Genomic DNA, 111,753 nt, shown 5'->3' on the forward strand with positions numbered 1-111,753 from the left:
AATAACTTTAGGAGTTCCTACCTTATGTCCATTCTGGAAACAATCTAAACTTAATAAACAAGAAATACAGGCCAGGCAAAGGAGAGACATAGGAGATGAAATTATTGAAGAAAATGAGTGGCATGAACCGTCAGGGGGAGTAAAATTCGGATGGGCACTAGAATCTTTATTTGCACCTATCTCCACATATCGAAATAGGGAAATGTTGTATAGACTCCTGGGACAGACCGAAAGATTAGCAGCAGCCACCAAGAAGGGATTTAAAGATTTAAATTCACAATTACAGGCAACTACTCGGATGACATTGCAAAACCGGATGGCATTAGATATGCTGTTACTAAGAGAGCATGGAGTTTGTGGATATCTGCATGGGAAAACAGATCATTGCTGTATTCACATCCCAAATGTGACAAAGGAAGTAGAAAAAGATATAGATCAATTGGAGAATATTGAATCTAAAACTAGGGAAATAGCAAAAGATGCGGAACATAACTGGATTGGAGCAATATTCAGCTCTTTAGGGATCCAGGTCTCTGGTTGGATATCCTCAATTGTTCAATATGCAATAATATTGTTGATATTAATTGGAGTTGTGTATGGAGTTTACAGATGTCTTCTAGGAGTAATCACCAGAGAAGGAATTCATACCCGGAGAATAATGAAGGCTATGACCAGGAACGGACAACCGGCTGGGAACACACCGCCTCCTTCGTGCTTAGAGACGGTTACATGAAGAATGGAGGGAAGAAGTTGAGCATCCTTGCAGAAGATTGAAGGATGCTCAAAAGGGGGGAGTTGTTAGCATATACATATACATTTAATAGTTAGTGGTAGTAATGCTAAGGCTGCAGTTTGTAGCTAGTACAAGGTAGGCCCTGGGAACTAAGCCTGGGAATGTGCTGAACTACAGAATAATGAGTTAAGGACCAGTGGGGCGAAGAAGGACCAACTGGTTATTTACAGAAACAGTAGGGAATTTACTGATGAAGTACAATAAACAGGTGTGGGATTAATCTATAGTTCTAGTTTAGACAAGCATGTAGGATTTATAACCGTTAGAAAGGTATCTTATTGTCTTAACTTAGGCAGGCGTGCAAGAGTTATAACCTTTAGAAATGTTATCTCGAAAATGACTGCTGCCTTTGATGTGAAGTACGTGGACCATAGCATGTAGCCATGGTGAAGCAAGATTTGTAAAAGGGTATAAAACTGTGTAAGATTCACTAAGGGGTTGGGACTTAGACTTTGGACGCTAGTCCTCAGGTCCCCGGGCCCTGAATAAAGCACCGCACAAAACAACTTTGTTGATTTGTGTTTTACTCTTTGGGATCGGGCAGCACAAGGGTCCCCCATTCTGACCCTGGCAAGTGGCCACCCAGTGCCAAGTGCTTCAGTCATCCTTCCATCCTCCCCTCCACTTTCCCACATTCCTGATCCGCTCCCTAGAGGGGCTTTTCTATGCGCCCCCTTCCCCAGCCAGGTGACAGCGGCCTGGATATTTGTGTTGGGCCTTGCCTTTGCTTTGGTTTGGCCCCGCGAGAGAACCCAAAAAATATCCCCCAAATCCTCCTGGCTCCCCGTTTGTGCCTCCTGGTCCCCACACCCGTGTCCTGCTCCCTCCCAAGCTGCCCATCAATAATCCTATTTTCAAGCTGTTGGAAGGGGCATCTGCACACACACATGGGCCAAGAGGTGTGCCCTCAATTAAAGAAAAGGTTGTGGGGGTCAGCAATAAAGGGGCTGTGGCATACAAGGAAGGCCACTTAACCTGCCCCAAAACTGAGCAGATAAAGCAGAAAACAGCAATGCAAATCGCCACTCAGAAGAGCAGAAGAAATGACTACACAAAATGGCTAAACTGAGGATCTTTGCTAAAATCATCTGCAACTTCATTCTGTGTCAAATCCCCTTTCAGCTCTTCAAATGTTTTAAGGCAGCAGTTGACAAGACTTGAACAGCATAAAATGTCACTAGAGTGGCACAGAGCTTTCTCAGAATTCCTGTTCTATATATAAATGTGTGTATATATATATATATATATATATATACACACATAAAAATACATAGAATTTGCTGTGAGCAGGAGGAACTGGTGCTTTTTGCAGGGCTGTGTCAGAGCTGCTGGCTCTCAGCAGTGGAACAGCGCCTTCCAAACACCCGTGAAGTTTGGACTCCAAACACCCGTGGGGCTGGGCTCCTTCGGCACGTTTGATCTCCAAGTGGGAGAAAAGCGAGATTAGTTCCAGACTGTGATTTCCGCCCCCCCCCCACCCAGGTCTCTACTTAGCTCTCTTAAAATTCCAACACTTCTGGCGCATCCATGAGGAAACTGAGGCAGGCTGGAAGCACAGGGGAAATAAACACTAGGGACTCAAGGGCGTGCTTGCAAGAGCAAAGGAATCAAGCAGCTTTAAGCACAATTAACTGATTTTGGTTACGTTTAATACAGAAGTAAGAGTTTTCTGGCTGGTACACAGAGCAGGCCATTCACAGCCGCCTTTAAAAAAAGAAAGTCCGCTATTAAGAAGGTCCAAGATTTCAAGCTTGCGTTCTTGTGGCTGCATGTGGCAGTCGGGGTTGTGAGGGTGGCATTAGGGCACAAGTTTGTCGCGCTGCAGGAGACACGGGAGGGACCGAGTGTCCCCTGCACTGACAGGGCGCGGCCCCGCCCGTCGAGAGGGCAGCGCTGGCCACGCCCCTTTTCCTGCTGGACACGCCCCCTTTCGCCTCTGAAACCGCCCCCTCGTCTGCGGCTCCGCCCCCAAGCGCCTCGCGCGCCTCTCATTGGCCCTCGCGCCCACTGCGACCTCCCATTGGCTGGGGGAGTCGCCTCGTGCGCGCCGCGGCCTCCCATTGGCTGCGGCTGCCGCTGGTGTTGTTATTCCTGTTACTGCTCTAAGCGGGAGCGGCGCGGGTGGCACCTGTCACCTCTGCTCGGCCTCCTGTCGCCTCCGGCCACATTTTATCACTTTTTGTCACCTTTTATCGCCTCTTATCGCCTTTTATCAACTCCCGCCTCTCACTGCCATCTCTTTGCACCTCTTACTTCTTGCCGTCTCTTGTCCCCCGTCCCCGGTTACTTGCCGGAGCTCGCTCTCTCGGTCCCTGCCCGGGCCATGTCACTGCGCGGTGGCCGCGGGCTGGCGGCCATCTCCCCTCTGCCCTCCCCGGGCACAGCCGCGCTCACGCCGCTGTCACTGGATAGGGCTGACCCGGCGGTCCCGGACAGGTGACGGGGGTGGCCGGGGTGCCTTTGTCCGGGGTTCGTGCCAAAGGACGCTTTTTGGGATCCCTCCTTCAGCTCCTGCCCCCGCCTCGCCGGGGCAAGAAGGGGCACCCGGGCCACGGACACTGCCCCGTGTCACCGACACTTGTCCGCCCGCAGGTACCAGGACACCCCTCAGAGGGGACGCGGGGCGCTGCCCCTCCCGCGGCTGTGGCACACGCTGTCCCAGGAGCCGCTGGCCTCGGACTGCCCCGGGGACTCGGTGTCCTCGCAGCCCACGGATCCAGGTGAGGGACTGCGGCTGCTCCGCCCCACAGCCGTCCCCAACCGCTGCTGGCTCTGGGGTCGTGCCGAAGGTGTGGGAGGGGGGTCCGAGGGGCTCGAGGCTTTTTGGGGAGTGATGGGCAGGAGCCCGTGCCTGCGGTCCCTGGGGCTCAGCCAGGAGCCGCTCCGCTGGGGACCCTGCTCGGGGTGACGCGCAGCATTCCATGCGGGACCGCTGCTCCCGACGGCGCTGCCACCCGCCTGCTGGGGGCCTCCCTGCCCGGACCCATCCTGCACGCTGTCCTGGGCTGCGGCCAGCTCCCCGATCCCCACACCGCGGCTATCCCTGTCCCTTGTTCCCGCAGCACTGGCACCGGACTCCCCCACACAGCAGAGCTCCGCAGCCGTGAGGGAAAAGTGAGTGGCCCCATCCCCGTGTCCCCCCGGGGACACCTCCTGGCCCTGGCCCTGGCCCTGGCCCTGCCTCTCCTGAGCAGCAGGGCTCGGTCTAAGCCCGGCTGTGTCCCCCAGTCTGTGTCTGGGAGGTGACAACCTGGGCTGCTTGGGCAGGGATGCGGATGCCATCCCCCCATAAAGCTCATCTCTGCTCTCCCCACAGCTTCCAGAAAATGATGCCGAACTCTGGGAGACGTCTCAAAGAGTAAGTGGAGGGGCTGTGTCCTTGCGGCAGGACACGAATGCTAGGCTGTCCCCGTGCTCAGGCTGTTCCTGTCCCAGACCCAAGAGCCAGGCTGTCCCCGTGCCCCTCCTGGGGTCCCACCCACTCAGGCCATTGGTGTTCGTTCAGTACCTGCCCCAGGTTCCTTTGGGGAGCTGTGGCTGCCCCGGGGAGCTGTTACCCCACCCTGAGGACGTAGGGGACAGAGGTGACAGTGGCAGAGGGGTGGGACACAGCGCTTTCATTCCATCCTTTCCTTTCCTTTCCCTCCTCTTGCAGCAGGAAGCTCCTTGGCCAGAGGATGCACTCCTTGCCGGTAGGTGCTGGAGGCTGTGCAGGATCCGGCCGAGTCCCCGGACGAGCAGGGACGAGGAAGATGGAGCCAGCAGCGGGGGCAGGGATCCCGCACCTGTGCAGCACCTCTCACCCCCTGGCTGTCCCACAGAAGTGTCAGCTGGAAGCCAGACCGGTCCTGAAGGACATCTCCCAGCTCCAGGTGCGCAGGGACAGAGTGCAGCAGCGCCAGACGGAGCCCGAGGATGAGGGGGCAGCGGGACCTGGGGGTCAGGGAGGGGGCAGAGGGGTGCTGATCCCGTGTCTTCCCCCGCTGCAGGAGGGCTTTGGCCCCAAAAAGCTGCAGAGGCCGGGCCAGCGGGACCGGCTGCCCGCCGGCCATGGGGCTGCCAGGAGGAACCTTCTTGCCAAGAGCCCTTCCCGCACACCAGAACTGCTGGTGAGAGACTGGAGGGCTCGGGAGGGCACCAAGAATGGCTGATCCTGCGGCTGGACGCGTTGGAGCTGCCGCCACAACCTCCCCATGGGTGGGGGCCTGCGGATGTGGGAGATGGGCGGGCTGGGAGGTCATTGGGACACCCTGACTGCAAGCCTGGAATGCACTGGGAGGTGGATGGAGCTTGGGTACGGGATCCATCCCTGCGTGGGGGTGGAAAGCAGCTGACAGGACTTGTCCCCTTCACCATCTCCTCTGCTTCTCCCCCAAGTCCCCCCAGCTGGTGCTCTGGCAGAGCGATGCCACCATGTGCCAGGGGATGGAGAACGGGCTGACCACGCCAGTGATGAAGAAGGAGGAGGCAAAGCTGGTATGTGGCAGCCTTTGGCATAGGATGGAGCCCCACAGTCCCCTCTCGGGGTCTCCAAAGGGGCCCAAGGTCCCTGAGGTGGGGGCTGGTTGGTGAGCAGCACCAGCCCTGCTGCTGGGGGCTCCCAACACCCCAGGCAGCAGCACGGGCTCTCCCCACAGCGTGCGGGGAAGCGCAGCCAGTGCCGGCAGCTCTTCCGCTCGTCCTGGCTGCCCGGCAGTGTCCCCAGGCCCGTCCTGAAGCAGGGACAGCCCTCGCACAGGGGCACCCCTGTCAAGGCTAAGAAGCAGAAGAGGGTGTCTGGCAGTCCTGACCAGGAGGCGTCGGTGCAGTTGGTGGGTGATGGGGAAGGGGAGGAGTGGGACCAGCCTGTCCAGCAGCACTGGGCCACGTCCCTGCTGTTCCAGAGCCTCTGATGTCATCTGGGGCTGTGTGTGTCTCCACAGGGAGTGGGGCTGGAGCCTTCCAGATCCGCCCAGCTTGAGGAGATGGAGAAAGTGCTGGCCAGCGATGAGCAGGAGCTCATTGGGGACTTCTCCATGGTAGAGCCACGAGGATGGGGCAGGGCTGCATTATTGGGAACAGGGACCATCACTGGAGCCCTGCAAGAGCCCAAAGCCAGCTGGTGGCCCTTGGCTGGGGACACAGGGCTGTGACTGCCCAGCATGCAGTCCCTGCACTGGATAAAGAGCCCCATCACTGCTCCTCTGGGTCCATGCCAATGCCACGGCCACATGTATCTGCCCTTTCCCCTCCTGTGGGTGCAGAACTGACCACTGGGAGCTCCTGGGCTGGGGGGACAGGTGCCACCCCCAGGACGTGTCCCTAGGACAGGGATGACCCCGCATCCTCTCTCCTCCAGCCTCACCTCCTGCCGACGGTGGAAGGGAAGGACCCAAGCCTGAAGTACATCTCCCCTGGCACGGTAAGGGGACAGTGACCCTTTTCCAGGCCCCCCAAGGGGCTGCCTGCCTACTCCACCCCCCACCTGCCCCCGTGTGTCCCCCCTTGGTGACTTGTTCCCCCCGCAGCTGGTGGCAGTGCTGACGGGGCACTTCAGCAGCTTCCTCGAGAGCAGCATCGTGGTGGACTGCCGGTACCCCTACGAATACGAGGGGGGCCACATCACGGTCAGAACTCCACGCTCCCCCCGCCCTCTGTGCTCCTGGGACTGGGAGGAACGGGAGGAACCGCCACGAGGGGTTGAGCATAACGCCAGCAAGGGGTTCAGGATCGCCCGGGATTTGTTGAGTACCCTCTGAGAGATGAAGCAAAGATATAGAGCTCCCAGAGAGGAGTAAAGCAGCCTCACCAGAGGTACTCTGAGCCTCCAGAGAGCTTGAGCAGCCCCTCAGGAAGGGTACAGAGCTGCCCAGAGGGACAGAGCAGCCCCAAGGGGAGTGTCAAGACACTCCCTAAAAGGTTGATTCCCAGCTGGAAAGAGGAGCATGACAGTGGGGGAGGCTGTGGGGCAGCGTCCGTGGGTCCCTGCAGAAAATGAAATGGGAGGCAAAGTGGAGAAAGGTGCCTCGTGTGTCCGTCCCCAGGGTGCTGTCAACCTGCCGCTGCAGCGGGATGTGGAGGAATTCCTGCTGGAGCAGCCCAGTGTGGCGCTGGACAGCAGCAAGAGGGTGATCGTCATCTTCCACTGCGAGTTCTCTGTTGAAAGGGGCCCCAAAATGTGAGCGATGCCTCGGTGGGGGGAGGGCACTTTGGGGTCTGCCCGTCCCCCAGGCACGCCTGGATCCCCGCACGGGGCTGATCCCGTGGCCTTTCCCTGAGTCACAGGTGCAAGTTCCTGCGCGAGAGGGATCGGTCCTGCCACGAGTACCCGCAGCTGCAGTACCCTGAGCTCTACGTCTTGAACGGGGGGTACCGCGAGTTCTTCTTCCAGTTCCCGGTGAGTCCCCTCCCGGTGTCCCCTCGCTGGCAGGAGCTGAGGGGGGCGCACGGCAGTGGGGAGGGGCAGTTCTGGCTCTGAGCCCCTTCCCTGCAATGGGGCTGACGGAGCCGTGCGTTGCAGAGCCACTGCGAGCCCCGGGACTATCGGCCCATGGCGCACCCGGCGTTCAAGGAGGAGCTGCGCAAATTCCGCGGGCAGAGCCGGCGCGGCCGGCGGGAGCTCTTGGTCCGCGGGCGGGACCTGTGACCATCCATCCATCCGTCCATCCATCCGTCCATCCATCCATCCATCCATCCATGCATCCCACCGGGGAACAACTGTAGGAAGAGTTCCCTTGGCCAGGGATGCGCCTCGGCTTGCTCTTGTTTGTTAGGATGTGTTTGGGAAGGTATTTAGAGTTAAGATTGGTTTTGCGTTTGTTTATTGTTACAAATGGTTTTGTTTTGTTTTTTGCTATAAGTATTTTTTATTTATGGTCTTCCATATTTTTTGTTTATTGTAAATTCTTTATTGTTATTAATATTTTTGTGTTTGTCTGTTGCTAGGATGGTTTGTTAATTACAATGTCTGTTAATAAACTCCTATTGTAGGAGAACAAACCTGGCTCCTGAGCTGTCCCTGCCCACTCCAGGGCTCTGCAATAGGAACGGAGGGGTGGGGGGACGGGCAGGCTGGGATGGAGGACTCTGGGGCTCTGGGGACAGGGACAGCTGCTGGCAGAGGACAGGGATAGGGTTTCCCTGGGCTGTGGTGGCTTCCCCACAGACAAGGTGGGTGGGGAAGGGGCAAGTGTTGGCCCCTTGGCTGCTGCTCCTGCAGGGTGGGGCGGCAGCAGTATGGCCCTGGACCCGCATGGGACCCTCTTTCCTGGACATGCTGGGCTTGGCAGGACCCCTGGGAAACTTGGGGCTGCTGTGGGACCCCCGCAGCCAGGACACTCTCTTTTCTCAGGAGGTCTCCTGAACTTTGCAGCATTCCCTTCTGAGCTGGGACACTCATTCCTCCCAGCAGGACTCCCAGAAAGTGTGGCAGCCCCCATTTGGGGGTTAGGGTTCATCAAGACACTCAGGAGCATTAATCCCTCATGTTCTGAGACCCTCCTGTAGTGATTAAGCCCCCTGTCCATGGGATCCCCAAGGTATTGACGCCCCTTGTGAGTGTGGCTGTGCTCATCAGGACCCCCAGGCCAGTAACACCTCATCCCTCTGCCTGGGACCCCCAAAGCCATGTCACCCTCATGAGAGGGGGGCGCTTCTGGTCTTTGCAGGACCCCCAGGGCTGTGGCAATAATTTTCTGGGGGACAGAGCTCTGTGGGATCCCCATGGCTGTGGGGTCTGGAAGGGGTGGGTGTCCTTAACACAAGGGTCCCCCATTCTGACCCTGGCAAGTGGCCACCCAGTGCCAAGTGCTTCAGTCATCCTTCCATCCTCCCCTCCACCTTCCCACATTCCTGATCCGCTCCCTAGAGGGGCTTTTCTATGCGCCCCCTTCCCCAGGCAGGTGACAGTGGCCTGGATATTTGTGTTGGGCCTTGCCTTTGCTTTGGTTTGGCCCCGCGAGAGAACCCAAAAAATATCCCCCAAATCCTCCTGGCTCCCCGTTTGTGCCTCCTGGTCCCCACACCCGTGTCCTGCTCCCTCCCAAGCTGCCCATCAATAATCCTATTTTCAAGCTGTTGGAAGGGGCATCTGCACACACACATGGGCCAAGAGGTGTGTGCCCTCAATTAAAGAAAAGGTTGTGGAGGTCAGCAATAAAGGGGCTGTGGCATACAAGGAAGGCCACTTAACCTGCCCCAAAACTGAGCAGATAAAGCAGAAAACAGCAATGCAAATCACCACTCAGAAGAGCAGAAGAAATGACTACACAAAATGGCTAAACTGAGGATCTTTGCTAAAATCATCTGCAACTTCATTCTGTGTCAAATCCCCTTTCAGCTCTTCAAATGTTTTAAGGCAGCAGTTGACAATACTTGAACAGCATAAAATGTCACTAGAGTGGCACAGAGCTTTCTCAGAATTCCTGTTCTATATATAAATGTGTGTATATATATATATATATACACACACGTAAAAATACATAGAATTTGCTGTTAGCAGGAGGAACTGGTGCTTTTTGCAGGGCTGTGTCAGAGCTGCTGGCTCTCAGCAGTGGAACAGCGCCTTCCAAACACCCGTGAAGTTTGGACTCCAAACACCCGTGGGGCTGGGCTCCTTCAGCACGTTTGATCTCCAAGTGGGAGAAAAGCGAGATTAGTTCCAGACCGTGATTTCCGCCCCCCCCCCCCCACCCAGGTCTCTACTTAGCTCTCTTAAAATTCCAACACTTCTGGCGCATCCATGAGGAAACTGAGGCAGGCTGGAAGCACAGGGGAAATAAACACTAGGGACTCAAGGGCGTGCTTGCAAGAGCAAAGGAATCAAGCAGCTTTAAGCACAATTAACTGATTTTGGTTACGTTTAATACAGAAGTAAGAGTTTTCTGGCTGGTACACAGAGCAGGCCATTCACAGCCGCCTTTAAAAAAAGAAAGTCCGCTATTAAGAAGGTCCAAGATTTCAAGCTTGCGTTCTTGTGGCTGCATGTGGCAGTCGGGGTTGTGAGGGTGGCATTAGGGCACAAGTTTGTCGCGCTGCAGGAGACACGGGAGGGACCGAGTGTCCCCTGCACTGACAGGGCGCGGCCCCGCCCGTCGTGAGGGCAGCGCTGGACACGCCCTTTTTCTGCTGAACACGCCCTTTTTCTGCTGGACACGCCCCCTTCCGCCTCTGAAACCGCCCCCTCGTCTGCGGCTCCGCCCCCAAGCGCCTCGCGCGCCTCTCTTTGGCCCTCGCGCCCACTGCGACCTCCCATTGGCTGGGGGAGTCGCCTCGTGCGCGCCGCGGCCTCCCATTGGCTGCGGCTGCCGCTGGTGTTGTTATTCCTGTTACTGCTCTAAGCGGGAGCGGCGCGGGTGGCACCTGTCACCTCTGCTCGCCTCCTGTCGCCTCCGGCCACCTTTTATCACTTTTTGTCACCTTTTATCGCCTCTTATCGCCTTTTATCAACTCCCGCCTCTCACTGCCATCTCTTTGCACCTCTTACTTCTTGCCGTCTCTTGTCCCCCGTCCCCGGTTACTTGCCGGAGCTCGCTCTCTCGGTCCCTGCCCGGGCCATGTCACTGCGCGGTGGCCGCGGGCTGGCGGCCATCTCCCCTCTGCCCTCCCCGGGCACAGCCGCGCTCACGCCGCTGTCACTGGATAGGGCTGACCCGGCGGTCCCGGACAGGTGACGGGGGTGGCCGGGGTGCCTTTGTCCGGGGCTCGTGCCAAAGGACGCTTTTTGGGATCCCTCCTTCAGCTCCTGCCCCCGCCTCGCCGGGCCAAGAAGGGGCACCCGGGCCACGGACACTGCCCCGTGTCACCGACACTTGTCCGCCCGCAGGTACCAGGACACCCCTCAGAGGGGACGCGGGGCGCTGCCCCTCCCGCGGCTGTGGCACACGCTGTCCCCGGAGCCGCTGGCCTCGGACTGTCCCGGGGACTCGGTGTCCTCGCAGCCCACGGATCCAGGTGAGGGACTGCGGCTGCTCCGCCCCACAGCCGTCCCCAACCGCTGCTGGCTCTGGGGTCGTGCCGAAGGTGTGGGAGGGGGGTCTGAGGGGCTCGAGGCTTTTTGGGGAGTGATGGGCAGGAGCCCGTGCCTGCGGTCCCTGGGGCTCAGCCAGGAGCCGCTCCGCTGGGGACCCTGCTCGGGGTGACCCGCGGTATTCATTCCATGTGGGACCGCTGCTCCCGACGGCGCTGCCACCCGCCTGCTGGGGGCCTCCCTGCCCGGACCCATCCTGCCCGCTGTCCTGGGCTGCGGCCAGCTCCCCGATCCCCACACCGCGGCTATCCCTGTCCCTTGTTCCCGCAGCACTGGCACCGGACTCCCCCACACAGCAGAGCTCCGCAGCCGTGAGGGAAAAGTGAGTGGCCCCATCCCCGTGTCCCCCCGGGGACACCTCCTGGCCCTGGCCCTGGCCCTGCCTCTCCCGAGCAGCAGGGCTCGGTCTAAGCCCGGCTGTGTCCCCCAGTCTGTGTCTGGGAGGTGACAACCTGGGCTGCTTGGGCAGGGATGCGGATGCCACCCCCCCATAAAGCTCATCTCTGCTCTCCCCACAGCTTCCAGAAAATGATGCCGAACTCTGGGAGACGTCTCAAAGAGTAAGTGGAGGGGCTGTGTCCTTGCGGCAGGACACGAATGCTAGGCTGTCCCCGTGCTCAGGCTGTTCCTGTCCCAGACCCAAGAGCCAGGCTGTCCCCGTGGCCCTGCTGGGGTCCCACCCACTCAGGCCATTGGTGTTCGTTCAGTACCTGCCCCAGGTTCCTTTGGGGAGCTGTGGCTGCCCCGGGGAGCTGTTACCCCACCCTGAGGACGTAGGGGACAGAGGTGACAGTGGCAGAGGGGTGGGACACAGCGCTTTCATTCCACCCTTTCCTTTCCCTCCTCTTGCAGCAGGAAGCTCCTTGGCCAGAGGATGCACTCCTTGCCGGTAGGTGCTGGAGGCTGTGCAGGATCCTGCCGAGTCCCCGGACGAGCAGGGACGAGGAAGATGGAGCCAGCAGCGGGGGCAGGGATCCCGCACCTGTGCAGCACCTCTCACCCCCTGGCTGTCCCACAGAAGTGTCAGCTGGAAGCCAGACCGGTCCTGAAGGACATCTCCCAGCTCCAGGTGCGCAGGGACAGAGTGCAGCAGCGCCAGACGGAGCCCGAGGATGAGGGGGCAGCGGGACCTGGGGGTCAGGGAGGGGGCAGAGGGGTGCTGATCCCGTGTCTTCCCCCGCTGCAGGAGGGCTTTGGCCCCAAAAAGCTGCAGAGGCCGGGCCAGCGGGACCGGCTGCCCGCCGGCCATGGGGCTGCCAGGAGGAACCTTCTTGCCCAGAGCCCTTCCCGCACACCAGAACTGCTGGTGAGAGACTGGAGGGTTTGGGAGGGCACCAAGAATGGCTGATCCTGCGGCTGGACGCGTTGGAGCTGCTGCCACAACCTCCCCATGGGTGGGGGCCAGCGGATGTGGGAGATGGGCGGGCTGGGAGGTCATTGGGACACCCTGACTGCAAGCCTGGAATGCACTGGGAGGTGGATGGAGCTTGGGTACGGGATCCATCCCTGCCTGGGGGTGGAAAGCAGCTGACAGGACTTGTCCCCTTCACCATCTCCTCTGCTTCTCCCCCAAGTCCCCCCAGCTGGTGCTCTGGCAGAGCGATGCCACCATGTGCCAGGGGATGGAGAACGGGCTGACCACGCCAGTGATGAAGAAGGAGGAGGCAAAGCTGGTATGTGGCAGCCTTTGGCATAGGATGGAGCCCCACAGTCCCCTCTCGGGGTCTCCAAAGGGGCCCAAGGTCCCTGAGGTGGGGGCTGGTTGGTGAGCAGCACCAGCCCTGCTGCTGGGGGCTCCCAACAGCCCAGGCAGCAGCACGGGCTCTCCCCACAGCGTGCGGGGAAGCGCAGCCAGTGCCGGCAGCTCTTCCGCTCGTCCTGGCTGCCCGGCAGTGTCCCCAGGCCCGTCCTGAAGCGGGGACAGCCCTCGCACAGGGGCACCCCTGTCAAGGCTAAGAAGCAGAAGAGGGTGTCTGGCAGTCCTGACCAGGAGGCGTCGGTGCAGTTGGTGGGTGATGGGGAAGGGGAGGAGTGGGACCAGCCTGTCCAGCAGCACTGGGCCACGTCCCTGCTGTTCCAGAGCCTCTGATGTCATCTGGGGCTGTGTGTGTCTCCACAGGGAGTGGGGCTGGAGCCTTCCAGATCCGCCCAGCTTGAGGAGATGGAGAAAGTGCTGGCCAGCGATGAGCAGGAGCTCATTGGGGACTTCTCCATGGTAGAGCCACGAGGATGGGGCAGGGCTGCATTATTGGGAACAGGGACCATCACTGGAGCCCTGCAAGAGCCCAAAGCCAGCTGGTGGCCCTTGGCTGGGGACACAGGGCTGTGACTGCCCAGCATGCAGTCCCTGCACTGGATAAAGAGCCCCATCACTGCTCCTCTGGGTCCATGCCAATGCCACGGCCACATGTATCTGCCCTTTCCCCTCCTGTGGGTGCAGAACTGACCACTGGGAGCTCCTGGGCTGGGGGGACAGGTGCCACCCCCAGGACGTGTCCCTAGGACAGGGATGACCCCGCATCCTCTCTCCTCCAGCCTCACCTCCTGCCGACGGTGGAAGGGAAGGACCCAAGCCTGAAGTACATCTCCCCTGGCACGGTAAGGGGACAGTGACCCTTTTCCAGGCCCCCCAAGGGGCTGCCTGCCTACTCCACCCCCCACCTGCCCCCGTGTGTCCCCCCTTGGTGACTTGTTCCCCCCGCAGCTGGTGGCAGTGCTGACGGGGCACTTCAGCAGCTTCCTCGAGAGCAGCATCGTGGTGGACTGCCGGTACCCCTACGAATACGAGGGGGGCCACATCACGGTCAGAACTCCACGCTCCCCCCGCCCTCTGTGCTCCTGGGACTGGGAGGAACGGGAGGAACCGCCACGAGGGGTTGAGCATAACGCCAGCAAGGGGTTCAGGATCGCCCGGGATTTGTTGAGTACCCTCTGAGAGATGAAGCAAAGATATAGAGCTCCCAGAGAGGAGTAAAGCAGCCTCACCAGAGGTACTCTGAGCCTCCAGAGAGCTTGAGCAGCCCCTCAGGAAGGGTACAGAGCTGCCCAGAGGGACAGAGCAGCCCCAAGGGGAGTGTCAAGACACTCCCTAAAAGGTTGATTCCCAGCTGGAAAGAGGAGCATGACAGTGGGGGAGGCTGTGGGGCAGCGTCCGTGGGTCCCTGCAGAAAATGAAATGGGAGGCAGAGTGGAGAAAGGTGCCTCGTGTGTCCGTCCCCAGGGTGCTGTCAACCTGCCGCTGCAGCGGGATGTGGAGGAATTCCTGCTGGAGCAGCCCAGTGTGGCGCTGGACAGCAGCAAGAGGGTGATCGTCATCTTCCACTGCGAGTTCTCTGTTGAAAGGGGCCCCAAAATGTGAGCGATGCCTCGGTGGGGGGAGGGCACTTTGGGGTCTGCCCGTCCCCCAGGCACGCCTGGATCCCCGCACGGGGCTGATCCCGTGGCCTTTCCCTGAGTCACAGGTGCAAGTTCCTGCGGGAGAGGGATCGGTCCTGCCACGAGTACCCGCAGCTGCAGTACCCTGAGCTCTATGTCTTGAACGGGGGGTACCGCGAGTTCTTCTTCCAGTTCCCGGTGAGTCCCCTCCCGGTGTCCCCTCGCTGGCAGGAGCTGAGGGGGGCGCACGGCAGTGGGGAGGGGCAGTTCTGGCTCTGAGCCCCTTCCCTGCAATGGGGCTGACGGAGCCGTGCGTTGCAGAGCCACTGCGAGCCCCGGGACTATCGGCCCATGGCGCACCCGGCGTTCAAGGAGGAGCTGCGCAAATTCCGCGGGCAGAGCCGGCGCGGCCGGCGGGAGCTCTTGGTCCGCGGGCGGGACCTGTGACCATCCATCCATCCATCCATCCATCCATCCATCCTTCCATCCATCCATGCATCCCACCGGGGAACAACTGTAGGAAGAGTTCCCTTGGCCAGGGATGCGCCTCGGCTTGCTCTTGTTTGTTAGGATGTGTTTGGGAAGGTATTTAGAGTTAAGATTGGTTTTGCGTTTGTTTATTGTTACAAATGGTTTTGTTTTGTTTTTTGCTATAAGTATTTTTTATTTATGGTCTTCCATATTTTTTGTTTATTGTAAACACTTTATTGTTATTAATATTTTTGTGTTTGTCTGTTGCTAGGATGGTTTGTTAATTACAATGTCTGTTAATAAACTCCTATTGTAGGAGAACAAACCTGGCTCCTGAGCTGTCCCTGCCCACTCCAGGGCTCTGCAATAGGAACGGAGGGGTGGGGGGACGGGCAGGCTGGGATGGAGGACTCTGGGGCTCTGGGGACAGGGACAGCTGCTGGCAGAGGACAGGGATAGGGTTTCCCTGGGCTGTGGTGGCTTCCCCACAGACAAGGTGGGTGGGGAAGGGGCAAGTGTTGGCCCCTTGGCTGCTGCTCCTGCAGGGTGGGGCAGCAGCAGTATGGCCCTGGACCCGCATGGGACCCTCTTTCCTGGACATGCTGGGCTTGTGTTGAGGGTTAGTTCTTTCTTTTTTTTCCCTCTGTGGAATTTCCCCCATTGTCATGCTAAGATACCTGTTGACTGGGCCCTGGTGACAAGGGGGAGGGGACGGGAGGGAAGAGTGAAACCCCGCGAGATTCAAACAGCCAGAAGAGGAAGCGGAAGGCTGGGTCTCGGCCCATTTCCCCCGCGGAGTTCGGACGAGAAGGACGATCGCCGCCGGTGTCCCATCCCTGCGTCGGGAAACCACCATCGGACCCTGCCCGGCTGTCTTCTCGCTGTGAACTACCACCATCCAGCACTCTACTGAGCACCGGGACCGACACCGTGAGCGGAGAGCTCTCTCTCTCCATCTCTCTCTCCCCCTGGGACAGCTCTGCCATCACCCCCAGCCCTCCTGCGGCTCTGCGGGACCTGCCCGCCCCCAGCACTGGGAACTGCAGCTCAGGGAAAAGGTGCCTGCAGCCAAAAAACACTGGGACTGAGTTACTGTTCTGTTTGTGGGTAATTTCATAGCTCTTGTTGTTCTTGTTTGTCTTGTTAAATATACTAGTAAAGAACTGTTATTCCTACCCCCATGTCTTTGCCTGAGAGCTCTCTTAATTCCAAAATTATAATAATCGGAAGAATCACATTTTCTTTCAGTCCAAGGGGAAGCTTCTGCTTTCCTTGGCAAACACCTGTCCTTCAAACCAGGACAGATTTTGGCCACCCAACGTGGGGCCCGAGGGCATTGAGAGAAAAGGGTGAAAAAGGAATAACAGTTCTTGAGTTACCTCAGTTTTGTGTTAGGTGGCATCATGTTGTCCAGCTTACCGTGGTTTGGGCTCCATGTGGCCACAGCTTTATCTCTCCCATTTGCAATCCCTTACTTGAACATGGGTCCTATAACTCAGGCTGCTGTAACTATTATCCAGTTCCTTTTGTGGGCTGATAACGTGAGAAATTCATGGATTTTTAACTTCCTCTGGAAGGTGGGCACATGGATTCGGAGCTATCACACTCTAACTGTATGTTTTTGGGGCTACTTTAATAATGGTACATACGGTGAGGATATGACACCAGGGAAAATTTTGTCCCAACCCCTTACACAGTTTTTTGGGTCTGCTCCACCAGCTTTTGAGGGGTTCAAATCTCTTCTAAGCAGTAATGATATCATACAGTGGCTGACATTGCTAATAGGCCTTGTAAACCTGTTCTATTTAACATTCCGAGATGAGGGGAGATTGACTTGGATGACAACCCTGATACGTCCCCCAAGGAATAGGGATCCTGCCCCAGAGCCTGGCCCTGCCCCAGAGCCTGGCTCTGCCCCAGAGACTAAGGACTCTGCCCCAGAGACTGACCCTGCCCCTGCCCCAGAGACTAAGGATTCTGCCCCAGAGACTAAAGATTCTGCCCCAGAGGTTAAGGATGTTGCCCCTGAGCCTGATTCTGCCCCAGAGCTCACCTCAGAAAGGAACCATCCAGAGTGGGTGGGGTTTCTAGTGAAGGAGATGGGCCAAATGCTGAAGGAGTACCTTTCCCCAGCTCTTGAGAAACTCTCCCTCTGCCTTAAAGAGGGAGAACCTGATGGTGCAGCAGTGGAACCCACAAATGTTACATCTCTCCAGGCTCCAGCTGAACTGCAAGGGCACTCACAGCCAGCAGCAGTTGCCCCCGTGGAAACTAGAAAGTCTAAGGTGAAAACAAAGCACCTAGATAATAATGATCAGAAAGCAGGGCCCTCACAACCAGCAGGGGAGCCAGAGGTTGAGATCGTCACAGAGTCCCTGTCATACGAGAGTCTCCGTACTCTGCGTAAAGATGTTGTACGAAGGGGCCGTGAGGCTTTTACAACGTGGTTACTGCGGGTCTGGGACCTTATGGGTACAGGTGTGCAGCTGGATGGTACTGAGGCAAGGAATTTGGGACCCCTAACCCAGGACTCAGGTGTGGATCACATATTCGTAAGGGAACGAGGCCCCCTTTCCCTCTGGGAGCGGCTTTTAATGAGTGTAAGAGAGAGGTTTGTCCATAGAGAGAGAATGCAGGAGCACCACCATAGAATGCGCTGGAAAACCGCTGAGGAGGGGATCCAACAGCTGAGAGAAGTAGCAATACTGGAAGTACTCTTTGGGAGGGGTGGACAACATGACAATGACCCCGACAAGGTCAGGTGCACAGGGCAGATGTTGTGGAATCTGGCACACCTGGGGCCATCTCAATACACCACATTCATTGCAGCCATTAATGCTGACACCAACCACGAGACAGTGGGTTCTGTTGCCGATAAGCTCAGAAATTTTGAGAGTATAATGAATGGCCCAATGCAGGCTCAGGTCTCTGCCGTGATTAGGGAACTCAGAGAGGAGTTCAAGGAGGAGATAAGAGGGGTGAGGGAGGAGATGAGGAAGGTCAATGCAGCACCAGTGCGAGTCACAGATCCCAGAGTTAGAGCCCAACGTCCCCCAGCTAGGGAGAGAGGATACACCCCACGAGCTGACCTGTGGTTCTTTCTGCGTGACCATGGGGAAGACATGAGGAGGTGGGATGGGAAACCCACTTCTGCCCTGGCAGCGCGGGTGCGTCAACTCAAGGAGGGAAACACTAACCAAAGGAGCTCCACTAAAGTGAAGGTAGCCTCAACTTCCCATAACCAAGATGCAGGGTATTACAAAAGGGAGGATGATTTGTCAGATCCCCTTGAGGGAACCTCCAACATGTATGCCCAGGAAGGAAATAATAACCAGTGCTAGAGGGGCCCTGCCTCTAGCCAGGGAGAGGCACGGGAAAACCGGGTCTTTTGGACGGTGTGGATCCGATGGCCTGGCACATCAGAGCCACAAAAACATAGGGCATTAGTTGACACTGGTTCACAGGTCACCCTAATACCATCAGAACATGTTGGGGAAGAGCCTGTTTCTATTGCTGGGGTGACAGGGGGATCACAGGAATTGACTTTGCTGGAGGCTGAGGTGAGCCTGACTGGGAAAGAGTGGCAGAAGCATCCAATTGTGACTGGCCCAGAGGCACCGTGTATTCTAGGCATAGACTTCCTGAGGAATGGCTATTACAAAGACCCAAAAGGACTCAGGTGGGCTTTTGGAATAGCTGCTGTAGAGGCAGAAAACATTAAGCAATTGAACACCTTGCTTGGACTGTCAGAGAACCCATCTGTAGTGGGACTCCTGAAGGTGAAGGAGCAGCAAGTGCCAATTGCCACCTCCACAGTGCACCACCGGCAGTACAGGACAAATCGAGATGCCGTGATCCCCATCCACAAGATGATCCGTGAGCTGGAGGGCCAAGGGGTGGTCAGCAGAACCCACTCACCCTTCAACAGCCCCATCTGGCCTGTGCGCAAGTCTGATGGAGAATGGAGATTGACTGTGGACTACCGTGCATTGAATGAAGTGACTCCACCGCTGAGCGCTGCCGTGCCGGACATGCTGGAACTCCAGTACGAGCTGGAGTCCAAGGCAGCAAAGTGGTACGCCACCATTGACATTGCCAATGCATTTTTCTCCATTCCTCTGGCAGCAGAGTGCAGGCCTCAGTTTGCTTTCACCTGGAGGGGCGTGCAGTACACCTGGAACCGACTGCCCCAGGGGTGGAAACACAGCCCCACCATCTGCCATGGACTGATCCAGGCTGCACTGGAAAAGGGTGAAGCTCCAGAACATCTGCAATACATTGATGACATCATTGTGTGGGGGAACACGGCAATGGAAGTATTTGAGAAAGGAGAAAAGATCATCCAGATTCTGCTGGGAGCCGGTTTTGCCATCAAGAGGAGCAAAGTCAAAGGTCCTGCCCGAGAGATCCAGGTCCTGGGAGTAAAGTGGCAAGACGGGCGGCGCCAAATCCCCACTGAGGTCATCAATAAGATCACCGCGATGTCTCCACCAACCAACAAGAAGGAAACACAAGCTTTCCTAGGTGCCATAGGCTTTTGGAGAATGCACATTCCTGAGTACAGCCAGATCGTCAGCCCTCTCTACCTGGTCACCCGGAAGAAGAACGAATTCCACTGGGGCCCTGAGCAGCAGCAAGCCTTTGCCCAGATCAAGCAGGAGATGGCTCATGCTGTAGCCCTCGGCCCAGTCAGGACGGGACCAGAGGTGAAGAATGTGCTCTACTCTGCAGCCGGGAACAAGGGCTTGTCCTGGAGCCTTTGGCAGAAGGTACCTGGTGAGACCCGAGGCCGACCTCTGGGATTCTGGAGCCGAAGTTACAGAGGGTCTGAAGCCAACTACACCCCAACAGAGAAGGAGATCTTGGCTGCTTATGAAGGAGTTCAAGCTGCCTCAGAAGTGATTGGCACAGAAGCACAGCTCCTCCTGGCACCCCGACTACCAGTGCTGGGGTGGATGTTTAAAGGGAAGGTCCCCTCTACCCACCACGCCACCGATGCCACATGGAGCAAGTGGATTGCCCTCATCACACAGCGCGCCCGTATCGGAAACCCAAATCGCCCTGGGATTTTGGAAATAATTACAAACTGGCCAGAAGGTGAAAATTTTGGTCTTGCCGATGAAGAGGAGCAAGAACAAGTGACCCGGGCTGATGAAGCCCCACCATACAACCAACTGGCAGCAGATGAAACTCGCTACGCTCTTTTCACTGACGGTTCCTGTCGCATCGTGGGGATGAACCGGAAGTGGAAAGCAGCCGTATGGAGCCCCACACGACAGGTTGCACAAGCTACTGAAGGAGAAGGTGGATCAAGTCAACTTGCTGAACTCAAAGCCGTTCAGCTGGCCCTGGACATTGCTGAAAGAGAGAAGTGGCCAAAGCTTTACCTTTCCACTGATTCATGGATGGTAGCCAATGCTCTGTGGGGCTGGCTGGAAAGATGGAAAAAAGCTAACTGGCAACGTAGGGGAAAACCAATCTGGGCTGCTGATGAGTGGAAAGACATTGCCAGTCGGGTAGAGAAGCTACCCGTAAAGGTCCGTCATGTAGATGCCCATGTCCCCAAGAGTCGGGCTAATGAGGAGCACCAACACAATGAGCAAGTAGATCAGGCTGCAAGGATAGAGGTGTCACAGATAGACTTAGACTGGCAACACAAGGGAGAGTTGTTCCTGGCTCGATGGGCCCACGATGCCTCAGGTCACCAAGGCAGAGATGCTACCTATAAGTGGGCACGAGACCGAGGGGTGGATCTCACCATGGACAGTATTTCCCAGGTTATCCATGACTGTGAGACGTGTGCTGCCATCAAGCAAGCCAAGCGATTGAAGCCTCTCTGGTATGGGGGGCGGTGGTCCAAATATAAGTATGGGGAGGCCTGGCAGATTGACTACATCACACTGCCTCAGACACGCCAAGGCAAGCGCTACGTGCTGACCATGGTAGAAGCCACCACTGGATGGTTGGAGACCTACCCTGTGCCTCATGCCACTGCCCACAACACCATCCTGGGCCTGGAAAAACAAGTCCTTTGGAGACATGGTACCCCTGAGAGAATTGAGTCAGACAATGGGACTCATTTCAAGAACAGCCTCATAAGCACCTGGGCCAGAGAACACGGCATCGAGTGGGTGTACCACATTCCTTATCACGCACCAGCGGCTGGGAAAGTGGAACGGTGCAATGGGCTGCTTAAAACCACCTTGAAGGCACTGGGTGGGGGGGACATTCAAAAACTGGGAGATTAATCTACCAAAGGCCACATGGTTAGTGAACACCCAAGGTTCCACTAATCGAGCAGGCCCTGCCCAGTCTGAGCCCTTGAGAACACCAGATGGGGACAAGGTTCCAGTGGTGCATATGAGAGGTATGCTAGGAAAAACTGTTTGGGTGAACCCTGCCTCCAGCAAAGACAATCCAATTCGGGGGTGGTTTTTGCTCAAGGGCCAGGGTGTACCTGGTGGATCATGCAAAGGGATGGAAAGACCAGATGCATCCCCCAAGGAGACCTTGTTTTAGGGTGAATTACCTACAATACTGTGCCTGTATCTGTAACTGTATGGATGTCTATAATTTGAAGATTTTTAATTTGATTTGGCATGATGGTAGGGGAAAATTCGGGGTGGATAATGTTGAGGGTTAGTTCTTTCTTTTTTTTGCCTCTGTGGAATTACCCCCATTGTCATGCTAAGATACCTGTTGACTGGGCCCTGGTTACAAGGGGGAGGGGACGGGAGGGAAGAGTGAAACCCGGCGAGATTCAAACAGCCAGAAGAGGAAGCGGAAGGCTGGGTCTCGGCCCATTTCCCCCGTGGAGTTCGGACGAGAAGGACGATCGCCGCCGGTGTCCCATCCCTGCGTCGGGGAAACCACCATCGGACCCTGCCCGGCTGTCTTCTCGCTGTGAACTACCACCATCCAGCACTCTACTGAGCACCGGGACCGACACCGTGAGCGGAGAGCGCTCTCTCTCCATCTCTCTCTCCCCCTGGGACAGCTCTGCCATCACCCCCAGCCCTCCTGCGGCTCTGCGGGACCTGCCCGCCCCCAGCACCGGGAACTGCAGCTCAGGGAAAAGGTGCCTGCAGCCAAAAAACACTGGGACTGAGTTACTGTTCTGTTTGTGGGTAATTTCATAGCTCTTGTTGTTCTTGTTTGTCTTGTTAAATATACTAGTAAAGAACTGTTATTCCTACCCCCATATCTTTGCCTGAGAGCTCTCTTAATTCCAAAATTATAATAATCGGAAGAATCACATTTTCTTTCAGTCCAAGGGGAAGCTTCTGCTTTCCTGGGCAAACACCTGTCCTTCAAACCAGGACAGCTTGGCAGGACCCCTGGGAAACTTGGGGCTGCTGTGGGACCCCCGCAGCCAGGACACTCTCTTTTCTCAGGAGGTCTCCTGAACTTTGCAGCATTCCCCTCTGAGCTGGGACACTCATTCCTCCCAGCAGGACTCCCAGAAAGTGTGGCAGCCCCCATTTGGGGGTTAGGGTTCATCAAGACACTCAGGAGCATTAATCCCTCATGTTCTGAGACCCTCCTGTAGTGATTAAGCCCCCATGTCCATGGGATCCCCAAGGTATTGACGCCCCTTGTGAGTGTGGCTGTGCTCATCAGGACCCCCAGGCCAGTAACACCTCATCCCTCTGCCTGGGACCCCCAAAGCCATGTCACCCTCATGAAAGGGGGGCGCTTCTGGTCTTTGCAGGACCCCCAGGGCTGTGGCAATAATTTTCTGGGGGACAGAGCTCTGTGGGATCCCCATGGCTGTGGGGTCTGGAAGGGGTGGGTGTCCTTAACACAAGGGTCCCCCATTCTGACCCTGGCAAGTGGCCACCCAGTGCCAAGTGCTTCAGTCATCCTTCCATCCTCCCCTCCACCTTCCCACATTCCTGATCCGCTCCCTAGAGGGGCTTTTCTATGCGCCCCCTTCCCCAGCCAGGTGACAGCGGCCTGGATATTTGTGTTGGGCCTTGCCCTTGCTTTGGTTTGGCCCCGCGAGAGAACCCAAAAAATATCCCCCAAATCCTCCTGGCTCCCCGTTTGTGCCTCCTGGTCCCCACACCCGTGTCCTGCTCCCTCCCACGCTGCCCATCAATAATCCTATTTTCAAGCTGTTGGAAGGGGCATCTGCACACACACATGGGCCAAGAGGTGTGTGCCCTCAATTAAAGAAAAGGTTGTGGAGGTCAGCAATAAAGGGGCTGTGGCATACAAGGAAGGCCACTTAACCTGCCCCAAAACTGAGCAGATAAAGCAGAAAACAGCAATGCAAATCGCCACTCAGAAGAGCAGAAGAAATGACTACACAAAATGGCTAAACTGAGGATCTTTGCTAAAATCATCTGCAACTTCATTCTGTGTCAAATCCCCTTTCAGCTCTTCAAATGTTTTAAGGCAGCAGTTGACAAGACTTGAACAGCATAAAATGTCACTAGAGTGGCACAGAGCTTTCTCAGAATTCCTGTTCTATATATAAATGTGTATATATATATATATATATATACACACACGTAAAAATACATAGAATTTGCTGTTAGCAGGAGGAACTGGTGCTTTTTGCAGGGCTGTGTCAGAGCTGCTGGCTCTCAGCAGTGGAACAGCGCTTTCCAAACACCCGTGAAGTTTGGACTCCAAACACCCGTGGGGCTGGGCTCCTTCGGCACGTTTGATCTCCAAGTGGGAGAAAAGCGAGATTAGTTCCAGACTGTGATTTCCGCACCCCCCCCCCCCCCCCACCCAGGTCTCTACTTAGCTCTCTTAAAATTCCAACACTTCTGGCGCATCCATGAGGAAACTGAGGCAGGCTGGAAGCACAGGGGAAATAAACACTAGGGACTCAAGGGCGTGCTTGCAAGAGCAAAGGGATCAAGCAGCTTTAAGCACAATTAACTGATTTTGGTTACGTTTAATACAGAAATAAGAGTTTTCTGGCTGGTACACAGAGCAGGCCATTCACAGCCGCCTTTAAAAAAAGAAAGTCCGCTATTAAGAAGGTCCAAGATTTCAAGCTTGCGTTCTTGTGGCTGCATGTGGCAGTCGGGGTTGTGAGGGTGGCATTAGGGCACAAGTTTGTCGCGCTGCAGGAGACACGGGAGGGACCGAGTGTCCCCAGCACTGACAGGGCGCGGCCCCGCCCGTCGTGAGGGCAGCGCTGGACACGCCCTTTTTCGGCTGAGCACGCCCCCTTCCGCCTCTGAAACCGCCCCCTCGTCTGCGGCTCCGCCCCCAAGCGCCTCGCGCGCCTCTCATTGGCCCTCGCGCCCACTGCGACCTCCCATTGGCTGGGGGAGTCGCCTCGTGCGCGCCGCGGCCTCCCATTGGCTGCGGCTGCCGCTGGTGTTGTTATTCCTGTTACTGCTCTAAGCGGGAGCGGCGCGGGTGGCACCTGTCACCTCTGCTCGCCTCCTGTCGCCTCCGGCCACCTTTTATCACTTTTTGTCACCTTTTATCGCCTCTTATCGCCTTTTATCAACTCCCGCCTCTCACTGCCATCTCTTTGCACCTCTTACTTCTTGCCGTCTCTTGTCCCCCGTCCCCGGTTACTTGCCGGAGCTCGCTCTCTCGGTCCCTGCCCGGGCCATGTCACTGCGCGGTGGCCGCGGGCTGGCGGCCATCTCCCCTCTGCCCTCCCCGGGCACAGCCGCGCTCACGCCGCTGTCACTGGATAGGGCTGACCCGGCGGTCCCGGACAGGTGACGGGGGTGGCCGGGGTGCCTTTGTCCGGGGCTCGTGCCAAAGGACGCTTTTTGGGATCCCTCCTTCAGCTCCTGCCCCCGCCTCGCCGGGGCAAGAAGGGGCACCCGGGCCACGGACACTGCCCCGTGTCACCGACACTTGTCCGCCCGCAGGTACCAGGACACCCCTCAGAGGGGACGCGGGGCGCTGCCCCTCCCGCGGCTGTGGCACACGCTGTCCCCGGAGCCGCTGGCCTCGGACTGTCCCGGGGACTCGGTGTCCTCGCAGCCCACGGATCCAGGTGAGGGACTGCGGCTGCTCCGCCCCACAGCCGTCCCCAACCGCTGCTGGCTCTGGGGTCGTGCCGAAGGTGTGGGAGGGGGGTCCGAGGGGCTCGAGGCTTTTTGGGGAGTGATGGGCAGGAGCCCGTGCCTGCGGTCCCTGGGGCTCAGCCAGGAGCCGCTCCGCTGGGGACCCTGCTCGGGGTGACGCGCAGCATTCCATGCGGGACCGCTGCTCCCGACGGCGCTGCCACCCGCCTGCTGGGGGCCTCCCTGCCCGGACCCATCCTGCCCGCTGTCCTGGGCTGCGGCCAGCTCCCCGATCCCCACACCGCGGCTATCCCTGTCCCTTGTTCCCGCAGCACTGGCACCGGACTCCCCCACACAGCAGAGCTCCGCAGCCGTGAGGGAAAAGTGAGTGGCCCCATCCCCGTGTCCCCCCGGGGACACCTCCTGGCCCTGGCCCTGGCCCTGGCCCTGGCCCTGGCCCTGCCTCTCCCGAGCAGCAGGGCTCGGTCTAAGCCCGGCTGTGTCCCCCAGTCTGTGTCTGGGAGGTGACAACCTGGGCTGCTTGGGCAGGGATGCGGATGCCATCCCCCCATAAAGCTCATCTCTGCTCTCCCCACAGCTTCCAGAAAATGATGCCGAACTCTGGGAGACATCTCAAAGAGTAAGTGGAGGGGCTGTGTCCTTGCGGCAGGACACGAATGCTAGGCTGTCCCCGTGCTCAGGCTGTCCCTGTCCCAGACCCAAGAGCCAGGCTGTCCCCGTGCCCCTGCTGGGGTCCCACCCACTCAGGCCATTGGTGTTCGTTCAGTACCTGCCCCAGGTTCCTTTGGGGAGCTGTGGCTGCCCCGGGGAGCTGTTCCCCCACCCTGAGGACGTAGGGGACAGAGGTGACAGTGGCAGAGGGGTGGGACACAGCGCTTTCATTCCACCCTTTCCTTTCCCTCCTCTTGCAGCAGGAAGCTCCTTGGCCAGAGGATGCACTCCTTGCCGGTAGGTGCTGGAGGCTGTGCAGGATCCTGCCGAGTCCCCGGACGAGCAGGGACGAGGAAGATGGAGCCAGCAGCGGGGGCAGGGATCCCGCACCTGTGCAGCACCTCTCACCCCCTGGCTGTCCCACAGAAGTGTCAGCTGGAAGCCAGACCGGTCCTGAAGGACATCTCCCAGCTCCAGGTGCGCAGGGACAGAGTGCAGCAGCGCCAGACGGAGCCCGAGGATGAGGGGGCAGCGGGACCTGGGTGTCAGGGAGGGGGCAGAGGGGTGCTGATCCCGTGTCTTCCCCCGCTGCAGGAGGGCTTTGGCCCCAAAAAGCTGCAGAGGCCGGGCCAGCGGGACCGGCTGCCCGCCGGCCATGGGGCTGCCAGGAGCAACCTTCTTGCCAAGAGCCCTTCCCGCACACCAGAACTGCTGGTGAGAGACTGGAGGGTTCGGGAGGGCACCAAGAATGGCTGATCCTGCGGCTGGACGCGTTGGAGCTGCCGCCACAACCTCCCCATGGGTGGGGGCCTGCAGATGTGGGAGATGGGCGGGCTGGGAGGTCATTGGGACACCCTGACTGCAAGCCTGGAATGCACTGGGAGGTGGATGGAGCTTGGGTACGGGATCCATCCCTGCGTGGGGGTGGAAAGCAGCTGACAGGACTTGTCCCCTTCACCATCACCATCTCCTCTGCTTCTCCCCCAAGTCCCCCCAGCTGGTGCTCTGGCAGAGCGATGCCACCACGTGCCAGGGGATGGAGAACGGGCTGACCACGCCAGTGATGAAGAAGGAGGAGGCAAAGCTGGTATGTGGCAGCCTTTGGCATAGGATGGAGCCCCACAGTCCCCTCTCGGGGTCTCCAAAGGGGCCCAAGGTCCCTGAGGTGGGGGCTGGTTGGTGAGCAGCACCAGCCCTGCTGCTGGAGGCTCCCAACACCCCAGGCAGCAGCACGGGCTCTCCCCACAGCGTGCGGGGAAGCGCAGCCAGTGCCGGCAGCTCTTCCGCTCGTCCTGGCTGCCCGGCAGCGTCCCCAGGCCCGTCCTGAAGCGGGGACAGCCCTCGCACAGGGGCACCCCTGTCAAGGCTAAGAAGCAGAAGAGGGTGTCTGGCAGTCCTGACCAGGAGGCGTCGGTGGAGTTGGTGGGTGATGGGGAAGGGGAGGAGTGGGACCAGCCTGTCCAGCAGCACTGGGCCACGTCCCTGCTGTTCCAGAGCCTCTGATGTCATCTGGGGCTGTGTGTGTCTCCACAGGGAGTGGGGCTGGAGCCTTCCAGATCCGCCCAGCTTGAGGAGATGGAGAAAGTGCTGGCCAGCGATGAGCAGGAGCTCATTGGGGACTTCTCCATGGTAGAGCCACGAGGATGGGGCAGGGCTGCATTATTGGGAACAGGGACCATCACTGGAGCCCTGCAAGAGCCCAAAGCCAGCTGGTGGCCCTTGGCTGGGGACACAGGGCTGTGACTGCCCAGCATGCAGTCCCTGCACTGGATAAAGAGCCCCATCACTGCTCCTCTGGGTCCATGCCAATGCCACGGCCACATGTATCTGCCCTTTCCCCTCCTGCGGGTGCAGAACTGACCACTGGGAGCTCCTGGGCTGGGGGGACAGGTGCCACCCCCAGGACGTGTCCCTAGGACAGGGATGACCCCTCATCCTCTCTCCTCCAGCCTCACCTCCTGCCGACGGTGGAAGGGAAGGACCCAAGCCTGAAGTACATCTCCCCTGGCACGGTAAGGGGACAGTGACCCTTTGCCAGGCCCCCCAAGGGGCTGCCTGCCTATTCCACCCCCCACCTGCCCCCGTGTGTCCCCCCTTGGTGACTTGTTCCCCCCGCAGCTGGTGGCAGTGCTGACGGGGCACTTCAGCAGCTTCCTCGAGGGCAGCATCGTGGTGGACTGCCGGTACCCCTACGAATACGAGGGGGGCCACATCACGGTCAGAACTCCACGCTCCCCCCGCCCTCTGTGCTCCTGGGACTGGGAGGAACGGGAGGAACCGCCACGAGGGGTTGAGCATAACGCCAGCAAGGGGTTCAGGATCGCCCGGGATTTGTTGAGTACCCTCTGAGAGATGAAGCAAAGATATAGAGCTCCCAGAGAGGAGTAAAGCAGCCTCACCAGAGGTACTCTGAGCCTCCAGAGAGCTTGAGCAGCCCCTCAGGAAGGGTACAGAGCTGCCCAGAGGGACAGAGCAGCCCCAAGGGGAGTGTCAAGACACTCCCTAAAAGGTTGATTCCCAGCTGGAAAGAGGAGCATGACAGTGGGGGAGGCTGTGGGGCAGCGTCCGTGGGTCCCTGCAGAAAATGAAATGGGAGGCAGAGTGGAGAAAGGTGCCTCGTGTGTCCGTCCCCAGGGTGCTGTCAACCTGCCGCTGCAGCGGGATGTGGAGGAATTCCTGCTGGAGCAGCCCAGTGTGGCGCTGGACAGCAGCAAGAGGGTGATCGTCATCTTCCACTGCGAGTTCTCTGTTGAAAGGGGCCCCAAAATGTGAGCGATGCCTCGGTGGGGGGAGGGCACTTTGGGGTCTGCCCGTCCCCCAGGCACGCCTGGATCCCCGCACGGGGCTGATCCCGTGGCCTTTCCCTGAGTCACAGGTGCAAGTTCCTGCGGGAGAGGGATCGGTCCTGCCACGAGTACCCGCAGCTGCAGTACCCTGAGCTCTACGTCTTGAACGGGGGGTACCGCGAGTTCTTCTTCCAGTTCCCGGTGAGTCCCCTCCCGGTGTCCCCTCGCTGGCAGGAGCTGAGGGGGGCGCACGGCAGTGGGGAGGGGCAGTTCTGGCTCTGAGCCCCTTCCCTGCAATGGGGCTGACGGAGCCGTGCGTTGCAGAGCCACTGCGAGCCCCGGGACTATCGGCCCATGGCGCACCCGGCGTTCAAGGAGGAGCTGCGCAAATTCCGCGGGCAGAGCCGGCGCGGCCGGCGGGAGCTCTTGGTCCGCAGGAGGGACCTGTGACCATCCATCCATCCATCCATCCATCCATCCATCCATCCATCCATGCATCCCACCGGGGAACAACTGTAGGAAGAGTTCCCTTGGCCAGGGATGCGCCTCGGCTTGCTCTTGTTTGTTAGGATGTGTTTGGGAAGGTATTTAGAGTTAAGATTGGTTTTGCGTTTGTTTATTGTTACAAATGGTTTTGTTTTGTTTTTTGCTATAAGTATTTTTTATTTATGGTCTTCCATATTTTTTGTTTATTGTAAATAGTTTATTGTTATTAATATTTTTGTGTTTGTCTGTTGCTAGGATGGTTTGTTAATTACAATGTCTGTTAATAAACTCCTATTGTAGGAGAACAAACCTGGCTCCTGAGCTGTCCCTGCCCACACCAGGGCTCTGCAATAGGAACGGAGGGGTGGGGGGACGGGCAGGCTGGGATGGAGGACTCTGGGGCTCTGGGGACAGGGACAGCTGCTGGCAGAGGACAGGGATAGGGTTTCCCTGGGCTGTGGTGGCTTCCCCACAGACAAGGTGGGTGGGGAAGGGGCAAGTGTTGGCCCCTTGGCTGCTGCTCCTGCAGGGTGGGGCGGCAGCAGTATGGCCCTGGACCCGCATGGGACCCTCTTTCCTGGACATGCTGGGCTTGTGTTGAGGGTTAGTTCTTTCTTTTTTTTCCCTCTGTGGAATTTTCCCCATTGTCATGCTAAGATACCTGTTGACTGGGCCCTGGTGACAAGGGGGAGGGGACGGGAGGGAAGAGTGAAACCCCGCGAGATTCAAACAGCCAGAAGAGGAAGCGGAAGGCTGGGTCTCGGCCCATTTCCCCCGGGGAGTTCGGACGAGAAGGACGATCGCCGCCGGTGTCCCATCCCTGCGTCGGGAAACCACCATCGGACCCTGCCCGGCTGTCTTCTCGCTGTGAACTACCACCATCCAGCACTCTACTGAGCACCGGGACCGACACCGTGAGCGGAGAGCTCTCTCTCTCCATCTCTCTCTCCCCCTGGGACAGCTCTGCCATCACCCCCAGCCCTCCTGCGGCTCTGCGGGACCTGCCCGTCCCCAGCACCGGGAACTGCAGCTCAGGGAAAAGGTGCCTGCAGCCAAAAAACACTGGGACTGAGTTACTGTTCTGTTTGTGGCTAATTTCATAGCTCTTGTTGTTCTTGTTTGTCTTGTTAAATATACTAGTAAAGAACTGTTATTCCTACCCCCATGTCTTTGCCTGAGAGCTCTCTTAATTCCAAAATTATAATAATCGGAAGAATCACATTTTCTTTCAGTCCAAGGGGAAGCTTCTGCTTTCCTTGGCAAACACCTGTCCTTCAAACCAGGACAGATTTTGGCCACCCAACGTGGGGCCCGAGGGCATTGAGAGAAAAGGGTGAAAAAGGAATAACAGTTCTTGAGTTACCTCAGTTTTGTGTTAGGTGGCATCATGTTGTCCAGCTTACCGTGGTTTGGGCTCCATGTGGCCACAGCTTTATCTCTCCCATTTGCAATCCCTTACTTGAACATGGGTCCTATAACTCAGGCTGCTGTAACTATTATCCAGTTCCTTTTGTGGGCTGATAACGTGAGAAATTCATGGATTTTTAACTTCCTCTGGAAGGTGGGCACATGGATTCGGAGCTATCACACTCTAACTGTATGTTTTTGGGGCTACTTTAATAATGGTACATACTGTGAGGATATGACACCAGGGAAAATTTTGTCCCAACCCCTTACACAGTTTTTTGGGTCTGCTCCACCAGCTTTTGAGGGGTTCAAATCTCTTCTAAGCAGTAATGATATCATACAGTGGCTGACATTGCTAATAGGCCTTGTAAACCTGTTCTATTTAACATTCCGAGATGAGGGGAGATTGACTTGGATGACAACCCTGATACGTCCCCCAAGGAATAGGGATCCTGCCCCAGAGCCTGGCCCTGCCCCAGAGCCTGGCTCTGCCCCAGAGACTAAGGACTCTGCCCCAGAGACTGACCCTGCCCCTGCCCCTGCCCCAGAGACTAAGGATTCTGCCCCAGAGACTAAAGATTCTGCCCCAGAGGTTAAGGATGTTGCCCCTGAGCCTGATTCTGCCCCAGAGCTCACCTCAGAAAGGAACCATCCAGAGTGGGTGGGGTTTCTAGTGAAGGAGATGGGCCAAATGCTGAAGGAGTACCTTTCCCCAGCTCTTGAGAAACTCTCCCTCTGCCTTAAAGAGGGAGAACCTGATGGTGCAGCAGTGGAACCCACAAATGTTACATCTCTCCAGGCTCCAGCTGAACTGCAAGGGCACTCACAGCCAGCAGCAGTTGCCCCCGTGGAAACTAGAAAGTCTAAGGTGAAAACAAAGCACCTAGATAATAATGATCAGAAAGCAGGGCCCTCACAACCAGCAGGGGAGCCAGAGGTTGAGATCGTCACAGAGTCCCTGTCATACGAGAGTCTCCGTACTCTGCGTAAAGATGTTGTACGAAGGGGCCGTGAGGCTTTTACAACGTGGTTACTGCGGGTCTGGGACCTTATGGGTACAGGTGTGCAGCTGGATGGTACTGAGGCAAGGAATTTGGGACCCCTGACCCAGGACTCAGGTGTGGATCACATATTCGTAAGGGAACGAGGCCCCCTTTCCCTCTGGGAGCGGCTTTTAATGAGTGTAAGAGAGAGGTTTGTCCATAGAGAGAGAATGCAGGAGCACCACCATAGAATGCGCTGGAAAACCGCTGAGGAGGGGATCCAACAGCTGAGAGAAGTAGCAATACTGGAAGTACAATACTGGGAGGGGTGGACAACATGACAATGACCCCGACAAGGTCAGGTGCACAGGGCAGATGTTGTGGAATCTGGCACACCTGGGGCCATCTCAATACACCACATTCATTGCAGCCATTAATGCTGACACCAACCACGAGGCAGTGGGTTCTGTTGCCGATAAGCTCAGAAATTTTGAGAGTATAATGAATGGCCCAATGCAGGCTCAGGTCTCTGCCGTGATTAGGGAACTCAGAGAGGAGTTCAAGGAGGAGATAAGAGGGGTGAGGGAGGAGATGAGGAAGGTCAATGCAGCACCAGTGCGAGTCACAGATCCCAGAGTTAAAGCCCAACGTCCCCCAGTTAGGGAGAGAGGATACACCCCACGAGCGGACCTGTGGTTCTTTCTGCGTGACCATGGGGAAGACATGAGGAGGTGGGATGGGAAACCCACTTCTGCCCTGGCAGCACGGGTGCGTCAACTCAGGGAGGGAAACACTAACCAAAGGAGCTCCACTAAAGTGAAGGTAGCCTCAACTTCCCATAACCAAGATGCAGGGTATTACAAAAGGGAGGATGATTTGTCAGATCCCCTTGAGGGAACCTCCAATATGTATGCCCAGGAAGGAAATAATAACCAGTGCTAGAGGGGCCCTGTCTCTAGCCAGGGAGAGGCACGGGAAAACCGGGTCTTTTGGACGGTGTGGATCCGATGGCCTGGCACATCAGAGCCACAAAAACATAGGGCATTAGTTGACACTGGTTCACAGGTCACCCTAATACCATCAGAAAATGTTGGGGAAGAGCCTGTTTCTATTGCTGGGGTGACAGGGGGATCACAGGAATTGACTTTGCTGGAGGCTGAGGTGAGCCTGACTGGGAAAGAGTGGCAGAAGCATCCAATTGTGACTGGCCCAGAGGCACCGTGTATTCTAGGCATAGACTTCCTGAGGAATGGCTATTACAAAGACCCAAAAGGACTCAGGTGGGCTTTTGGAATAGCTGCTGTAGAGGCAGAAAACATTAAGCAATTGAACACCTTGCTTGGACTGTCAGAGAACCCATCTGTAGTGGGACTCCTGAAGGTGAAGGAGCAGCAAGTGCCAATTGCCACCTCCACAGTGCACCACCGGCAGTACAGGACAAATTGAGATGCCGTGATCCCCATCCACAAGATGATCCGTGAGCTGGAGGGCCAAGGGGTGGTCAGCAGAACCCACTCACCCTTCAACAGCCCCATCTGGCCTGTGCGCAAGTCTGATGGAGAATGGAGATTGACTGTGGACTACCATGCATTGAATGAAGTGACTCCACCGCTGAGCGCTGCCGTGCCGGACATGCTGGAACTCCAGTACGAGCTGGAGTCCAAGGCAGCAAAGTGGTACGCCACCATTGACATTGCCAATGCATTTTTCTCCATTCCTCTGGCAGCAGAGTGCAGGCCTCAGTTTGCTTTCACCTGGAGGGGCGTGCAGTACACCTGGAACCGACTGCCCCGGGGGTGGAAACGCAGCCCCACCATCTGCCATGGACTGATCCAGGCTGCACTGGAAAAGGGTGAAGCTCCAGAACATCTGCAATACATTGATGACATCATTGTGTGGGGGAACACGGCAATGGAAGTATTTGAGAAAGGAGAAAAGATCATCCAGATTCTGCTGGGAGCCGGTTTTGCCATCAAGAGGAGCAAAGTCAAAGGTCCTGCCCGAGAGATCCAGTTCCTGGGAGTAAAGTGGCAGGACGGGCGGCGCCAAATCCCCACTGAGGTCATCAATAAGATCACCGCGATGTCTCCACCAACCAACAAGAAGGAAACACAAGCTTTCCTAGGTGCCATAGGCTTTTGGAGAATGCACATTCCTGAGTACAGCCAGATCGTCAGCCCTCTCTACCTGGTCACCCGGAAGAAGAACGAATTCCACTGGGGCCCTGAGCAGCAGCAAGCCTTTGCCCAGATCAAGCAGGAGATGGCTCATGCTGTAGCCCTCGGCCCAGTCAGGACGGGACCAGAGGTGAAGAATGTGCTCTACTCTGCAGCCGGGAACAAGGGCTTGTCCTGGAGCCTTTGGCAGAAGGTACCTGGTGAGACCCGAGGCCGACCTCTGGGATTCTGGAGCCGAAGTTACAGAGGGTCTGAAGCCAACTACACCCCAACAGAGAAGGAGATCTTGGCTGCTTATGAAGGAGTTCAAGCTGCCTCAGAAGTGATTGGCACAGAAGCACAGCTCCTCCTGGCACCCCGACTACCAGTGCTGGGGTGGATGTTTAAAGGGAAGGTCCCCTCTACCCACCACGCCACCGATGCCACATGGAGCAAGTGGATTGCCCTCATCACACAGCGCGCCCGTATCGGAAACCCAAATCGCCCTGGGATTTTGGAAATAATTACAAACTGGCCAGAAGGTGAAAATTTTGGTCTTGCCGATGAAGAGGAGCAAGAACAAGTGCCCCGGGCTGATGAAGCCCCGCCATACAACCAACTGGCAGCAGATGAAACTCGCTACGCTCTTTTCACTGACGGTTCCTGTCGCATCGTGGGGATGAACCGGAAGTGGAAAGCAGCCGTATGGAGCCCCACACGACAGGTTGCACAAGCTACTGAAGGAGAAGGTGGATCAAGTCAACTTGCTGAACTCAAAGCCGTTCAGCTGGCCCTGGACATTGCTGAAAGAGAGAAGTGGCCAAAGCTTTACCTTTCCACTGATTCATGGATGGTAGCCAATGCTCCGTGGGGCTGGCTGGAAAGATGGAAAAAAGCTAACTGGCAACGTAGGGGAAAACCAATCTGGGCTGCTGATGAGTGGAAAGACATTGCCAGTCGGGTAGAGAAGCTACCCGTAAAGGCCGTCATGTAGATGCCCATGTCCCCAAGAGTCGGGCTAATGAGGAGCACCAACACAATGAGCAAGTAGATCAGGCTGCAAGGATAGAGGTGTCACAGATAGACTTAGACTGGCAACACAAGGGAGAGTTGTTCCTGGCTCGATGGGCCCACGATGCCTCAGGTCACCAAGGCAGAGATGCTACCTATAAGTGGGCACGAGACCGAGGGGTGGATCTCACCATGGACAGTATTTCCCAGGTTATCCATGACTGTGAGACGTGTGCTGCCATCAAGCAAGCCAAGCGAGTGAAGCCTCTCTGGTATGGGGGGCGGTGGTCTAAATATAAGTATGGGGAGGCCTGGCAGATTGACTACATCACACTGCCTCAGACACGCCAAGGCAAGCGCCACGTGCTGACCATGGTAGAAGCCACCACTGGATGGTTGGAGACCTACCCTGTGCCTCATGCCACTGCCCGCAACACCATCCTGGGCCTGGAAAAACAAGTCCTTTGGAGACATGGTACCCCTGAGAGAATTGAGTCAGACAATGGGACTCATTTCAAGAACAGCCTCATAAGCACCTGGGCCAGAGAACACGGCATCGAGTGGGTGCACCACATTCCTTATCACGCACCAGCGGCTGGGAAAGTGGAACGGTGCAATGGGCTGCTTAAAACCATCTTGAAGGCACTGGGTGGGGGGGACATTCAAGAACTGGGAGATTAATCTACCAAAGGCCACATGGTTAGTGAACACCCAAGGTTCCACTAATCGAGCAGGCCCTGCCCAGTCTGAGCCCTTGAGAACACCAGATGGGGACAAGGTTCCAGTGGTGCATATGAGAGGTATGCTAGGAAAAACTGTTTGGGTGAACCCTGCCTCCAGCAAAGACAATCCAATTCGGGGGGTGGTTTTTGCTCAAGGGCCAGGGTGTACCTGGTGGATCATGCAAAGGGATGGAAAGACCAGATGCATCCCCCAAGGAGACCTTGTTTTAGGGTGAACTACCTACAATACTGTGCCTGTATCTGTAACTGTATGGATGTCTATAATTTGAAGATTTTTAATTTGATTTGGCATGATGGTAGGGGAAAATTCGGGGTGGATAATGTTGAGGGTTAGTTCTTTCTTTTTTTTCCCTCTGTGGAATTTTCCCCATTGTCATGCTAAGATACCTGTTGACTGGGCCCTGGTGACAAGGGGGAGGGGACGGGAGGGAAGAGTGAAACCCCGCGAGATTCAAACAGCCAGAAGAGGAAGCGGAAGGCTGGGTCTCGGCCCATTTCCCCCGCGGAGTTCGGACGAGAAGGACGATCGCCGCCGGTGTCCCATCCCTGCGTCGGGAAACCACCATCGGACCCTGCCCGGCTGTCTTCTTGCTGTGAACTACCACCATCCAGCACTCTACTGAGCACCGGGACCGACACCGTGAGCGGAGAGCTCTCTCTCTCCATCTCTCTCTCCCCCTGGGACAGCTCTGCCATCACCCCCAGCCCTCCTGCGGCTCTGCGGGACCTGCCCGTCCCCAGCACCGGGAACTGCAGCTCAGGGAAAAGGTGCCTGCAGCCAAAAAACACTGGGACTGAGTTACTGTTCTGTTTGTGGCTAATTTCATAGCTCTTGTTGTTCTTGTTTGTCTTGTTAAATATACTAGTAAAGAACTGTTATTCCTACCCCCATATCTTTGCCTGAGAGCTCTCTTAATTCCAAAATTATAATAATCGGAAGAATCACATTTTCTTTCAGTCCAAGGGGAAGCTTCTGCTTTCCTTGGCAAACACCTGTCCTTCAAACCAGGACAGCTTGGCAGGACCCCTGGGAAACTTGGGGCTGCTGTGGGACCCCCGCAGCCAGGACACTCTCTTTTCTCAGGAGGTCTCCTGAACTTTGCAGCATTCCCCTCTGAGCTGGGACACTCATTCCTCCCAGCAGGACTCCCAGAAAGTGTGGCAGCCCCCATTTGGGGGTTAGGGTTCATCAAGACACTCAGGAGCATTAATCCCTCATGTTCTGAGACCCTCCTGTAGTGATTAAGCCCCCATGTCCATGGGATCCCCAAGGTATTGACGCCCCTTGTGAGTGTGGCTGTGCTCATCAGGACCCCCAGGCCAGTAACACCTCATCCCTCTGCCTGGGACCCCCAAAGCCATGTCACCCTCATGAGAGGGGGGCGCTTCTGGTCTTTGCAGGACCCCCAGGGCTGTGGCAATAATTTTCTGGGGGACAGAGCTCTGTGGGATCCCCATGGCTGTGGGGTCTGGAAGGGGTGGGTGTCCTTAACACAAGGGTCCCCCATTCTGACCCTGGCAAGTGGCCACCCAGTGCCAAGTGCTTCAGTCATCCTTCCATCCTCCCCTCCACCTTCCCACATTCCTGATCCGCTCCCTAGAGGGGCTTTTCTATGCGCCCCCTTCCCCAGCCAGGTGACAGTGGCCTGGATATTTGTGTTGGGCCTTGCCTTTGCTTTGGTTTGGCCCCGCGAGAGAACCCAAAAAATATCCCCCAAATCCTCCTGGCTCCCCGTTTGTGCCTCCTGGTCCCCACACCCGTGTCCTGCTCCCTCCCAAGCTGCCCATCAATAATCCTATTTTCAAGCTGTTGGAAGGGGCATCTGCACACACACATGGGCCAAGAGGTGTGTGCCCTCAATTAAAGAAAAGGTTGTGGAGGTCAGCAATAAAGGGGCTGTGGCATACAAGGAAGGCCACTTAACCTGCCCCAAAACTGAGCAGATAAAGCAGAAAACAGCAATGCAAATCGCCACTCAGAAGAGCAGAAGAAATGACTCCACAAAATGGCTAAACTGAGGATCTTTGCTAAAATCATCTGCAACTTCATTCTGTGTCAAATCCCCTTTCAGCTCTTCAAATGTTTTAAGGCAGCAGTTGACAATACTTGAACAGCATAAAATGTCACTAGAGTGGCACAGAGCTTTCTCAGAATTCCTGTTCTATATATAAATGTGTGTATATATATATATATATGTACACACACGTAAAAATACATAGAATTTGCTGTTAGCAGGAGGAACTGGTGCTTTTTGCAGGGCTGTGTCAGAGCTGCTGGCTCTCAGCAGTGGAACAGCGCCTTCCAAACACCCGTGAAGTTTGGACTCCAAACACCCGTGGGGCTGGGCTCCTTCGGCACGTTTGATCTCCAAGTGGGAGAAAAGCGAGATTAGTTCCAGACCGTGATTTCCGCCCCCCCCACCCCACCCAGGTCTCTACTTAGCTCTCTTAAAATTCCAACACTTCTGGCGCATCCATGAGGAAACTGAGGCAGGCTGGAAGCACAGGGGAAATAAACACTAGGGACTCAAGGGCGTGCTTGCAAGAGCAAAGGAATCAAGCAGCTTTAAGCACAATTAACTGATTTTGGTTACGTTTAATACAGAAGTAAGAGTTTTCTGGCTGGTACACAGAGCAGGCCATTCACAGCCGCCTTTAAAAAAAGAAAGTCCGCTATTAAGAAGGTCCAAGATTTCAAGCTTGCGTTCTTGTGGCTGCATGTGGCAGTCGGGGTTGTGAGGGTGGCATTAGGCCACAAGTTTGTCGCGCTGCAGGAGACACGGGAGGGACCGAGTGTCCCCTGCACTGACAGGGCGCGGCCCCGCCCGTCGTGAGGGCAGCGCTGGACACGCCCTTTTTCTGCTGAACACGCCCCCTTCCGCCTCTGAAACCGCCCCCTCGTCTGCGGCTCCGCCCCCAAGCGCCTCGCGCGCCTCTCATTGGCCCTCGCGCCCACTGCGACCTCCCATTGGCTGGGGGAGTCGCCTCGTGCGCGCCGCGGCCTCCCATTGGCTGCGGCTGCCGCTGGTGTTGTTATTCCTGTTACTGCTCTAAGCGGGAGCGGCGCGGGTGGCACCTGTCACCTCTGCTCGCCTCCTGTCGCCTCCGGCCACCTTTTATCACTTTTTGTCACCTTTTATCGCCTCTTATCGCCTTTTATCAACTCCCGCCTCTCACTGCCATCTCTTTGCACCTCTTACTTCTTGCCGTCTCTTGTCCCCCGTCCCCGGTTACTTGCCGGAGCTCGCTCTCTCGGTCCCTGCCCGGGCCATGTCACTGCGCGGTGGCCGCGGGCTGGCGGCCATCTCCCCTCTGCCCTCCCCGGGCACAGCCGCGCTCACGCCGCTGTCACTGGATAGGGCTGACCCGGCGGTCCCGGACAGGTGACGGGGGTGGCCGGGGTGCCTTTGTCCGGGGCTCGTGCCAAAGGACGCTTTTTGGGATCCCTCCTTCAGCTCCTGCCCCCGCCTCGCCGGGGCAAGAAGGGGCACCCGGGCCACGGACACTGCCCCGTGTCACCGACACTTGTCCGCCCGCAGGTACCAGGACACCCCTCAGAGGGGACGCGGGGCGCTGCCCCTCCCGCGGCTGTGGCACACGCTGTCCCCGGAGCCGCTGGCCTCGGACTGTCCCGGGGACTCGGTGTCCTCGCAGCCCACGGATCCAGGTGAGGGACTGCGGCTGCTCCGCCCCACAGCCGTCCCCAACCGCTGCTGGCTCTGGGGTCGTGCCGAAGGTGTGGGAGGGGGGTCCGAGGGGCTCGAGGCTTTTTGGGGAGTGATGGGCAGGAGCCCGTGCCTGCGGTCCCTGGGGCTCAGCCAGGAGCCGCTCCGCTGGGGACCCTGCTCGGGGTGACGCGCAGCATTCCATGCGGGACCGCTGCTCCCGACGGCGCTGCCACCCGCCTGCTGGGGGCCTCCCTGCCCGGACCCATCCTGCCCGCTGTCCTGGGCTGCGGCCAGCTCCCCGATCCCCACACCGCGGCTATCCCTGTCCCTTGTTCCCGCAGCACTGGCACCGGACTCCCCCACACAGCAGAGCTCCGCAGCCGTGAGGGAAAAGTGAGTGGCCCCATCCCCGTGTCCCCCCGGGGATACCTCCTGGCCCTGGCCCTGGCCCTGGCCCTGCCTCTCCCGAGCAGCAGGGCTCGGTCTAAGCCCGGCTGTGTCCCCCAGTCTGTGTCTGGGAGGTGACAACCTGGGCTGCTTGGGCAGGGATGCGGATGCCATGCCCCCATAAAGCTCATCTCTGCTCTCCCCACAGCTTCCAGAAAATGATGCCGAACTCTGGGAGACGTCTCAAAGAGTAAGTGGAGGGGCTGTGTCCTTGCGGCAGGACACGAATGCTAGGCTGTCCCCGTGCTCAGGCTGTCCCTGTCCCAGACCCAAGAGCCAGGCTGTCCCCGTGCCCCTGCTGGGGTCCCACTCAGGCCATTGGTGTTCGTTCAGTACCTGCCCCAGGTTCCTTTGGGGAGCTGTGGCTGCCCCGGGGAGCTGTTACCCCACCCTGAGGACGTAGGGGACAGAGGTGACAGTGGCAGAGGGCTGGGACACAGCGCTTTCATTCCATCCTTTCCTTTCCTTTCCCTCCTCTTGCAGCAGGAAGCTCCTTGGCCAGAGGATGCACTCCTTGCCGGTAGGTGCTGGAGGCTGTGCAGGATCCTGCCGAGTCCCCGGACGAGCAGGGACGAGGAAGATGGAGCCAGCAGCGGGGGCAGGGATCCCGCACCTGTGCAGCACCTCTCACCCCCTGGCTGTCCCACAGAAGTGTCAGCTGGAAGCCAGACCGGTCCTGAAGGACATCTCCCAGCTCCAGGTGCGCAGGGACAGAGTGCAGCAGCGCCAGACGGAGCCCGAGGATGAGGGGGCAGCGGGACCTGGGGGTCAGGGAGGGGGCAGAGGGGTGCTGATCCCGTGTCTTCCCCCGCTGCAGGAGGGCTTTGGCCCCAAAAAGCTGCAGAGGCCGGGCCAGCGGGACCGGCTGCCCGCCGGCCATGGGGCTGCCAGGAGGAACCTTCTTGCCCAGAGCCCTTCCCGCACACCAGAACTGCTGGTGAGAGACTGGAGGGTTCGGGAGGGCACCAAGAATGGCTGATCCTGCGGCTGGACGCGTTGGAGCTGCTGCCACAACCTCCCCATGGGTGGGGGCCTGCGGATGTGGGAGATGGGCGGGCTGGGAGGTCATTGGGACACCCTGACTGCAAGCCTGGAATGCACTGGGAGGTGGATGGAGCTTGGGTACGGGATCCATCCCTGCGTGGGGGTGGAAAGCAGCTGACAGGACTTGTCCCCTTCACCATCTCCTCTGCTTCTCCCCCAAGTCCCCCCAGCTGGTGCTCTGGCAGAGCGATGCCACCATGTGCCAGGGGATGGAGAACGGGCTGACCACGCCAGTGATGAAGAAGGAGGAGGCAAAGCTGGTATGTGGCAGCCTTTGGCATAGGATGGAGCCCCACAGTCCCCTCTCGGGGTCTCCAAAGGGGCCCAAGGTCCCTGAGGTGGGGGCTGGTTGGTGAGCAGCACCAGCCCTGCTGCTGGGGGCTCCCAACACCCCAGGCAGCAGCACGGGCTCTCCCCACAGCGTGCGGGGAAGCGCAGCCAGTGCCGGCAGCTCTTCCGCTCGTCCTGGCTGCCCGGCAGTGTCCCCAGGCCCGTCCTGAAGCGGGGACAGCCCTCGCACAGGGGCACCCCTGTCAAGGCTAAGAAGCAGAAGAGGGTGTCTGGCAGTCCTGACCAGGAGGCGTCGGTGCAGTTGGTGGGTGATGGGGAAGGGGAGGAGTGGGACCAGCCTGTCCAGCAGCACTGGGCCACGTCCCTGCTGTTCCAGAGCCTCTGATGTCATCTGGGGCTGTGTGTGTCTCCACAGGGAGTGGGGCTGGAGCCTTCCAGATCCGCCCAGCTTGAGGAGATGGAGAAAGTGCTGGCCAGCGATGAGCAGGAGCTCATTGGGGACTTCTCCATGGTAGAGCCACGAGGATGGGGCAGGGCTGCATTATTGGGAACAGGGACCATCACTGGAGCCCTGCAAGAGCCCAAAGCCAGCTGGTGGCCCTTGGCTGGGGACACAGGGCTGTGACTGCCCAGCATGCAGTCCCTGCACTGGATAAAGAGCCCCATCACTGCTCCTCTGGGTCCATGCCAATGCCACGGCCACATGTATCTGCCCTTTCCCCTCCTGTGGGTGCAGAACTGACCACTGGGAGCTCCTGGGCTGGGGGGACAGGTGCCACCCCCAGGACGTGTCCCTAGGACAGGGATGACCCCGCATCCTCTCTCCTCCAGCCTCACCTCCTGCCGACGGTGGAAGGGAAGGACCCAAGCCTGAAGTACATCTCCCCTGGCACGGTAAGGGGACAGTGACCCTTTGCCAGGCCCCCCAAGGGGCTGCCTGCCTATTCCACCCCCCACCTGCCCCCGTGTGTCCCCCCTTGGTGACTTGTTCCCCCCGCAGCTGGTGGCAGTGCTGACGGGGCACTTCAGCAGCTTCCTCGAGAGCAGCATCGTGGTGGACTGCCGGTACCCCTACGAATACGAGGGGGGCCACATCACGGTCAGAACTCCACGCTCCCCCCGCCCTCTGTGCTCCTGGGACTGGGAGGAACGGGAGGAACCGCCACGAGGGGTTGAGCATAACGCCAGCAAGGGGTTCAGGATCGCCCGGGATTTGTTGAGTACCCTCTGAGAGATGAAGCAAAGATATAGAGCTCCCAGAGAGGAGTAAAGCAGCCTCACCAGAGGTACTCTGAGCCTCCAGAGAGCTTGAGCAGCCCCTCAGGAAGGGTACAGAGCTGCCCAGAGGGACAGAGCAGCCCCAAGGGGAGTGTCAAGACACTCCCTAAAAGGTTGATTCCCAGCTGGAAAGAGGAGCATGACAGTGGGGGAGGCTGTGGGGCAGCGTCCGTGGGTCCCTGCAGAAAATGAAATGGGAGGCAGAGTGGAGAAAGGTGCCTCGTGTGTCCGTCCCCAGGGTGCTGTCAACCTGCCGCTGCAGCGGGATGTGGAGGAATTCCTGCTGGAGCAGCCCAGTGTGGCGCTGGACAGCAGCAAGAGGGTGATCGTCATCTTCCACTGCGAGTTCTCTGTTGAAAGGGGCCCCAAAATGTGAGCGATGCCTCGGTGGGGGGAGGGCACTTTGGGGTCTGCCCGTCCCCCAGGCACGCCTGGATCCCCTCACGGGGCTGATCCCGTGGCCTTTCCCTGAGTCACAGGTGCAAGTTCCTGCGGGAGAGGGATCGGTCCTGCCACGAGTACCCGCAGCTGCAGTACCCTGAGCTCTACGTCTTGAACGGGGGGTACCGCGAGTTCTTCTTCCAGTTCCCGGTGAGTCCCCTCCCGGTGTCCCCTCGCTGGCAGGAGCTGAGGGGGGCGCACGGCAGTGGGGAGGGGCAGTTCTGGCTCTGAGCCCCTTCCCTGCAATGGGGCTGACGGAGCCGTGCGTTGCAGAGCCACTGCGAGCCCCGGGACTATCGGCCCATGGCGCACCCGGCGTTCAAGGAGGAGCTGCGCAAATTCCGCGGGCAGAGCCGGCGCGGCCGGCGGGAGCTCTTGGTCCGCGGGCGGGACCTGTGACCATCCATCCATCCATCCATCCATCCATCCATCCATCCATCCATGCATCCCACCGGGGAACAACTGTAGGAAGAGTTCCCGTGGCCAGGGATGCGCCTCGGCTTGCTCTTGTTTGTTAGGATGTGTTTGGGAAGGTATTTAGAGTTAAGATTGGTTTTGCGTTTGTTTATTGTTACAAATGGTTTTGTTTTGTTTTTTGCTATAAGTATTTTTTATTTATGGTCTTCCATATTTTTTGTTTATTGTAAATAGTTTATTGTTATTAATATTTTTGTGTTTGTCTGTTGCTAGGATGGTTTGTTAATTACAATGTCTGTTAATAAACTCCTATTGTAGGAGAACAAACCTGGCTCCTGAGCTGTCCCTGCCCACACCAGGGCTCTGCAATAGGAACGGAGGGGTGGGGGGACGGGCAGGCTGGGATGGAGGACTCTGGGGCTCTGGGGACAGGGACAGCTGCTGGCAGAGGACAGGGATAGGGTTTCCCTGGGCTGTGGTGGCTTCCCCACAGACAAGGTGGGTGGGGAAGGGGCAAGTGTTGGCCCCTTGGCTGCTGCTCCTGCAGGGTGGGGCGGCAGCAGTATGGCCCTGGACCCGCATGGGACCCTCTTTCCTGGACATGCTGGGCTTGGCAGGACCCCTGGGAAACTTGGGGCTGCTGTGGGACCCCCGCAGCCAGGACACTCTCTTTTCTCAGGAGGTCTCCTGAACTTTGCAGCATTCCCCTCTGAGCTGGGACACTCATTCCTCCCAGCAGGACTCCCAGAAAGTGTGGCAGCCCCCATTTGGGGGTTAGGGTTCATCAAGACACTCAGGAGCATTAATCCCTCATGTTCTGAGACCCTCCTGTAGTGATTAAGCCCCCATGTCCATGGGATCCCCAAGGTATTGACGCCCCTTGTGAGTGTGGCTGTGCTCATCAGGACCCCCAGGCCAGTAACACCTCATCCCTCTGCCTGGGACCCCCAAAGCCATGTCACCCTCATGAGAGGGGGGCGCTTCTGGTCTTTGCAGGACCCCCAGGGCTGTGGCAATAATTTTCTGGGGGACAGAGCTCTGTGGGATCCCCATGGCTGTGGGGTCTGGAAGGGGTGGGTGTCCTTAACACAAGGGTCCCCCATTCTGACCCTGGCAAGTGGCCACCCAGTGCCAAGTGCTTCAGTCATCCTTCCATCCTCCCCTCCACCTTCCCACATTCCTGATCCGCTCCCTAGAGGGGCTTTTCTATGCGCCCCCTTCCCCAGCCAGGTGACAGCGGCCTGGATATTTGTGTTGGGCCTTGCCTTTGCTTTGGTTTGGCCCCGCGAGAGAACCCAAAAAATATCCCCCAAATCCTCCTGGCTCCCCGTTTGTGCCTCCTGGTCCCCACACCCGTGTCCTGCTCCCTCCCAAGCTGCCCATCAATAATCCTATTTTCAAGCTCTTGGAAGGGGCATCTGCACACACACATGGGCCAAGAGGTGTGTGCCCTCAATTAAAGAAAAGGTTGTGGAGGTCAGCAATAAAGGGGCTGTGGCATACGAGGAAGGCCACTTAACCTGCCCCAAAACTGAGCAGATAAAGCAGAAAACAGCAATGCAAATCACCACTCAGAAGAGCAGAAGAAATGACTACACAAAATGGCTAAACTGAGGATCTTTGCTAAAATCATCTGCAACTTCATTCTGTGTCAAATCCCCTTTCAGCTCTTCAAATGTTTTAAGGCAGCAGTTGACAATACTTGAACAGCATAAAATGTCACTAGAGTGGCACAGAGCTTTCTCAGAATTCCTGTTCTATATATAAATGTGTGTATATATATATATATATGTACACACACGTAAAAATACATAGAATTTGCTGTTAGCAGGAGGAACTGGTGCTTTTTGCAGGGCTGTGTCAGAGCTGCTGGCTCTCAGCAGTGGAACAGCGCCTTCCAAACACCCGTGAAGTTTGGACTCCAAACACCCGTGGGGCTGGGCTCCTTCGGCACGTTTGATCTCCAAGTGGGAGAAAAGCGAGATTAGTTCCAGACCGTGATTTCCGCCCCCCCCCCCCCCCCCCAGGTCTCTACTTAGCTCTCTTAAAATTCCAACACTTCTGGCGCATCCATGAGGAAACTGAGGCAGGCTGGAAGCACAGGGGAAATAAACACTAGGGACTCAAGGGCGTGCTTGCAAGAGCAAAGGAATCAAGCAGCTTTAAGCACAATTAACTGATTTTGGTTACGTTTAATACAGAAGTAAGAGTTTTCTGGCTGGTACACAGAGCAGGCCATTCACAGCCGCCTTTAAAAAAAGAAAGTCCGCTATTAAGAAGGTCCAAGATTTCAAGCTTGCGTTCTTGTGGCTGCATGTGGCAGTCGGGGTTGTGAGGGTGGCATTAGGGCACAAGTTTGTCGCGCTGCAGGAGACACGGGAGGGACCGAGTGTCCCCTGCACTGACAGGGCGCGGCCCCGCCCGTCGTGAGGGCAGCGCTGGACACGCCCTTTTTCTGCTGGACACGCCCTTTTCCTGCTGGACACGCCCCCTTTCGCCTCTGAAACCGCCCCCTCGTCTGCGGCTCCGCCCCCAAGCGCCTCGCGCGCCTCTCTTTGGCCCTCGCGCCCACTGCGACCTCCCATTGGCTGGGGGAGTCGCCTCGTGCGCGCCGCGGCCTCCCATTGGCTGCGGCTGCCGCTGGTGTTGTTATTCCTGTTACTGCTCTAAGCGGGAGCGGCGCGGGTGGCACCTGTCACCTCTGCTCGCCTCCTGTCGCCTCCGGCCACCTTTTATCACTTTTTGTCACCTTTTATCGCCTCTTATCGCCTTTTATCAACTCCCGCCTCTCACTGCCATCTCTTTGCACCTCTTACTTCTTGCCGTCTCTTGTCCCCCGTCCCCGGTTACTTGCCGGAGCTCGCTCTCTCGGTCCCTGCCCGGGCCATGTCACTGCGCGGTGGCCGCGGGCTGGCGGCCATCTCCCCTCTGCCCTCCCCGGGCACAGCCGCGCTCACGCCGCTGTCACTGGATAGGGCTGACCCGGCGGTCCCGGACAGGTGACGGGGGTGGCCGGGGTGCCTTTGTCCGGGGCTCGTGCCAAAGGACGCTTTTTGGGATCCCTCCTTCAGCTCCTGCCCCCGCCTCGCCGGGGCAAGAAGGGGCACCCGGGCCACGGACACTGCCCCGTGTCACCGACACTTGTCCGCCCGCAGGTACCAGGACACCCCTCAGAGGGGACGCGGGGCGCTGCCCCTCCCGCGGCTGTGGCACACGCTGTCCCCGGAGCCGCTGGCCTCGGACTGTCCCGGGGACTCGGTGTCCTCGCAGCCCACGGATCCAGGTAAGGGACTGCGGCTGCTCCGCCCCACAGCCGTCCCCAACCGCTGCTGGCTCTGGGGTCGTGCCGAAGGTGTGGGAGGGGGGTCCGAGGGGCTCGAGGCTTTTTGGGGAGTGATGGGCAGGAGCCCGTGCCTGCGGTCCCTGGGGCTCAGCCAGGAGCCGCTCCGCTGGGGACCCTGCTCGGGGTGACGCGCAGCATTCCATGCGGGACCGCTGCTCCCGACGGCGCTGCCACCCGCCTGCTGGGGGCCTCCCTGCCCGGACCCATCCTGCCCGCTGTCCTGGGCTGCGGCCAGCTCCCCGATCCCCACACCGCGGCTATCCCTGTCCCTTGTTCCCGCAGCACTGGCACCGGACTCCCCCACACAGCAGAGCTCCGCAGCCGTGAGGGAAAAGTGAGTGGCCCCATCCCCGTGTCCCCCCGGGGATACCTCCTGGCCCTGGCCCTGGCCCTGGCCCTGCCTCTCCCGAGCAGCAGGGCTCGGTCTAAGCCCGGCTGTGTCCCCCAGTCTGTGTCTGGGAGGTGACAACCTGGGCTGCTTGGGCAGGGATGCGGATGCCATGCCCCCATAAAGCTCATCTCTGCTCTCCCCACAGCTTCCAGAAAATGATGCCGAACTCTGGGAGACGTCTCAAAGAGTAAGTGGAGGGGCTGTGTCCTTGCGGCAGGACACGAATGCTAGGCTGTCCCCGTGCTCAGGCTGTCCCTGTCCCAGACCCAAGAGCCAGGCTGTCCCCGTGCCCCTGCTGGGGTCCCACTCAGGCCATTGGTGTTCGTTCAGTACCTGCCCCAGGTTCCTTTGGGGAGCTGTGGCTGCCCCGGGGAGCTGTTACCCCACCCTGAGGACGTAGGGGACAGAGGTGACAGTGGCAGAGGGCTGGGACACAGCGCTTTCATTCCATCCTTTCCTTTCCTTTCCCTCCTCTTGCAGCAGGAAGCTCCTTGGCCAGAGGATGCACTCCTTGCCGGTAGGTGCTGGAGGCTGTGCAGGATCCTGCCGAGTCCCCGGACGAGCAGGGACGAGGAAGATGGAGCCAGCAGCGGGGGCAGGGATCCCGCACCTGTGCAGCACCTCTCACCCCCTGGCTGTCCCACAGAAGTGTCAGCTGGAAGCCAGACCGGTCCTGAAGGACATCTCCCAGCTCCAGGTGCGCAGGGACAGAGTGCAGCAGCGCCAGACGGAGCCCGAGGATGAGGGGGCAGCGGGACCTGGGGGTCAGGGAGGGGGCAGAGGGGTGCTGATCCCGTGTCTTCCCCCGCTGCAGGAGGGCTTTGGCCCCAAAAAGCTGCAGAGGCCGGGCCAGCGGGACCGGCTGCCCGCCGGCCATGGGGCTGCCAGGAGGAACCTTCTTGCCCAGAGCCCTTCCCGCACACCAGAAGTGCTGGTGAGAGACTGGAGGGTTCGGGAGGGCACCAAGAATGGCTGATCCTGCGGCTGGACGCGTTGGAGCTGCTGCCACAACCTCCCCATGGGTGGGGGCCTGCGGATGTGGGAGATGGGCGGGCTGGGAGGTCATTGGGACACCCTGACTGCAAGCCTGGAATGCACTGGGAGGTGGATGGAGCTTGGGTACGGGATCCATCCCTGCCTGGGGGTGGAAAGCAGCTGACAGGACTTGTCCCCTTCACCATCTCCTCTGCTTCTCCCCCAAGTCCCCCCAGCTGGTGCTCTGGCAGAGCGATGCCACCATGTGCCAGGGGATGGAGAACGGGCTGACCACGCCAGTGATGAAGAAGGAGGAGGCAAAGCTGGTATGTGGCAGCCTTTGGCATAGGATGGAGCCCCACAGTCCCCTCTCGGGGTCTCCAAAGGGGCCCAAGGTCCCTGAGGTGGGGGCTGGTTGGTGAGCAGCACCAGCCCTGCTGCTGGGGGCTCCCAACACCCCAGGCAGCAGCACGGGCTCTCCCCACAGCGTGCGGGGAAGCGCAGCCAGTGCCGGCAGCTCTTCCGCTCGTCCTGGCTGCCCGGCAGTGTCCCCAGGCCCGTCCTGAAGCGGGGACAGCCCTCGCACAGGGGCACCCCTGTCAAGGCTAAGAAGCAGAAGAGGGTGTCTGGCAGTCCTGACCAGGAGGCGTCGGTGCAGTTGGTGGGTGATGGGGAAGGGGAGGAGTGGGACCAGCCTGTCCAGCAGCACTGGGCCACGTCCCTGCTGTTCCAGAGCCTCTGATGTCATCTGGGGCTGTGTGTGTCTCCACAGGGAGTGGGGCTGGAGCCTTCCAGATCCGCCCAGCTTGAGGAGATGGAGAAAGTGCTGGCCAGCGATGAGCAGGAGCTCATTGGGGACTTCTCCATGGTAGAGCCACGAGGATGGGGCAGGGCTGCATTATTGGGAACAGGGACCATCACTGGAGCCCTGCAAGAGCCCAAAGCCAGCTGGTGGCCCTTGGCTGGGGACACAGGGCTGTGACTGCCCAGCATGCAGTCCCTGCACTGGATAAAGAGCCCCATCACTGCTCCTCTGGGTCCATGCCAATGCCACGGCCACATGTATCTGCCCTTTCCCCTCCTGTGGGTGCAGAACTGACCACTGGGAGCTCCTGGGCTGGGGGGACAGGTGCCACCCCCAGGACGTGTCCCTAGGACAGGGATGACCCCGCATCCTCTCTCCTCCAGCCTCACCTCCTGCCGACGGTGGAAGGGAAGGACCCAAGCCTGAAGTACATCTCCCCTGGCACGGTAAGGGGACAGTGACCCTTTGCCAGGCCCCCCAAGGGGCTGCCTGCCTATTCCACCCCCCACCTGCCCCCGTGTGTCCCCCCTTGGTGACTTGTTCCCCCCGCAGCTGGTGGCAGTGCTGACGGGGCACTTCAGCAGCTTCCTCGAGAGCAGCATCGTGGTGGACTGCCGGTACCCCTACGAATACGAGGGGGGCCACATCACGGTCAGAACTCCACGCTCCCCCCGCCCTCTGTGCTCCTGGGACTGGGAGGAACGGGAGGAACCGCCACGAGGGGTTGAGCATAACGCCAGCAAGGGGTTCAGGATCGCCCGGGATTTGTTGAGTACCCTCTGAGAGATGAAGCAAAGATATAGAGCTCCCAGAGAGGAGTAAAGCAGCCTCACCAGAGGTACTCTGAGCCTCCAGAGAGCTTGAGCAGCCCCTCAGGAAGGGTACAGAGCTGCCCAGAGGGACAGAGCAGCCCCAAGGGGAGTGTCAAGACACTCCCTAAAAGGTTGATTCCCAGCTGGAAAGAGGAGTATGACAGTGGGGGAGGCTGTGGGGCAGCGTCCGTGGGTCCCTGCAGAAAATGAAATGGGAGGCAGAGTGGAGAAAGGTGCCTCGTGTGTCCGTCCCCAGGGTGCTGTCAACCTGCCGCTGCAGCGGGATGTGGAGGAATTCCTGCTGGAGCAGCCCAGTGTGGCGCTGGACAGCAGCAAGAGGGTGATCGTCATCTTCCACTGCGAGTTCTCTGTTGAAAGGGGCCCCAAAATGTGAGCGATGCCTCGGTGGGGGGAGGGCACTTTGGGGTCTGCCCGTCCCCCAGGCACGCCTGGATCCCCGCACGGGGCTGATCCCGTGGCCTTTCCCTGAGTCACAGGTGCAAGTTCCTGCGGGAGAGGGATCGGTCCTGCCACGAGTACCCGCAGCTGCAGTACCCTGAGCTCTACGTCTTGAACGGGGGGTACCGCGAGTTCTTCTTCCAGTTCCCGGTGAGTCCCCTCCCGGTGTCCCCTCGCTGGCAGGAGCTGAGGGGGGCGCACGGCAGTGGGGAGGGGCAGTTCTGGCTCTGAGCCCCTTCCCTGCAATGGGGCTGACGGAGCCGTGCGTTGCAGAGCCACTGCGAGCCCCGGGACTATCGGCCCATGGCGCACCCGGCGTTCAAGGAGGAGCTGCGCAAATTCCGCGGGCAGAGCCGGCATGGCCGGCGGGAGCTCTTGGTCCGCGGGCGGGACCTGTGACCATCCATCCATCCATCCATCCATCCATCCATCCATGCATCCCACCGGGGAACAACTGTAGGAAGAGTTCCCTTGGCCAGGGATGCGCCTCGGCTTGCTCTTGTTTGTTAGGATGTGTTTGGGAAGGTATTTAGATTTAAGATTGGTTTTGCGTTTGTTTATTGTTACAAATGGTTTTGTTTTGTTTTTTGCTATAAGTATTTTTTATTTATGGTCTTCCATATTTTTTGTTTATTGTAAATAGTTTATTGTTATTAATATTTTTGTGTTTGTCTGTTGCTAGGATGGTTTGTTAATTACAATGTCTGTTAATAAACTCCTATTGTAGGAGAACAAACCTGGCTCCTGAGCTGTCCCTGCCCACACCAGGGCTCTGCAATAGGAACGGAGGGGTGGGGGGACGGGCAGGCTGGGATGGAGGACTCTGGGGCTCTGGGGACAGGGACAGCTGCTGGCAGAGGACAGGGATAGGGTTTCCCTGGGCTGTGGTGGCTTCCCCACAGACAAGGTGGGTGGGGAAGGGGCAAGTGTTGGCCCCTTGGCTGCTGCTCCTGCAGGGTGGGGCGGCAGCAGTATGGCCCTGGACCCGCATGGGACCCTCTTTCCTGGACATGCTGGGCTTGTGTTGAGGGTTAGTTCTTTCTTTTTTTTCCCTCTGTGGAATTTTCCCCATTGTCATGCTAAGATACCTGTTGACTGGGCCCTGGTGACAAGGGGGAGGGGACGGGAGGGAAGAGTGAAACCCCGCGAGATTCAAACAGCCAGAAGAGGAAGCGGAAGGCTGGGCCTCGGCCCATTTCCCCCGGGGAGTTCGGACGAGAAGGACGATCGCCGCCGGAGTCCCATCCCTGCGTCGGGAAACCACCATCGGACCCTGCCCGGCTGTCTTCTCGCTGTGAACTACCACCATCCAGCACTCTACTGAGCACCGGGACCGACACCGTGAGCGGAGAGCTCTCTCTCTCCATCTCTCTCTCCCCCTGGGACAGCTCTGCCATCACCCCCAGCCCTCCTGCGGCTCTGCGGGACCTGCCCGTCCCCAGCACCGGGAACTGCAGCTCAGGGAAAAGGTGCCTGCAGCCAAAAAACACTGGGACTGAGTTACTGTTCTGTTTGTGGGTAATTTCATAGCTCTTGTTGTTCTTGTTTGTCTTGTTAAATATACTAGTAAAGAACTGTTATTCCTACCCCCATGTCTTTGCCTGAGAGCTCTCTTAATTCCAAAATTATAATAATCGGAAGAATCACATTTTCTTTCAGTCCAAGGGGAAGCTTCTGCTTTCCTTGGCAAACACCTGTCCTTCAAACCAGGACAGATTTTGGCCACCCAACGTGGGGCCCGAGGGCATTGAGAGAAAAGGGTGAAAAAGGAATAACAGTTCTTGAGTTACCTCAGTTTTGTGTTAGGTGGCATCATGTTGTCCAGCTTACCGTGGTTTGGGCTCCATGTGGCCACAGCTTTATCTCTCCCATTTGCAATCCCTTACTTGAACATGGGTCCTATAACTCAGGCTGCTGTAACTATTATCCAGTTCCTTTTGTGGGCTGATAACGTGAGAAATTCATGGATTTTTAACTTCCTCTGGAAGGTGGGCACATGGATTCGGAGCTATCACACTCTAACTGTATGTTTTTGGGGCTACTTTAATAATGGTACATACTGTGAGGATATGACACCAGGGAAAATTTTGTCCCAACCCCTTACACAGTTTTTTGGGTCTGCTCCACCAGCTTTTGAGGGGTTCAAATCTCTTCTAAGCAGTAATGATATCATACAGTGGCTGACATTGCTAATAGGCCTTGTAAACCTGTTCTATTTAACATTCCGAGATGAGGGGAGATTGACTTGGATGACAACCCTGATACGTCCCCCAAGGAATAGGGATCCTGCCCCAGAGCCTGGCCCTGCCCCAGAGCCTGGCTCTGCCCCAGAGACTAAGGACTCTGCCCCAGAGCCTGCCCCTGCCCCTGCCCCTGCCCCAGAGACTAAGGATTCTGCCCCAGAGACTAAAGATTCTGCCCCAGAGGTTAAGGATGTTGCCCCTGAGCCTGATTCTGCCCCAGAGCTCACCTCAGAAAGGAACCATCCAGAGTGGGTGGGGTTTCTAGTGAAGGAGATGGGCCAAATGCTGAAGGAGTACCTTTCCCCAGCTCTTGAGAAACTCTCCCTCTGCCTTAAAGAGGGAGAACCTGATGGTGCAGCAGTGGAATCCACAAATGTTACATCTCTCCAGGCTCCAGCTGAACTGCAAGGGCACTCACAGCCAGCAGCAGTTGCCCCCGTGGAAACTAGAAAGTCTAAGGTGAAAACAAAGCACCTAGATAATAATGATCAGAAAGCAGGGCCCTCACAACCAGCAGGGGAGCCAGAGGTTGAGATCGTCACAGAGTCCCTGTCATACGAGAGTCTCCGTACTCTGCGTAAAGATGTTGTACGAAGGGGCCGTGAGGCTTTTACAACGTGGTTACTGCGGGTCTGGGACCTTATGGGTACAGGTGTGCAGCTGGATGGTACTGAGGCAAGGAATTTGGGACCCCTGACCCAGGACTCAGGTGTGGATCACATATTCGTAAGGGAACGAGGCCCCCTTTCCCTCTGGGAGCGGCTTTTAATGAGTGTAAGAGAGAGGTTTGTCCATAGAGAGAGAATGCAGGAGCACCACCATAGAATGCGCTGGAAAACCGCTGAGGAGGGGATCCAACAGCTGAGAGAAGTAGCAATACTGGAAGTACAATACTGGGAGGGGTGGACAACATGACAATGACCCCGACAAGGTCAGGTGCACAGGGCAGATGTTGTGGAATCTGGCACACCTGGGGCCATCTCAATACACCACATTCATTGCAGCCATTAATGCTGACACCAACCACGAGGCAGTGGGTTCTGTTGCCGATAAGCTCAGAAATTTTGAGAGTATAATGAATGGCCCAATGCAGGCTCAGGTCTCTGCCGTGATTAGGGAACTCAGAGAGGAGTTCAAGGAGGAGATAAGAGGGGTGAGGGAGGAGATGAGGAAGGTCAATGCAGCACCAGTGCGAGTCACAGATCCCAGAGTTAAAGCCCAACGTCCCCCAGTTAGGGAGAGAGGATACACCCCACGAGCTGACCTGTGGTTCTTTCTGCGTGACCATGGGGAAGACATGAGGAGGTGGGATGGGAAACCCACTTCTGCCCTGGCAGCACGGGTGCGTCAACTCAGGGAGGGAAACACTAACCAAAGGAGCTCCACTAAAGTGAAGGTAGCCTCAACTTCCCATAACCAAGATGCAGGGTATTACAAAAGGGAGGATGATTTGTCAGATCCCCTTGAGGGAACCTCCAATATGTATGCCCAGGAAGGAAATAATAACCAGTGCTAGAGGGGCCCTGTCTCTAGCCAGGGAGAGGCACGGGAAAACCGGGTCTTTTGGACGGTGTGGATCCGATGGCCTGGCACATCAGAGCCACAAAAACATAGGGCATTAGTTGACACTGGTTCACAGGTCACCCTAATACCATCAGAACATGTTGGGGAAGAGCCTGTTTCTATTGCTGGGGTGACAGGGGGATCACAGGAATTGACTTTGCTGGAGGCTGAGGTGAGCCTGACTGGGAAAGAGTGGCAGAAGCATCCAATTGTGACTGGCCCAGAGGCACCGTGTATTCTAGGCATAGACTTCCTGAGGAATGGCTATTACAAAGACCCAAAAGGACTCAGGTGGGCTTTTGGAATAGCTGCTGTAGAGGCAGAAAACATTAAGCAATTGAACACCTTGCTTGGACTGTCAGAGAACCCATCTGTAGTGGGACTCCTGAAGGTGAAGGAGCAGCAAGTGCCAATTGCCACCTCCACAGTGCACCACCGGCAGTACAGGACAAATTGAGATGCCGTGATCCCCATCCACAAGATGATCCGTGAGCTGGAGGGCCAAGGGGTGGTCAGCAGAACCCACTCACCCTTCAACAGCCCCATCTGGCCTGTGCGCAAGTCTGATGGAGAATGGAGATTGACTGTGGACTACCATGCATTGAATGAAGTGACTCCACCGCTGAGCGCTGCCGTGCCGGACATGCTGGAACTCCAGTACGAGCTGGAGTCCAAGGCAGCAAAGTGGTACGCCACCATTGACATTGCCAATGCATTTTTCTCCATTCCTCTGGCAGCAGAGTGCAGGCCTCAGTTTGCTTTCACCTGGAGGGGCGTGCAGTACACCTGGAACCGACTGCCCCGGGGGTGGAAACGCAGCCCCACCATCTGCCATGGACTGATCCAGGCTGCACTGGAAAAGGGTGAAGCTCCAGAACATCTGCAATACATTGATGACATCATTGTGTGGGGGAACACGGCAATGGAAGTATTTGAGAAAGGAGAAAAGATCATCCAGATTCTGCTGGGAGCCGGTTTTGCCATCAAGAGGAGCAAAGTCAAAGGTCCTGCCCGAGAGATCCAGTTCCTGGGAGTAAAGTGGCAGGACGGGCGGCGCCAAATCCCCACTGAGGTCATCAATAAGATCACCGCGATGTCTCCACCAACCAACAAGAAGGAAACACAAGCTTTCCTAGGTGCCATAGGCTTTTGGAGAATGCACATTCCTGAGTACAGCCAGATCGTCAGCCCTCTCTACCTGGTCACCCGGAAGAAGAACGAATTCCACTGGGGCCCTGAGCAGCAGCAAGCCTTTGCCCAGATCAAGCAGGAGATGGCTCATGCTGTAGCCCTCGGCCCAGTCAGGACGGGACCAGAGGTGAAGAATGTGCTCTACTCTGCAGCCGGGAACAAGGGCTTGTCCTGGAGCCTTTGGCAGAAGGTACCTGGTGAGACCCGAGGCCGACCTCTGGGATTCTGGAGCCGAAGTTACAGAGGGTCTGAAGCCAACTACACCCCAACAGAGAAGGAGATCTTGGCTGCTTATGAAGGAGTTCAAGCTGCCTCAGAAGTGATTGGCACAGAAGCACAGCTCCTCCTGGCACCCCGACTACCAGTGCTGGGGTGGATGTTTAAAGGGAAGGTCCCCTCTACCCACCACGCCACCGATGCCACATGGAGCAAGTGGATTGCCCTCATCACACAGCGCGCCCGTATCGGAAACCCAAATCGCCCTGGGATTTTGGAAATAATTACAAACTGGCCAGAAGGTGAAAATTTTGGTCTTGCCGATGAAGAGGAGCAAGAACAAGTGCCCCGGGCTGATGAAGCCCCGCCATACAACCAACTGGCAGCAGATGAAACTCGCTACGCTCTTTTCACTGACGGTTCCTGTCGCATCGTGGGGATGAACCGGAAGTGGAAAGCAGCCGTATGGAGCCCCACACGACAGGTTGCACAAGCTACTGAAGGAGAAGGTGGATCAAGTCAACTTGCTGAACTCAAAGCCGTTCAGCTGGCCCTGGACATTGCTGAAAGAGAGAAGTGGCCAAAGCTTTACCTTTCCACTGATTCATGGATGGTAGCCAATGCTCCGTGGGGCTGGCTGGAAAGATGGAAAAAAGCTAACTGGCAACGTAGGGGAAAACCAATCTGGGCTGCTGATGAGTGGAAAGACATTGCCAGTCGGGTAGAGAAGCTACCCGTAAAGGCCGTCATGTAGATGCCCATGTCCCCAAGAGTCGGGCTAATGAGGAGCACCAACACAATGAGCAAGTAGATCAGGCTGCAAGGATAGAGGTGTCACAGATAGACTTAGACTGGCAACACAAGGGAGAGTTGTTCCTGGCTCGATGGGCCCACGATGCCTCAGGTCACCAAGGCAGAGATGCTACCTATAAGTGGGCACGAGACCGAGGGGTGGATCTCACCATGGACAGTATTTCCCAGGTTATCCATGACTGTGAGACGTGTGCTGCCATCAAGCAAGCCAAGCGAGTGAAGCCTCTCTGGTATGGGGGGCGGTGGTCTAAATATAAGTATGGGGAGGCCTGGCAGATTGACTACATCACACTGCCTCAGACACGCCAAGGCAAGCGCCACGTGCTGACCATGGTAGAAGCCACCACTGGATGGTTGGAGACCTACCCTGTGCCTCATGCCACTGCCCGCAACACCATCCTGGGCCTGGAAAAACAAGTCCTTTGGAGACATGGTACCCCTGAGAGAATTGAGTCAGACAATGGGACTCATTTCAAGAACAGCCTCATAAGCACCTGGGCCAGAGAACACGGCATCGAGTGGGTGCACCACATTCCTTATCACGCACCAGCGGCTGGGAAAGTGGAACGGTGCAATGGGCTGCTTAAAACCACCTTGAAGGCACTGGGTGGGGGGGACATTCAAGAACTGGGAGATTAATCTACCAAAGGCCACATGGTTAGTGAACACCCAAGGTTCCACTAATCGAGCAGGCCCTGCCCAGTCTGAGCCCTTGAGAACACCAGATGGGGACAAGGTTCCAGTGGTGCATATGAGAGGTATGCTAGGAAAAACTGTTTGGGTGAACCCTGCCTCCAGCAAAGACAATCCAATTCGGGGGGTGGTTTTTGCTCAAGGGCCAGGGTGTACCTGGTGGATCATGCAAAGGGATGGAAAGACCAGATGCATCCCCCAAGGAGACCTTGTTTTAGGGTGAACTACCTACAATACTGTGCCTGTATCTGTAACTGTATGGATGTCTATAATTTGAAGATTTTTAATTTGATTTGGCATGATGGTAGGGGAAAATTCGGGGTGGATAATGTTGAGGGTTAGTTCTTTCTTTTTTTTCCCTCTGTGGAATTTTCCCCATTGTCATGCTAAGATACCTGTTGACTGGGCCCTGGTGACAAGGGGGAGGGGACGGGAGGGAAGAGTGAAACCCCGCGAGATTCAAACAGCCAGAAGAGGAAGCGGAAGGCTGGGTCTCGGCCCATTTCCCCCGTGGAGTTCGGACGAGAAGGACGATCGCCGCCGGCGTCCCATCCCTGCGTCGGGAAACCACCATCGGACCCTGCCCGGCTGTCTTCTTGCTGTGAACTACCACCATCCAGCACTCTACTGAGCACCGGGACCGACACCGTGAGCGGAGAGCGCTCTCTCTCCATCTCTCTCTCCCCCTGGGACAGCTCTGCCATCACCCCCAGCCCTCCTGCGGCTCTGCGGGACCTGCCCGCCCCCAGCACCGGGAACTGCAGCTCAGGGAAAAGGTGCCTGCAGCCAAAAAACACTGGGACTGAGTTACTGTTCTGTTTGTGGCTAATTTCATAGCTCTTGTTGTTCTTGTTTGTCTTGTTAAATATACTAGTAAAGAACTGTTATTCCTACCCCCATATCTTTGCCTGAGAGCTCTCTTAATTCCAAAATTATAATAATCGGAAGAATCACATTTTCTTTCAGTCCAAGGGGAAGCTTCTGCTTTCCTTGGCAAACACCTGTCCTTCAAACCAGGACAGCTTGGCAGGACCCCTGGGAAACTTGGGGCTGCTGTGGGACCCCCGCAGCCAGGACACTCTCTTTTCTCAGGAGGTCTCCTGAACTTTGCAGCATTCCCCTCTGAGCTGGGACACTCATTCCTCCCAGCAGGACTCCCAGAAAGTGTGGCAGCCCCCATTTGGGGGTTAGGGTTCATCAAGACACTCAGGAGCATTAATCCCTCATGTTCTGAGACCCTCCTGTAGTGATTAAGCCCCCATGTCCATGGGATCCCCAAGGTATTGACGCCCCTTGTGAGTGTGGCTGTGCTCATCAGGACCCCCAGGCCAGTAACACCTCATCCCTCTGCCTGGGACCCCCAAAGCCATGTCACCCTCATGAGAGGGGGGCGCTTCTGGTCTTTGCAGGACCCCCAGGGCTGTGGCAATAATTTTCTGGGGGACAGAGCTCTGTGGGATCCCCATGGCTGTGGGGTCTGGAAGGGGTGGGTGTCCTTAACACAAGGGTCCCCCATTCTGACCCTGGCAAATGGCCACCCAGTGCCAAGTGCTTCAGTCATCCTTCCATCCTCCCCTCCACCTTCCCACATTCCTGATCCGCTCCCTAGAGGGGCTTTTCTATGCGCCCCCTTCCCCAGCCAGGTGACAGTGGCCTGGATATTTGTGTTGGGCCTTGCCTTTGCTTTGGTTTGGCCCTGCGAGAGAACCCAAAAAATATCCCCCAAATCCTCCTGGCTCCCCATTTGTGCCTCCTGGTCCCCACACCCGTGTCCTGCTCCCTCCCAAGCTGCCCATCAATAATCCTATTTTCAAGCTCTTGGAAGGGGCATCTGCACACACACATGGGCCAAGAGGTGTGTGCCCTCAATTAAAGAAAAGGTTGTGGAGGTCAGCAATAAAGGGGCTGTGGCATACAAGGAAGGCCACTTAACCTGCCCCAAAACTGAGCAGATAAAGCAGAAAACAGCAATGCAAATCGCCACTCAGAAGAGCAGAAGAAATGACTCCACAAAATGGCTAAACTGAGGATCTTTGCTAAAATCATCTGCAACTTCATTCTGTGTCAAATCCCCTTTCAGCTCTTCAAATGTTTTAAGGCAGCAGTTGACAAGACTTGAACAGCATAAAATGTCACTAGAGTGGCACAGAGCTTTCTCAGAATTCCTGTTCTATATATAAATGTGTGTATATATATATATATATATATACACACGTAAAAATACATAGAATTTGCTGTTAGCAGGAGGAACTGGTGCTTTTTGCAGGGCTGTGTCAGAGCTGCTGGCTCTCAGCAGTGGAACAGCGCCTTCCAAACACCCGTGAAGTTTGGACTCCAAACACCCGTGGGGCTGGGCTCCTTCGGCACGTTTGATCTCCAAGTGGGAGAAAAGCGAGATTAGTTCCAGACTGTGATTTCCGCCCCCCCCGCCCCCCCCCCACCCAGGTCTCTACTTAGCTCTCTTAAAATTCCAACACTTCTGGCACATCCATGAGGAAACTGAGGCAGGCTGGAAGCACAGGGGAAATAAACACTAGGGACTCAAGGGCGTGCTTGCAAGAGCAAAGGAATCAAGCAGCTTTAAGCACAATTAACTGATTTTGGTTACGTTTAATACAGAAATAAGAGTTTTCTGGCTGGTACACAGAGCAGGCCATTCACAGCCGCCTTTAAAAAAAGAAAGTCCGCTATTAAGAAGGTCCAAGATTTCAAGCTTGCGTTCTTGTGGCTGCATGTGGCAGTCGGGGTTGTGAGGGTGGCATTAGGGCACAAGTTTGTCGCGCTGCAGGAGACACGGGAGGGACCGAGTGTCCCCTGCACTGACAGGGCGCGGCCCCGCCCGTCGTGAGGGCAGCGCTGGCCACGCCCTTTTTCTGCTGGACACGCCCCCTTTCGCCTCTGAAACCGCCCCCTCGTCTGCGGCTCCGCCCCCAAGCGCCTCGCGCGCCTCTCTTTGGCCCTCGCGCCCACTGCGACCTCCCATTGGCTGGGGGAGTCGCCTCGTGCGCGCCGCGGCCTCCCATTGGCTGCGGCTGCCGCTGGTGTTGTTATTCCTGTTACTGCTCTAAGCGGGAGCGGCGCGGGTGGCACCTGTCACCTCTGCTCGCCTCCTGTCGCCTCCGGCCACCTTTTATCACTTTTTGTCACCTTTTATCGCCTCTTATCGCCTTTTATCAACTCCCGCCTCTCACTGCCATCTCTTTGCACCTCTTACTTCTTGCCGTCTCTTGTCCCCCGTCCCCGGTTACTTGCCGGAGCTCGCTCTCTCGGTCCCTGCCCGGGCCATGTCACTGCGCGGTGGCCGCGGGCTGGCGGCCATCTCCCCTCTGCCCTCCCCGGGCACAGCCGCGCTCACGCCGCTGTCACTGGATAGGGCTGACCCGGCGGTCCCGGACAGGTGACGGGGGTGGCCGGGGTGCCTTTGTCCGGGGCTCGTGCCAAAGGACGCTTTTTGGGATCCCTCCTTCAGCTCCTGCCCCCGCCTCGCCGGGGCAAGAAGGGGCACCCGGGCCACGGACACTGCCCCGTGTCACCGACACTTGTCCGCCCGCAGGTACCAGGACACCCCTCAGAGGGGACGCGGGGCGCTGCCCCTCCCGCGGCTGTGGCACACGCTGTCCCCGGAGCCGCTGGCCTCGGACTGCCCCGGGGACTCGGTGTCCTCGCAGCCCACGGATCCAGGTGAGGGACTGCGGCTGCTCCGCCCCACAGCCGTCCCCAAACGCTGCTGGCTCTGGGGTCGTGCCGAAGGTGTGGGAGGGGGGTCCGAGGGGCTCGAGGCTTTTTGGGGAGTGATGGGCAGGAGCCCGTGCCTGCGGCCCCTGGGGCTCAGCCAGGAGCCGCTCCGCTGGGGACCCTGCTCGGGGTGACGCGCAGCATTCCATGCGGGACCGCTGCTCCCGACGGCGCTGCCACCCGCCTGCTGGGGGCCTCCCTGCACGGACCCATCCTGCCCGCTGTCCTGGGCTGCGGCCAGCTCCCCGATCCCCACACCGCGGCTATCCCTGTCCCTTGTTCCCGCAGCACTGGCACCGGACTCCCCCACACAGCAGAGCTCCGCAGCCGTGAGGGAAAAGTGAGTGGCCCCATCCCCGTGTCCCCCCGGGGACACCTCCTGGCCCTGGCCCTGGCCCTGGCCCTGGCCCTGGCCCTGGCCCTGCCTCTCCCGAGCAGCAGGGCTCGGTCTAAGCCCGGCTGTGTCCCCCAGTCTGTGTCTGGGACGTGACAACCTGGGCTGCCTGGGCAGGGATGCGGATGCCATCCCCCCATAAAGCTCATCTCTGCTCTCCCCACAGCTTCCAGAAAATGATGCCGAACTCTGGGAGACGTCTCAAAGAGTAAGTGGAGGGGCTGTGTCCTTGCGGCAGGACACGAATGCTAGGCTGTCCCCGTGCTCAGGCTGTCCCTGTCCCAGACCCAAGAGCCAGGCTGTCCCCGTGCCCCTGCTGGGGTCCCACTCAGGCCATTGGTGTTCGTTCAGTACCTGCCCCAGGTTCCTTTGGGGAGCTGTGGCTGCCCCGGGGAGCTGTTCCCCCACCCTGAGGACGTAGGGGACAGAGGTGACAGTGGCAGAGGGGTGGGACACAGCGCTTTCATTCCATCCTTTCCTTTCCCTCCTCTTGCAGCAGGAAGCTCCTTGGCCAGAGGATGCACTCCTTGCCGGTAGGTGCTGGAGGCTGTGCAGGATCCTGCCGAGTCCCCGGACGAGCAGGGACGAGGAAGATGGAGCCAGCAGCGGGGGCAGGGATCCCGCACCTGTGCAGCACCTCTCACCCCCTGGCTGTCCCACAGAAGTGTCAGCTGGAAGCCAGACCGGTCCTGAAGGACATCTCCCAGCTCCAGGTGCGCAGGGACAGAGTGCAGCAGCGCCAGACGGAGCCCGAGGATGAGGGGGCAGCGGGACCTGGGGGTCAGGGAGGGGGCAGAGGGGTGCTGATCCCGTGTCTTCCCCCGCTGCAGGAGGGCTTTGGCCCCAAAAAGCTGCAGAGGCCGGGCCAGCGGGACCGGCTGCCCGCCGGCCATGGGGCTGCCAGGAGGAACCTTCTTGCCAAGAGCCCTTCCCGCACACCAGAAGTGCTGGTGAGAGACTGGAGGGTTCGGGAGGGCACCAAGAATGGCTGATCCTGCGGCTGGACGCGTTGGAGCTGCTGCCACAACCTCCCCATGGGTGGGGGCCTGCGGATGTGGGAGATGGGCGGGCTGGGAGGTCATTGGGACACCCTGACTGCAAGCCTGGAATGCACTGGGAGGTGGATGGAGCTTGGGTACGGGATCCATCCCTGCGTGGGGGTGGAAAGCAGCTGACAGGACTTGTCCCCTTCACCATCTCCTCTGCTTCTCCCCCAAGTCCCCCCAGCTGGTGCTCTGGCAGAGCGATGCCACCATGTGCCAGGGGATGGAGAACGGGCTGACCACGCCAGTGATGAAGAAGGAGGAGGCAAAGCTGGTATGTGGCAGCCTTTGGCATAGGATGGAGCCCCACAGTCCCCTCTCGGGGTCTCCAAAGGGGCCCAAGGTCCCTGAGGTGGGGGCTGGTTGGTGAGCAGCACCAGCCCTGCTGCTGGGGGCTCCCAACACCCCAGGCAGCAGCACGGGCTCTCCCCACAGCGTGCGGGGAAGCGCAGCCAGTGCCGGCAGCTCTTCCGCTCGTCCTGGCTGCCCGGCAGTGTCCCCAGGCCCGTCCTGAAGCGGGGACAGCCCTCGCACAGGGGCACCCCTGTCAAGGCTAAGAAGCAGAAGAGGGTGTCTGGCAGTCCTGACCAGGAGGCGTCGGTGCAGTTGGTGGGTGATGGGGAAGGGGAGGAGTGGGACCAGCCTGTCCAGCAGCACTGGGCCACGTCCCTGCTGTTCCAGAGCCTCTGATGTCATCTGGGGCTGTGTGTGTCTCCACAGGGAGTGGGGCTGGAGCCTTCCAGATCCGCCCAGCTTGAGGAGATGGAGAAAGTGCTGGCCAGCGATGAGCAGGAGCTCATTGGGGACTTCTCCATGGTAGAGCCACGAGGATGGGGCAGGGCTGCATTATTGGGAACAGGGACCATCACTGGAGCCCTGCAAGAGCCCAAAGCCAGCTGGTGGCCCTTGGCTGGGGACACAGGGCTGTGACTGCCCAGCATGCAGTCCCTGCACTGGATAAAGAGCCCCATCACTGCTCCTCTGGGTCCATGCCAATGCCACGGCCACATGTATCTGCCCTTTCCCCTCCTGCGGGTGCAGAACTGACCACTGGGAGCTCCTGGGCTGGGGGGACAGGTGCCACCCCCAGGACGTGTCCCTAGGACAGGGATGACCCCGCATCCTCTCTCCTCCAGCCTCACCTCCTGCCGACGGTGGAAGGGAAGGACCCAAGCCTGAAGTACATCTCCCCTGGCACGGTAAGGGGACAGTGACCCTTTGCCAGGCCCCCCAAGGGGCTGCCTGCCTACTCCACCCCCCACCTGCCCCCGTGTGTCCCCCCTTGGTGACTTGTTCCCCCCGCAGCTGGTGGCAGTGCTGACGGGGCACTTCAGCAGCTTCCTCGAGAGCAGCATCGTGGTGGACTGCCGGTACCCCTACGAATACGAGGGGGGCCACATCACGGTCAGAACTCCACGCTCCCCCCGCCCTCTGTGCTCCTGGGACTGGGAGGAACGGGAGGAACCGCCACGAGGGGTTGAGCATAACGCCAGCAAGGGGTTCAGGATCGCCCGGGATTTGTTGAGTACCCTCTGAGAGATGAAGCAAAGATATAGAGCTCCCAGAGAGGAGTAAAGCAGCCTCACCAGAGGTACTCTGAGCCTCCAGAGAGCTTGAGCAGCCCCTCAGGAAGGGTACAGAGCTGCCCAGAGGGACAGAGCAGCCCCAAGGGGAGTGTCAAGACACTCCCTAAAAGGTTGATTCCCAGCTGGAAAGAGGAGCATGACAGTGGGGGAGGCTGTGGGGCAGCGTCCGTGGGTCCCTGCAGAAAATGAAATGGGAGGCAGAGTGGAGAAAGGTGCCTCGTGTGTCCGTCCCCAGGGTGCTGTCAACCTGCCGCTGCAGCGGGATGTGGAGGAATTCCTGCTGGAGCGGCCCAGTGTGGCGCTGGACAGCAGCAAGAGGGTGATCGTCATCTTCCACTGCGAGTTCTCTGTTGAAAGGGGCCCCAAAATGTGAGCGATGCCTCGGTGGGGGGAGGGCACTTCGGGGTCTGCCCGTCCCCCAGGCACGCCTGGATCCCCTCACGGGGCTGATCCCGTGGCCTTTCCCTGAGTCACAGGTGCAAGTTCCTGCGCGAGAGGGATCGGTCCTGCCACGAGTACCCGCAGCTGCAGTACCCTGAGCTCTACGTCTTGAACGGGGGGTACCGCGAGTTCTTCTTCCAGTTCCCGGTGAGTCCCCTCCCGGTGTCCCCTCGCTGGCAGGAGCTGAGGGGGGCGCACGGCAGTGGGGAGGGGCAGTTCTGGCTCTGAGCCCCTTCCCTGCAATGGGGCTGACGGAGCCGTGCGTTGCAGAGCCACTGCGAGCCCCGGGACTATCGGCCCATGGCGCACCCGGCGTTCAAGGAGGAGCTGCGCAAATTCCGCGGGCAGAGCCGGCGCGGCCGGCGGGAGCTCTTGGTCCGCGGGCGGGACCTGTGACCATCCATCCATCCATCCATCCATCCATCCATCCATCCATCCATCCATCCATCCATCCTTCCATCCATCCATGCATCCCACCGGGGAACAACTGTAGGAAGAGTTCCCTTGGCCAGGGATGCGCCTCGGCTTGCTCTTGTTTGTTAGGATGTGTTTGGGAAGGTATTTAGAGTTAAGATTGGTTTTGCGTTTGTTTATTGTTACAAATGGTTTTGTTTTGTTTTTTGCTATAAGTATTTTTTATTTATGGTCTTCCATATTTTTTGTTTATTGTAAATAGTTTATTGTTATTAATATTTTTGTGTTTGTCTGTTGCGAGGATCTTTTGTTAATTACAATGTCTGTTAATAAACTCCTATTGTAGGAGAACAAACCTGGCTCCTGAGCTGTCCCTGCCCACACCAGGGCTCTGCAATAGGAACGGAGGGGTGGGGGGACGGGCAGGCTGGGATGGAGGACTCTGGGGCTCTGGGGACAGGGACAGCTGCTGGCAGAGGACAGGGATAGGGTTTCCCTGGGCTGTGGTGGCTTCCCCACAGACAAGGTGGGTGGGGAAGGGGCAAGTGTTGGCCCCTTGGCTGCTGCTCCTGCAGGGTGGGGCGGCAGCAGTATGGCCCTGGACCCGCATGGGACCCTCTTTCCTGGACATGCTGGGCTTGGCAGGACCCCTGGGAAACTTGGGGCTGCTGTGGGACCCCCGCAGCCAGGACACTCTCTTTTCTCAGGAGGTCTCCTGAACTTTGCAGCATTCCCCTCTGAGCTGGGACACTCATTCCTCCCAGCAGGACTCCCAGAAAGTGTGGCAGCCCCCATTTGGGGGTTAGGGTTCATCAAGACACTCAGGAGCATTAATCCCTCATGTTCTGAGACCCTCCTGTAGTGATTAAGCCCCCATGTCCATGGGATCCCCAAGGTATTGACGCCCCTTGTGAGTGTGGCTGTGCTCATCAGGACCCCCAGGCCAGTAACACCTCATCCCTCTGCCTGGGACCCCCAAAGCCATGTCACCCTCATGAGAGGGGGGCGCTTCTGGTCTTTGCAGGACCCCCAGGGCTGTGGCAATAATTTTCTGGGGGACAGAGCTCTGTGGGATCCCCATGGCTGTGGGGTCTGGAAGGGGTGGGTGTCCTTAACACAAGGGTCCCCCATTCTGACCCTGGCAAGTGGCCACCCAGTGCCAAGTGCTTCAGTCATCCTTCCATCCTCCCCTCCACCTTCCCACATTCCGGATCCGCTCCCTAGAGGGGCTTTTCTATGCGCCCCCTTCCCCAGCCAGGTGACAGTGGCCTGGATATTTGTGTTGGGCCTTGCCTTTGCTTTGGTTTGGCCCTGCGAGAGAACCCAAAAAATATCCCCCAAATCCTCCTGGCTCCCCATTTGTGCCTCCTGGTCCCCACACCCGTGTCCTGCTCCCTCCCAAGCTGCCCATCAATAATCCTATTTTCAAGCTCTTGGAAGGGGCATCTGCACACACACATGGGCCAAGAGGTGTGTGCCCTCAATTAAAGAAAAGGTTGTGGAGGTCAGCAATAAAGGGGCTGTGGCATACAAGGAAGGCCACTTAACCTGCCCCAAAACTGAGCAGATAAAGCAGAAAACAGCAATGCAAATCGCCACTCAGAAGAGCAGAAGAAATGACTCCACAAAATGGCTAAACTGAGGATCTTTGCTAAAATCATCTGCAACTTCATTCTGTGTCAAATCCCCTTTCAGCTCTTCAAATGTTTTAAGGCAGCAGTTGACAAGACTTGAACAGCATAAAATGTCACTAGAGTGGCACAGAGCTTTCTCAGAATTCCTGTTCTATATATAAATGTGTGTATATATATATATATATATATACACACGTAAAAATACATAGAATTTGCTGTTAGCAGGAGGAACTGGTGCTTTTTGCAGGGCTGTGTCAGAGCTGCTGGCTCTCAGCAGTGGAACAGCGCCTTCCAAACACCCGTGAAGTTTGGACTCCAAACACCCGTGGGGCTGGGCTCCTTCAGCACGTTTGATCTCCAAGTGGGAGAAAAGCGAGATTAGTTCCAGACTGTGATTTCCGCCCCCCCCGCCCCCCCCCCACCCAGGTCTCTACTTAGCTCTCTTAAAATTCCAACACTTCTGGCACATCCATGAGGAAACTGAGGCAGGCTGGAAGCACAGGGGAAATAAACACTAGGGACTCAAGGGCGTGCTTGCAAGAGCAAAGGAATCAAGCAGCTTTAAGCACAATTAACTGATTTTGGTTACGTTTAATACAGAAATAAGAGTTTTCTGGCTGGTACACAGAGCAGGCCATTCACAGCCGCCTTTAAAAAAAGAAAGTCCGCTATTAAGAAGGTCCAAGATTTCAAGCTTGCGTTCTTGTGGCTGCATGTGGCAGTCGGGGTTGTGAGGGTGGCATTAGGGCACAAGTTTGTCGCGCTGCAGGAGACACGGGAGGGACCGAGTGTCCCCTGCACTGACAGGGCGCGGCCCCGCCCGTCGTGAGGGCAGCGCTGGCCACGCCCCTTTTTCTGATGGACACGCCCCCTTCCGCCTCTGAAACCGCCCCCTCGTCTGCGGCTCCGCCCCCAAGCGCCTCGCGCGCCTCTCTTTGGCCCTCGCGCCCACTGCGACCTCCCATTGGCTGGGGGAGTCGCCTCGTGCGCGCCGCGGCCTCCCATTGGCTGCGGCTGCCGCTGGTGTTGTTATTCCTGTTACTGCTCTAAGCGGGAGCGGCGCGGGTGGCACCTGTCACCTCTGCTCGCCTCCTGTCGCCTCCGGCCACCTTTTATCACTTTTTGTCACCTTTTATCGCCTCTTATCGCCTTTTATCAACTCCCGCCTCTCACTGCCATCTCTTTGCACCTCTTACTTCTTGCCGTCTCTTGTCCCCCGTCCCCGGTTACTTGCCGGAGCTCGCTCTCTCGGTCCCTGCCCGGGCCATGTCACTGCGCGGTGGCCGCGGGCTGGCGGCCATCTCCCCTCTGCCCTCCCCGGGCACAGCCGCGCTCACGCCGCTGTCACTGGATAGGGCTGACCCGGCGGTCCCGGACAGGTGACGGGGGTGGCCGGGGTGCCTTTGTCCGGGGCTCGTGCCAAAGGACGCTTTTTGGGATCCCTCCTTCAGCTCCTGCCCCCGCCTCGCCGGGGCAAGAAGGGGCACCCGGGCCACGGACACTGCCCCGTGTCACCGACACTTGTCCGCCCGCAGGTACCAGGACACCCCTCAGAGGGGACGCGGGGCGCTGCCCCTCCCGCGGCTGTGGCACACGCTGTCCCCGGAGCCGCTGGCCTCGGACTGCCCCGGGGACTCGGTGTCCTCGCAGCCCACGGATCCAGGTGAGGGACTGCGGCTGCTCCGCCCCACAGCCGTCCCCAACCGCTGCTGGCTCTGGGGTCGTGCCGAAGGTGTGGGAGGGGGGTCCGAGGGGCTCGAGGCTTTTTGGGGAGTGATGGGCAGGAGCCCGTGCCTGCGGTCCCTGGGGCTCAGCCAGGAGCCGCTCCGCTGGGGACCCTGCTCGGGGTGACGCGCAGCATTCCATGCGGGACCGCTGCTCCCGACGGCGCTGCCACCCGCCTGCTGGGGGCCTCCCTGCCCGGACCCATCCTGCCTGCTGTCCTGGGCTGCGGCCAGCTCCCCGATCCCCACACCGCGGCTATCCCTGTCCCTTGTTCCCGCAGCACTGGCACCGGACTCCCCCACACAGCAGAGCTCCGCAGCCGTGAGGGAAAAGTGAGTGGCCCCATCCCCGTGTCCCCCCGGGGACACCTCCTGGCCCTGGCCCTGGCCCTGGCCCTGGCCCTGCCTCTCCCGAGCAGCAGGGCTCGGTCTAAGCCCGGCTGTGTCCCCCAGTCTGTGTCTGGGACGTGACAACCTGGGCTGCCTGGGCAGGGATGCGGATGCCATCCCCCCATAAAGCTCATCTCTGCTCTCCCCACAGCTTCCAGAAAATGATGCCGAACTCTGGGAGACGTCTCAAAGAGTAAGTGGAGGGGCTGTGTCCTTGCGGCAGGACACGAATGCTAGGCTGTCCCCGTGCTCAGGCTGTCCCTGTCCCAGACCCAAGAGCCAGGCTGTCCCCGTGCCCCTGCTGGGGTCCCACCCACTCAGGCCATTGGTGTTCGTTCAGTACCTGCCCCAGGTTCCTTTGGGGAGCTGTGGCTGCCCCGGGGAGCTGTTCCCCCACCCTGAGGACGTAGGGGACAGAGGTGACAGTGGCAGAGGGGTGGGACACAGCGCTTTCATTCCATCCTTTCCTTTCCCTCCTCTTGCAGCAGGAAGCTCCTTGGCCAGAGGATGCACTCCTTGCCGGTAGGTGCTGGAGGCTGTGCAGGATCCTGCCGAGTCCCCGGACGAGCAGGGACGAGGAAGATGGAGCCAGCAGCGGGGGCAGGGATCCCGCACCTGTGCAGCACCTCTCACCCCCTGGCTGTCCCACAGAAGTGTCAGCTGGAAGCCAGACCGGTCCTGAAGGACATCTCCCAGCTCCAGGTGCGCAGGGACAGAGTGCAGCAGCGCCAGACGGAGCCCGAGGATGAGGGGGCAGCGGGACCTGGGGGTCAGGGAGGGGGCAGAGGGGTGCTGATCCCGTGTCTTCCCCCGCTGCAGGAGGGCTTTGGCCCCAAAAAGCTGCAGAGGCCGGGCCAGCGGGACCGGCTGCCCGCCGGCCATGGGGCTGCCAGGAGGAACCTTCTTGCCAAGAGCCCTTCCCGCACACCAGAACTGCTGGTGAGAGACTGGAGGGTTCGGGAGGGCACCAAGAATGGCTGATCCTGCGGCTGGACGCGTTGGAGCTGCTGCCACAACCTCCCCATGGGTGGGGGCCTGCGGATGTGGGAGATGGGCGGGCTGGGAGGTCATTGGGACACCCTGACTGCAAGCCTGGAATGCACTGGGAGGTGGATGGAGCTTGGGTACGGGATCCATCCCTGCGTGGGGGTGGAAAGCAGCTGACAGGACTTGTCCCCTTCACCATCTCCTCTGCTTCTCCCCCAAGTCCCCCCAGCTGGTGCTCTGGCAGAGCGATGCCACCATGTGCCAGGGGATGGAGAACGGGCTGACCACGCCAGTGATGAAGAAGGAGGAGGCAAAGCTGGTATGTGGCAGCCTTTGGCATAGGATGGAGCCCCACAGTCCCCTCTCGGGGTCTCCAAAGGGGCCCAAGGTCCCTGAGGTGGGGGCTGGTTGGTGAGCAGCACCAGCCCTGCTGCTGGGGGCTCCCAACACCCCAGGCAGCAGCACGGGCTCTCCCCACAGCGTGCGGGGAAGCGCAGCCAGTGCCGGCAGCTCTTCCGCTCGTCCTGGCTGCCCGGCAGTGTCCCCAGGCCCGTCCTGAAGCGGGGACAGCCCTCGCACAGGGGCACCCCTGTCAAGGCTAAGAAGCAGAAGAGGGTGTCTGGCAGTCCTGACCAGGAGGCGTCGGTGCAGTTGGTGGGTGATGGGGAAGGGGAGGAGTGGGACCAGCCTGTCCAGCAGCACTGGGCCACGTCCCTGCTGTTCCAGAGCCTCTGATGTCATCTGGGGCTGTGTGTGTCTCCACAGGGAGTGGGGCTGGAGCCTTCCAGATCCGCCCAGCTTGAGGAGATGGAGAAAGTGCTGGCCAGCGATGAGCAGGAGCTCATTGGGGACTTCTCCATGGTAGAGCCACGAGGATGGGGCAGGGCTGCATTATTGGGAACAGGGACCATCACTGGAGCCCTGCAAGAGCCCAAAGCCAGCTGGTGGCCCTTGGCTGGGGACACAGGGCTGTGACTGCCCAGCATGCAGTCCCTGCACTGGATAAAGAGCCCCATCACTGCTCCTCTGGGTCCATGCCAATGCCACGGCCACATGTATCTGCCCTTTCCCCTCCTGCGGGTGCAGAACTGACCACTGGGAGCTCCTGGGCTGGGGGGACAGGTGCCACCCCCAGGACGTGTCCCTAGGACAGGGATGACCCCGCATCCTCTCTCCTCCAGCCTCACCTCCTGCCGACGGTGGAAGGGAAGGACCCAAGCCTGAAGTACATCTCCCCTGGCACGGTAAGGGGACAGTGACCCTTTGCCAGGCCCCCCAAGGGGCTGCCTGCCTACTCCACCCCCCACCTGCCCCCGTGTGTCCCCCCTTGGTGACTTGTTCCCCCCGCAGCTGGTGGCAGTGCTGACGGGGCACTTCAGCAGCTTCCTCGAGAGCAGCATCGTGGTGGACTGCCGGTACCCCTACGAATACGAGGGGGGCCACATCACGGTCAGAACTCCACGCTCCCCCCGCCCTCTGTGCTCCTGGGACTGGGAGGAACGGGAGGAACCGCCACGAGGGGTTGAGCATAACGCCAGCAAGGGGTTCAGGATCGCCCGGGATTTGTTGAGTACCCTCTGAGAGATGAAGCAAAGATATAGAGCTCCCAGAGAGGAGTAAAGCAGCCTCACCAGAGGTACTCTGAGCCTCCAGAGAGCTTGAGCAGCCCCTCAGGAAGGGTACAGAGCTGCCCAGAGGGACAGAGCAGCCCCAAGGGGAGTGTCAAGACACTCCCTAAAAGGTTGATTCCCAGCTGGAAAGAGGAGCATGACAGTGGGGGAGGCTGTGGGGCAGCGTCCGTGGGTCCCTGCAGAAAATGAAATGGGAGGCAGAGTGGAGAAAGGTGCCTCGTGTGTCCGTCCCCAGGGTGCTGTCAACCTGCCGCTGCAGCGGGATGTGGAGGAATTCCTGCTGGAGCGGCCCAGTGTGGCGCTGGACAGCAGCAAGAGGGTGATCGTCATCTTCCACTGCGAGTTCTCTGTTGAAAGGGGCCCCAAAATGTGAGCGATGCCTCGGTGGGGGGAGGGCACTTCGGGGTCTGCCCGTCCCCCAGGCACGCCTGGATCCCCTCACGGGGCTGATCCCGTGGCCTTTCCCTGAGTCACAGGTGCAAGTTCCTGCGCGAGAGGGATCGGTCCTGCCACGAGTACCCGCAGCTGCAGTACCCTGAGCTCTACGTCTTGAACGGGGGGTACCGCGAGTTCTTCTTCCAGTTCCCGGTGAGTCCCCTCCCGGTGTCCCCTCGCTGGCAGGAGCTGAGGGGGGCGCACGGCAGTGGGGAGGGGCAGTTCTGGCTCTGAGCCCCTTCCCTGCAATGGGGCTGACGGAGCCGTGCGTTGCAGAGCCACTGCGAGCCCCGGGACTATCGGCCCATGGCGCACCCGGCGTTCAAGGAGGAGCTGCGCAAATTCCGCGGGCAGAGCCGGCGCGGCCGGCGGGAGCTCTTGGTCCGCGGGCGGGACCTGTGACCATCCATCCATCCATCCATCCATCCATCCATCCATCCATCCATCCATCCATCCTTCCATCCATCCATGCATCCCACCGGGGAACAACTGTAGGAAGAGTTCCCTTGGCCAGGGATGCGCCTCGGCTTGCTCTTGTTTGTTAGGATGTGTTTGGGAAGGTATTTAGAGTTAAGATTGGTTTTGCGTTTGTTTATTGTTACAAATGGTTTTGTTTTGTTTTTTGCTATAAGTATTTTTTATTTATGGTCTTCCATATTTTTTGTTTATTGTAAATAGTTTATTGTTATTAATATTTTTGTGTTTGTCTGTTGCGAGGATCTTTTGTTAATTACAATGTCTGTTAATAAACTCCTATTGTAGGAGAACAAACCTGGCTCCTGAGCTGTCCCTGCCCACACCAGGGCTCTGCAATAGGAACGGAGGGGTGGGGGGACGGGCAGGCTGGGATGGAGGACTCTGGGGCTCTGGGGACAGGGACAGCTGCTGGCAGAGGACAGGGATAGGGTTTCCCTGGGCTGTGGTGGCTTCCCCACAGACAAGGTGGGTGGGGAAGGGGCAAGTGTTGGCCCCTTGGCTGCTGCTCCTGCAGGGTGGGGCGGCAGCAGTATGGCCCTGGACCCGCATGGGACCCTCTTTCCTGGACATGCTGGGCTTGGCAGGACCCCTGGGAAACTTGGGGCTGCTGTGGGACCCCCGCAGCCAGGACACTCTCTTTTCTCAGGAGGTCTCCTGAACTTTGCAGCATTCCCCTCTGAGCTGGGACACTCATTCCTCCCAGCAGGACTCCCAGAAAGTGTGGCAGCCCCCATTTGGGGGTTAGGGTTCATCAAGACACTCAGGAGCATTAATCCCTCATGTTCTGAGACCCTCCTGTAGTGATTAAGCCCCCATGTCCATGGGATCCCCAAGGTATTGACGCCCCTTGTGAGTGTGGCTGTGCTCATCAGGACCCCCAGGCCAGTAACACCTCATCCCTCTGCCTGGGACCCCCAAACCATGTCACCCTCATGAGAGGGGGGCGCTTCTGGTCTTTGCAGGACCCCCAGGGCTGTGGCAATAATTTTCTGGGGGACAGAGCTCTGTGGGATCCCCATGGCTGTGGGGTCTGGAAGGGGTGGGTGTCCTTAACACAAGGGTCCCCCATTCTGACCCTGGCAAGTGGCCACCCAGTGCCAAGTGCTTCAGTCATCCTTCCATCCTCCCCTCCACCTTCCCACATTCCGGATCCGCTCCCTAGAGGGGCTTTTCTATGCGCCCCCTTCCCCAGCCAGGTGACAGCGGCCTGGATATTTGTGTTGGGCCTTGCCTTTGCTTTGGTTTGGCCCTGCGAGAGAACCCAAAAAATATCCCCCAAATCCTCCTGGCTCCCCATTTGTGCCTCCTGGTCCCCACACCCGTGTCCTGCTCCCTCCCAAGCTGCCCATCAATAATCCTATTTTCAAGCTGTTGGAAGGGGCATCTGCACACACACATGGGCCAAGAGGTGTGTGCCCTCAATTAAAGAAAAGGTTGTGGAGGTCAGCAATAAAGGGGCTGTGGCATACAAGGAAGGCCACTTAACCTGCCCCAAAACTGAGCAGATAAAGCAGAAAACAGCAATGCAAATCGCCACTCAGAAGAGCAGAAGAAATGACTCCACAAAATGGCTAAACTGAGGATCTTTGCTAAAATCATCTGCAACTTCATTCTGTGTCAAATCCCCTTTCAGCTCTTCAAATGTTTTAAGGCAGCAGTTGACAAGACTTGAACAGCATAAAATGTCACTAGAGTGGCACAGAGCTTTCTCAGAATTCCTGTTCTATATATAAATGTGTGTATATATATATATATATATATACACACGTAAAAATACATAGAATTTGCTGTTAGCAGGAGGAACTGGTGCTTTTTGCAGGGCTGTGTCAGAGCTGCTGGCTCTCAGCAGTGGAACAGCGCCTTCCAAACACCCGTGAAGTTTGGACTCCAAACACCCGTGGGGCTGGGCTCCTTCGGCACGTTTGATCTCCAAGTGGGAGAAAAGCGAGATTAGTTCCAGACTGTGATTTCCGCCCCCCCCGCCCCCCCCCCCACCCAGGTCTCTACTTAGCTCTCTTAAAATTCCAACACTTCTGGCACATCCATGAGGAAACTGAGGCAGGCTGGAAGCACAGGGGAAATAAACACTAGGGACTCAAGGGCGTGCTTGCAAGAGCAAAGGAATCAAGCAGCTTTAAGCACAATTAACTGATTTTGGTTACGTTTAATACAGAAATAAGAGTTTTCTGGCTGGTACACAGAGCAGGCCATTCACAGCCGCCTTTAAAAAAAGAAAGTCCGCTATTAAGAAGGTCCAAGATTTCAAGCTTGCGTTCTTGTGGCTGCATGTGGCAGTCGGGGTTGTGAGGGTGGCATTAGGGCACAAGTTTGTCGCGCTGCAGGAGACACGGGAGGGACCGAGTGTCCCCTGCACTGACAGGGCGCGGCCCCGCCCGTCGTGAGGGCAGCGCTGGCCACGCCCTTTTTCTGCTGGACACGCCCCCTTTCGCCTCTGAAACCGCCCCCTCGTCTGCGGCTCCGCCCCCAAGCGCCTCGCGCGCCTCTCTTTGGCCCTCGCGCCCACTGCGACCTCCCATTGGCTGGGGGAGTCGCCTCGTGCGCGCCGCGGCCTCCCATTGGCTGCGGCTGCCGCTGGTGTTGTTATTCCTGTTACTGCTCTAAGCGGGAGCGGCGCGGGTGGCACCTGTCACCTCTGCTCGCCTCCTGTCGCCTCCGGCCACCTTTTATCACTTTTTGTCACCTTTTATCACCTCTTATCGCCTTTTATCAACTCCCGCCTCTCACTGCCATCTCTTTGCACCTCTTACTTCTTGCCGTCTCTTGTCCCCCGTCCCCGGTTACTTGCCGGAGCTCGCTCTCTCGGTCCCTGCCCGGGCCATGTCACTGCGCGGTGGCCGCGGGCTGGCGGCCATCTCCCCTCTGCCCTCCCCGGGCACAGCCGCGCTCACGCCGCTGTCACTGGATAGGGCTGACCCGGCGGTCCCGGACAGGTGACGGGGGTGGCCGGGGTGCCTTTGTCCGGGGCTCGTGCCAAAGGACGCTTTTTGGGATCCCTCCTTCAGCTCCTGCCCCCGCCTCGCCGGGGCAAGAAGGGGCACCCGGGCCACGGACACTGCCCCGTGTCACCGACACTTGTCCGCCCGCAGGTACCAGGACACCCCTCAGAGGGGACGCGGGGCGCTGCCCCTCCCGCGGCTGTGGCACACGCTGTCCCCGGAGCCGCTGGCCTCGGACTGCCCCGGGGACTCGGTGTCCTCGCAGCCCACGGATCCAGGTGAGGGACTGCGGCTGCTCCGCCCCACAGCCGTCCCCAACCGCTGCTGGCTCTGGGGTCGTGCCGAAGGTGTGGGAGGGGGGTCCGAGGGGCTCGAGGCTTTTTGGGGAGTGATGGGCAGGAGCCCGTGCCTGCGGTCCCTGGGGCTCAGCCAGGAGCCGCTCCGCTGGGGACCCTGCTCGGGGTGACGCGCAGCATTCCATGCGGGACCGCTGCTCCCGACGGCGCTGCCACCCGCCTGCTGGGGGCCTCCCTGCACGGACCCATCCTGCCCGCTGTCCTGGGCTGCGGCCAGCTCCCCGATCCCCACACCGCGGCTATCCCTGTCCCTTGTTCCCGCAGCACTGGCACCGGACTCCCCCACACAGCAGAGCTCCGCAGCCGTGAGGGAAAAGTGAGTGGCCCCATCCCCGTGTCCCCCCGGGGACACCTCCTGGCCCTGGCCCTGGCCCTGGCCCTGGCCCTGGCCCTGCCTCTCCCGAGCAGCAGGGCTCGGTCTAAGCCCGGCTGTGTCCCCCAGTCTGTGTCTGGGACGTGACAACCTGGGCTGCCTGGGCAGGGATGCGGATGCCATCCCCCCATAAAGCTCATCTCTGCTCTCCCCACAGCTTCCAGAAAATGATGCCGAACTCTGGGAGACGTCTCAAAGAGTAAGTGGAGGGGCTGTGTCCTTGCGGCAGGACACGAATGCTAGGCTGTCCCCGTGCTCAGGCTGTCCCTGTCCCAGACCCAAGAGCCAGGCTGTCCCCGTGCCCCTGCTGGGGTCCCACTCAGGCCATTGGTGTTCGTTCAGTACCTGCCCCAGGTTCCTTTGGGGAGCTGTGGCTGCCCCGGGGAGCTGTTCCCCCACCCTGAGGACGTAGGGGACAGAGGTGACAGTGGCAGAGGGCTGGGACACAGCGCTTTCATTCCATCCTTTCCTTTCCCTCCTCTTGCAGCAGGAAGCTCCTTGGCCAGAGGATGCACTCCTTGCCGGTAGGTGCTGGAGGCTGTGCAGGATCCTGCCGAGTCCCCGGACGAGCAGGGACGAGGAAGATGGAGCCAGCAGCGGGGGCAGGGATCCCGCACCTGTGCAGCACCTCTCACCCCCTGGCTGTCCCACAGAAGTGTCAGCTGGAAGCCAGACCGGTCCTGAAGGACATCTCCCAGCTCCAGGTGCGCAGGGACAGAGTGCAGCAGCGCCAGACGGAGCCCGAGGATGAGGGGGCAGCGGGACCTGGGGGTCAGGGAGGGGGCAGAGGGGTGCTGATCCCGTGTCTTCCCCCGCTGCAGGAGGGCTTTGGCCCCAAAAAGCTGCAGAGGCCGGGCCAGCGGGACCGGCTGCCCGCCGGCCATGGGGCTGCCAGGAGGAACCTTCTTGCCCAGAGCCCTTCCCGCACACCAGAACTGCTGGTGAGAGACTGGAGGGTTCGGGAGGGCACCAAGAATGGCTGATCCTGCGGCTGGACGCGTTGGAGCTGCTGCCACAACCTCCCCATGGGTGGGGGCCTGCGGATGTGGGAGATGGGCGGGCTGGGAGGTCATTGGGACACCCTGACTGCAAGCCTGGAATGCACTGGGAGGTGGATGGAGCTTGGGTACGGGATCCATCCCTGCGTGGGGGTGGAAAGCAGCTGACAGGACTTGTCCCCTTCACCATCTCCTCTGCTTCTCCCCCAAGTCCCCCCAGCTGGTGCTCTGGCAGAGCGATGCCACCATGTGCCAGGGGATGGAGAACGGGCTGACCACGCCAGTGATGAAGAAGGAGGAGGCAAAGCTGGTATGTGGCAGCCTTTGGCATAGGATGGAGCCCCACAGTCCCCTCTCGGGGTCTCCAAAGGGGCCCAAGGTCCCTGAGGTGGGGGCTGGTTGGTGAGCAGCACCAGCCCTGCTGCTGGGGGCTCCCAACACCCCAGGCAGCAGCACGGGCTCTCCCCACAGCGTGCGGGGAAGCGCAGCCAGTGCCGGCAGCTCTTCCGCTCGTCCTGGCTGCCCGGCAGTGTCCCCAGGCCCGTCCTGAAGCGGGGACAGCCCTCGCACAGGGGCACCCCTGTCAAGGCTAAGAAGCAGAAGAGGGTGTCTGGCAGTCCTGACCAGGAGGCGTCGGTGCAGTTGGTGGGTGATGGGGAAGGGGAGGAGTGGGACCAGCCTGTCCAGCAGCACTGGGCCACGTCCCTGCTGTTCCAGAGCCTCTGATGTCATCTGGGGCTGTGTGTGTCTCCACAGGGAGTGGGGCTGGAGCCTTCCAGATCCGCCCAGCTTGAGGAGATGGAGAAAGTGCTGGCCAGCGATGAGCAGGAGCTCATTGGGGACTTCTCCATGGTAGAGCCACGAGGATGGGGCAGGGCTGCATTATTGGGAACAGGGACCATCACTGGAGCCCTGCAAGAGCCCAAAGCCAGCTGGTGGCCCTTGGCTGGGGACACAGGGCTGTGACTGCCCAGCATGCAGTCCCTGCACTGGATAAAGAGCCCCATCACTGCTCCTCTGGGTCCATGCCAATGCCACGGCCACATGTATCTGCCCTTTCCCCTCCTGCGGGTGCAGAACTGACCACTGGGAGCTCCTGGGCTGGGGGGACAGGTGCCACCCCCAGGACGTGTCCCTAGGACAGGGATGACCCCGCATCCTCTCTCCTCCAGCCTCACCTCCTGCCGACGGTGGAAGGGAAGGACCCAAGCCTGAAGTACATCTCCCCTGGCACGGTAAGGGGACAGTGACCCTTTGCCAGGCCCCCCAAGGGGCTGCCTGCCTACTCCACCCCCCACCTGCCCCCGTGTGTCCCCCCTTGGTGACTTGTTCCCCCCGCAGCTGGTGGCAGTGCTGACGGGGCACTTCAGCAGCTTCCTCGAGAGCAGCATCGTGGTGGACTGCCGGTACCCCTACGAATACGAGGGGGGCCACATCACGGTCAGAACTCCACGCTCCCCCCGCTCTCTGTGCTCCTGGGACTGGGAGGAACGGGAGGAACCGCCACGAGGGGTTGAGCATAACGCCAGCAAGGGGTTCAGGATCGCCCGGGATTTGTTGAGTACCCTCTGAGAGATGAAGCAAAGATATAGAGCTCCCAGAGAGGAGTAAAGCAGCCTCACCAGAGGTACTCTGAGCCTCCAGAGAGCTTGAGCAGCCCCTCAGGAAGGGTACAGAGCTGCCCAGAGGGACAGAGCAGCCCCAAGGGGAGTGTCAAGACACTCCCTAAAAGGTTGATTCCCAGCTGGAAAGAGGAGCATGACAGTGGGGGAGGCTGTGGGGCAGCGTCCGTGGGTCCCTGCAGAAAATGAAATGGGAGGCAGAGTGGAGAAAGGTGCCTCGTGTGTCCGTCCCCAGGGTGCTGTCAACCTGCCGCTGCAGCGGGATGTGGAGGAATTCCTGCTGGAGCGGCCCAGTGTGGCGCTGGACAGCAGCAAGAGGGTGATCGTCATCTTCCACTGCGAGTTCTCTGTTGAAAGGGGCCCCAAAATGTGAGCGATGCCTCGGTGGGGGGAGGGCACTTTGGGGTCTGCCCGTCCCCCAGGCACGCCTGGATGCCCGCACGGGGCTGATCCCGTGGCCTTTCCCTGAGTCACAGGTGCAAGTTCCTGCGGGAGAGGGATCGGTCCTGCCACGAGTACCCGCAGCTGCAGTACCCTGAGCTCTACGTCTTGAACGGGGGGTACCGCGAGTTCTTCTTCCAGTTCCCGGTGAGTCCCCTCCCGGTGTCCCCTCGCTGGCAGGAGCTGAGGGGGGCGCACGGCAGTGGGGAGGGGCAGTTCTGGCTCTGAGCCCCTTCCCTGCAATGGGGCTGATGGAGCCGTGCGTTGCAGAGCCACTGCGAGCCCCGGGACTATCGGCCCATGGCGCACCCGGCGTTCAAGGAGGAGCTGCGCAAATTCCGCGGGCAGAGCCGGCGCGGCCGGCGGGAGCTCTTCGTCCGCGGGCGGGACCTGTGACCATCCATCCATCCATCCATCCATCCATCCATCCATCCATCCATCCATGCATCCCACCGGGGAACAACTGTAGGAAGAGTTCCCTTGGCCAGGGATGCGCCTCGGCTTGCTCTTGTTTGTTAGGATGTGTTTGGGAAGGTATTTAGAGTTAAGATTGGTTTTGCGTTTGTTTATTGTTACAAATGGTTTTGTTTTGTTTTTTGCTATAAGTATTTTTTATTTATGGTCTTCCATATTTTTTGTTTATTGTAAATAGTTTATTGTTATTAATATTTTTGTGTTTGTCTGTTGCTAGGATGGTTTGTTAATTACAATGTCTGTTAATAAACTCCTATTGTAGGAGAACAAACCTGGCTCCTGAGCTGTCCCTGCCCACTCCAGGGCTCTGCAATAGGAACGGAGGGGTGGGGGGACGGGCAGGCTGGGATGGAGGACTCTGGGGCTCTGGGGACAGGGACAGCTGCTGGCAGAGGACAGGGATAGGGTTTCCCTGGGCTGTGGTGGCTTCCCCACAGACAAGGTGCGTGGGGAAGGGGCAAGTGTTGGCCCCTTGGCTGCTGCTCCTGCAGGGTGGGGCGGCAGCAGTATGGCCCTGGACCCGCATGGGACCCTCTTTCCTGGACATGCTGGGCTTGTGTTGAGGGTTAGTTCTTTCTTTTTTTTCCCTCTGTGGAATTTTCCCCATTGTCATGCTAAGATACCTGTTGACTGGGCCCTGGTGACAAGGGGGAGGGGACGGGAGGGAAGAGTGAAACCCGGCGAGATTCAAACAGCCAGAAGAGGAAGCGGAAGGCTGGGTCTCGGCCCATTTCCCCCGCGGAGTTCGGATGAGAAGGACGATCGCCGCCGGTGTCCCATCCCTGCGTCGGGAAACCACCATCGGACCCTGCCCGGCTGTCTTCTCGCTGTGAACTACCACCATCCAGCACTCTACTGAGCAGCGGAACCGACACCGTGAGCGGAGAGCTCTCTCTCTCCATCTCTCTCTCCCCCTGGGACAGCTCTGCCATCACCCCCAGCCCTCCTGCGGCTCTGCGGGACCTGCCCGCCCCCAGCACTGGGAACTGCAGCTCAGGGAAAAGGTGCCTGCAGCCAAAAAACACTGGGACTGAGTTACTGTTCTGTTTGTGGGTAATTTCATAGCTCTTGTTGTTCTTGTTTGTCTTGTTAAATATACTAGTAAAGAACTGTTATTCCTACCCCCATATCTTTGCCTGAGAGCTCTCTTAATTCCAAAATTATAATAATCGGAAGAATCACATTTTCTTTCAGTCCAAGAGGAAGCTTCTGCTTTCCTTGGCAAACACCTGTCCTTCAAACCAGGACAGCTTGGCAGGACCCCTGGGAAACTTGGGGCTGCTGTGGGACCCCCGCAGCCAGGACACTCTCTTTTCTCAGGAGGTCTCCTGAACTTTGCAGCATTCCCCTCTGAGCTGGGACACTCATTCCTCCCAGCAGGACTCCCAGAAAGTGTGGCAGCCCCCATTTGGGGGTTAGGGTTCATCAAGACACTCAGGAGCATTAATCCCTCATGTTCTGAGACCCTCCTGTAGTGATTAAGCCCCCTGTCCATGGGATCCCCAAGGTATTGACGCCCCTTGTGAGTGTGGCTGTGCTCATCAGGACCCCCAGGCCAGTAACACCTCATCCCTCTGCCTGGGACCCCCAAAGCCATGTCACCCTCATGAGAGGGGGGCGCTTCTGGTCTTTGCAGGACCCCCAGGGCTGTGGCAATAATTTTCTGGGGGACAGAGCTCTGTGGGATCCCCATGGCTGTGGGGTCTGGAAGGGGTGGGTGTCCTTAACACAAGTGTTAGCATATACATATAGATTTAATAGTCATTGGTAGTAATGCTAAGGCTGCAGTTTGTAGCTAGTACAAGGTAGGCCCTGGGAACTAAGCCTGGGAATGTGCTGAACTACAGAATAATGAGTTAAGGGCCAGTGGGGCGAAGAAGGACCAACTGGTTATTTATAGACACAGTAGGGAATTTACTGATGAAGTACAATAAACAGGTGTGGGATTAATCTATAGTTCTAGTTTAGACAAGCATGTAGGATTTATAACCGTTAGAAAGGTATCTTATTGTCTTAACTTAGGCAGGCATGCAAGAGTTATAACCTTTAGAAATGTTATCTCGAAAATGACTGCTGCCTTTGATGTGAAGTATGTGGACCATAGCATGTAGCCATGGTGAAGCAAGATTTGTAAAAGGGTATAAAACTGTGTAAGATTCACTAAGGGGTTGGGACTTTGACTTTGGACGCTAGTCCTCAGGTCCCCGGGCCCTGAATAAAGCACCGCACAAAACAACTTTGTTGATTTGTGTTTTACTCTTTGGGATCGGGCAGCAGTTTTTGGCGACCGCGGCAGGACTCCGGAGGTGGCTGGGGCGGTTCGCGAGCTGATCCACTCCACGCCGGCACCAGGTGATTCCTGGGGAGTCATCGACCCGCGCCCGACCCCGCGCCTGACGGACAACTGTAACAGGTAAGCCCGAAGGTGCTTTATTATTTGGTTTAGGTGCCTGCCTGATAAGTCGAGGCGGCGATCCTCGCAGGGTTGGGCAGAAGACGTCTCTGGTTGGTAAAGCCTAGGCGCTGACCGTTAGACGCAGCGAAAGCTGCGCAGGATCGGCACTTGCCCCTCGCGGCGTCGAGAAGTGGCAAGTTTGGTTGGTTATTGGTTTGTTGGTTAATAATTTGATAATCACTGTCTGTTGGTTTGTTGGTTAAATAATTTGATAATCAGTGTCTGTTGGTTTGTTGGTTGATAATTTGATAATCAGTGTCTGTTGGTTTGTTGGTTAATAATTCGATAATCAGTATCTGTTGGTTTATTGGTTAATAATTTGATAATCAATATCTGTTGTAGCTGTGACTGTTGGAAGTGTGTTTGTGAGATAGTATTGTGTGATTGTGTTATTATGATGCCATTTAAAACGTTTAAAGCTTTGGTTCAATCTAATGAAAAGGTTCCGGAAAATATTCCGTTAGGATGTTTGTTGGGGCGTTGGAAAAGAGAAGGGTTCCATCAAGAGTTAAAAAGGGAAAGGATGATTGACTATTGTAATCATTGGTGGCCACAATATGAAACTGGAAGTTCGGGGTGGCCCCTCAATGGGTCTATTGACCCTGGTGTGATATCCCCGTTAATGCAGTTTTTACGGGAAAATGAAAAATGGGATGAGATTCCTTATTTGGATTTGTTTTATACCCTAAAAGGCAAACCCAAATGGCAGAAAGAATGTGGTATTATGGTATTACAGGTAGAGGAACAAAATTGTCAAGGTTGTAGGCAAAGGAATAGGTGTAATGGTTGTTTGACAAAGCTGACAAGCCAGGAAGAGGACCTATCTTTGCTTGTAGCTCCTAGTGCCCCTCCTGCAGAATTAGCTTCGGAAGAGGAAGATAGTGATAAAGAAGAAAGAGAAATAATACAAACCCCAGAAATGGGGAAGGGCTCCCAGGAATCGATAATACCTTGTCCTGGGGAGCCATCTCCCGGTCATACCCGTAATATACCGAGAACCCCTATTGCAGAAAGAACTAGACAAGGGAGGAAAAATAGGGAAAAACCCCAACTGATAGCCCCTTTAAGGGAAGCTATGGGACCTCAAGGTGAGAAGGTGGTTATTAAAGTCCCGTTCTCACCTGGGGATCTGATAATTTGGAAACAAGCAGCAGGGTCATACCGGGAGGATCTGGACAAGGTTGCTCGAGTGGTAAAAATGATAATAAAAACACAAAATCCTGATTGGAATGATTTACAGGTGTTACTAGATACATTGAGGGATTCAACCGAGAAAGAGATGGTGTTACGGGCAATGACAGAACGAGCCAGGGAAATGTTGAGGGTACAAATGACGGATGGAACTCTAAATGACTTGGTCCCAAGAGAGGACCCCGGGTGGGATCCTAACACCAGTCGGGGTTGGAAAAGACTTCAAGTTTATCAAGAATTAATAATAGAAGGGATTAGAACGGGGATGCCAAAAACAATGAATTGGTCAAAACTGTATTCCATAAGACAGGATAAAAGTGAGTCCCCATCAGCATTCCTGGAGCGGCTGAAGGAAACTGCACGCAGATTTACTAATTTAGAGGTTGACGGGGAGGCAGGGAAATTACAGTTGGCTTTGATTTTTATGGGGCAATCTCAGGATGATATTAGGAAAAAGCTGCAAAAGTTAGAAGGGGAGGACACTCGGAACCTAGAGAAAATGCTAGAAGTGGCATGGAAGGTATATAATAATAGAGAAAAAGAGACAGCAAAGAGACATCAGGCAAATATTTTAGCAGTATTGCAACACGCTACGGGAGGAAGCCCAAGAGGACGAGGACGGGGCCGGGGTGGTATGGGTCGAGGAAGGGGCATAATTCAGCAGAATTTGGGAAGGGGAGCAATGGGAGGATTGGGAAATCCCTTCGGGGGGCAAGGAAAATTGGGTCCTAATCAATGCGCCTTCTGCAGACAGTTAGGACACTGGAAAAATGAATGTCCAGTCAAATGGGGAATGGGTAATGTGGGAAATGTAAATCCTATGGGAAACGCAGGAGCTACCACGGAGCCGGTAGATGTCGCTCAAGCATTTGTGTTAGGGGACTATCAAAATCAGAGCTGACTAGATCAGGATCTGAAGGTAGTATTGGAGGTAGGGGGACAAGAACGAGAATTTAGAGTTGATACGGGAGCAACACATTCGGTTTTGAATACAAAATTAGGGTTATTAAGTGATGTAAAAATTCAAGTAATAGGGGCAACTGGGCAAGTAGAAGAGAGGACATTTTTGCAGCCGTTAGACATAAAATTCGGGGGAAAAGAATTTGATCATCAATTCCTGTATATGCCTAATTGCCCAGAGTCACTGTTTGGAAGAGATCTGTTATCTCTCCTACACGTGAGAACATTATTTGAAGGAGGACGAGTGAAATTAGAAATTCCTGATAAAGAGATATCTAGACTATTTGTGATTAAGGAGGTAGAGCCCACCCCAATTCCCGAAGAGGTTGAACAGGCAGTGGTACCTTGGGTTTGGGAAACCGGCACTCCAGGTAAGTCTAAGGCAGCTCAACCAGTAGTGGTTGAGCTAAAGGAGGGAGTCCAACCGGTAAGGATTAGACAATATCCGATTAAGTTAGAAGCTAGGAAAGGAGTAGCCCCCATGATTGCTCAATTCTTAATCCAAGGTATTTTGCAAGAATGTGAGTCAGAATTTAATACCCCAATTTTTCCAGTACGAAAACCCAATGGTAAATATAGGTTAGTTCAGGATCTGAGAGCTATAAATAATATAACCAAGGATATCCACCCAGTGGTGGCAAACCCCTATACTTTGTTAACATCTGTGTCTGAAAGATTTCAATGGTTTACAGTAATTGATTTAAAAGACGCTTTCTTCTGCATCCCTCTGGCATTTGAAAGTAGGAAATATTTTGCATTCGAGTGGGAAGACCCTGACTCTGGCCGGAAGAAACAGCTTACTTGGACACGACTTCCGCAAGGATTCAAGAATTCCCCCACAATATTTGGGAACCAGTTAGCCAAGGAATTGGAGGAATGGAAAACAACACAGGTAAAAGAATCTCCCTTTTCTCATGTAATACTTCAATATGAAGATGACATTTTCCTGGCCACAGAAGAAAGGGACATTTGCCTGAATTTAACTATAGGCTTATTGAACATGCTAGGCCAGGCTGGATATCGGGTCTCGAAAGAAAAGGCCCAGCTCATCCGGACAAGTGTGTTATATTTGGGCTGTGAAATAACACAAGGAGTAAGGCGATTAGGGGCAAATAGAATTGAAGCCATCTGCACCATACCTATTCCCCGAAATCATCAGGAACTAAGATCCTTTCTAGGAATGGTAGGATGGTGCCGGCTGTGGATCCCGAATTTCGGACTCCTGGCCAAACCCTTATATGAGGCACTAAAAGAGACAGTTACGGTGGGACAAGCCACAGCAGAATGCATTCCAAGGGCTAAAGCAAGCACTAAAAGAAGCCCCGGCATTGGGACTACCTGATTTAACCAAGGACTTTCAATTATATGTAAATGAGAGACAGAGACTGGCTTTAGGAGTACTCACACAAAAGCTGGGATCATGGAAGCGTCCGGTCGGCTATTTTTTGAAACAACTAGATGCAGTCAGCTCTGGATGGCCGTCCTGTTTGCGAGCCGTGGCAGCTACTGTACTATTGATTCAGGAATCAAGAAAATTGACTTTGGGTAAGAAAATAGAAGTGTTTGTGCCTCACATGGTGATAACAGTTCTGGAACAAAAAGGGGGGCATTGGTTGTCCTCCAGCAGAATGTTGCAATATCAAGCAATATTAAGGGAACAAGATGATGTTGAGCTAAAAGTAACTAACCATATCAATCCAGCAGAATTTCTCCGCAGTGAGCAGGAAGAAGGCGAATTGACCCACGACTGTGTGGAAGTCATTGAACAAGTCTTCGCTAGCCGCACTGACCTGAAAGACGTGCCATTGGAGTCTCCGGACTGGGAACTGTTTACAGATGGATCCAGTTTCGTCGAGAATGGGACCAGGTATGCGGGTTATGCGGTGGTAACGCTCCTCCAGGTCGTGGAAGCTAAAGCCCTCACCCCGGGAACATCAGCGCAGAAAGCAGAGATTGTGGCTTTGATTCGCGCCTTGGTTTTGAGTCAAGGAAAGAAGGTAAATATATGGACTGACTCTAAATATGCATTTGGAGTTCTGCATGTCCATGGAGCATTATGGAAAGAAAGAGGACTGTTAAGTTCTCAAGGGACATCTATAAAACATCGAAACGAAATCCTATCTCTTTTGGATGCTGTGCATAAACCAGCTGCAGTAGCAGTAATGCATGTGAGAGGACATCAGAAGGAAGAAGGAAAAATTTTCCAAGGAAATAATCTAGCAGATGCTACTGCTCGGAAAGTGGCACGTGAGGTTTGGACACAATTGGCATTGATTCCGACAAAGGTAAGCCCAGTCACTCCTCACCTAGAGCAGAAGCCCAATTACTCCTTAGAAGATGAAAGACTGGCCAGACTTGTGAATGCCCAGAAGAACGCGTTAGGGTGGTATGTGACCGACATAGGGCAAGTATTAGTACCTGTCAAGATCATGAAAATAATTTTAGAAGCAGAGCACAACAAATGCCACTGGGGGGCAGAGGTATTGGTTAAATTTTTAAAGAAAGAAATCATTTCTAACCAGATGTTGACTTTAGCTAAACGAGTTAATGCAATGTGCCCAGTCTGTATAAAGAACAATCCCGTAGTGAGGAAGCAGATTCAATTAGGAAAATTACAGGTAGGACCAGAGCCAGGTGATTATTGGCAGGTTGACTTTTCAGAGTTGCCCAGGGCTCAAGGGTACAGATACCTTCTGGTATATGTATGTACTTTTTCGGGATGGCCCGAAGCTTTTCCGTGCAGAACTAACCAGGCTAAGGAGGTGGTCAAAACTTTATTAAGGGAAATTATTCCTAGGTTTGGAGTACCCCTGGGAATTTCATCAGATAGGGGACCACATTTTGTGGCTGGAATAGTACAAAACATAGCACGAGTGCTTGATGTTCAATGGAATTTACATACCCCATGGAGACCTCAATCAAGTGGGCAGGTAGAAAGAATGAATCAGACATTGAAAGGTCAGATTAAGAAAATCTGTCAAGAAGCTAAGATTCAATGGCCGCAAGCATTACCATTGGCTTTGTTAAGAATCAGGATTAAACCCAGGGAAAAGGTAGGAGTAAGTCCATATGAAATACTATATGGCAGACCATATCATGCAACAACATTAAAAGGTGATCCTCACGTGGTTGGGGACCAAATGCTCTTTAACTATGTTCTATCTCTTAACAAGACTCTTACAGCTTTGAGAGGTGCTTTGCAGTGGAACCGCCCTCTGCCGCTGGAAAATCCAGTCCATGACATCCAACCAGGAGACCGGGTGTATGTAAAGAACTGGAGCACGGACCCCTTGAAGGAATCATGGGAGGGTCCACGTCAGGTGATTATGACAACCTTCACGGCGGCAAAAGTCGAGGGCATCAACAACTGGATCCACTACACCCGGATCAAGAAAGTCCCTACTCATTGGGAAGTGCAGCCACTGTCTTCCACCAAGATGGTTATTCGAGCCAAACCCACCGACCCAAGGCCTACATCTTAATCATTGGACTGATCATGTCATGTCAAGTAACTTTAACTCATGAATCTGTTGTTATTACTGTTCTAGAGCCGGTGACTATGGCGGTTGAAGGAATGAATGTAAATCTGACTTGTTCATTCACCGATGACCAGGGAGCTGGATCCGAAGAAGTCAATGTAAGATGGAAAAAGGATATGGATTGGGTAGACACAGGTATTGTCACAACTTGGGATATGAAAACACAAATGGGAAACACTACCCTACAATTGATAAATGTAACATCGGGATCTGAAGACAAGTATTTATGTGGAGTCTGGATCAGAGATAGTTTCGACTACGGTAACTTGAAATTACGGGTAATGTCATTATTAGGGGATGGTACCAAGAAGGGGGATGTTGAGGTCATTCCAACCTCAACCTATGTAGACATGTGGGACAGTCCTCCTTTGCGAATGAATTGTACTTTCCGATTGGAAAACGAGTGTGAATATGGGATACAAGTTAAGTGGTGGAGGGAAAATTCTCAGGGAATGTGGAATCAAATCAGCGAAGGAGTTAGCTGGTGGTCCGAAGGAACCATGGGAGGAGGATGGTTAAATATTACTGATCTGAAGATTGGGAAATTCGGAAGTAGATACTTGTGTATAGTCTCATGTGGAGAAATGGGTGACTTTGGAATACGAAACGTCAGGGCTTGGTCGCATTTGAGAGGTGGAATCACTGGCCAACGTGGGGTCTATAGTGGGCGGGGACATGCAATAACTGCAGTTTATCTTAATAGCATCAGAGGAACTCACAGAAGAACTCGAGCCATAGATGTAACATTTCCCCGCAGTCAGGAACAGGAAAATTTGATAGTAGGATTAATTCGGGACTTTGGTAAAGTGCAGAATGTTTCCTCGATTACAGCCTGTTTACCTTTACCACAGGCAGCCGGGGAGCCGATACCGTGGGGAATCATCCCAGTAAAAACCTTACCCAGGGCATTTGTGGATTTTACTTGGAGTTGTAAATTGATACCAAAGGAGTATGTAGAAAAGAAGGAAGGATGCCAATTAATTAGGAATATGTTGGAAAAAGATTGCCAGCAAATGCCAGGCTACTATGCGTGGGTTAGTAAAATGAACAAATGCATTGTGGAAGGACCAATAAGGGAACCCTGTAATAAGGTTTGGATGCAGGTAAAACGCACAAGAAATGAAGAAGTATGTCAAAACATTACGCAATCACAGTCTTTAGAAGACGATTGGGGAGCAATTTGGGGACCAAGTTTATTAGAGACATATAGTTACCTAGGAACTGTGAATTGGTGCATTCAATGGATAGGAAATAAGAACCAGACCTATACTAGAGTATTAACAACAGAGACAGCTCAGAGGACATCAACTGGGACAACAGAGACATGGAATTGTTCACGAGTTATTACTTGTGATACTCCTGAAGCAGAAATAGGTTTGGTACCAGTAAGAGTGTTACTCAAGTGGGGATGTGAATGTAGAGGGTACAATCATACAATTAGGGGAGAGATGGCCGGTAACAAACAAGTAGATTGCAAAACTACCACTATCAGAAGCCCTGGTAACTTAGTCTGGGTAATGGGACATGGGAAATGGACCACTCATATGCCCATTGATGGGATGGTAACTCAAATAACTTTAGGAGTTCCTACCTTATGTCCATTCTGGAAACAATCTAAACTTAATAAACAAGAAATACAGGCCAGGCAAAGGAGAGACATAGGAGATGAAATTATTGAAGAAAATGAGTGGCATGAACCGTCAGGGGGAGTAAAATTCGGATGGGCACTAGAATCTTTATTTGCACCTATCTCCACATATCGAAATAGGGAAATGTTGTATAGACTCCTGGGACAGACCGAAAGATTAGCAGCAGCCACCAAGAAGGGATTTAAAGATTTAAATTCACAATTACAGGCAACTACTTGGATGACATTGCAAAACCGGATGGCATTAGATATGCTGTTACTAAGAGAGCATGGAGTTTGTGGATATCTGCATGGGAAAACAGATCATTGCTGTATTCATATCCCAAATGTGACAAAGGAAGTAGAAAAAGATACAGATCAATTGGAGAATATTGAATCTAAAACTAGGGAAATAGCAAAAGATGCGGAACATAACTGGATTGGAGCAATATTCAGCTCTTTAGGGATCCAGGTCTCTGGTTGGATATCCTCAATTGTTCAATATGCAATAATATTGTTGATATTAATTGGAGTTGTGTATGGAGTTTACAGATGTCTTCTAGGAGTAATCACCAGAGAAGGAATTCATACCCGGAGAATAATGAAGGCTATGACCAGGAACGGACAACCGGCTGGGAACACACCGCCTCCTTCGTGCTTAGAGACGGTTACATGAAGAATGGAGGGAAGAAGTTGAGCATCCTTGCAGAAGATTGAAGGATGCTCACAAGGGGGGAGTTGTTAGCATATACATATAGATTTAATAGTTAGTGGTAGTAATGCTAAGGCTGCAGTTTGTAGCTAGTACAAGGTAGGCCCTGGGAACTAAGCCTGGGAATGTGCTGAACTACAGAATAATGAGTTAAGGGCCAGTGGGGCGAAGAAGGACCAACTGGTTATTTACAGAAACAGTAGGGAATTTACTGATGAAGTACAATAAACAGGTGTGGGATTAATCTATAGTTCTAGTTTAGACAAGCATGTAGGATTTATAACCGTTAGAAAGGTATCTTATTGTCTTAACTTAGGCAGGTGTGCAAGAGTTATAACCTTTAGAAATGTTATCTCGAAAATGACTGCTGCCTTTGATGTGAAGTACGTGGACCATAGCATGTAGCCATGGTGAAGCAAGATTTGTAAAAGGGTATAAAACTGCGTAAGATTCACTAAGGGGTTGGGACTTTGACTTTGGATGCTAGTCCTCAGGTCCCCGGGCCCTGAATAAAGCACCGCACAAAACAACTTTGTTGATTTCTGTTTTACTCTTTGGGATCGGGCAGCACAAGGGTCCCCCATTCTGACCCTGGCAAGTGGCCACCCAGTGCCAAGTGCTTCAGTCATCCTTCCATCCTCCCCTCCACTTTCCCACATTCCTGATCCGCTCCCTAGAGGGGCTTTTCTATGCGCCCCCTTCCCCAGCCAGGTGACAGTGGCCTGGATATTTGTGTTGGGCCTTGCCTTTGCTTTGGTTTGGCCCCGCGAGAGAACCCAAAAAATATCCCCCAAATCCTCCTGGCTCCCCATTTGCGCCTCCTGGTCCCCACACCCGTGTCCTGCTCCCTCCCAAGCTGCCCATCAATAATCCTATTTTCAAGCTGTTGGAAGGGGCATCTGCACACACACATGGGCCAAGAGGTGTGTGCCCTCAATTAAAGAAAAGGTTGTGGAGGTCAGCAATAAAGGGGCTGTGGCATACAAGGAAGGCCACTTAACCTGCCCCAAAACTGAGCAGATAAAGCAGAAAACAGCAATGCAAATCACCACTCAGAAGAGCAGAAGAAATGACTCCACAAAATGGCTAAACTGAGGATCTTTGCTAAAATCATCTGCAACTTCATTCTGTGTCAAATCCCCTTTCAGCTCTTCAAATGTTTTAAGGCAGCAGTTGACAAGACTTGAACAGCATAAAATGTCACTAGAGTGGCACAGAGCTTTCTCAGAATTCCTGTTCTATATATAAATGTGTGTATATATATATATATATACACACACGTAAAAATACATAGAATTTGCTGTTAGCAGGAGGAACTGGTGCTTTTTGCAGGGCTGTGTCAGAGCCGCTGGCTCTCAGCAGTGGAACAGCGCCTTCCAAACACCCGTGAAGTTTGGACTCCAAACACCCGTGGGGCTGGGCTCCTTCAGCACGTTTGATCTCCAAGTGGGAGAAAAGCGAGATTAGTTCCAGACCGTGATTTCCGCACCCCGCCCCCCACCCAGGTCTCTACTTAGCTCTCTTAAAATTCCAACACTTCTGGCGCATCCATGAGGAAACTGAGGCAGGCTGGAAGCACAGGGGAAATAAACACTAGGGACTCAAGGGCGTGCTTGCAAGAGCAAAGGAATCAAGCAGCTTTAAGCACAATTAACTGATTTTGGTTACGTTTAATACAGAAGTAAGAGTTTTCTGGCTGGTACACAGAGCAGGCCATTCACAGCCGCCTTTAAAAAAAGAAAGTCCGCTATTAAGAAGGTCCAAGATTTCAAGCTTGCGTTCTTGTGGCTGCATGTGGCAGTCGGGGTTGTGAGGGTGGCATTAGGGCACAAGTTTGTCGCGCTGCAGGAGACACGGGAGGGACCGAGTGTCCCCTGCACTGACAGGGCGCGGCCCCGCCCGTCGTGAGGGCAGCGCTGGCCACGCCCCTTTTTCTGCTGGACACGCCCCCTTTCGCCTCTGAAACCGCCCCCTCGTCTGCGGCTCCGCCCCCAAGCGCCTCGCGCGCCTCTCTTTGGCCCTCGCGCCCACTGCGACCTCCCATTGGCTGGGGGAGTCGCCTCGTGCGCGCCGCGGCCTCCCATTGGCTGCGGCTGCCGCTGGTGTTGTTATTCCTGTTACTGCTCTAAGCGGGAGCGGCGCGGGTGGCACCTGTCACCTCTGCTCGCCTCCTGTCGCCTCCGGCCACCTTTTATCACTTTTTGTCACCTTTTATCGCCTCTTATCGCCTTTTATCAACTCCCGCCTCTCACTGCCATCTCTTTGCACCTCTTACTTCTTGCCGTCTCTTGTCCCCCGTCCCCGGTTACTTGCCGGAGCTCGCTCTCTCGGTCCCTGCCCGGGCCATGTCACTGCGCGGTGGCCGCGGGCTGGCGGCCATCTCCCCTCTGCCCTCCCCGGGCACAGCCGCGCTCACGCCGCTGTCACTGGATAGGGCTGACCCGGCGGTCCCGGACAGGTGACGGGGGTGGCCGGGGTGCCTTTGTCCGGGGCTCGTGCCAAAGGACACTTTTTGGGATCCCTCCTTCAGCTCCTGCCCCCGCCTCGCCGGGGCAAGAAGGGGCACCCGGGCCACGGACACTGCCCCGTGTCACCGACACTTGTCCGCCCGCAGGTACCAGGACACCCCTCAGAGGGGACGCGGGGCGCTGCCCCTCCCGCGGCTGTGGCACACGCTGTCCCCGGAGCCGCTGGCCTCGGACTGCCCCGGGGACTCGGTGTCCTCGCAGCCCACGGATCCAGGTGAGGGACTGCGGCTGCTCCGCCCCACAGCCGTCCCCAAACGCTGCTGGCTCTGGGGTCGTGCCGAAGGTGTGGGAGGGGGGTCCGAGGGGCTCGAGGCTTTTTGGGGAGTGCTGGGCAGGAGCCCGTGCCTGCGGTCCCTGGGGCTCAGCCAGGAGCCGCTCCGCTGGGGACCCTGCTCGGGGTGACGCGCAGCATTCCATGCGGGACCGCTGCTCCCGACGGCGCTGCCACCCGCCTGCTGGGGGCCTCCCTGCCCGGACCCATCCTGCCCGCTGTCCTGGGCTGCGGCCAGCTCCCCGATCCCCACACCGCGGCTATCCCTGTCCCTTGTTCCCGCAGCACTGGCACCGGACTCCCCCACACAGCAGAGCTCCGCAGCCGTGAGGGAAAAGTGAGTGGCCCCATCCCCGTGTCCCCCCGGGGACACCTCCTGGCCCTGGCCCTGGCCCTGGCCCTGGCCCTGGCCCTGCCTCTCCCGAGCAGCAGGGCTCGGTCTAAGCCCGGCTGTGTCCCCCAGTCTGTGTCTGGGAGGTGACAACCTGGGCTGCTTGGGCAGGGATGCGGATGCCATCCCCCCATAAAGCTCATCTCTGCTCTCCCCACAGCTTCCAGAAAATGATGCCGAACTCTGGGAGACGTCTCAAAGAGTAAGTGGAGGGGCTGTGTCCTTGCGGCAGGACACGAATGCTAGGCTGTCCCCGTGCTCAGGCTGTCCCTGTCCCAGACCCAAGAGCCAGGCTGTCCCCGTGCCCCTGCTGGGGTCCCACCCACTCAGGCCATTGGTGTTCGTTCAGTACCTGCCCCAGGTTCCTTTGGGGAGCTGTGGCTGCCCCGGGGAGCTGTTACCCCACCCTGAGGACGTAGGGGACAGAGGTGACAGTGGCAGAGGGGTGGGACACAGCGCTTTCATTCCACCCTTTCCTTTCCCTCCTCTTGCAGCAGGAAGCTCCTTGGCCAGAGGATGCACTCCTTGCCGGTAGGTGCTGGAGGCTGTGCAGGATCCTGCCGAGTCCCCGGACGAGCAGGGACGAGGAAGATGGAGCCAGCAGCGGGGGCAGGGATCCCGCACCTGTGCAGCACCTCTCACCCCCTGGCTGTCCCACAGAAGTGTCAGCTGGAAGCCAGACCGGTCCTGAAGGACATCTCCCAGCTCCAGGTGCGCAGGGACAGAGTGCAGCAGCGCCAGACGGAGCCCGAGGATGAGGGGGCAGCGGGACCTGGGGGTCAGGGAGGGGGCAGAGGGGTGCTGATCCCGTGTCTTCCCCCGCTGCAGGAGGGCTTTGGCCCCAAAAAGCTGCAGAGGCCGGGCCGGCGGGACCGGCTGCCCGCCGGCCATGGGGCTGCCAGGAGGAACCTTCTTGCCCAGAGCCCTTCCCGCACACCAGAACTGCTGGTGAGAGACTGGAGGGTTCGGGAGGGCACCAAGAATGGCTGATCCTGCGGCTGGACGCGTTGGAGCTGCTGCCACAACCTCCCCATGGGTGGGGGCCTGCGGATGTGGGAGATGGGCGGGCTGGGAGGTCATTGGGACACCCTGACTGCAAGCCTGGAATGCACTGGGAGGTGGATGGAGCTTGGGTACAGGATCCATCCCTGCCTGGGGGTGGAAAGCAGCTGACAGGACTTGTCCCCTTCACCATCTCCTCTGCTTCTCCCCCAAGTCCCCCCAGCTGGTGCTCTGGCAGAGCGATGCCACCATGTGCCAGGGGATGGAGAACGGGCTGACCACGCCAGTGATGAAGAAGGAGGAGGCAAAGCTGGTATGTGGCAGCCTTTGGCATAGGATGGAGCCCCACAGTCCCCTCTCGGGGTCTCCAAAGGGGCCCAAGGTCCCTGAGGTGGGGGCTGGTTGGTGAGCAGCACCAGCCCTGCTGCTGGGGGCTCCCAACACCCCAGGCAGCAGCACGGGCTCTCCCCACAGCGTGCGGGGAAGCGCAGCCAGTGCCGGCAGCTCTTCCGCTCGTCCTGGCTGCCCGGCAGTGTCCCCAGGCCCGTCCTGAAGCGGGGACAGCCCTCGCACAGGGGCACCCCTGTCAAGGCTAAGAAGCAGAAGAGGGTGTCTGGCAGTCCTGACCAGGAGGCGTCGGTGCAGTTGGTGGGTGATGGGGAAGGGGAGGAGTGGGACCAGCCTGTCCAGCAGCACTGGGCCACGTCCCTGCTGTTCCAGAGCCTCTGATGTCATCTGGGGCTGTGTGTGTCTCCACAGGGAGTGGGGCTGGAGCCTTCCAGATCCGCCCAGCTTGAGGAGATGGAGAAAGTGCTGGCCAGCGATGAGCAGGAGCTCACTGGGGACTTCTCCATGGTAGAGCCACGAGGATGGGGCAGGGCTGCATTATTGGGAACAGGGACCATCACTGGAGCCCTGCAAGAGCCCAAAGCCAGCTGGTGGCCCTTGGCTGGGGACACAGGGCTGTGACTGCCCAGCATGCAGTCCCTGCACTGGATAAAGAGCCCCATCACTGCTCCTCTGGGTCCATGCCAATGCCACGGCCACATGTATCTGCCCTTTCCCCTCCTGTGGGTGCAGAACTGACCACTGGGAGCTCCTGGGCTGGGGGGACAGGTGCCACCCCCAGGACGTGTCCCTAGGACAGGGATGACCCCGCATCCTCTCTCCTCCAGCCTCACCTCCTGCCGACGGTGGAAGGGAAGGACCCAAGCCTGAAGTACATCTCCCCTGGCACGGTAAGGGGACAGTGACCCTTTGCCAGGCCCCCCAAGGGGCTGCCTGCCTATTCCACCCCCCACCTGCCCCCGTGTGTCCCCCCTTGGTGACTTGTTCCCCCCGCAGCTGGTGGCAGTGCTGACGGGGCACTTCAGCAGCTTCCTCGAGAGCAGCATCGTGGTGGACTGCCGGTACCCCTACGAATACGAGGGGGGCCACATCACGGTCAGAACTCCACGCTCCCCCCGCCCTCTGTGCTCCTGGGACTGGGAGGAACGGGAGGAACCGCCACGAGGGGTTGAGCATAACGCCAGCAAGGGGTTCAGGATCCCCCGGGATTTGTTGAGTACCCTCTGAGAGATGAAGCAAAGATATAGAGCTCCCAGAGAGGAGTAAAGCAGCCTCACCAGAGGTACTCTGAGCCTCCAGAGAGCTTGAGCAGCCCCTCAGGAAGGGTACAGAGCTGCCCAGAGGGACAGAGCAGCCCCAAGGGGAGTGTCAAGACACTCCCTAAAAGGTTGATTCCCAGCTGGAAAGAGGAGCATGACAGTGGGGGAGGCTGTGGGGCAGCGTCCGTGGGTCCCTGCAGAAAATGAAATGGGAGGCAGAGTGGAGAAAGGTGCCTCGTGTGTCCGTCCCCAGGGTGCTGTCAACCTGCCGCTGCAGCGGGATGTGGAGGAATTCCTGCTGGAGCAGCCCAGTGTGGCGCTGGACAGCAGCAAGAGGGTGATCGTCATCTTCCACTGCGAGTTCTCTGTTGAAAGGGGCCCCAAAATGTGAGCGATGCCTCGGTGGGGGGAGGGCACTTCGGGGTCTGCCCGTCCCCCAGGCACGCCTGGATGCCCGCACGGGGCTGATCCCGTGGCCTTTCCCTGAGTCACAGGTGCAAGTTCCTGCGGGAGAGGGATCGGTCCTGCCACGAGTACCCGCAGCTGCAGTACCCTGAGCTCTACGTCTTGAACGGGGGGTACCGCGAGTTCTTCTTCCAGTTCCCGGTGAGTCCCCTCCCGGTGTCCCCTCGCTGGCAGGAGCTGAGGGGGGCGCACGGCAGTGGGGAGGGGCAGTTCTGGCTCTGAGCCCCTTCCCTGCAATGGGGCTGACGGAGCCGTGCGTTGCAGAGCCACTGCGAGCCCCGGGACTATCGGCCCATGGCGCACCCGGCGTTCAAGGAGGAGCTGCGCAAATTCCGCGGGCAGAGCCGGCGCGGCCGGCGGGAGCTCTTGGTCCGCGGGAGGGACCTGTGACCATCCATCCATCCATCCATCCATCCATCCATCCTTCCATCCATCCATCCATGCATCCCACCGGGGAACAACTGTAGGAAGAGTTCCCTTGGCCAGGGATGCGCCTCGGCTTGCTCTTGTTTGTTAGGATGTGTTTGGGAAGGTATTTAGAGTTAAGATTGGTTTTGCGTTTGTTTATTGTTACAAATGGTTTTGTTTTGTTTTTTGCTATAAGTATTTTTTATTTATGGTCTTCCATATCTTTTGTTTATTGTAAATAGTTTATTGTTATTAATATTTTTGTGTTTGTCTGTTGCTAGGATGGTTTGTTAATTACAATGTCTGTTAATAAACTCCTATTGTAGGAGAACAAACCTGGCTCCTGAGCTGTCCCTGCCCACACCAGGGCTCTGCAATAGGAACGGAGGGGTGGGGGGACGGGCAGGCTGGGATGGAGGACTCTGGGGCTCTGGGGACAGGGACAGCTGCTGGCAGAGGACAGGGATAGGGTTTCCCTGGGCTGTGGTGGCTTCCCCACAGACAAGGTGGGTGGGGAAGGGGCAAGTGTTGGCCCCTTGGCTGCTGCTCCTGCAGGGTGGGGCGGCAGCAGTATGGCCCTGGACCCGCATGGGACCCTCTTTCCTGGACATGCTGGGCTTGGCAGGACCCCTGGGAAACTTGGGGCTGCTGTGGGACCCCCGCAGCCAGGACACTCTCTTTTCTCAGGAGGTCTCCTGAACTTTGCAGCATTCCCCTCTGAGCTGGGACACTCATTCCTCCCAGCAGGACTCCCAGAAAGTGTGGCAGCCCCCATTTGGGGGTTAGGGTTCATCAAGACACTCAGGAGCATTAATCCCTCATGTTCTGAGACCCTCCTGTAGTGATTAAGCCCACATGTCCATGGGATCCCCAAGGTATTGACGCCCCTTGTGAGTGTGGCTGTGCTCATCAGGACCCCCAGGCCAGTAACACCTCATCCCTCTGCCTGGGACCCCCAAAGCCATGTCACCCTCATGAGAGGGGGGCGCTTCTGGTCTTTGCAGGACCCCCAGGGCTGTGGCAATAATTTTCTGGGGGACAGAGCTCTGTGGGATCCCCATGGCTGTGGGGTCTGGAAGGGGTGGGTGTCCTTAACACAAGGGTCCCCCATTCTGACCCTGGCAAGTGGCCACCCAGTGCCAAGTGCTTCAGTTATCCTTCCATCCTCCCCTCCACCTTCCCACATTCCTGATCCGCTCCCTAGAGGGGCTTTTCTATGCGCCCCCTTCCCCAGCCAGGTGACAGCGGCCTGGATATTTGTGTTGGGCCTTGCCTTTGCTTTGGTTTGGCCCCGCGAGAGAACCCAAAAAATATCCCCCAAATCCTCCTGGCTCCCCGTTTGTGCCTCCTGGTCCCCACACCCGTGTCCTGCTCCCTCCCAAGCTGCCCATCAATAATCCTATTTTCAAGCTGTTGGAAGGGGCATCTGCACACACACATGGGCCAAGAGGTGTGTGCCCTCAATTAAAGAAAAGGTTGTGGAGGTCAGCAATAAAGGGGCTGTGGCATACAAGGAAGGCCACTTAACCTGCCCCAAAACTGAGCAGATAAAGCAGAAAACAGCAATGCAAATCGCCACTCAGAAGAGCAGAAGAAATGACTCCACAAAATGGCTAAACTGAGGATCTTTGCTAAAATCATCTGCAACTTCATTCTGTGTCAAATCCCCTTTCAGCTCTTCAAATGTTTTAAGGCAGCAGTTGACAAGACTTGAACAGCATAAAATGTCACTAGAGTGGCACAGAGCTTTCTCAGAATTCCTGTTCTATATATAAATGTGTGTATATATGTATATATACACACACGTAAAAATACATAGAATTTGCTGTTAGCAGGAGGAACTGGTGCTTTTTGCAGGGCTGTGTCAGAGCTGCTGGCTCTCAGCAGTGGAACAGCGCCTTCCAAACACCCGTGAAGTTTGGACTCCAAACACCCGTGGGGCTGGGCTCCTTCGGCACGTTTGATCTCCAAGTGGGAGAAAAGCGAGATTAGTTCCAGACTGTGATTTCCGCCCCCCCCCCCCCCCCCCAGGTCTCTACTTAGCTCTCTTAAAATTCCAACACTTCTGGCACATCCATGAGGAAACTGAGGCAGGCTGGAAGCACAGGGGAAATAAACACTAGGGACTCAAGGGCGTGCTTGCAAGAGCAAAGGAATCAAGCAGCTTGAAGCACAATTAACTGATTTTGGTTACGTTTAATACAGAAATAAGAGTTTTCTGGCTGGTACACAGAGCAGGCCATTCACAGCCGCCTTTAAAAAAAGAAAGTCCGCTATTAAGAAGGTCCAAGATTTCAAGCTTGCGTTCTTGTGGCTGCATGTGGCAGTCGGGGTTGTGAGGGTGGCATTAGGGCACAAGTTTGTCGCGCTGCAGGAGACACGGGAGGGACCGAGTGTCCCCTGCACTGACAGGGCGCGGCCCCGCCCGTCGTGAGGGCAGCGCTGGCCACGCCCTTTTTCTGCTGAACACGCCCTTTTCCTGCTGGACACGCCCCCTTCCGCCTCTGAAACCGCCCCCTCGTCTGCGGCTCCGCCCCCAAGCGCCTCGCGCGCCTCTCTTTGGCCCTCGCGCCCACTGCGACCTCCCATTGGCTGGGGGAGTCGCCTCGTGCGCGCCGCGGCCTCCCATTGGCTGCGGCTGCCGCTGGTGTTGTTATTCCTGTTACTGCTCTAAGCGGGAGCGGCGCGGGTGGCACCTGTCACCTCTGCTCGCCTCCTGTCGCCTCCGGCCACCTTTTATCACTTTTTGTCACCTTTTATCGCCTCTTATCGCCTTTTATCAACTCCCGCCTCTCACTGCCATCTCTTTGCACCTCTTACTTCTTGCCGTCTCTTGTCCCCCGTCCCCGGTTACTTGCCGGAGCTCGCTCTCTCGGTCCCTGCCCGGGCCATGTCACTGCGCGGTGGCCGCGGGCTGGCGGCCATCTCCCCTCTGCCCTCCCCGGGCACAGCCGCGCTCACGCCGCTGTCACTGGATAGGGCTGACCCGGCGGTCCCGGACAGGTGACGGGGGTGGCCGGGGTGCCTTTGTCCGGGGCTCGTGCCAAAGGACGCTTTTTGGGATCCCTCCTTCAGCTCCTGCCCCCGCCTCGCCGGGGCAAGAAGGGGCACCCGGGCCACGGACACTGCCCCGTGTCACCGACACTTGTCCGCCCGCAGGTACCAGGACACCCCTCAGAGGGGACGCGGGGCGCTGCCCCTCCCGCGGCTGTGGCACACGCTGTCCCCGGAGCCGCTGGCCTCGGACTGCCCCGGGGACTCGGTGTCCTCGCAGCCCACGGATCCAGGTGAGGGACTGCGGCTGCTCCGCCCCACAGCCGTCCCCAACCGCTGCTGGCTCTGGGGTCGTGCCGAAGGTGTGGGAGGGGGGTCCGAGGGGCTCGAGGCTTTTTGGGGAGTGATGGGCAGGAGCCCGTGCCTGCGGTCCCTGGGGCTCAGCCAGGAGCCGCTCCGCTGGGGACCCTGCTCGGGGTGACGCGCAGCATTCCATGCGGGACCGCTGCTCCCGACGGCGCTGCCACCCGCCTGCTGGGGGCCTCCCTGCCCGGACCCATCCTGCCCGCTGTCCTGGGCTGCGGCCAGCTCCCCGATCCCCACACCGCGGCTATCCCTGTCCCTTGTTCCCGCAGCACTGGCACCGGACTCCCCCACACAGCAGAGCTCCGCAGCCGTGAGGGAAAAGTGAGTGGCCCCATCCCCGTGTCCCCCCGGGGACACCTCCTGGCCCTGGCCCTGGCCCTGGCCCTGCCTCTCCCGAGCAGCAGGGCTCGGTCTAAGCCCGGCTGTGTCCCCCAGTCTGTGTCTGGGAGGTGACAACCTGGGCTGCTTGGGCAGGGATGCGGATGCCATCCCCCCATAAAGCTCATCTCTGCTCTCCCCACAGCTTCCAGAAAATGATGCCGAACTCTGGGAGACGTCTCAAAGAGTAAGTGGAGGGGCTGTGTCCTTGCGGCAGGACACGAATGCTAGGCTGTCCCCGTGCTCAGGCTGTCCCTGTCCCAGACCCAAGAGCCAGGCTGTCCCCGTGCCCCTCCTGGGGTCCCACCCACTCAGGCCATTGGTGTTCGTTCAGTACCTGCCCCAGGTTCCTTTGGGGAGCTGTGGCTGCCCCGGGGAGCTGTTCCCCCACCCTGAGGACGTAGGGGACAGAGGTGACAGTGGCAGAGGGGTGGGACACAGCGCTTTCATTCCACCCTTTCCTTTCCCTCCTCTTGCAGCAGGAAGCTCCTTGGCCAGAGGATGCACTCCTTGCCGGTAGGTGCTGGAGGCTGTGCAGGATCCTGCCGAGTCCCCGGACGAGCAGGGACGAGGAAGATGGAGCCAGCAGCGGGGGCAGGGATCCCGCACCTGTGCAGCACCTCTCACCCCCTGGCTGTCCCACAGAAGTGTCAGCTGGAAGCCAGACCGGTCCTGAAGGACATCTCCCAGCTCCAGGTGCGCAGGGACAGAGTGCAGCAGCGCCAGACGGAGCCCGAGGATGAGGGGGCAGCGGGACCTGGGGGTCAGGGAGGGGGCAGAGGGGTGCTGATCCCGTGTCTTCCCCCGCTGCAGGAGGGCTTTGGCCCCAAAAAGCTGCAGAGGCCGGGCCAGCGGGACCGGCTGCCCGCCGGCCATGGGGCTGCCAGGAGCAACCTTCTTGCCAAGAGCCCTTCCCGCACACCAGAACTGCTGGTGAGAGACTGGAGGGCTCGGGAGGGCACCAAGAATGGCTGATCCTGCGGCTGGACGCGTTGGAGCTGCTGCCACAACCTCCCCATGGGTGGGGGCCTGCGGATGTGGGAGATGGGCGGGCTGGGAGGTCATTGGGACACCCTGACTGCAAGCCTGGAATGCACTGGGAGGTGGATGGAGCTTGGGTACGGGATCCATCCCTGCCTGGGGGTGGAAAGCAGCTGACAGGACTTGTCCCCTTCACCATCTCCTCTGCTTCTCCCCCAAGTCCCCCCAGCTGGTGCTCTGGCAGAGCGATGCCACCATGTGCCAGGGGATGGAGAACGGGCTGACCACGCCGGTGATGAAGAAGGAGGAGGCAAAGCTGGTATGTGGCAGCCTTTGGCATAGGATGGAGCCCCACAGTCCCCTCTCGGGGTCTCCAAAGGGGCCCAAGGTCCCTGAGGTGGGGGCTGGTTGGTGAGCAGCACCAGCCCTGCTGCTGGGGGCTCCCAACACCCCAGGCAGCAGCACGGGCTCTCCCCACAGCGTGCGGGGAAGCGCAGCCAGTGCCGGCAGCTCTTCCGCTCGTCCTGGCTGCCCGGCAGTGTCCCCAGGCCCGTCCTGAAGCGGGGACAGCCCTCGCACAGGGGCACCCCTGTCAAGGCTAAGAAGCAGAAGAGGGTGTCTGGCAGTCCTGACCAGGAGGCGTCGGTGCAGTTGGTGGGTGATGGGGAAGGGGAGGAGTGGGACCAGCCTGTCCAGCAGCACTGGGCCACGTCCCTGCTGTTCCAGAGCCTCTGATGTCATCTGGGGCTGTGTGTGTCTCCACAGGGAGTGGGGCTGGAGCCTTCCAGATCCGCCCAGCTTGAGGAGATGGAGAAAGTGCTGGCCAGCGATGAGCAGGAGCTCATTGGGGACTTCTCCATGGTAGAGCCACGAGGATGGGGCAGGGCTGCATTATTGGGAACAGGGACCATCACTGGAGCCCTGCAAGAGCCCAAAGCCAGCTGGTGGCCCTTGGCTGGGGACACAGGGCTGTGACTGCCCAGCATGCAGTCCCTGCACTGGATAAAGAGCCCCATCACTGCTCCTCTGGGTCCATGCCAATGCCACGGCCACATGTATCTGCCCTTTCCCCTCCTGTGGGTGCAGAACTGACCACTGGGAGCTCCTGGGCTGGGGGGACAGGTGCCACCCCCAGGACGTGTCCCTAGGACAGGGATGACCCCGCATCCTCTCTCCTCCAGCCTCACCTCCTGCCGACGGTGGAAGGGAAGGACCCAAGCCTGAAGTACATCTCCCCTGGCACGGTAAGGGGACAGTGACCCTTTGCCAGGCCCCCCAAGGGGCTGCCTGCCTATTCCACCCCCCACCTGCCCCCGTGTGTCCCCCCTTGGTGACTTGTTCCCCCCGCAGCTGGTGGCAGTGCTGACGGGGCACTTCAGCAGCTTCCTCGAGAGCAGCATCGTGGTGGACTGCCGGTACCCCTACGAATACGAGGGGGGCCACATCACGGTCAGAACTCCACGCTCCCCCCGCCCTCTGTGCTCCTGGGACTGGGAGGAACGGGAGGAACCGCCACGAGGGGTTGAGCATAACGCCAGCAAGGGGTTCAGGATCCCCCGGGATTTGTTGAGTACCCTCTGAGAGATGAAGCAAAGATATAGAGCTCCCAGAGAGGAGTAAAGCAGCCTCACCAGAGGTACTCTGAGCCTCCAGAGAGCTTGAGCAGCCCCTCAGGAAGGGTACAGAGCTGCCCAGAGGGACAGAGCAGCCCCAAGGGGAGTGTCAAGACACTCCCTAAAAGGTTGATTCCCAGCTGGAAAGAGGAGCATGACAGTGGGGGAGGCTGTGGGGCAGCGTCCGTGGGTCCCTGCAGAAAATGAAATGGGAGGCAGAGTGGAGAAAGGTGCCTCGTGTGTCCGTCCCCAGGGTGCTGTCAACCTGCCGCTGCAGCGGGATGTGGAGGAATTCCTGCTGGAGCAGCCCAGTGTGGCGCTGGACAGCAGCAAGAGGGTGATCGTCATCTTCCACTGCGAGTTCTCTGTTGAAAGGGGCCCCAAAATGTGAGCGATGCCTCGGTGGGGGGAGGGCACTTTGGGGTCTGCCCGTCCACCAGGCACGCCTGGATCCCCGCACGGGCCACTGATCCCGTGGCCTTTCCCTGAGTCACAGGTGCAAGTTCCTGCGCGAGAGGGATCGGTCCTGCCACGAGTACCCGCAGCTGCAGTACCCTGAGCTCTACGTCTTGAACGGGGGGTACCGCGAGTTCTTCTTCCAGTTCCCGGTGAGTCCCCTCCTGGTGTCCCCTCGCTGGCAGGAGCTGAGGGGGGCGCACGGCAGTGGGGAGGGGCAGTTCTGGCTCTGAGCCCCTTCCCTGCAATGGGGCTGACGGAGCCGTGCGTTGCAGAGCCACTGCGAGCCCCGGGACTATCGGCCCATGGCGCACCCGGCGTTCAAGGAGGAGCTGCGCAAATTCCGCGGGCAGAGCCGGCGCGGCCGGCGGGAGCTCTTGGTCCGCGGGAGGGACCTGTGACCGACCATCCATCCATCCATCCATCCATCCATCCATCCATCCATGCATCCCACCGGGGAACAACTGTAGGAAGAGTTCCCTTGGCCAGGGATGCGCCTCGGCTTGCTCTTGTTTGTTAGGATGTGTTTGGGAAGGTATTTAGAGTTAAGATTGGTTTTGCGTTTGTTTATTGTTACAAATGGTTTTGTTTTGTTTTTTGCTATAAGTATTTTTTATTTATGGTCTTCCATATTTTTTGTTTATTGTAAATAGTTTATTGTTATTAATATTTTTGTGTTTGTCTGTTGCTAGGATGGTTTGTTAATTACAATGTCTGTTAATAAACTCCTATTGTAGGAGAACAAACCTGGCTCCTGAGCTGTCCCTGCCCACACCAGGGCTCTGCAATAGGAACGGAGGGGTGGGGGGACGGGCAGGCTGGGATGGAGGACTCTGGGGCTCTGGGGACAGGGACAGCTGCTGGCAGAGGACAGGGATAGGGTTTCCCTGGGCTGTGGTGGCTTCCCCACAGACAAGGTGGGTGGGGAAGGGGCAAGTGTTGGCCCCTTGGCTGCTGCTCCTGCAGGGTGGGGCGGCAGCAGTATGGCCCTGGACCCGCATGGGACCCTCTTTCCTGGACATGCTGGGCTTGTGTTGAGGGTTAGTTCTTTCTTTTTTTTCCCTCTGTGGAATTTTCCCCATTGTCATGCTAAGATACCTGTTGACTGGGCCCTGGTGACAAGGGGGAGGGGACGGGAGGGAAGAGTGAAACCCGGCGAGATTCAAACAGCCAGAAGAGGAAGCGGAAGGCTGGGTCTCGGCCCATTTCCCCCGCGGAGTTCGGACGAGAAGGACGATCGCCGCCGGAGTCCCATCCCTGCGTCGGGAAACCACCATCGGACCCTGCCCGGCTGTCTTCTCGCTGTGAACTACCACCATCCAGCACTCTACTGAGCACCGGGACCGACACCGTGAGCGGAGAGCTCTCTCTCTCCATCTCTCTCTCCCCCTGGGACAGCTCTGCCATCACCCCCAGCCCTCCTGCGGCTCTGCGGGACCTGCCCGCCCCCAGCACTGGGAACTGCAGCTCAGGGAAAAGGTGCCTGCAGCCAAAAAACACTGGGACTGAGTTACTGTTCTGTTTGTGGCTAATTTCATAGCTCTTGTTGTTCTTGTTTGTCTTGTTAAATATACTAGTAAAGAACTGTTATTCCTACCCCCATGTCTTTGCCTGAGAGCTCTCTTAATTCCAAAATTATAATAATCGGAAGAATCACATTTTCTTTCAGTCCAAGGGGAAGCTTCTGCTTTCCTTGGCAAACACCTGTCCTTCAAACCAGGACAGATTTTGGCCACCCAACGTGGGGCCCGAGGGCATTGAGAGAAAAGGGTGAAAAAGGAATAACAGTTCTTGAGTTACCTCAGTTTTGTGTTAGGTGGCATCATGTTGTCCAGCTTACCGTGGTTTGGGCTCCATGTGGCCACAGCTTTATCTCTCCCATTTGCAATCCCTTACTTGAACATGGGTCCTATAACTCAGGCTGCTGTAACTATTATCCAGTTCCTTTTGTGGGCTGATAACGTGAGAAATTCATGGATTTTTAACTTCCTCTGGAAGGTGGGCACATGGATTCGGAGCTATCACACTCTAACTGTATGTTTTTGGGGCTACTTTAATAATGGTACATACTGTGAGGATATGACACCAGGGAAAATTTTGTCCCAACCCCTTACACAGTTTTTTGGGTCTGCTCCACCAGCTTTTGAGGGGTTCAAATCTCTTCTAAGCAGTAATGATGTCATACAGTGGCTGACATTGCTAATAGGCCTTGTAAACCTGTTCTATTTAACATTCCCAGATGAGGGGAGATTGACTTGGATGACAACCCTGATACGTCCCCCAAGGAATAGGGATCCTGCCCCAGAGGCTGACCCTGCCCCTGCCCCAGAGACTAAGGATTCTCCCCCAGAGACTAAGGATTCTGTCCCAGAGCCTGACCCTGCCCCTGCCCCAGAGACTAAGGATTCTGCCCCAGAGACTAAAGATTCTGCCCCAGAGGTTAAGGATGTTGCCCCTGAGCCTGATTCTGCCCCAGAGCTCACCTCAGAAAGGAACCATCCAGAGTGGGTAGGGTTTCTAGTGAAGGAGATGGGCCAAATGCTGAAGGAGTACCTTTCCCCAGCTCTTGAGAAACTCTCCCTCTGCCTTAAAGAGGGAGAACCTGATGGTGCAGCAGTGGAACCCACAAATGTTACATCTCTCCAGGCTCCAGCTGAACTGCAAGGGCACTCACAGCCAGCAGCAGTTGCCCCCGTGGAAACTAGAAAGTCTAAGGTGAAAACAAAGCACCTAGATAATAATGATCAGAAAGCAGGGCCCTCACAACCAGCAGGGGAGCCAGAGGTTGAGATCGTCACAGAGTCCCTGTCATACGAGAGTCTCCGTACTCTGCGTAAAGATGTTGTACGAAGGGGCCGTGAGGCTTTTACAACGTGGTTACTGCGGGTCTGGGACCTTATGGGTACAGGTGTGCAGCTGGATGGTACTGAGGCAAGGAATTTGGGACCCCTAACCCAGGACTCAGGTGTGGATCACATATTCGTAAGGGAACAAGGCCCCCTTTCCCTCTGGGAGCGGCTTTTAATGAGTGTAAGAGAGAGGTTTGTCCATAGAGAGAGAATGCAGGAGCACCACCATAGAATGCGCTGGAAAACCGCTGAGGAGGGGATCCAACAGCTGAGAGAAGTAGCAATACTGGAAGTACTCTTTGGGAGGGGTGGACAACATGACAATGACCCCGACAAGGTCAGGTGCACAGGGCAGATGTTGTGGAATCTGGCACACCTGGGGCCATCTCAATACACCACATTCATTGCAGCCATTAATGCTGACACCAACCACGAGACAGTGGGTTCTGTTGCCGATAAGCTCAGAAATTTTGAGAGTATAATGAATGGCCCAATGCAGGCTCAGGTCTCTGCTGTGATTAGGGAACTCAGAGAGGAGTTCAAGGAGGAGATAAGAGGGGTGAGGGAGGAGATGAGGAAGGTCAATGCAGCACCAGTGCGAGTCACAGATCCCAGAGTTAAAGCCCAACGTCCCCCAGCTAGGGAGAGAGGATACACCCCACGAGCGGACCTGTGGTTCTTTCTGCGTGACCATGGGGAAGACATGAGGAGGTGGGATGGGAAACCCACTTCTGCCCTGGCAGCACGGGTGCGTCAACTCAAGGAGGGAAACACTAACCAAAGGAGCTCCACTAAAGTGAAGGTAGCCTCAACTTCCCATAACCAAGATGCAGGGTATTACAAAAGGGAGGATGATTTGTCAGATCCCCTTGAGGGAACCTCCAACATGTATGCCCAGGAAGGAAATAATAACCAGTGCTAGAGGGGCCCTGTCTCTAGCCAGGGAGAGGCACGGGAAAACCGGGTCTTTTGGACGGTGTGGATCCGATGGCCTGGCACATCAGAGCCACAAAAACATAGGGCATTAGTTGACACTGGTTCACAGGTCACCCTAATACCATCAGAAAATGTTGGGGAAGAGCCTGTTTCTATTGCTGGGGTGACAGGGGGATCACAGGAATTGACTTTGCTGGAGGCTGAGGTGAGCCTGACTGGGAAAGAGTGGCAGAAGCATCCAATTGTGACTGGCCCAGAGGCACCGTGTATTCTAGGCATAGACTTCCTGAGGAATGGCTATTACAAAGACCCAAAAGGACTCAGGTGGGCTTTTGGAATAGCTGCTGTAGAGGCAGAAAACATTAAGCAATTGAACACCTTGCTTGGACTGTCAGAGAACCCATCTGTAGTGGGACTCCTGAAGGTGAAGGAGCAGCAAGTGCCAATTGCCACCTCCACAGTGCACCACCAGCAGTACAGGACAAATCGAGATGCCGTGATCCCCATCCACAAGATGATCCGTGAGCTGGAGGGCCAAGGGGTGGTCAGCAGAACCCACTCACCCTTCAACAGCCCCATCTGGCCTGTGCGCAAGTCTGATGGAGAATGGAGATTGACTGTGGACTACCGTGCATTGAATGAAGTGACTCCACCGCTGAGCGCTGCCGTGCCGGACATGCTGGAACTCCAGTACGAGCTGGAGTCCAAGGCAGCAAAGTGGTACGCCACCATTGACATTGCCAATGCATTTTTCTCCATTCCTCTGGCAGCAGAGTGCAGGCCTCAGTTTGCTTTCACCTGGAGGGGCGTGCAGTGCACCTGGAACCGACTGCCCCGGGGGTGGAAACACAGCCCCACCATCTGCCATGGACTGATCCAGGCTTCACTGGAAAAGGGTGAAGCTCCAGAACATCTGCAATACATTGATGACATCATTGTGTGGGGGAACACGGCAATGGAAGTATTTGAGAAAGGAGAAAAGATCATCCAGATTCTGCTGGGAGCCGGTTTTGCCATCAAGAGGAGCAAAGTCAAAGGTCCTGCCCGAGAGATCCAGTTCCTGGGAGTAAAGTGGCAAGACGGGCGGCGCCAAATCCCCACTGAGGTCATCAATAAGATCACCGCGATGTCTCCACCAACCAACAAGAAGGAAACACAAGCTTTCCTAGGTGCCATAGGCTTTTGGAGAATGCACATTCCTGAGTACAGCCAGATCGTCAGCCCTCTCTACCTGGTCACCCGGAAGAAGAACGAATTCCACTGGGGCCCTGAGCAGCAGCAAGCCTTTGCCCAGATCAAGCAGGAGATGGCTCATGCTGTAGCCCTCGGCCCAGTCAGGACGGGACCAGAGGTGAAGAATGTGCTGTACTCTGCAGCTGGGAACAAGGGCTTGTCCTGGAGCCTTTGGCAGAAGGTACCTGGTGAGACCCGAGGCCGACCTCTGGGATTCTGGAGCCGAAGTTACAGAGGGTCTGAAGCCAACTACACCCCAACAGAGAAGGAGATCTTGGCTGCTTATGAAGGAGTTCAAGCTGCCTCAGAAGTGATTGGCACAGAAGCACAGCTCCTCCTGGCACCCCGACTACCAGTGCTGGGGTGGATGTTTAAAGGGAAGGTCCCCTCTACCCACCACGCCACCGATGCCACATGGAGCAAGTGGATTGCCCTCATCACACAGCGCGCCCGTATCGGAAACCCAAATCGCCCTGGGATTTTGGAAATAATTACAAACTGGCCAGAAGGTGAAAATGTTGGTCTTGCCGATGAAGAGGAGCAAGAACAAGTGACCCGGGCTGATGAAGCCCCGCCATACAACCAACTGCCAGCAGATGAAACTCGCTACGCTCTTTTCACTGACGGTTCCTGTCGCATCGTGGGGATGAACCGGAAGTGGAAAGCAGCCGTATGGAGCCCCACACGACAGGTTGCACAAGCTACTGAAGGAGAAGGTGGATCAAGTCAACTTGCTGAACTCAAAGCCGTTCAGCTGGCCCTGGACATTGCTGAAAGAGAGAAGTGGCCAAAGCTTTACCTTTCCACTGATTCATGGATGGTAGCCAATGCTCTGTGGGGCTGGCTGGAAAGATGGAAAAAAGCTAACTGGCAACGTAGGGGAAAACCAATCTGGGCTGCTGATGAGTGGAAAGACATTGCCAGTCGGGTAGAGAAGCTACCCGTAAAGGTCCGTCATGTAGATGCCCATGTCCCCAAGAGTCGGGCTAATGAGGAGCACCAACACAATGAGCAAGTAGATCAGGCTGCAAGGATAGAGGTGTCACAGATAGACTTAGACTGGCAACACAAGGGAGAGTTGTTCCTGGCTCGATGGGCCCACGATGCCTCAGGTCACCAAGGCAGAGATGCTACCTATAAGTGGGCACGAGACCGAGGGGTGGATCTCACCATGGACAGTATTTCCCAGGTTATCCATGACTGTGAGACGTGTGCTGCCATCAAGCAAGCCAAGCGATTGAAGCCTCTCTGGTATGGGGGGCGGTGGTCCAAATATAAGTATGGGGAGGCCTGGCAGATTGACTACATCACACTGCCTCAGACACGCCAAGGCAAGCGCTACGTGCTGACCATGGTAGAAGCCACCACTGGATGGTTGGAGACCTACCCTGTGCCTCATGCCACTGCCCACAACACCATCCTGGGCCTGGAAAAACAAGTCCTTTGGAGACATGGTACCCCTGAGAGAATTGAGTCAGACAATGGGACTCATTTCAAGAACAGCCTCATAAGCACCTGGGCCAGAGAACACGGCATCGAGTGGGTGTACCACATTCCTTATCACGCACCAGCGGCTGGGAAAGTGGAACGGTGCAATGGGCTGCTTAAAACCACCTTGAAGGCACTGGGTGGGGGGGACATTCAAAAACTGGGAGATTAATCTACCAAAGGCCACATGGTTAGTGAACACCCAAGGTTCCACTAATCGAGCAGGCCCTGCCCAGTCTGAGCCCTTGAGAACACCAGATGGGGACAAGGTTCCAGTGGTGCATATGAGAGGTATGCTAGGAAAAACTGTTTGGGTGAACCCTGCCTCCAGCAAAGACAATCCAATTCGGGGGGTGGTTTTTGCTCAAGGGCCAGGGTGTACCTGGTGGATCATGCAAAGGGATGGAAAGACCAGATGCATCCCCCAAGGAGACCTTGTTTTAGGGTGAATTACCTACAATACTGTGCCTGTATCTGTAACTGTATGGATGTCTATAATTTGAAGATTTTTAATTTGATTTGGCATGATGGTAGGGGAAAATTCGGGGTGGATAATGTTGAGGGTTAGTTCTTTCTTTTTTTTGCCTCTGTGGAATTTTCCCCATTGTCATGCTAAGATACCTGTTGACTGGGCCCTGGTTACAAGGGGGAGGGGACGGGAGGGAAGAGTGAAACCCGGCGAGATTCAAACAGCCAGAAGAGGAAGCGGAAGGCTGGGTCTCGGCCCATTTCCCCCGTGGAGTTCGGATGAGAAGGACGATCGCCGCCGGTGTCCCATCCCTGCGTCGGGGAAACCACCATCGGACCCTGCCCGGCTGTCTTCTCGCTGTGAACTACCACCATCCAGCACTCTACTGAGCACCGGGACCGACACCGTGAGCGGAGAGCGCTCTCTCTCCATCTCTCTCTCCCCCTGGGACAGCTCTGCCATCACCCCCAGCCCTCCTGCGGCTCTGCGGGACCTGCCCGCCCCCAGCACTGGGAACTGCAGCTCAGGGAAAAGGTGCCTGCAGCCAAAAAACACTGGGACTGAGTTACTGTTCTGTTTGTGGGTAATTTCATAGCTCTTGTTGTTCTTGTTTGTCTTGTTAAATATACTAGTAAAGAACTGTTATTCCTACCCCCATATCTTTGCCTGAGAGCTCTCTTAATTCCAAAATTATAATAATCGGAAGAATCACATTTTCTTTCAGTCCAAGGGGAAGCTTCTGCTTTCCTGGGCAAACACCTGTCCTTCAAACCAGGACAGCTTGGCAGGACCCCTGGGAAACTTGGGGCTGCTGTGGGACCCCCGCAGCCAGGACACTCTCTTTTCTCAGGAGGTCTCCTGAACTTTGCAGCATTCCCCTCTGAGCTGGGACACTCATTCCTCCCAGCAGGACTCCCAGAAAGTGTGGCAGCCCCCATTTGGGGGTTAGGGTTCATCAAGACACTCAGGAGCATTAATCCCTCATGTTCTGAGACCCTCCTGTAGTGATTAAGCCCCCATGTCCATGGGATCCCCAAGGTATTGACGCCCCTTGTGAGCGTGGCTGTGCTCATCAGGACCCCCAGGCCAGTAACACCTCATCCCTCTGCCTGGGACCCCCAAAGCCATGTCACCCTCATGAGAGGGGGGCGCTTCTGGTCTTTGCAGGACCCCCAGGGCTGTGGCAATAATTTTCTGGGGGACAGAGCTCTGTGGGATCCCCATGGCTATGGGGTCTGGAAGGGGTGGGTGTCCTTAACACAAGGGTCCCCCATTCTGACCCTGGCAAGTGGCCACCCAGTGCCAAGTGCTTCAGTCATCCTTCCATCCTCCCCTCCACCTTCCCACATTCCTGATCCGCTCCCTAGAGGGGCTTTTCTATGCGCCCCCTTCCCCAGCCAGGTGACAGCGGCCTGGATATTTGTGTTGGGCCTTGCCTTTGCTTTGGTTTGGCCCCGCGAGAGAACCCAAAAAATATCCCCCAAATCCTCCTGGCTCCCCATTTGTGCCTCCTGGTCCCCACACCCGTGTCCTGCTCCCTCCCAAGCTGCCCATCAATAATCCTATTTTCAAGCTCTTGGAAGGGGCATCTGCACACACACATGGGCCAAGAGGTGTGCCCTCAATTAAAGAAAAGGTTGTGGGGGTCAGCAATAAAGGGGCTGTGGCCTACAAGGAAGGCCACTTAACCTGCCCCAAAACTGAGCAGATAAAGCAGAAAACAGCAATGCAAATCACCACTCAGAAGAGCAGAAGAAATGACTCCACAAAATGGCTAAACTGAGGATCTTTGCTAAAATCATCTGCAACTTCATTCTGTGTCAAATCCCCTTTCAGCTCTTCAAATGTTTTAAGGCAGCAGTTGACAAGACTTGAACAGCATAAAATGTCACTAGAGTGGCACAGAGCTTTCTCAGAATTCCTGTTCTATATATAAATGTGTGTGTATCTATATATATACACACATAAAAATACATAGAATTTGCTGTTAGCAGGAGGAACTGGTGCTTTTTGCAGGGCTGTGTCAGAGCTGCTGGCTCTCAGCAGTGGAACAGCGCCTTCCAAACACCCGTGAAGTTTGGACTCCAAACACCCGTGGGGCTGGGCTCCTTCGGCACGTTTGATCTCCAAGTGGGAGAAAAGCGAGATTAGTTCCAGACTGTGATTTCCGCTCCCCCCCCCCCACCCAGGTCTCTACTTAGCTCTCTTAAAATTCCAACACTTCTGGCGCATCCATGAGGAAACTGAGGCAGGCTGGAAGCACAGGGGAAATAAACACTAGGGACTCAAGGGCGTGCTTGCAAGAGCAAAGGAATCAAGCAGCTTTAAGCACAATTAACTGATTTTGGTTACGTTTAATACAGAAGTAAGAGTTTTCTGGCTGGTACACAGAGCAGGCCATTCACAGCCGCCTTTAAAAAAAGAAAGTCCGCTATTAAGAAGGTCCAAGATTTCAAGCTTGCGTTCTTGTGGCTGCATGTGGCAGTCGGGGTTGTGAGGGTGGCATTAGGGCACAAGTTTGTCGCGCTGCAGGAGACACGGGAGGGACCGAGTGTCCCCTGCACTGACAGGGCGCGGCCCCGCCCGTCGTGAGGGCAGCGCTGGACACGCCCTTTTCCTGCTGGACACGCCCCCTTTCGCCTCTGAAACCGCCCCCTCGTCTGCGGCTCCGCCCCCAAGCGCCTCGCGCGCCTCTCTTTGGCCCTCGCGCCCACTGCGACCTCCCATTGGCTGGGGGAGTCGCCTCGTGCG

At 57.0% G+C, this 111,753-nt stretch overlaps 8 protein-coding genes and 1 pseudogene across 8 annotated transcripts; all 9 read left to right on the forward strand.

Annotated features, from left to right (window-relative positions):
• The first annotated feature begins 3,116 nt into the window (after positions 1 to 3,116).
• Positions 3,117 to 7,418, forward strand: LOC134056136 (M-phase inducer phosphatase 2-like; annotated as a pseudogene).
• Positions 7,419 to 10,326: 2,908 nt separating this feature from the next.
• On the forward strand, positions 10,327 to 14,621 carry LOC134056669 (M-phase inducer phosphatase 2-like). Its single transcript, XM_062513526.1, has 14 exons — positions 10,327 to 10,439; positions 10,596 to 10,792; positions 11,269 to 11,359; positions 11,652 to 11,688; positions 11,815 to 11,919; positions 11,989 to 12,097; positions 12,342 to 12,472; positions 12,634 to 12,807; positions 12,919 to 13,014; positions 13,335 to 13,397; positions 13,504 to 13,602; positions 14,020 to 14,153; positions 14,261 to 14,372; positions 14,496 to 14,621. The coding sequence occupies exons 1-14, from the start codon at positions 10,327 to 10,329 to the stop codon at positions 14,619 to 14,621; spliced, it is 1,587 nt and encodes a 528-aa protein (XP_062369510.1).
• Positions 14,622 to 24,230: 9,609 nt separating this feature from the next.
• On the forward strand, positions 24,231 to 28,545 carry LOC134056670 (M-phase inducer phosphatase 2-like). Its single transcript, XM_062513528.1, has 14 exons — positions 24,231 to 24,343; positions 24,500 to 24,811; positions 25,236 to 25,277; positions 25,570 to 25,606; positions 25,733 to 25,837; positions 25,907 to 26,024; positions 26,275 to 26,396; positions 26,558 to 26,731; positions 26,843 to 26,938; positions 27,259 to 27,321; positions 27,428 to 27,526; positions 27,944 to 28,077; positions 28,185 to 28,296; positions 28,420 to 28,545. The coding sequence occupies exons 1-14, from the start codon at positions 24,231 to 24,233 to the stop codon at positions 28,543 to 28,545; spliced, it is 1,653 nt and encodes a 550-aa protein (XP_062369512.1).
• Positions 28,546 to 38,151: 9,606 nt separating this feature from the next.
• On the forward strand, positions 38,152 to 42,449 carry LOC134056671 (M-phase inducer phosphatase 2-like). Its single transcript, XM_062513529.1, has 13 exons — positions 38,152 to 38,264; positions 38,421 to 38,732; positions 39,145 to 39,186; positions 39,480 to 39,516; positions 39,814 to 39,933; positions 40,229 to 40,300; positions 40,462 to 40,671; positions 40,747 to 40,842; positions 41,163 to 41,225; positions 41,332 to 41,430; positions 41,848 to 41,981; positions 42,089 to 42,200; positions 42,324 to 42,449. Exons 1-13 carry the CDS (start codon positions 38,152 to 38,154, stop codon positions 42,447 to 42,449), a joined length of 1,536 nt encoding a protein of 511 aa, XP_062369513.1.
• A 16,806-nt stretch (positions 42,450 to 59,255) lies between these two features.
• LOC134056673 (M-phase inducer phosphatase 2-like) lies at positions 59,256 to 63,566 on the forward strand. The gene is made up of 14 exons (XM_062513531.1): positions 59,256 to 59,368; positions 59,525 to 59,652; positions 60,179 to 60,308; positions 60,597 to 60,633; positions 60,760 to 60,864; positions 60,934 to 61,042; positions 61,287 to 61,417; positions 61,579 to 61,752; positions 61,864 to 61,959; positions 62,280 to 62,342; positions 62,449 to 62,547; positions 62,965 to 63,098; positions 63,206 to 63,317; positions 63,441 to 63,566. Exons 1-14 carry the CDS (start codon positions 59,256 to 59,258, stop codon positions 63,564 to 63,566), a joined length of 1,557 nt encoding a protein of 518 aa, XP_062369515.1.
• A 2,918-nt stretch (positions 63,567 to 66,484) lies between these two features.
• Positions 66,485 to 70,787, forward strand: LOC134056675 (M-phase inducer phosphatase 2-like). The gene is made up of 14 exons (XM_062513532.1): positions 66,485 to 66,597; positions 66,754 to 67,065; positions 67,484 to 67,525; positions 67,818 to 67,854; positions 67,981 to 68,085; positions 68,155 to 68,263; positions 68,508 to 68,638; positions 68,800 to 68,973; positions 69,085 to 69,180; positions 69,501 to 69,563; positions 69,670 to 69,768; positions 70,186 to 70,319; positions 70,427 to 70,538; positions 70,662 to 70,787. Exons 1-14 carry the CDS (start codon positions 66,485 to 66,487, stop codon positions 70,785 to 70,787), a joined length of 1,653 nt encoding a protein of 550 aa, XP_062369516.1.
• A 2,913-nt stretch (positions 70,788 to 73,700) lies between these two features.
• LOC134056676 (M-phase inducer phosphatase 2-like) lies at positions 73,701 to 78,005 on the forward strand. The gene is made up of 14 exons (XM_062513533.1): positions 73,701 to 73,813; positions 73,970 to 74,281; positions 74,706 to 74,747; positions 75,036 to 75,072; positions 75,199 to 75,303; positions 75,373 to 75,481; positions 75,726 to 75,856; positions 76,018 to 76,191; positions 76,303 to 76,398; positions 76,719 to 76,781; positions 76,888 to 76,986; positions 77,404 to 77,537; positions 77,645 to 77,756; positions 77,880 to 78,005. The coding sequence occupies exons 1-14, from the start codon at positions 73,701 to 73,703 to the stop codon at positions 78,003 to 78,005; spliced, it is 1,653 nt and encodes a 550-aa protein (XP_062369517.1).
• Positions 78,006 to 93,009: 15,004 nt separating this feature from the next.
• LOC134056684 (M-phase inducer phosphatase 2-like) lies at positions 93,010 to 95,221 on the forward strand. The gene is made up of 8 exons (XM_062513545.1): positions 93,010 to 93,063; positions 93,234 to 93,407; positions 93,519 to 93,614; positions 93,935 to 93,997; positions 94,104 to 94,202; positions 94,620 to 94,753; positions 94,861 to 94,972; positions 95,096 to 95,221. The coding sequence occupies exons 1-8, from the start codon at positions 93,010 to 93,012 to the stop codon at positions 95,219 to 95,221; spliced, it is 858 nt and encodes a 285-aa protein (XP_062369529.1).
• A 2,908-nt stretch (positions 95,222 to 98,129) lies between these two features.
• LOC134056685 (M-phase inducer phosphatase 2-like) lies at positions 98,130 to 102,428 on the forward strand. The gene is made up of 13 exons (XM_062513547.1): positions 98,130 to 98,242; positions 98,399 to 98,710; positions 99,123 to 99,164; positions 99,457 to 99,493; positions 99,791 to 99,910; positions 100,206 to 100,277; positions 100,439 to 100,648; positions 100,724 to 100,819; positions 101,140 to 101,202; positions 101,309 to 101,407; positions 101,825 to 101,958; positions 102,068 to 102,179; positions 102,303 to 102,428. The coding sequence occupies exons 1-13, from the start codon at positions 98,130 to 98,132 to the stop codon at positions 102,426 to 102,428; spliced, it is 1,536 nt and encodes a 511-aa protein (XP_062369531.1).
• The last annotated feature ends 9,325 nt before the right edge of the window (positions 102,429 to 111,753 follow it).

The sequence above is a fragment of the Cinclus cinclus genome, chromosome Z (genome assembly GCF_963662255.1).
Source record: "Cinclus cinclus chromosome Z, bCinCin1.1, whole genome shotgun sequence".
Taxonomy (NCBI): Eukaryota; Metazoa; Chordata; class Aves; order Passeriformes; family Cinclidae; genus Cinclus; species Cinclus cinclus.

Excerpts from the sequence above, each read along its gene's own strand:
- LOC134056675 (XM_062513532.1), top strand. The coding sequence starts at position 66,485 with ATGTCACTGCGCGGTGGCCGCGGGCTGGCGGCCATCTCCCCTCTGCCC. Across the intron at positions 67,066-67,483 it reads CGCTGGGGACCCTGCTCGGG|CTTCCAGAAAATGATGCCGA; the intron begins GTGACGCGCAGC and ends CTCTCCCCACAG. Across the intron at positions 69,564-69,669 it reads AGTACATCTCCCCTGGCACG|CTGGTGGCAGTGCTGACGGG; the intron begins GTAAGGGGACAG and ends TTCCCCCCGCAG.
- LOC134056669 (XM_062513526.1), top strand. The coding sequence starts at position 10,327 with ATGTCACTGCGCGGTGGCCGCGGGCTGGCGGCCATCTCCCCTCTGCCC. Across the intron at positions 12,473-12,633 it reads AGAAGGAGGAGGCAAAGCTG|CGTGCGGGGAAGCGCAGCCA; the intron begins GTATGTGGCAGC and ends CTCTCCCCACAG. Across the intron at positions 14,373-14,495 it reads AGTTCTTCTTCCAGTTCCCG|AGCCACTGCGAGCCCCGGGA; the intron begins GTGAGTCCCCTC and ends CGTGCGTTGCAG.
- LOC134056671 (XM_062513529.1), top strand. The coding sequence starts at position 38,152 with ATGTCACTGCGCGGTGGCCGCGGGCTGGCGGCCATCTCCCCTCTGCCC. Across the intron at positions 40,672-40,746 it reads GGGAGGAGTGGGACCAGCCT|GGAGTGGGGCTGGAGCCTTC; the intron begins GTCCAGCAGCAC and ends GTGTCTCCACAG. Across the intron at positions 41,431-41,847 it reads ACGAGGGGGGCCACATCACG|GGTGCTGTCAACCTGCCGCT; the intron begins GTCAGAACTCCA and ends GTCCGTCCCCAG.
- LOC134056676 (XM_062513533.1), top strand. The coding sequence starts at position 73,701 with ATGTCACTGCGCGGTGGCCGCGGGCTGGCGGCCATCTCCCCTCTGCCC. Across the intron at positions 73,814-73,969 it reads GACCCGGCGGTCCCGGACAG|GTACCAGGACACCCCTCAGA; the intron begins GTGACGGGGGTG and ends GTCCGCCCGCAG. Across the intron at positions 76,987-77,403 it reads ACGAGGGGGGCCACATCACG|GGTGCTGTCAACCTGCCGCT; the intron begins GTCAGAACTCCA and ends GTCCGTCCCCAG.
- LOC134056685 (XM_062513547.1), top strand. The coding sequence starts at position 98,130 with ATGTCACTGCGCGGTGGCCGCGGGCTGGCGGCCATCTCCCCTCTGCCC. Across the intron at positions 99,911-100,205 it reads CCCGCACACCAGAACTGCTG|GATGCCACCATGTGCCAGGG; the intron begins GTGAGAGACTGG and ends CTCTGGCAGAGC. Across the intron at positions 101,959-102,067 it reads GTTGAAAGGGGCCCCAAAAT|GTGCAAGTTCCTGCGCGAGA; the intron begins GTGAGCGATGCC and ends CCTGAGTCACAG.
- LOC134056670 (XM_062513528.1), top strand. The coding sequence starts at position 24,231 with ATGTCACTGCGCGGTGGCCGCGGGCTGGCGGCCATCTCCCCTCTGCCC. Across the intron at positions 26,025-26,274 it reads CCGCACACCAGAACTGCTGG|ATCTCCTCTGCTTCTCCCCC; the intron begins TGAGAGACTGGA and ends TTCACCATCACC. Across the intron at positions 27,322-27,427 it reads AGTACATCTCCCCTGGCACG|CTGGTGGCAGTGCTGACGGG; the intron begins GTAAGGGGACAG and ends TTCCCCCCGCAG.
- LOC134056673 (XM_062513531.1), top strand. The coding sequence starts at position 59,256 with ATGTCACTGCGCGGTGGCCGCGGGCTGGCGGCCATCTCCCCTCTGCCC. Across the intron at positions 59,653-60,178 it reads CTCGCAGCCCACGGATCCAG|TCTGTGTCTGGGACGTGACA; the intron begins GTGAGGGACTGC and ends TGTGTCCCCCAG. Across the intron at positions 60,309-60,596 it reads TCTGGGAGACGTCTCAAAGA|CAGGAAGCTCCTTGGCCAGA; the intron begins GTAAGTGGAGGG and ends CTCCTCTTGCAG.
- LOC134056684 (XM_062513545.1), top strand. The coding sequence starts at position 93,010 with ATGTGCCAGGGGATGGAGAACGGGCTGACCACGCCAGTGATGAAGAAG. Across the intron at positions 93,998-94,103 it reads AGTACATCTCCCCTGGCACG|CTGGTGGCAGTGCTGACGGG; the intron begins GTAAGGGGACAG and ends TTCCCCCCGCAG. Across the intron at positions 94,973-95,095 it reads AGTTCTTCTTCCAGTTCCCG|AGCCACTGCGAGCCCCGGGA; the intron begins GTGAGTCCCCTC and ends CGTGCGTTGCAG.